Source organism: Rhododendron vialii, chromosome 11a (genome assembly GCF_030253575.1).
Source record: "Rhododendron vialii isolate Sample 1 chromosome 11a, ASM3025357v1".
NCBI classification, from domain to species: domain Eukaryota; kingdom Viridiplantae; phylum Streptophyta; class Magnoliopsida; order Ericales; family Ericaceae; genus Rhododendron; species Rhododendron vialii.
Window position 1 is genome coordinate 28,791,565 of NC_080567.1, and position 140,089 is coordinate 28,931,653.

Sequence of the window (140,089 nt, forward strand, 5' to 3'; positions counted from 1 at the left end):
CCGAGCAGTTTTTTTGAACCGTTCAATGAAAACTGCTCGGATGAAGCCCTTTCCGGTCATTTTTTTTGCTGATTTCTTGCGGGGACCCTTAAAATCACGTTCTGATCACTTTGAGCGGCTCGGATCATCGAAATTCAATCGGAAAGGGGAGTCCCGCATTTTAAAAAAATGCGGGATCCCTCACCGGAACCCGACTGATATATATATATATATATTGGACTTGGTACAAATAGCAAATTTGTTAAAGTCTGACTTTGGAGTGTAGTTTAGCAAAATTGTGAACTTGAGTTTTTATGGTTCGTTTAAGATGTTACCCTCTTGGCTTAGGATGAAATGTAATGAACTGATAACATTCTGATCCAGGGGTACGTGGATCCAAAATATTATATGACCCAACAACTAACCTAGAAGAGCGATGGTCATAGCTTTGGCATTTTACTTTTGGAGCTGATAGCCGGAAGAAAGCCAATGGAGCGCGGAAAGAACATTGTGTGGGATAATCCAAGGGACCCATCTGAGCTTCTGTTTGCTTTCGAAAAGTAACAATTGGCTTGGGAACAGCGAGTAGTGCAGTTCTAGGCCTGATGCAGGCGTGCCAGGGCAGGATTGCTGCCCAAATTCGTATCAAGGCCTGGAAGCCTTAATCTGACTTCTAACTGGACGAAAGTGCACGGCCTAAGGGTGGAGACCGTGAGGAGGTTCGTGGTTTGCCTTTGCGGGCTAAGGACTTAAAATTTCCTAATCGTGTGAAAAATGGAAAGAAAGGTAGACCAAGGCCTAAAACAGAAATAAAAGGACTTCATTAACGATTTAATAAAGTCTGATTACAAGGAAATGAAATAAAATCTAGGCTTGGCTAGATTGAACGGGAAACTAAAGATAATTGAAAGATAAATATGCATAAGCCGTGAGCTTGATGGTCGGGGACCGAAAGATAGAAGATAATTAAAACATAAATTTGCATAAGCCGGGGGCTTGATGGTCGGGGACCGAAAGATAAAAATGGTTAAAAGATAATTGAAATGTAATTTGGATAAGCCATGGGCTTTGATGGTCGTGGACCATGGCCAAGGCCTTCAGAACTGTGATTTATAGGAGCTACAGGCCTTGAGCTACTTCAAAATGCTCCAATGCATGGCTGCCACATGGCCTTCTATCAAAGGCTTGAGCTTGAGCAGTTTCGAAATGCTCCAATGAGGGGCTACTCTCTGAACAAAACGTGCCTTTTACTCCAAGAAAAGGGCAAAGGCCTGAAAAATCCTTCTTTTCCGCATATAACTTTGAAAAAGGGCAAAGAAAATTTCAGTTTCTGCAGTATCCAGGCCATTCCGGGCCCACCACAGCTGCAGACCAATACTTCACCAGGCCTTTCTTATCATTTTATTGGACCTTGCATACTTGTGGGCCCTCTAAATCATCTGAGGTTCATCTTTCACGGAAGAAGGATCCAGAAACAAAGGATTAACCAGACCTGGATGAGTTGCTTGTGAGCAGCTTGCTTAGGTCTGCATGAATCATTCACCAATAGCTCCAAGGGCTGCATGTGCGCCACCTTTCTCTAGCCTTGCTTCATGCTGAAGAATGGGGTCCCACCAGTTCAGACCTTGAGCTGCTTGTGAGCAGCTTACCCAGACCTGCCTATCAGGAATATTCTAGGCCTTTGAGCTGCTTGTGAGCAGCTTAAGGCTTGTGAGCTGCTTGTGAGCAGCTTAAGGCCTTTGAGCTGCTTGTGAGCAGCTTAAGGCCTTTGAGCTACTTGTGAGCTGCTTGTGAGCAGCTTAAGGCCCCCTAATTGCTCCTTAAAGGCTTTAACGATGCTCTTAAAGCAGTGGGCCTTTCATCAATTAGGCCTAAACTTGTTGGTAAATCATGGGCCTTTGCCCAATGTAAGCCTTCTGAGCCCAAGCCTGGTGAGAAAACCAAGGCTTCTACCATTTTGGGCCCATTTCTTAGGCCTTTGTTACTTCTAGGAATTTGGGTTAGGCCTGGACGAAATACTAAGGCCTGGTGGACTGATTCAAGCCTTAGGCCTTTGACTGATTTAGGCCTATATGGAAGGCCCATCATTTCTTAAGAACCGGCCCTAATTCGTGGGCAACTGGTCGTAAGGTCTTTCAAGGCTAGGGCCTCGACCCTCGAGGCTACCTTTTAACCCGTAAATCCATTTCCTGATTTTTGGCCAAAAATGGGTGTAAACAGCTTCTTAAGATTCTCGACCACGCAACGGGTTGTGGCACATCATTGGTATGTTTAAAGAAGTTTCTGGACCTGGCAATGAGTTGTGTTGGTGAGATAAGTTGCAACAGGCCTAAAATGGGTGAAGTGGTGAGAGAGATTGAGAACATCATTCAAGAGGCTGGTTCAAACCTCAACTCTCAATTTGTGGTATTCAATCTATCAAGTTTTTAGGAGAAAACAGATGGCTTTGATTCTAGTGTCAGGTTTGTTCCTTTTCGTGTGGAGGGTCATTGTCACGCCCTCGATTTTAAACATAATAATAATAGAATTTCCATAATAAAAATCTCACAAATATCCATACTATAACCCCAAAAGGATTTAACATCCCCATTTTCATAAATTATACTTCAATGTCCAAATGTTTACCAAAGGTACATCATCGGCTCAATGACCCCAAATTCAATAAAAGTATCAAATGGAGTTACAGATACATCTTCCAAAAAGTGATTTACAAAGATGGCTAAGTAACTTCTTCAATGTTAGCTTTCAAAAGAGTGTCCACGCCCAAACACTCCAAGCATGCAACTACTGCCCAAGGTTAGTACCTGAAATATAATGTAAGGTCTGAGCTACACTAGCTCAGTAGAAAGCTCTAATCTAACAATGTATGCATATGAAATGTACGGAAGATCACAAGATGAACAATGACAGCAAAATCTGATGAATGGACAATAATAGCAATCCAATTCCAACCTTTCATTTTTAGAACCAATCGAGAATCCCAACGAATAATCTTTGAAAAACACCTTGTCTCCAAATGTGTCTCGTACATGTGTCATGAGCCGAAGCTCTTACCGGGCCAATTAAAGGACCCCAATGTCCTCTACCAGGCTCGTTACCCATTCGGAATGTCCTGAAGTATTAGATACGAGCATATAGCTCAAACCGGGCCAATTAAAGGACCCCGATGTCCTCTGCCAGGCTCTTTACCCTTTCGGGATGTCCTGAAAAGTTCTCGTCGTGTCCGTAAGTTTCAAAATCCTTTTGTCAACACATGCATGCCTTTTCAATCCAACAACGATTTATAAAATGATTTTCGTGAAATCAAGTTCAAATAAGCATTAAGGTCATGGGAATGGTCAACAAGGTCTTTGATTACAAGTAATCAAGTTAGGGATCATTCGGAAAGTGTTTGAATGGGTTGGAAGTGATTGGAAACCAAAACAGTGAAGTACGAAGCAAAACAGCAAAAGCTGGAGATAAGCAACAGATATCGATACCAAGGGAAATAGTATCGATACCATCTGGTCCAGAATCATTCCAGACGCAAGGGTATCGATTACAAGGGCCAAAAGTATCGATAACAATAGATTTTCTGGATTTTGAAGTTCAAAGGTATCGATACCTATGAAAATGGTATCGATAACAACAGATTTTCTGGGCTTGGTAACTTAAAGGTATCGATAACGATTACAAAAGGTAAAGGTATCGATAACGATTACAAAAGGTATCGATAACATAGCTGTTCGAGCAGATTTTCTGCAGATTTCAATGGGTTTCTCAACAACAACAACCACAACAATATCAACAACGATCAATGGCAAGAATCAAACTACAAGAAATAAGTCATAAACATATATTGAAAGTTAGAACTCCCAACCTCAAGATTGAAGAACGAATTTGAATGGTTTTCCAAGCCCTAACTCCAAACTTTGAAAATGGAAGGATTATGCCTCCACCGAGCTCAATCCGACAAGAAACGAGCTCCAATACGCGTAGGAATGAAAAATTTGAGGTAGTTTTGTATAGCTTCTGGGTGATTTGGTGGAAAAATAGATGAGAGTGAGAGGGAAGGATGGGAGCTGAGAGAGGAGAGGAGGACGGGAGAGTGAGAGAGAAAAGAGAATGGGGAATTTTATTCCCTATGCTTACACACACATATGTTATACACACACTTAGCACAAATCACACACTCACCCTTCAAATGCAACATTTTATCACATTAGCCCCAATTCTCAATAACTCAAATCAATTTCCTCATTTTATTATTCTTATAAAATATTTAAATAGATTTTATAAATTTACGGGTCTTTACAGTCATTGAGTTTCTTTTTGGTTTTATGCTGACTGCAAGTGCCCGATGTGATCAAGCCATGGGCAGAAGGGCTCTTCTTGATTAATAAGATATATTCCACTCATTTTATCCCTTTGCTATGTTTTTATTTGGCTTTAAGAAGTTTTACTCACAAGTTGTACCATGGGAATCTAGATGCAAATGTATCCAGAGCGATCCATTACATGTGAGGTATACGACATGTATCTGAGACCCACAAGCGTCGGGTGGCTCTGATTACATCTGTGCCTAGATCTGTTTTTGAACATGTGTCTCAAGCATTTTCCTTTTCTAACCATAGAGGCTTAATATATGTACCGTTCAATTTATTGAATCCGTTAATGTTGAATCAAGAAAATGTGAATTGTGTTTATATTGTGGCACTTCTTGCGCAAAATTTCATCAATAGTCCAAAAGTTTCGAAGAATGCAATAAGAATCTCATTAGCAGTATACCAAACCGAGCCTTATGTCCCAATTACTTGAGATCGGCTAATCTCATTAGCAGTATACTAATATTTAAATAAACTCGAAGTGCACATCGAAAACATCTCGAACTACTAGAACTTGTGGGAGCTACGATTGAGCGTGAGAATAGAGAGCGAGATGTTCGTACTTGGTCATAGTCAAGATTTTTGGTCCAAGAAAATGTGTCGCCCTGACTAGGTGTGGACACTGGTATTGTCGTGAAGGTGCCATGGCACCCCCAACTTGCTATGAAACACCCATAAATATACTCTACATATACATGGTCAAATAGTAAATATAAGTCAGAAATTTTTGTGATTTGTCCAACGAGGTCAATATTTTTTGGGCGCCGCTATTCGCAGCCCTTTATTTTCTCCCATAGCTCGTTAAAAATTTTCAATTATACTCGACAGTTAATTACCGAAATTGAAATATATTTTCAGCATTCAATTACCGAAATATAATATTTTTTTCAACAGCTATTTACCGAAAATGTATGTTTGGCAGTTGTTTACCAAAAGTTGAACATATTTTCGACATGTAGTTACCGAAATATAATCTTATTTTCAACAGCTATTTACCGAAATGTTATGTATGATTTTCAACAACTATTTACCGAAATATAATAGGCTATGGGAGAAAATAGAGGGCTGCGAATAGCAGCGCCCTATTTTTTGGTCTGGACCCAATTGTTGCAGCTATGTAATATATAAGTGTTGGTAATCCTTGCTTGCTTGCTTGCTTGCTGAAAGGAACGTTGCTCTTGTGTATCTATGCAAGTGACGAAGCCATTCTTGCTTTGAGGGGACCAAAATATCCTTGGCTTTTAACCACGAGGCTGCCTTTGATTATGTGCATTGGTGTAATTCCGTAGGTTCTGCCCCTACTTTCCTAGGTGCTGACCCTACTTGTGCAAGTTTTTTTCCCCAAATTACTTTTATGGGTTTTCCGATTTTCATAGTTTTCCCTTTGTGTCCTGTTTCGGCATTTCGTTCTTGGCTAGCCTGTCCCTTGCAAGGGGGGTCCTGTGGCAAATTCAGGCGGCCTTCTCTCTGTTCTTCTCCCAAACGAATTATCAGATTCAAATCTCTGTCATCTCTGTTTCCTCTCTTCAATACCATTTGACTCTTTCTACTACTGTGAACATCAAAACCATTAATACTCCACAAACGTCCACTTCTGTTCTGTGGCTAAATACCAACCGACTACGCCATATCACGGTAAATCGCGCACACCGCCAATACAAACCAATGAATCATCACCTTAAAATAATATCCAACCAAGAATTACGTCCTTTCTCTATAGATAGAGACCGAAAGAGAACGAAACGGAAGAACAAAATACCAAACTCACCTCAGAGGAAACCACCTTAGAATCCTTCAACTTAGACTTGGACTTGGACTTCTGCGGTTCTCTACTCTTAAAACTACCCACTACTCACGTTTAAGCGTAAATGATAGTAGATAACCACTTAATAAAAGTACTTACTATTATTTACGGTACACCACAAAATACTAAAACTAATTATGGTACACCACAAAATACTAAAACTAATTAGACTTATACTCCCCAAAACTATAATAGTGCCGGCAACAATAATACTGCGCCGAGATAGAAAATATCAATTAGGATCCAAACCAAAAAAATCCATTTTCTTTTACAGGAATATAATTATGAGGAATAAGAAAAGATGGTGTAACATTCCATGCATCCCTTTCATGTGCCCTAATCTTGACAAAGCCCTTCCTAAAATATGGGTTACATCATTTTAAATAACATGTTGAATTATCTACCCAAAACCCATCAGTTATGCGGATTTGACAATTCAAAAGGCTACATTAAGAAACTTATTGAGGAAATAGTAATAAGCACATGAAAATTGAAAATACAACTCTAGTAAGATTCTACTATTTTATTGTGGCCAAAAGTAAACTAGCCGGCCAAACTCTCTAAAATACGTGTCATCAGGAAGTCCCCAGAGAAAGTCCACTTGTTGGTGTCAAAATGGCATTGCCTAAGTCATTTTTTCTTTAGCTTAGTGCAGTACAGAATGCCAAAAAATAGCAATACTATTGCACAAATTTGCAGTCATTTTGGCACAATTTCAAATCTGGATCATGGAATTAAACTCATCTCTTCTTTAGATGATGTGACAAGTTTGGCAATTACCAAACTTGATGCCAAAATTTGACACTAAAACAGCATTTCAAAAATTTGGCATCACATTCGGCTCAAGGGTGGAGAGTGTTTTGCAATTAAATAATGCTAAATTTTGATTTAGCATGATTGGCACAAGGCTGAACTTGCTCTAAAGCATCAAGCGTTTGTAGTGTGAGTGGATGCGCGCGTGTGTGATTGAGAAATAGATGAGGAGAGAAAGAGCATTTCGTGTGTGAGTGCGTGTGGGTGTGTGAGAGATAGAGGGGGAGAAAAGAGCATATAGGATCACTCCAACGTCCCTCTTTCACATCTTTAAGTCAAAACGTTTTATGTGTCAACTTGTAGGCTGTAGCCAATGGATTACACCAAGAGTTGCAACCTAATATAACAGTACAGGCAACATGTGACAGAGGCACAAAAGAGGTTTAATGAAACACAACATTGCCATTAAGGAGGACATTAGAGGTGGGTCCCGTCTCTTTTTTTCTCTAATGCAAAAGGGTAGAGGAGGGGGCGACCAAGCGTAAAGTCCTTCCCTGGCATGACCATAGGGACTCTAGACCAACGGCGAGCCCCCATGAAAGAGAGTTGAAATCTATAGGTGCGTAACGCCCCATCAAAGGCCGAAGAAGGCAATAGGCAGATCATGGGATTCAAACGGAAGGCATTGGCACGCCTCGAACCCGTGAGCACGTGAGAGCCAAACCCAACGCGGGTAACCATTGCCATCTTTGCTACCACCCCGGGTGGTAGGTGGGTCCCTTCCAGAGCTTACTATTTGTTTTGTTTCTAGTTGGTATAATGGGAAGACTTTCTTCTGCTTAAGAGTTCTAATTAGGAACAAGAGGAAATGAATGAAACAATTTGCTGGTTTTGAAGTTATTTGTTTCTCTTGAGTAATGGGTTTACGAATTGAGATCTTTCTGTTGTTTATTTCCATCCAATTTCTCGTTGCAACAGCGCAGGCGAATGCTCTGGACCGTAAGTTCAAATCTTTTGTGTCATACTAGTTCATTGACACCCATAAGTTGTTTTCAAGTTTAATGATCACCAATAGATTACACTAGTGAAAAGAAAAGAAAAAGAAGCGGTTTAGTTTCCCACAAAATGCGTCCTTCGAAAACATCCAAAATTTTGTTCGTCGAGATTAAGACTAAGATAGAATACTCTAGAGCTCTTTGGGTTGCTTTCTCTTGCACTCTTTTGATGAGAAAATTGGTTAACGATGAACTTGTCGATATTAAGTTTAATTAGTAGATATCTTTAAATTTAAGCAATTAAATGGTTGGACTTTGTTAATTACTTAGTTTGGAGAAGTTAACTTCTGTCTGTTGTTATTTTATTTTCCCGGGAACATGTCTGTTGTTAAAATTAAGCCACTAGTTCACTAAAGCTAGAGGTCTTAGATTTGCTACCATTCAGGCATGTTCTTTCTTATTCACGAATGGCAGAATAATCAACAAAGCAGTACCTTGAACCAGAAACAAAGCTGTCTGCTAATAAAATGAAATCCGAGGAGAAGGCGACCTCGAAGAAGGATGTTACTTTTGTTCTTGTCTTCCTGGCCATCATTGGGTTCTCATGTGCGATGCATTTGTTTCGTAAATTCTGATAAGAAAGTAGGTTAGCAGTAATTCTAGTTCCGATCCCTAGCTATCACCTCTCCTGTGATGCCTTAACGCTTCCATCTACGTACAAGGAATGGCAACTGGCAAGGAAAGTTTAATTTTGAGAATTGAGTGTGGTATATGAATGCATAAAAACTTTTTTCTTAACGGGGACACTTATTGGACTAATGATCTTATGAACCAGTTGCCGCTCTGGAGAATCTCAAAGATGCCTGGACGAATATACCACCAAATTGGAATGGGCATGACCCATGCGGTAGCAGTTGGGATGGAATTCAGTGCAACAATTCACGCATCACATCCATGTAAGTCCCAATTGTATTTTCCCATCTACTTGTGGAAAGTTGGTTATTCATTTTTCAATAACTGAAGTTAACTGTCACTTCCATTTTTCAGAATATTACCGAGCATGGGTTTGATTGGTCAGCTGACCGGAGACATTGCACAGTTGTCGGAATTACAGATGCTGTATGTCTTCTTCAATTTTCATGTTCCTCTTCTCCCATAGTCAGATCCAGTTCCAACTGATTTTGTGAAGCGTTGTAAAGTCACACTGGACATATGTGCTTTCTTGGCTTTTGTTTTGTATTTCCTCATAAGAATTGTCCAAAGTAAGGTCTGACTGCCAGCTTCCGCATACAGGGATCTCTCACACAACACCGGATTGACAGGAACTCTTACTTCATCCATCGGAAGTTTGACGAAGTTAACAAGCCTGTGAGAAAGTTTCGATTGTTTATAAAGGGTATGGCTTATAAGTACTTGTAATAATCCTTCTAACCAATTGCTTCTACTTGGCGTTTCAGATTCCTGGTCGGTTGTGACTTCAGTGGTCCCATTCCAGACACAATAGGGTCCCTGCAGGAGCTGCGCGCTCTGTAAGGATTTGGACTTTGGTATTTTTGGTCTCACGCTCACGCATTTACAAACTGCTTCATCCCCTGAAGTAATTGACATTATAGAAGAATGGAAAGGGCATCAATTCCAACCTTCTACAAACTTTTGACATAATAAATGATTACTCTTTTGAAAGTTTAATCTTAAGTTCGTCGACGATATGAAAGTATAAAGTTTTAAAAATCAATAAGTTAGATCACATGATGTATGCCTGTGTATTATTTTGGCTCTCTATGCGCCGTAAACTTTCCGAGTTTTCCGAACAGTTGGTTGCCCACAGGCCCCACACCACATGGCCTCTTCAGGTGAAGTGGTGAACCTATTTCCAGAAACAAGTCTTCGATATGCTTCTATAAAAAGAAAGGAAACTTGAATGTGGATTCTAAATTTTGTCTTTGATTCTTGCACCAGATGCTCCTTTTCATAAATGCATGCCATCTAAACAACTGAATATCTGTATTCCAGAAATTTTCAGCTGAGTACTGCATGCACCATATGTTTGACGGACTATTTATTCCGTACTGGCCAGTTCCTTGTATTGCCGTCTCTCAATGCTTTTGATTTTCTTTACTCCCCTGCAGGGATCTTAATTCCAACAGCTTCAGTGGGAGTATACCTCCTTCAATTGGCAACCTATCAAATCTTTATGTGCTGGATCTGACGAATAATAGCCTTTCTGGGACTATTCCTGTCTCTAGTGGGACAACACCTGGTTTGGATATGCTGGTTAATACGAAGCACTTGTATGTCTAAACTCTTTGTGAGAGTGTTTATATCAAAACTTAAGCAGTCCCACATGTGGTCTTTACTTACATATTGCTATTTTTACAGTCATTTTGGAAACAATCAGCTCTCTGGTGCAATCCCATCTAGTCTTTTTAGTTCAAGCATGACGCTAATACATGTGTAAGTTCAATAGAATTCACTTTTAGTGTTCCACATTATGTACTTGACTGACAGGAAAAGATTAAATGTTATGACATGGTTATGCGTGCATGCAGTTTGCTTACTTGTATAGCAATATTAAGAAGCAAGCTTTCGTACAGGAAAGAGGTTTCATATAGATTAAAGCAGAGAAAATGTATAGTGAACGTGGTTGTGTGTATGTTTAACAATGAGTTTTCTTCGAGCTGTTGAGAGCTCATTTTGTGAGAGCACATCCCTTGACAGCTTCGCAAGCTTGATGTCTAACTCTGGTTTTTCTCTCCCTAATATGGCGTATCAAGAGTGCACACAAGGAAGACCCATTATATGCAGCCGCTATACTAGACTAGATGTTGATTCTAATGATAAATATTGGGCTTAGTTTCTATATCTGACAATTCTCAACCTGCATTATTCAATTTTGGCATCTTGATGTGATTTTGATTAAACAGGCTTTTTGAAAACAACCAGTTTAACGGCAACATCCCTTCAACGCTAGCACTAGTCCAGAAGCTTGAGGTGGTGTGAGTATCTGGATCACATGAATGCAATCATGATAAGTATCTCGTAGCTATGAATTTCAATTGGAGTTTGGATTGATATTTTGTGGTCGCAACAGGTGTCTCGATGGGAACTCGTTAACTGGATCTGTCCCATCACAGTTCAGCAATCTCACAAGCGTCAATGTGCTGTAAGCAACTAAAAGGTGTTTGCCAATTTAGGTTTGTTTCCAGGAAGTCAGCTTATTGTGCATTTGGTTTACTTTAGGTACTTGTCAAACAATCAACTGAGTGGCCCCATTCCCAATTTTTCAACAATGAAATATCTCAACTATGTGTAAGTAACAATCACCTTGCAAAATCAGGGACATGAATTGGTCTTGTTAATTACTTGCTTCCCCTATGAAGATGATTGCATTTTTCTTCATATGGTCTTTGATGGAAATGTTACTTGCAGAGATTTGAGCAATAATACATTCGACGCATCAGTTTTTCCTTCATGGTTGTCAAACTTACAGTCTTTGACAACAATGTAAGTTTCCCACTCGATCTGTCTGAATACACACACTTGCACTCCACGCAGACATACTAAATATTTCTACACAAGTTACATGAGTCATTTAAGGTATGCTACCAGGGTCCTTTTCCACCTTCAGGTTTTACTTAACCATAACATTATCTTGCTGGTCTTTCTTGTGTGTTTGTTGCAGATAATTGAGCCATCACTTGTATTGTCTGTTGGGTAAATGAATTGTCTCAATAGGGATCTCTTAAAATCTATCAATCATGAATCCTATTATATCCATCAAGTTCATCAAAGCACAGGAATCTACTGATAACTGGCCTACTCTGTGCATAATTCATCACAAGCCTTAGTATTGTGTATAGCTTATCTTTCACATGCGCTGAATAGAGACCCCAAAGAACCTTTCTGATTTCTGTCTTCTATAATGGGATGAATGAATTTTCTAGGTTATTCTGCGAGGAAATTGAGATAGGATCATGGGAAACAAACTTGTTTTCTTCGATCCTATCAGTAAACTGAGCACTTTTAGTCAAAATTGATGTTGGCATCACTTTCACGAGCTCTTAGTAAGATTTCTGATGATGCTGAGTTGCTAATTATCCTGTGAGGACCTAGTTCCCATCCAGAGGAGGGCTGATGTTACTTTATGTCTGCTAACCTTCCCCTAATCTTTGCCAACTTCACACCTAAAGCAAGCCATGTCAAGGGAAAAAAAACCCTAATAGGCACAGAGTTCAGTGTGGTGTGGGTGGAGGGTGAGGATCATATGTGTGCTCGTAACTAAAAGGAGAAAGTTCCCAAAACAAAAAAACTTTTTTGCTAAAAAATTTCAAATTATACGCTATACATGTTTTCCCCCTAATGCATGTCTTGGTGGCAGTGTTATGGAGAACACAAGACTTTATGGTCCACTTCCGGGCGCGCTCTTCAACCTTCCTCAGTTACAGACTGTGTGAGTATCAGTTTAATCTCATATCATCTTGCAATTCTTATGCTAGCCTGAAGTCCAAACTTATAAGTATCTGACATTTTTAGACTTTAACCCTATAGGGTTTAGTTCTATAATTTCTATCCTGAAATTTATAACCAACAACAATTTTCTTTGGCTTGTGTGACAGTTCATTGAGTAACAACCAGCTTAATGGCATTTTGGATGTTGGCTCCAGCTATGGCAACCAACTGAAACTTGTAGATCTGCAGAACAATTTGATATCTGATTTTAATTTTACAGAGAGAGTGGGTACCTCTGTCGAGTTCATGTAAGTGGGTGTCACTATCGAGTTCATGTAGCCAGAAAACTTATTTGTTTGATTTTTGGGCATTTTATCTGCTATATTTCGTTGAAGATTTGATATTTTCAGTCTTATACAAGTTATACTACCTGGAAATTTAGTATCTACTTTTCTTTCCTTCATCTGTTGCATTGTTGTTTCAAAATCAAATCTTCTTTACAGTGTGCAGAAAACTCACTTGGTTGACGGATTTGAGACCTTGTCGTTATGGAATATTTTTGAAAAATATAAATCATTTATATGAAAACACCAAATATATGTCTCTGATTTCTCAAAAACCCTTTTCGCTAATAATTATACAACTAAACACGAAGGGTATTTGTTATTCAAAAGCAGCTCTCTAGAAGGTGTGCTGAAAAGAGAGACTCTCTGAAAACCAAAACCGAATGAAGTTATACATTGCCCGTATAGAGTTCTACGAACTTTTCTTCGCTTTATCAAGTATCATTTTTCTACCTCATTGGTGTAACTCTATTTTTTCCTGCAGACTTGTAGGAAATCCAGCTTGCACGGGAACAGGAGGGACAAACAAATACTGTGCCATTCCACCGTCCAACCTATCCTCATATTCCACCCCACCTAACAACTGTATCCCTAATACGTGCAGTTCAAATCAAGTTTCTAGCCCCAACTGTAGATGTGCATATCCATACACAGGAACCCTAATCTTCAGAGCTCCTTCCTTCTCAAACCTCAGAAACTATTCTATCTATAAATCTCTTGAGGAGTCTCTGATGACGTGTTTTAATAAAAATGAGCTTCCTGTGGATTCAGTTTCTGTTAGTAATCCGTCCAAAAATACAGATAACTACCTTTTGATAAGCCTAGAAGTGTTTCCATATGGCCAAGATCATTTCCATCGAACAGGAATTTCTGGAATTGCATTTGTCATGAGCAGCAAAACTTTCGTGCCTCCAAACACTTATGGAACCTTTTCTTTCCGAGCCAATCCTTATAACTACTTTGCAGGTATTAAGTTTTTTTCCTTAGTGCAAAAGAAATGTGAGAACTATTTGGTCTCGTTCTAATATCTTTCTTATCCAGAAGGAAACAATTCGTCAAATCGAGGGGTGATTACTGGAGCGGCAGTTGGTGGTTCTGTTGTTCTGCTATTGGCTCTCCTTGCAGGATTTTATGCTTTCCGTCAAAAGAGAAGAGCTGAAAAGGCTGATAGAGTGAACAACCCTTTTGGTAAACTCAGGAGCTCTTCTCAACAATTTATTTGCGCAACAATGGTATTATGTTTTTCTCGTGCTTAATGCTTTATGTCGCACCATTGCAGCTTCTTGGGACCCGAATACAACCAGTGGTGGTGTTCCTCTGTTAAAAGAAGCAAGGTGTTTCTCATATGATGAGCTTAAGAAATACACAAACAATTTCGCAGAAGCCAACAGAATTGGGTCCGGTGGATACGGGAAGGTTAGCTTCTACATCTCATTCTGAATATGTGAAAACCATTTTTTTCTTGTTTCCCGTGTAGGATCCATTAGTTTTTCTTTCAATTCCTTATAAATCCTGAAGGTTTTTCCCTTTACAAATTTCTCCGCGTCTTAAATGGTTAAATTAGTATTTCTTCCGTGCTGCTTATCTTTCTATTTTCTCAACTTCTGATATTCTGTATATAGGTGTATAGAGGAACTCTTCCCAATGGGCAACTGGTTGCCATTAAAAGGGCTCAACGAGGATCTTTGCAGGGTGGTCTGGAATTCAAAACGGAGATTGAGCTTCTATCCAGGGTACATCATAAGAACGTTGTCGGCCTTATGGGTTTCTGTTTCGACGAAGCCGAACAAATGTTGGTGTACGAGTATATTGCAAATGGTACACTCAATGAGAGTCTTTCAGGTACTCAGCTCACTTTCCTAATCTTCTCCACCAACATGTACAGTAATAGACACAACGGTTGGCGGCCGGGGACCACAACTTCCCCAAGCTTCTACAATTTCTCAGTTGCCCACAGGGTTTTTGATATCTTCAAAGAAAGTTAGATATTTGACCCTCCAACTTCTTAATAATTTGAACTTAGCCCCTCTAAAGGAGTTGAGTTTTGTTCACCCTCCACTTAAGAGGGTGAACATTATCCTCATTCCTATTGGTTGAAATGGTGTTGATCCCACCACAAGATGATGTCATGCTTACCAAAAAGTATATTGCATGATAACTGATGCTTGGGGGACCTTTTTTGTTCTATGACTTGGTCTGCCACTCAGCACGGATACCGATGCTTGTCACATTTCAGTTGGTACTTCATAAGAGATGCTTGTTTTGGTGTTATTCATTGATCAAGTATCCATGTTCAGTACAAGTGAACACCTTGCTTAAGTTGATTGTATAGGAAATATGAAGAAGTAATCTATTAAATCAGAAGAGAGTAGAATATGTTATTCACATAAATTCAACAATGAAAAGCCAAAAAAATATTTTTCTGGAGGCTCATCTTTCTTAAACCTCCAAACTTGATTCACCTATATATCCTCACCAGACAGAGGGGAAAATATAATTGAAAAAGCTGATAGGTACCTTCTGGTGTCCATAAGCTGCACTATCAGACTATGTCCTTTGAGAACATGTGCATCCAATTAGCCAATAACAACTAAATACGTGTTAGTTTTGCAGGGAAGATAGGAATTAGGTTGGATTGGATGAGGCGGCTTCGAATAGCCCTTGGATCAGCAAAAGGCTTGCAATATCTCCATGAGCTTGCCAACCCTCCAATCATACATAGGGACATCAAATCAAGCAATATCTTATTGGATGAACACTTGAATGCAAAAGTCTCTGATTTTGGTCTCTCCAAGCTAATGGGTGATGCAGAAAAGAGCCATATTAGCACTCAAGTCAAGGGGACATTGGTCAGTAAATATCTTTTCCTTTCATTGTTGAAAAAGAAACACATTATTTATGTTTGCCAAATGCACGAATGTATGTAGTTATATGTTTATACTCCAACCAATTTATGGAGTCATGATGGCTAACAGCTTGAGATGATATTTTTGCTTAGGATTTCGAACTAAAACTGGTATTCCTTTATTCGTGGTAGGGCTACATGGATCCAGAGTATTACATGACCCAACAGTTGACTGAGAAGAGCGACGTATATAGCTTTGGAGTGGTACTGCTAGAGCTTGTAACCGCAAGACAGCCAATCAAGAAAGGCAAATACATCGTAAGAGAGGTGAGGCAAAGAATGAAAAGGGATAAAGTCCTATACAGTCTTGATGACATTCTTGACCCTGCCATTTTGGCCCCCATGCCGAAGGGTTTAGAGCAGTTTGTGGATCTTGCAATGAGGTGTGTCGAAGAAGAGGGAGCTCGGAGACCTGCAATGGGTGCTGTGGTCAAAGAGATTGAAAACGTTATGCAAATTGCTGGTCTGAACCCAAATGCTGATTCAACATCCATGTCTGCTACTCTTGAAGGGGATGGTAAGGGGAACCATCCGTACACTGATGACAGCCGTTTTGTCTCTTATAGTGGGACCTTTCCACTTGCATCAAATTAGAGCCCGTGAGGTTTTTTGTTTTCGCTTCAATATCTATGTATTTAGCATGTGACCTGGTTTCAACCTCGTGATGTTTCTAAGCGTATGGTGGAGTACCTAACCGTGAATTGGCAAGAATACTTGGCTCTTGTTCACGTTTATTGAGAGCTTGAACTTCTATAACTAAGACAAAATTAGAATACTCATGCAGAATATAAACTCTAGACTATTTGTGATTTTTGTGTAAATTAAGCTACTGCTACCTATTTTACTTAAATGTCCCCTTATATTCTGTAGTAAAATAGAATATTGTGCTTTATAGTTTTCTGATTATGACAAAAATGCATGCTATGCTACTGATTCAGTAGAGGCTCAGATTCGGCTTTTGTCGAAGGATGCTGGTTTCTTTGGTAAGACAAGTGATAGTGTCACGTCCCAACTCCAATACAGGTCACGTGACCGGCCGGTGACGGAATCACGAAGGCCTCTAACACTTTTACCATTCAGAGCACACTAAATAATATATAAAGAGAAACAACGGAAGCGTCTATTCATACAACTCAAGAGTGTCTATACAACATAGCTAAGCATAATTTACAATAACAACTACTCCTGTTCCTTTTTTACAGATGTACTATTTACAATGACTAACCAACAACGCATCTGGCCCCCCAAGTTGCTATCTACAATAACCTGGAAAATTAGAAAAGACTTCCATAAGCCGAAGCTCGGGTGAGAAACGTATACCAAAGTTACAAGTTTGACCATGGAAATACCGTACTTAATAAAACAGTTCAAGAACCAAGCAACATTTCAAGTATTCTCATCAAATTTTCCAGTAACATGCATTTTGATCCATAAATTCAATTCTTTGGTCCAAAGATGGACCATTTTCTTCTTCCCTTTCATTTTTGCACATTCGAGCGATAATAACATTTAACGATATTTTTGCCAGTTAGTTGGGGAGCGACCCCATTGAAGAGTGGTAAGATATCGTTACCCGGTGATGCCTGGCTGCATCTCTTACCTTATTACTTCACGCCGCTAGTTTCTTTACATGTCCCCTAGCGCTCGAGACACCGTTCAAATGATTCATATTATCACAAGCATGTACTAACAAGAAGTAAAATTCAAGTTTCCAAAACATATTGCCATGGTCTAGATTAACTGTAACGCAAAAGATTTGTAAACCAACCATTGCATGCATTAACATCAAATAAGGCAAGTAGGAAGCTCAATTCCCATATTTTCCAGCAAAACAAGCAATGGCATTTCTTTCCAACAATTCAAATAAATACATGTAGCTAAGGTATGCGTAACTCACTAAAAAAAGATGCGTCTAATTTTACGTGGCACCGAACTAGCCCAAGGCGCTGGTACCGATACAAAATTGACCACAAATTACTATTTGTTACAGTTGAACTTAATGGGTAAATTAATTTTTAAATCAGGCCATCGAAGTGGCATAAGGACTGTTTTTTTTTTTTTATAGCTCTAAAATGAAAGTAATGTATACTTTAACCTAATATTTCCTCTGAAGCTATGGGTACAAAAATGCACAAGTTTAAGTTAGAGTTCCTACAATCTGTTAGGAAAGACACTAAGGATTTTAGCTGGATTTTTAACAAGCTTAATCAAATTCCTATTTCAATCTCTTAAATCAATTTACGGCGGTGAGTTCCGAAGCCGAACTCTTTGCCGGAAAGGGTTTCACTGGTGAAGAAATTACAGAAAGGTTCAGGTATGGCAAGTGCGAGGAGAGAGAGTTGTACGGTGGAGATTGAGGTGAAAGGAAATGGCCAAAGTAGTGTCGAGATGGCCGGCAACCATGGCCGCTGTTTCCCAATACGTGCACATACGTGTGTGAGTTGTAAGAAGTTTTGTCCCAAATCTACTTCCCCTGTCATAAACAGATACATATTTCCTATTATTAACTATAAAATAGATTAATGGGTGAGAAGATTACCAAATGGAATTGTAGAAATCCTCTGGTGAAATAAACGGAAACGAAAGCAGTGGATCTCGGTAAAAAGGAATAAGCAGAAGTCTCTCTCTCCTTTACTAATCTCTTTTTATTTTGTTTTGTCTTCTAATTTAATAATTACCCATATATATATTTCGGTGGAAAGGCGGTGAAACAAGTAAGGAGGACACCTGTTAATCTCCTCCTCATGACTCAGCATATTTCGTGTTCCATTAACGTGAACTCTGACCAAACGCGTTTGGATTTCAGTCTCCGAAAAATTCCAAAAATTTAACACAGACTAATAATAATTTAAGGGTCATCGCGGCAGTGTCGGATTTTTAAGGTAAAATCCCAACGTTGCAAAACTCATATAGTGTGTCGGGTTCCTATTCGGACTACATGACTAAATTCCTTTTTATTTTTTTTAAAGAAAAGTGAGGATTTTACAGATAGAGAATGATTGTAGTTGTTAGAGTTCGTCATATTTGTCCCTCTAGGGCCTCTACTAATTTCTGTCTCTAAAAGACGGTAAAGGTGTATCCAATGCCCAATGCTCCCGCTTAAGGTCTAGGGGAGAGGGAAAATTTTCTTTTCTTGTAGGAAGGAAAAAACAAAATGAAGGACAAATTTTTTTTTTTTTAATTTGATCTAAAGTGATTACAGTTCATGTGATATTCTGGGAACTTTTACTTAACCATTTCCTGTATTTTTTTTTTGACTTGGTACAAATATCAAATCAAAGTCTGACTTTGGAGTGTAGTTCAGCAAAATTGTGAACCTGAATTTTTTTTGTTCGTTTAAGATGTTACCTTCTTGGCTTAGGATGAAATGTAATGAACAGATAACATTCTGATCCAGGGGTACATGGATCTAGGATATTACATGACCCAACAACTAACCCCGAAGAGCGATGTTTATAGCTTTGACATTGTACTTTTGGAGCTGATAACCAGAAGAAAGCCAATAGAGTGCAGAAAGAACATTGTGTGGGAGGTCAAGGAGGCGATGGACAATGCAAGTGACCCGTTGTTATCAAAATTCTCGTTTTCTTTCCAATCGACGGAGAATCGACGGAAAATCGTATCGTAAGCTTGCTGGAATGTGGGTGTGAAAAGTGGAGTTTGGTTCCTTGCCGTATTTCAGGACTTCTTTGGAAACAAACAATGAAGTGGGTGAAGTATGGAAGAAGATTAACAAAATGGACTTTATTAACCCTCAAAGTAGAAGAACAATCAATCGAGACGATTGAGTGAACAATTACAAGTTAATTCTACTCCTAGAAAAGAAAAGATAAAGGCCTGATTGGCGTTGTTTGTGTGTGTTTGAAACTGCTACTAACTTGTACTTAAATAGGCCTCCTTACATTACATTTGAATTCAAAACTTTCCCCCCAAAGTGGCAGTTGAAAACTTCTCGGATTCTGATTATGAACCTCCTTCAACTGCCGATCATGCCCACGTTGAGAAAATTGTCTCGTTGATTGCGGTTTCCATCCTCTTCAATCGTGGAAACATGGGATCCACGTCCATTTGACACCTGTCACCCGATCGACGGTCCAAAATGCCACAAGAATACGCCACGTGTAGGCCAATCGATGGACAAGACTTTTTATAGTTTCACCATCGATTCACCTCCACTCTGAATCACTAAGTTAAGTCCATCCTATCCTCACATTTGCTCATATTTACCCCTGCCACGTGTCACCTAATCGACGGGTAAAAATAGAAATCTTAATTGTGGTACAAACACCCGTCCGAGCTTCTTGAGATTCTCGACCCCGCAATGGGTTGGGGCACGTCATTAATGTTATGTTTAGAGAAGTTTCTGGACTTGGCAATGAGTTGTGTTTGTGAGATAAGTCGCAGCCGGCCTAAAAGGGGTGAAGTGGTGAAAGAGATTGAGAACATCATTCAGGAGGCTGGTTCGAACCTCAACTCTCAATTTGTGGTATTCAATCTCTCAAGTTTTGTGGAGAAAACAGATGGCTTTGATTTTAGTGGCAGCTTTGTTCCTTTTCATGTGGAGGGTCATTGAGTTTCTTTTTGGTTTTATGCTGATTGAAAGTGCTAGATGTAATCAAGTCATGGGCAGAAGGGGGGCAGAAGGGGCTCTTCTTGATTAATAAGATGTTTTTGACTCATTTTATCCCTTTGCTATGTTTTTATTTGGCTTTAAGAAGTATTTCTCACAAGTTGTACCATGGGAATCTAGATGCAAATATATTCAGAGCGGTCTAATGCATGAGGTCTACAATATGTACATGACACCCACAAGCGTCGGGCGGCTCCGATTACGTATGTGTCCAGATCTGTGTCTCAAGCATTTCCCTTTTCTTACCAAGTAGGCTTACGTGCTATTCAATTTATTGAATGTAGTAATGTTGAATCAAGAAAATGTGAATTGTGCTTATATTGTGGCACTTCCCACGCAAGATTTCATCAATAGTCCAAAAGTTTCAAAGAGTGTAATAAGAATCTCATTAGCAGTATATAGATATTTAAATAAACTCAAAGCGCACATCGAAAATATCAAATTACTAGAACTCGTTGGAAAACATATCAAATTACTAGAACTCATGGGAGGTACCATTGTCGATTGACTGTGAGAATAGAGAGTGAGTTGTGTTTATTTTTTGGTCTGGACCCAATTGACTCCTCAGGCTTTCTATATTGAAAATAAAATTTCCTTAAAAAAAAATCACCGAGTTTTGCTTTTATAAATTGTTGAGCTATGTATTAAACACAATTATTCCGTCGTTTACGTGTATTTGCCCGTGCCTACAGCACTACTCACCCTTTGATGACATTTTTGTAAGAATATGGGTGTTTTCTTAAAATAGTTGGAGAACACACATCAGCCTTTAGATCAAATGAATTTCAGCTCTTATTTCAATTTGTGTTTGTGTGGTCCCCACACCCTTGTGTTTTATTAGGTAGGTGAGTGTTTTCTTAAAAGAGTTGGAGAGCACACATCAGCCCTTAGATCAAATAAATCTCCGCCCTTCTTTCAACTTGTGTTTGTGTGATTCCCGCACTCTTGTATTTTATTAGGTAGAATGTACACACGACACATGGGCTGTTCAAATTGAGAAGCCCCTGAAATTTTCAATAGACAAACGGAGTTCAGGTGGGGAAATACACCCAAATACGGATCAAGCACACAGTGTGTGTGAGAAGATCTCTTAGAGCATCTCCAATCCAATACTCTATTTGAAAGTATCAAAATACTCTATTTTATTCATAAAGTGATTTTAGAGAAAATCACTATTTCTATTTACTCCAACCACAAATCCTCTATTTTTCCAATAACTTCTCCTCTCTTTGGTTTGCACCCTTCACCGGATCTTGAGAAACTTCAAGCCATGCACAACATAGAATTTTGTCCTCTTCCACTAGGAAAGCTCTGCCACGTTGGGAAGATTTCCCATCAAGTTCCATACTTGGAAGAAAACTTGATAGGATAATTTTTATTAGACTTCAGCTCTTGGAAAGGAAGAACTCGGATTGTTTGATGAGAAAAAATCTGTTTTATAGATGAAAGTGCGGTATTGAAATAAATTCACCCATCTACCAGAAGTTAATAAGGATACAAATGTCATTTTAAAAGGTGAATAGTATTATAGAGGGGATTCTTCATATTTTCTCCCATCCTTTAAATATGGATGATCAAAATTCCATCCTATCAAATAGAGGAGGCTTGAGAGGATGGATTGGAGAAGTTTCATACTATCAAATGAAGGAATAAATGAAGAAATAAAGCATGGGTTGGAGATGCTCTTAGGGTAAGTTTTTTTTCGCTTGCCACAGCAGTATTTCGTCAAAAACTAGCGAAGTTACTCTAAAAATGTCAGTCTTTTTTTTACCTTAATCCACGATGGTCGTCGGATCATTTGAATAATATCGTAGGATTTGAAACAAAACGATAGTGCAACACAAATGCTAATGTGGGAAAGTCATTATTTGGCTTTAGAACTGACCGATCAATGGAGCTTTATCTTATGAGCACCAATGGAGTTGCACTAAGCACAGGAGTCTGATTATTGGTATGTTGACATCGAGCCTCCACCTTCCTAGTACCTAGTACCTGCTCAAGTTACACTTTTTTTTTTTTAATAACCCGGGTGCACACTTCACTTATCTCTGGACCAATCTCATCGTACACTGACCTTACGTATAAAACCTCTGATCCAAAGGTCTTACTTGTTTTCATTTTTGTAATGCCCTACATACCTCAATGAACCCTCCCTTTGACTGTTCCATAGATCCAGGTGCTGACGAAAGGGTTTAATGACTTGTGAACCCTCCCTTTGACTAATTCCATAGATCCAGGTGCTGATGAAAGGGTCTAATGACTTGTCTAACGAGATGTCAACTGTCCTGAGGATCATCCCTTTGACTGTTTCTCCTTCTTCGTCTTCTTCTTCATGAAGCCTCAATAAAGAAATGTACCCAATTATCTAACAATCTCCATATTAATTGTGGCCTTGTGGGTTATTTTCACATTTTTGACTTTGGTGCCAGAAAATAACCGGTTAACCAATTTGGGTTTTGTTTTCGCGTGCTCTCCTTTGTTTTATGTTACAGAAATTTGGTGATGGTGTGTAGTTGAGATGTCATAATGATATTGGTACCGACGGGTCGGTACCGAAATCGTAGGGACGGCCGCGCCGGGCCGTCTCCGGCCACCGGACGGCCGATCCGAGCCATCCAAAAATTCTATAAAAAAAAAACGAGGGGGCATTCGCGGGAATCAACGGCATCCGAGGTGTGTAAGGTGCTTGATCCGAACACCCTTTTTTCGTGTATATAATTTTTGGATGGCTCGGATCCGGCCCGGCGTGGCCGTCCTTACGATTTCGGTACCGACCCCATCGGTACCTGTAGCATCACTCAAGATCCCAACGGAGGCTTGAATTTTCCATGCGTTGAATTTTCCAAATTGAGAGGTCTACAGAGGCTGCCAAAGCCAATTCAAGCCTTGACTTCTAGCATGCCTTTCCCTCTCACACATGGATCCTTTCAACACATTGGCTGATTTCCAACACGTATTGCGGCTATGTAATAAATGGAATACACTCAATTGAGAGTTCATGGTAATTGGTATAATGGGAAGACTTTCTTCTGCTCAAGAGTTCTATAATTAGGAACAAGAGGAAATGAATGAAACAATTTGCTGGTTTTGAAGTTATTTTGTTTCTCTTGAATAATGGGTTTACGAATTGAGATTTTTCTGCTGTTTATTTCCATCCAATTTCTCGTTGCAACAGCGGAGACGAATGCTCTGGACCGTAAGTTCAAATCTTTTGTTTCATACTAGTTCATTGACACCACTAAGTTATTTTAAAGTTTAATGATCACCAATAGCTCATAGATTACACTAGTGAAAAGAAAAGAAGAAGAAGCAGTTTAGTTTCCCACAAAATGCGTCCTTCGAAAACATGTTTGTCGAAATTAAGAATAAGAGAGAATACTCTAGAGCTCTTTTGGTTGCTTTCTCTTGCACTTTTTCGATGAGAACAAGGTTAACGATGAACATGTCGAGATTAAGTTTAATTAGTAGATATCTTTAAATTTAAGCAATTAAATGGTTGGACCTCGGTAAATTACTTAGTTTGGAGAAGTTAACCTCTGTCTGTTGTTATTTTATTTTCCCGGGAATAATTTCTCTAAGGCTGCGGATCGAACCTACGGAATGCATAATAGTTTTGCTCTCCTCCCTATTTTTAAATGCTCACTAAAGCTAGAAGTCTTAGATCTGCTACCATTCATGTATGTTCTTTCTTATTCACGAATGGAATAATAATCACCAAAGCAGTACCTTAAACTAGAAACAACGGTGTCTGCTAGTAAAATGAAATCCGAGGAGAGGGCGACTTCGAAGAAGGATGCTACTTTTATTCTTATCTTCTTGGCCATCATGGGGTTCTCATGTGCAACGCATTTGTTTCTTAAATTCTGATAAGAAAGTAGGTTAGCAGTAATTCTAGTTCCGATCCCTAGTTATCACCTCTCCCGTAATGCCTTCACACTTCCATCTACAAGGAATGGAAACTGGCAAGGAAAGTTTAATTTTGAGAATTGAGTGTGGTATATGAATGCATGAAAACTTCTTTCTTAACGGGGACACTTGTTCGACTAATGATCTTATGAACCAGTTGCTGCTCTGGAGGCTCTCAAAGATGCCTGGACGAACATACCACCGAATTGGGGTGGGCTTGACCCATGTGGCAGCAGTTGGGTCGGAATTCAGTGCAAAAATTCACGCATCACATCCATGTAAGTCCCAATTGTATTTTCCCATCTACTTGTGGAAAGTTGCTTATTCATTTTTCAAAAACTGAAGTTAACTGTCACTTCCATTTTTCAGAATATTACCGAGCATGGGTTTGAGTGGTCAGCTGACCGGGGACATTGCACAGTTGTCAGAATTACAGATGCTGTATGTCTTCTTCTTTTTTTCATGTTCCTCTTCTCCCATAGTCAGATCCAGTTCCAACTGATTTTGTGAAGCGTTGTTAAGTCACACTGGACATATGTGCTTTCTTGGCCTTTGTTTTGTACTTCCTCATAAGAATTGTCCAAAGTAAGGTCTGACTGCCAGCTTCCGCATACAGGGATCTCTCATACAACAACGGTTTGACAGGACCTCTTATTCCATCAATTGGAAGTTTGACGAAGTTAACATACCTGTGAGAAAGTTTTGATTGTTGTTAAAAGGGTATGGCTTACAAGTACTTGTAATAACCCTTTCTAACCAATTGCTTCGAACTTGGCGTTTCAGAGCCCTGGTCGGTTGCGGCTTCAGTGGTCCCATTCCAGACACGATAGGGTCCCTGCAGCAGCTGAGCTATCTGTAAGAATTTGGACTTTGGTACTTTTGGTCTCACGCATTTACAAACTGCTCCATCCCCTGAAGTAATTGACACGACAGAAGAATGGAAATGGCATCAACTCCAACCTTCTACAAACTTTTGACATAATAAATGACTACTCTTTTGAAAGTTTCATCTTAAGTTCGTCGACAATTTGAAAGTATGAAGTTTTTAAAATCAGTAAGTTAGATTTTGGCTTCAGTATGAAGTAATTGACATTACAGGCCCCACACCACGTGGCCTCTTCAGGTGACCTATTTCCAGAAACAAGTCTTCGATATGCTTCTATAAAAAGAAAGGAAACTTGAATGTGGGTTCTAGATTTTGTCTTTAATTCTTGCACCAGATGCTCCTTTTAATAAATCTATGCCATCTGAACAACTGAATGTCTGTATTCCAGAAATTTTCAGCTGAGTACCGCAAGCATCATATGTTTGACGGACTATTAATTCCGTAATGTCCAGTTCCTTTTATTGCCGTCTCTCAATGCTTTCGATTTTGTTTACTCCCCTGCAGGGATCTTAATTCCAACAGCTTCAGTGGGAGTATACCTCCTTCAATTGGCAACCTATCAAATGTCTATTGGCTGGATCTGTGGAATAATTCCCTTTCTGGGAATATTCCCGTCTCTAGTGGGACAACACCTGGTTTGGATATGCTGGTTAATGCGAAGCACTTGTAGGTCTAAACTCTTTGTGAGAGTGTGTTTATTTCAAAAGTCAAACGTTCCCATATTGCCGATCAAAAAAAAAAAAAAAACGTTCCCATATTTGATCTTTATTTACATATTGCTATTTTTACAGTCATTTTGGAAACAATCAGCTCTCTGGTGCAATCCCATCTAGTCTTTTTAGTTCAAGCATGACGCTAATACATGTGTAAGTTCCCAACACCCTATTCAATTTTAGTGTTCCACATAATGTACTCGAATGACAGGACTTATTTAAATGTTATGACCTGATTATGCACGTATGCAGTTGCTTACTTGTACAACAATATTAAGAAGGAAGCTTTTTATAGGGGAAAAGAGGTTTCATATAGGTTAAAGAAGAAAAAATGTATATGTATATGTGAACGTGGTTGTGTGTATATGGAAAAATGAGTTTTCTTCAAGCTGTTTAGAGCTCGTTTTGTGGGAGCACGTCCCTTGATAGCATCCCAGCTTGATGTCGTACTCTGGTTATTTCTCTTACTAATATAGCGTATCAAGAGAGCGCGCGAGGAAGAGAGATTATATGCGGCTGCTATACTGGACTAGATGTTGATTCTAATGAGAAATATTGGGCTTAGTTTCTAGATCTGACAATTCTCAACGTGCATTATTCAACTTTGGCAAGCAGAATTTTTGAAAACAACCAGCTTAATGGAAGCATCCCTTCGACGCTAGCACTGGTCCAAACGCTGGAGGTGGTGTGAGTATCTGGATCACATGAATGCAATCATGATAAGTACATCGTAGCTATGAATTTCGATTGGAGTTTGGATTGATATTTTGTGTTGGCAACAGGCGTCTCGATGGGAACTCGTTAACTGGATCTGTCCCGTCACAGTTCAGCAATCTCACAAATGTCAATGTGCTGTAAGCAACTAAAAAGTGTTTGCCAATTTAGGCTTGTTTCCTGGAAGTCAGCTTATGCTGCATTAGGTTTTCACTTTACTATGAGAAGCTTCTAATTTTGCACTTTTAGGTACTTGTCAAACAATCAACTGAGTGGTCCCTTTCCCAATCTTTCAACTATGAATTATCTCGACTACGTGTAAGTAACAATCACCTTGCAAAATCAGGGACATGAATCGGTCTTGTTAATTACTTGCTTCCCCTATGAAGGCAATTGCATTTATCTCCGTATGGTCTTTGATGGAAATGTTACTTGCAGAGATTTGAGCAATAATACATTTGACGCATCAATTTTTCCTTCATGGTTGTCAAACTTACCGTCTTTGACAACAATGTAAGTTTCTCTCTTGATCTGTCTCAATACACACACTTGCACTCCATGCAAACATACTAAATATTTCTACGCAAGTTGCATAGGTCATTTAAGGTATGCTACCGGGGTCCTTTTCCACCATCAGGTTTTATCATGGGCCTTGTGTAGATTGACTTTGTCTGTTAACCATAACATTATCTTGCTGATTTTTCTTGGGTGTTTTTGCGGATAACTGAGCCATCACTTGTATTGTCTGTTGGCTAAATGAGTTGTCTCAATAGGGATCTCTTAAAACCTATCAATCATGAATTAAATTATATCCATCAAGCTCATCAAAGCACAGGAATCTACTTATAACTGGCCTCCTCTGTGCATAATTCATCACTAGCCTTAGTATTGTGTATAGCTTATCTTTCACATGCGCTGAATAGAGACCCCAAAGAACCTTTCTGTTTCTGTCTTCTATAATGCGGATGAATGAATTTTCTAGGATATTCTGAAGAGGGGATTGAGATAGGATCATAGGAAACAAACTGTTTTTCTTCGATGCTATCAGTGAACTGAGCACTTTTAGGCAAAATTGATTATGGCGTCACTTTCATGAGCTCTTAGTAAGATTTCTGATGATACTGAGTTGCTAACTATCAGGAGGGATGGTGTTAATTTATGTCCGCTAACCTTCCCCTAATCTTTGCCAACTTCACACCTAGAGCAAGCCATGTCAAGGGAAAAACACAGAGTTCAGTGTGGTGTGGGTGGAGGGTGAGGATAATATGTGTGCTCGTAACTAAAAGGAGAAAGTTCCCAAAAAAAAAAAATTGATTTAAGTTTCAAATTTTACGCTATACATTTTTTTCTCCTAATGTCTTGGTGGCAGTGTGATGGAGAACACAAGACTTTATGGTTTACTTCCGAGCGCGCTCTTCAACCTTCCTCAGTTACAGACTGTGTGAGTATCAATTTAATCTCATATCATCTTTTAATTCTTTTTTTTGGTAAGCCCATCTAGCAATTCTTATGCTAGCCTGAAGTCCAAAGACTTTAACACAACACGGTCTAGTTCTATAACTTCTATCGTGAATTTTATAACCAACAACAATTTTCTTTGGCCTGTGTGACAGTTCATTGAGTAACAACCAGCTTAATGGCACTTTGGATGTTCGCTCCAGCTATGGCAACCAACTGGAACTTGTAGATCTTCAGAACAATTCAATATCTGATTTTATTTTTGCAGAGAGAGTGGGAACCACTGTCGAGTTCATGTAAGTGGGTATCACTTTCGAGTTCCTGTAGCCAGAAAACTTATTTATTTGATTTTTGGGCATTTTACTGCAATATTTCGTTGAAGATTTGATATTTTTAGTCTGATACAAGTTATACTACCTGGACATTTAGTATCTACTTTTCTTTCCTTCATCTGTTGCATTGTTGTTTCAAAATCAAATCTTCTTTACAGTGTGCAGAAAACTCACTTGGTTGATGGTTTTGAGACCTTGTTGGTATGTAATATTTTTAAAAAAAATAACTCATTCATATGAAAACACCAAATAGATGTCTCTGAATTCTCGAACACCCTTTTCGCTAAATTATTATACAACTAAACACGAAGGGCATTTGTTATTCAAAAGCTGCTTTCTAAAAGGTGTTCTGAAAAGAGACTCTCTGAAACCAAAACCGAACAGGGATGTGTTTAGGTTCCTTTTTGGACGTTATACGTTGCCTGTATAGAATTCTACGAACTTGTCTTTGCTTTATCAGTTATCATTTTACTACCTCATTGGTGTAACTCTATTTTTTCCTGCAGACTTGTAGGAAATCCAGCTTGCACGGGAACAGGAGGGACAAACACATACTGTGCCATTCCACCGTCCAACTCATCCTCATATTCCACCCCACCTAACAACTGTATCCGTCATATGTGCAGTTCAAATGAAGTTTCTAGCCCCAACTGTAGATGTGCATATCCATACACAGGAACCCTAATCTTCAGAGCTCCTTCCTTCTCGGACCTCGGAAACTCAACTATCTATACAACTCTTGAGAGTTCTCTGATGGATTGTTTCCAGTCCAATCAACTTCCTGTGGATTCAGTTTCTCTGAGTAGTCCGACCAAAAATACAGATAACAACCTTTTGATAAGCCTAGAAGTGTTTCCGTATGGCCAAGATCGTTTCAATCGAACAGGAATTTCTGGGATTGCATTTGTCTTCAGCAACCACACTTTTAAGTCTCCCGACACTTATGGACCCTATTCTTTCAGAGCCTATGACTACTTTGAAGGTATTAAGTTTTTTTTCTTAGTGCCAAAGAATTGGGAGAGAACTATTTGGTCTCGTTCTAATAACTTTCTTATCCAGAAGGAAACAAATCGTCAAATCGAGGGGTTATTACTGGAGCGGCAGTTGGCTGTTCTGTTGTTCTTCTATTGGCTCTCCTTGCAGGATTTTATGCTTTCCGTCAAAAGAGAAGAGCTGAAAAGGCTGCTAGAGTGAACAATCCTTTTGGTAAAATCAGGAGCTCGTCTCAATAATTTATTTGCACAACAATCGAATGATTTTCTTGGGCTTAATTTACTGCTTTATGTCACACCATTGCAGCTTCTTGGAACCCAAATACAACCAGCGGTGGTGTTCCTCTGTTACAAGGAACTAAGTGTTTCTCATATGATGAGCTTAAGAAATACACAAACAATTTTGCAGAAGCCAACAGAATTGGATCCGGTGGATATGGGAAGGTTAACTTCTTCATTTTCTATTTGCCGGAGTAAAGTATTCGTTAACCTTTTGTTGCCCTTGTCATGACATAGATACTTTCATAAACTGCAAGTCATTGTAGTTACAGACCAAGTTATTGACGATTAACCATATCCACCTCCATCCCCAATGGAAGTATGATTTCCCCCACTGTAAATTAAGCAGGGAAGACAATTTGTCGTAGATGCAATGGTGTTATATTTACTTTGTATCATATGGAACAGAGACGATTCTCTGAATTCTTGTAGGAGTATAGTCCCATGCACTTTCTTTTTAAACTTACCCAAAAAAAGTCTGCACCTTTTTCTCCCCTATTTATTGAAAAGTAGAGTTATGTAACACTGATAAATCATGTAAATACTCAACTGTACTTGTACTTGTGAGCTTATTCTGAAAATGTGAAAACCTTTTCTTTTCTTTTTTGGTTTCCAGCATGGGATCCATTTGTTTTTGTTTTTATTCCTTAATTCTGAAAGTTTTTCCCTTTACGAATTTCTCCACGTCTTAAGTACGCAAATAAGTATTTCTTCCGTGCTGCTTGTCTTTCACTTTTCTCAACTTCTAATATTCTGTATGTAGGTGTATAGAGGAACTCTTCCCAATGGGCAATTGGTTGCCATTAAAAGGGCTCAACGAGGATCTCTGCAGGGTGGTCTGGAATTCAAAACGGAGATTGAGCTCCTATCCAGGGTACACCATAAGAATGTTGTTGGCCTTACGGGTTTCTGTTTCGAACGAACCGAAGAGATGTTGGTGTACGAGTATATTGCAAATGGTACAGTCCATGAGAGTCTTTCAGGTACACGCCACACTTTCGTAATCTTCTCCACCAACATGGACAGAGGCACACACAACTGTTGGCAGCTGGGGGGCCACTGTTCCCCCAAGCTTCTACAATTTCTAAGTTGCCCACAAGGTTTTTGATACCTTCAAAGAAGATTAGATTTTTGGCCCCTTCAACTTCTTAATAGTTTGACCTTAGCCCCTCCAAAGTATGGATAGTTTGACCTTTCGGCCCTGCTAAATCTAAAGAATTTTGCCTCTGGGGGGACCTTTTTTGTTCAATGTCTTGGTCTGCTACTCAACATGGATACCGATGCTAGTCACATTTTAGTTGGTACTTCATAACTGAAGATTGTAATGCCGTTCTTCATTGATCAAGTATCCATGTTTTCCACCAGTATACTATTTGTACTTGTGAACACCTTGCTTGAGTTGATTGTATACGAAACATGAAGAAGTAATATTCTAAATCTGAAGAGAGTAGAATATGTTATTCACAAACATTTGAAAATGAAAGGCCAGAAAAAAAAATGTTTCTGGAGTCTCATCTATGTTAAACCTCCAAACTTGGATTCTTCATGTATGTATGTACGTATATCCTCACCAGACAGAAGGGAAAGTATTGTAAAAGCCGAAAGGGACCTCCTGATGTCCATAAGCTGCACTATCAGACTGTGTCCTTTGAGAACATGTGCATCCAATTAGCCAACAACAACTAAATACGTGTTAGTTTTGCAGGGAAGACAGGAATTAGGTTGGATTGGATGAGGCGGCTTCGAATAGCCCTTGGAGCAGCAAGAGGCTTGCAATATCTCCATGAGCTTGCCAACCCTCCAATCATACATAGGGACATCAAATCAAGCAATATCTTACTGGATGAAAGCTTGAATGCAAAAGTCTCTGATTTCGGTCTCTCCAAGCCAATGGGTGATGCAGAAAAGAGCCATATTAGCACTCAAGTCAAGGGGACAATGGTCAGTAAATTTTCCTTTCATTGTTGAAAAAGAAACACATTATTTATGTTCACCAAATGCATGCATGTATGTAGTTTTGTTATATGTTTATACTCCAACCAATTTATGGAGTCATGATGGCTAACAGTTTGAGATGATTTTTTGGCTTAGGATTTCGAACTAAACTGGCATTCCTTTATTCGTGGTAGGGCTACATGGATCCAGAGTATTACATGACCCAACAGTTGACTGAGAAGAGCGACGTATATAGCTTTGGAGTGGTACTGCTAGAGCTTGTAACCGCAAGACAGCCGATCGAGAAAGGCAAATATATTGTAAGAGAGGTGAGGCAGAGAATGAAAAGAGATCAAGTCCTATACAGTCTTGACGAGATTCTTGACCCTGTCATTTTGGCCCCCACACCGAAGGGTTTAGAGCAGTTTGTGGATCTTGCAATGAGGTGTGTTGAAGAAGAGGGAGCTCAGAGGCCTGCAATGGGTGCTGTGGTGAAAGAGATTGAAAACGTTATGCAAATTGCTGGTCTGAACCCAAATGCTGATTCGACATCCACATCTGCTACTCATGAAGGGGATGGTAAGGGGTATAACCATCCTTACACCGATGACAGCCTCTTTGTCTCTTATAGTGGGACCTTTCCACTTATATCAAATTAGGGCCCGTGAGGGTTTTTGTTTTTGTTTTCGCTTCGATATCTGTGTATATAGCATGTGACTTGGTTTCAACCTTGTGATGTTTCTAACCCTATGGGGGAGTACCTAACTACGAATTTGTAGGATACTTGGCTCTTTTTCACTTTTATTGAGAGTTTGAACTTCTGTAACAGAGACAAAATCAGAATACTCAGAATATAGACTACAAACTATTTGTGATTTTTGTGTAAATTAAGCTACTACTACCTGTTATACTTAAATTTCACCGTTTATTCCATAGTAAAATAGAATATTGTGCTTTATGGTTTTCTGATTACAACGAAAATGCATACCATGCCTACTGATTTAGTAGAGGCTCAGATTCTGCTTGTGTGGAATGATGTTGATTTCTTTGGTAAGACGAGTGAGAGAGAATGATTGTAGTTGTTAGAGTTCTACATACTTGTCCCTCTAGGGCCTCTACTAATTTCCGTCTCTACAAGAAGGTAAAGGCATATCCAATGCCCAATGCTACCGCTTATGTTAAGGTCTAGGGATTGGGAAAATTTTATTTTCCTATAGGAAGAAAAAAACAAAATGAAGAACAATTTTTTTTTTTTTTTTTAAATTTGATCTAAAGTGATTATGGTTCATGTGATATTCTGGGAACTTTTGCTGAACCATTTCCTGTATATATATATATATTTTGACTTGGTACAAATAGCAAATTTGTCAAAGTCTTGACTTTGGAGTGTAGTTCAGCAAAATTGTGAACTTGAGTTTTTTGGTTCGTTTAAGATGTTACCCTCTTGGCTTAGGATGAAATGTAAAGAACTACTAATAACATTCTGATCCAAGGTACGTGGATCCGGAATATTACATGATCCAACAACTAACCCAGAAGAGTGATGTTTATAGTTTTGGCATCGTACTTTTGGAGCTGATAACCGGAAGAAAGCCAATACAGCACGGGTAGAACACTGTGAGGTAGGTCAAGGTGGCAATGGACGAGGCAAAAGACCCATCCGAGCTTCTTGAGATTCTCGATCCCAAAATGGGTTGGGGCACGCCATTGGTATGATCCAAAATGCAGGGGAAAGAGGAAAAATGGCAGGGGAACCGAATAAATAAATTTAGCTTTACTTACCAAAAAATAAAAATAAATAAATTTAGCTTCTACAGTTCATTATCTAATAACCTTTGCATGATCCAAAACGCAGCCTTTAGAGTTTCCTTTTGGTTTTATTTATACTGATTGCAAGTGCTAGATGTAATTAAGCAATGGGTAGAAGGGGCTCTTCCTGATTAATAAGATATTTCGACTCATTTTATCCCTTTGCTATGTTTTTATTTGTCTTTTAGAGGTTTTTCTCTCAAGTTGTATCATATGAATCCAGATGCAAATGTATCCAGCGTTCCAATTAAGACATGTGAGGTCTACAATATGTACATGAGACGTACAAGCGTCTGGCAGCTCCAATTACATCTGTATCTAGATCTATTTCCAAACACGAGCATTTTCATTTACTTACCACACAGGCTTATGTACTGTTCAATTTATTGAATTCACTAATGTTGAATCAAGAAAATGTGTTTATATTGTGGCACTTCCCGGGCAAGATTTCATAAATAGTCCAAAGATTTCAAAGAATGTAATAAGAATCAAACATCTAAAACTACTAGCATTCGTGGGAGCTACGATTGATCGTGAGCTAGAGAGCGAGATGTTCCTACTTGGCCATACTCAGGATTTTTGGTCCAAAAAAATGTGTCGCCCTGACTAGGGGCGGGTACTAGTATAGTGGGTATTGAGGTGAAGGTACCATGACTGCAGCTACTTGCTATGAGACACCCATAAATATACTCTACATATACAAGGTCAAATAGTAAATATAAGTGAAAAAAAATTTGCAATTTGTGACCCCAGGTCAATATTTTTTGTTCTGGACCCAATTGACTCCTTAAATTTTCTATATCGAAAATAAAATTTCCTTGAAAATCAACGAGTTTTGCTTTTACAAATTGTTGAGCTATATATTTAAACACAATTTTTCCATCGTTTACGTATGTATACCCACATAAATCTACAATGCAAAAATTACGGATAAATTGATTATGCTTCCTGTGAAAATTTTGTCTTCTATTATTTCCATCATGCTTAAACTCCAAAAAATTATGACATAATCCTGGTTTTGTCACTATCACCCCTCTAGGCTCTAAGGCACATGACATGCAATTTTTTTCAGAGGTAAATATTACGCTCGGTTTGTTTGTTTCGATCTCATCGAGAATATTTTTATCTATGCTTCACAAACAACAAAGAGATTAAATTGTTAACCTCAAACTCATCTAGCAGTTAAAGTGTAACTTAGATATTTATAAATTATTTAGGTACTAAGAAGTAAGAAAAAGGGTCTAATGTCTTGACTGTAGAAAATAACTGTCCCAATTAGGAAATTTTTTTGGTGTACCAGAAGTGTCCTAATTAAGGATCATCCCTTCGGTGTTTCTTCTTCTTCTTCAGGAAGACTCAGTAAACCTAAAGCCTACCACGAGAACATAACCAGTTATTAACCAGCTTGGGTTTTGTTTTCTTGTGTTTTATAGTACAGAAATTAGGTGATATTGGTGTGTAGTCGTTGTACTTTAATCAAAATCTGGAAAGGTTTTGAGGATTGACAGTGGTTTTGGGAAGTCGATCCGTTTCAACGATGACTTTTCGGTAATCCAAGTCCCAAGCAAACCTGAGGCCTACAGAAAGAGCCCATTTACTCGGCGGTGATCGGGATGTAGTACGTGCATATAGCAAATTTTAGGACTAGTTGCATTAACTACGTACTCACTAAAGCTAGAACTAGCTAGTCTTAGTCCTGCAACCATTTTATATATGTGGTTTAGCAGCAAGTTCTCGGCCTTCGTACAAGTTTGTGTCACTCGGTAACGAGGCTTATTCATGTATATAGTCTCAATTATATGGTATTCAGAAATTGAAGGATATATAGTTACCAAAGAGCTAGTACCTTGATCGAATTAGAAAGAAAATACGGTGTTAATTTGTTAGTTAAATGAAATCTCTGATCAGGAGAGGGCGACGTCGAGGAAGGATGTGTTACGTTTATTCTTATCTTCTTAGCCGCCGTCATTGGGTTCTCATATGCAATTCATATTTATTTTAATTTTAAATGCTACTGTACGTAGTAAGAAAGTAGATTAGTGGTAATTGCTAAAATTCTGATCCCAAGCTAGTTACCACCCCACACGTAAGGCTGTGGCGCTTCCATATATCTACAAGGAATAGAATAGAAGTTGGTGCTGCACTTGCAAAACCAAAAGCAAGCCTAATTGGCCAATTACCAGCACCGGCCGGTCATCGTCCCTGCCCCTCTCTTCCGGCCCCTTTGTTTAATTTACTCGTTTTCACTTGCAAATCAAAATCTATGAAACAAGTTGGACATCGATTACATTGACGATTGAAACAAGTTGGAAATAGTTCACAACTTAATTCACTCCTTTCGTGATAAATAGTTTTGTCTTGACATAGATTAAGTGTAAATGGTAATTTATAGAAGTGAGGTAATCAAATTGGCGTAATTTCATTAAAGTTACGAAGCCAGTGGAGGTAGCAAATGGACAGGTTGAAGCGGGTCACAGGTCATATATGGATGGGTCAAATAGTAAACGGATTGAAATGGGTTGGGTCGAATATGAGTCAAGCTAAATCCAAACCCACCCGACCTGGCCCGTTTTCCCTCTTTTTTTTTCTTTTTTCAAATTTTCCCTTTTTTCTTCCCCCTCATTTTCCTTCTCTACTGTCCTCTCCCAGTAGGGTTGAAACACGTTCACAAATGGGCAAAACCCCATTAGGTCTTTCGGCTACAAGCCAATTTTTAATTTTTTTTGTATTTGTACGTTCCGTGTTAATTTTTTTTTGGATTATTAGTTCTATTCAAAGAGAGGAATCGAAAATTTTAAAAATTATGATCCAACCCATTTTACTTCCTTTTCTCTCATTTTCGGAAAATAGGGGAGATCTTTGTATATAAACATGTTGAAGGGAATCAAAATGTAGGTATATACCTAAGCTAAAATATCTGGTATACCAATGCCGGCTTCGGGTGCGTTTGGATTAAAAATTGAGTGACTTTTTTTTCTTTATTTAGATTTTTTTGTATTTGTTTATTTTGCATCAAACTTTTGTAGTTTATTGATCCGTCTTAATGAGAGAAATCGAAAAAATAAAAAATTATGATCAAAACTCATGATTTTTTTAATAAAGACAAATAAGTACCGAGTACAAAATAAAATTTTCTTAAATAAATTTTGAGTTTTGATCAAAAAATTTACTTTTCCAATTCTTCTTGATGAGAAGAATCAATAAGTTACAAAAACTTAAAGCAAAATTAACAAATACAGAAAAAATTTAAATAAAAACAAAAAAAGAAGTCATTTTGATCGTAATTTTTTGAATAAAAATGAAAAAATTGATCCACAAAAGAATTAACAAAATAAATAAATAAATACAAATTTTTTTTAAATAAAAACAAAAATTAAGACAATTAACTTATAGCTCTAGGGGTTGGTCAGTCTTGGTCCTTCGAGTTGGAGATAAGCATGTACATCAATAATAGGTAAACTACCCAGCACCTTTTTTACTTTACCTACTCAAATTTCCCTTCCACACTGCAGCAACCTCTCTTTCCTTTTATACATTCCCGTTAAACAAGATAAAATAATCAAAAATGATTCGTGCACAGCAAGCTGTGCACAACAGTCTTTTTCTTCCGCCTCGGGTCGCACAAAGATGATCGGAGCCGCTCATTTTGTTCAAAATATATCGTTTAAGGTCTCTATAAAAAATGAGCTTCGTTCGATATCGTTTGAAGCGTTAACAAAACACCCAAAATCACTTCAGAATTTGTCGAACGAAGCTCATTTTTTACAGAGACCTTAAACGATATATTTTGAACAAAATGAGCGGCTCCGATCATCTTTGTGCGATCCGAGGCAGAAGAAAAAGACTGTTGTGCACAGCAGTCTATGCACGTAGCACAGCTCTAAAATAATGCATATGGAGTATATCTATTTATTTGATATAATAATAAATGAACAGTTGACAGAAGAGGGGAAACTGGCCTTCCTAGTTCCAACGACTTTGGCTAGGGTTTGCAGATAAGTTTCGATCATTTCTTCACGAGTCGGCGTCGGATCCTTGGGGAAATCCATAGTAGCTGAACGTAAACTGAACTCCCAGATGAAGCTGCACACCCGCACCGAGATCTGCGCGTTTTGTAATGGTCTGGAGATTCTAGACGCCGCCGCTGGTGGTGGTTCATGGTGGTGAGCCAGAAAACGATGCCGGGGAACTCGGTGTTGATGGAAATGCTCGGGTGACGATTGATTAGATTCCGGATCAAGTCGTATGCAGAATCGATTACGTTGGTGGTGCTGGATTTTTGAGAGAGGGAGAGTGAAATAGCGAAGTGAAGAACGGGGAGAGAGAGAGAGAGAGAGAGAGAGAGAGAGAGGAGAGAGAAACAATTATATTTTAGTGAATGGCTATGAACAGTGGCTCGGGAAATATACCGATCCAAAAGTTCAAATGTATTTTACCTTGCACTTTTCCGATTCTGGTGTACCATGATTTTCTCATTTTGCATAGGTAAAGTAGCTAAATTTGAGTGTTTAGCTAGTCTTGTGTAGATGCTCTAAGAAGTCCTTGAAATGGAGAGGGAGAGAGGGAGAGAGAGAATGAATTTGTGAGGATGTAACTCACTGAACCCTTTTTTTTTTTTAGCAAAAAACCGAGCTTTCCTGTTTGCTTTTGTTTTGTCTAATACATGATGCGTACAGGAGGCGAGAGACTCTTGTGCAAGATGGATTTTTTAATTCTAATTCATATTGAACTTATTTTCAATCCATTTAAACCTATGTAAATATGGGTTGATATGGGTTCAACCCATTATATGAACGGGTTGGATTGAGTTAAAATTGGAAGGGTTAAAAAATATGAGTTAAAATTGTCGCCTCTAAAAGTCAGACACATTTTATTCGTCCATTCTAAAGTAGGTGGGTGGGGTGTCAAGTCTTTATTAATGAAGTTCTCCATTCCATACGTGGAATAGAGAGGATGTGGATCCCTACTTCTGTCTATTGAATTGTGATTTGCTTAAGCCTCCCTTTATTGGAGTTTGGAGGGCTTTGCTAGGGACAAAGAAAATTGATAAAGAAAAAACCTTTAGAGTGTGAACGAATGGTTCAGATCCACTGTACAGTGAATCTGAGCCATTTATGTAAACTTTAAAGGGTTTTTCTTTACTCATTTTCTTTGCACTTAGCATATCTCTTGGAGGTTTCTCCCCATGTGTGTTATTTTTTTGGGTCAAACGAAAATTCCTCCCTATGCCTGTTATTGACTTATTGTAACCTTGACTCTGCTCGGCTGCTCGCCTATCTCTCCCCCTTTTCCCTTCTCTAATTTGGCATTCAACTCCTTTTCTTTGGCTCTCCCGGTCTTCAACATGGCGTTCACAACAGCGAGCTTCCTCCTTCTCGCGCACCCGTTTCTCTTTGGCATGTCGTTGCCACCCGGGGCAGACGGAGGGGTGCAAGCAGGGGCCCAGGTCCCTGCACACCTCCCAATTCTTCCACTAATTATACTATATATTCAGGTTAATTTGGAAAAGTTCTACCGGATTGGCCTCTACAAGTCTCTTGAGTGAAAAAAAAAATTATAAAGTTTCTATATATGTTTGAAAAAAAAAACCACTAAAATTTCAAGTTATCGACAGTGTTTGGGTCGTTGTTATAAAATTAGATGCGATTATATATATGTATGCCATCTCGTCTTCTCTTGAGAATTAGTAAGTACCAACATTTATATTATAGACTATAGTTTTTGTTCTCAATGTAAAAAAATGTGATTCTGGCCCCCTTTTTGTCCAAATCCTGCGTTCACCACTGGTTGCCACGATCATCTTCATTTTCATGCCTTGGGGAGGTTTCCTTGGTTCGTCGTCTGCTTAAGTTTCCTAATGCTAGAGCTTTCTTTCCTGGGCTATTAGTGGTAGGCTCCGTTCCATTAAGGAAAATGAGTTTTTTGAATTTAATGTGATATATTTTAAAAGAATAATCTATCTCATAAAATAGAAAACAAGTACTTAAAACATAAAAATCTTAGTAAAACGAGGGCGTAATATGGTGACTGGCCAATAGGCCGTATATATCTTAGATTTGGTACTTCTCGGAAAGGAAATAATATGACCCATTCTTTCGTCAATTATTAGCTTAGAAAAAGAAAAAATAAAATAACATGGGCTAGTTGTACAGGTGGCCAAGATATATGAAACCAAGAAGAAAGAAATTTATTTACGGACGAGCCATCGCAATCTCGGCCGTTCGTTTCTGCAATTATCAGTTGAGATATGTTTTCAATTTTGATTGGAAATTTGATTTTTGATCCGGACCATCCAAAACTACTTTGGACACGCGCGATTGGATTTCATAACACTTAGTTCACGGAGCCCTCTGTAAAAAAGTTTTTGTTAATCAAGAAATGTTACGGTTACATCAAATCGGAGCGTGGGGGCTACTTTGAGGTTCTACGCAAACTATCCAAATCATTTGTTACTATTATATAATAATTTTTTCAAGTCACTCTGTAAAAAATTAGCTCAATCTTATAAATGTAAGTGCTTAATCCTTCGGTCTATATTTCCTTCAGGCCCGTTTGATAAACGGATTGGAGGTTGGGATTGGATTGCTAAGGTGATGATATTAGTAATTCTTTGTTTGGTTTCCAAAATTGGTCCGGATTGGTAGTCCCAGGGGATGAACAATCCGGCCCATAAGGGGTATTAGCAATACCCCATGGGACTTTTGGTAGTCGTAGTCCAATTCCAACCTCTTCTCATTATCAATTTCTTCTATCAATCCAATCACATCATCTAATCACATCTCAAACAAACATGATATTAATAATTCCATTATCTAATCACATCCCAAACAAACATACTCATTATCAATCCATTCTCATTACCAATCCATTCTCATTACCAATCCCAATCCTAATATCATCTCCTTATGAATCTCATTCATCTATCACTTTTATCAAACATGGCCTCAATATTTAGAATCCAAAATGAGAACGAACAGTTGAACGATCGAATCAAATATACATTTAGAATAATCCGATTGATTTGATTTTTTACAGAGTGATTTGAAAAATTATTTTGAAATTACTGAATGGCTTGGATCATTTAGAATAATGGAGGATGGCAAAATTTTACTTAGAGGTCTAAATACCATTTTAGTATCAAGGAAAATGGGATTATTTTCAAAAGAGTTTAATAAACTTAGGCATGCGGATTGCAATAAAGACCTCTTTATGGCTCTTTCCTTGATCAACTTGCATAATCGAAACCACTCAACGTCATAAACCTAGTCGAGATCATTAATTGTGCATGGAGGTATAGTGCATCTGAATCTCAATGTGAATATGAGTGAATTTGTGTAAGTGACTGTGATTGTAGAATGATTGTTCTTGTTTTTCATTAATTTGTTCAAATCATAAAGTATTACCAAGATAATCATGAATCACCGTACCAGCCGGTCCGTCCGGGCTTTAGTCCGACCCGAATTGTGTATGGGCTAGGCTTGAAACTTGGGATCATAGCCTGTCGATCAGTTCGTTAGTTCCTCAGGGGAGCCCCTGCCCGTGGCCTTGGGCCTCCAAATTGTTGGCCCAAACACGAAAAGCGGTTTTGCCCCACCGTTTTGCTTGCCAATGGTTTTGATAACAACAATCCAAACAGTAAAATGCTCTTTCATCATATCATATCATACCATCGTAAAAAAAGAAGAAGAGAAAATCCGGATGAAAACTAGTTACAACTTAACGTAACATCAGCACGAAACAGCAATATGATGGATTATGCATAAACATCTCATTGTCCAGGCTAATCAACAATATGATGGGTTATGCATAAACATCTCTTTGTCCAGACTAATCAACTAGTTGATTCAAGATACTGACCGAATTATATTTACTCGTGCAAATTACTGCATCTCATTCTAAAAGCCCAAAACTTTGAACAATTGGTTCAATTGCAGGTTGGTAAACGCAACATTGTAATAATAGGCATGATAAAATCCAACGCCTGATTGTGCAATTCTCAACTCAAAAAAGCAATACTCCCTGACCTAGACAAGCCAAGAAACTCTGTCACTACTCCCTGCTCTCAAGACCAACCAACAATTCACAACAATTTGATGTGAAACCAACAAATGTAAAAAATAAATAAATAAACCAAAAAAAATCCAAAACATTAGTCTTTGTTAAACCAAAACTATTGAATGAATTTTTTGAAGTTAATAATAATGGGGATTGGTGTTGGTTTGGTAGGACAGGGATAAGGTAGCGTAGAAACAAAGAATAAGGGCACTTCGACATTTAAGGCAAATTTTGAAACGGAAGGGTGTAACAACAATTTACGAGAAGTCTGGGGACTAAAACTGAAATTTTCCATCTCCCTCTTTTTTTCTATATAAGAAGGGAAGATCGTGCGTGTAAGTATTTTTACATTCCCTTCTCCAGAGAACTTTACTTATCCCCACACTAACTAAAACCACATAACCGCCTCCCCACTCCCCACAACCTCAAACCCCAGCACCGAACCCACTCCCCACAACCTCAAACCCCAGCACCGAAGCTACGTGACCCTCCTGAGCAGGGACGAACCTCAAACCCCCAGCCCCGTAGCTACGTGACCCACCCGAGCAGGGACAAAAATCGATGGCTTTGGTTATGACATAGATTTATATTTGTGGAAGTTTATGAGATGGCCAAAGTCAATTCGTGTTGTTTCTTCATTATCGTGTACTTGTATATGTATTTAGGTAAAATTAAGAGAGGGATTTCTGAAAATCCCTCCCCGATTCTCTTCTTTTTGGTCTTTCCAGATCTTCAGGTTGGGTTTTTGTTTGGCTTAGGGTTACCATACCCACGCACCAATACAAGTATTGGCCCGTTAGCCATCTAGGGTTTTCACTCCTACTCCTCTATATATATGTATTTATGAGCACCCAACTTTAGATCTGGTTTTTCAATCAAGTTGATAGATAGTAATAGAGAGAACCATGACGTTTCTGTTGAGAGGAATTAGTTTGCTGAAAAGATTCGTCAATCCCATCGTCGTCAATGGCCGAGTACGTCCAGCAATGGCTCCATCCGTGAAGCCGACTGCTCCGACCATCACTCCGACCATCAAACCGACGGCTCTATCCGTGAAACTGCTATCTTACCCTCCGACCTCCAGTATTGCCGGTACAGTTTGTCTCTCTAATCTTGAGTGTGCATTTTGGTTCACATTACTAATGGCCTTATTTAGTAAGTCATTTCAATACATAGTGCTGTTGATGTTGATTTGTCTACAGAATTATGAAAATTGATTTTACGTTGTGTGTGTTGATGAGATTGTAAGGAATATGGTGGTTTGGGTTAAACCCCATCAGTCTAGCTGGAGAAAAAATTACCCATACTGTATAGTGCTTTATTCTATAGCTAGAATATTTATGAAGCACCTGTAACCTGTCGAAGGATTCTGAGAACTTCTGTGAGTTTCTTTATTACAACCCGTTCAACATATCATCAAGGTTGTTTGTTTTTTACATTTTTCACTTAGTCTAGTTTTTGACTTGTTCACAGCTCTCTGCCCTTATTATGCTGAATGTCGTTTGTTTCGCTCATCCACTGTGTTGGATTCCATTGATACTAGTGAGATTGAAAATGAAAGGTCTACTGGTGATCTAATGTTCCCAGTGATCGAGTATAGTTCTCCTTTGTTCATTTTCCTGCATCCATTTTAGATAGTCATTTTACCAATTAGCTTTATTTAACTTTTTCTGAACATCTAGTTTTCTTTGTTTTCTGCTCTACAGAGTTGGTTGATCAGGTGTCGGATTCCATTGATTCTGATGAGATTGAAAATGATTCTGATGAGATTGAAAATGAAAGGTCTTCTGGTGATCTAAATATTCCTAGTGAGTATTGTTCACCTTTGTTCATTTTCCTGCATCCATTTTATAGAGTTATTTTACCAATTAGCTTATTCTAACTTTTTGGGAACATCTATTTTTCTTTGTTTTCTGCTCTACAGAGTTGGTTAATCAGGTCAAGTTCTGCGTTGTCCAGATCTTTACTTTCGCACGTGAGATTCTATTCCCTGTATTTTTATGAGTTATGTGTTTTTTTTCTTTGTGCTCTGTTTGTTACAAAAAACACCGCAGAACACATACGCTCAAACAAAGCACAAAGAAAAAAAAAACACATAACTCATAAAAATACAGGGAATAGAATCTCACGTGGGAAAGTAAAGATCTGGGCAACGCAAGACTTGACCTGATTAACCAACTCTATAGAGCAGAAAACAAAGAAAAATAGATGTTCCAAAAAAGTTAGAATAAGCTAATTGGTAAAATAACTCTATAAAATGGATGCAGGAAAATGAACAAAGGTGAACAATACTCACTGGGAATATTTAGATCACCAGAAGATCTTTCATTTTCAATCTCATCAGAATCATTTTCAATCTCATCAGAATCAATAGAATTCGACACCTGATCAACCAACTCTGTAGAGCAGAAAACAAAGAAAACAAAGAAAACTAGATGTTCAGAAAAAGTTAAATAAAGCTAATTGGTCAAATGACTCTCTAAAATGGATGGAGGAAAATGAACAAAGGAGAACAATACTCACTGGGAACATTTAGATCACCAGTAGACCTTTCATTTTCAATCTCACCAGTATCAATGGAATCCGACACAGTGGATGAGCGAAACAAACGACATTCAGCATAATAAGGGTAGAGAGCTGTGAACAAGTCAAAAACTAGACTAAGTGAAAAATGCAAAAAACAAACAGCCTTGATGATATGTTGAACGAGGTTGTAATAAAGAAACTCACAGAAGTTCTCAGAATTCTTCCACAGGTTATAGGTGCTTCGTAAATATTCTAGCTATAGAATAAAGCACTATACAGTATGGGTAATTTTTTCTCCAGCTAGACTGATGGGGGTTTAACCCAAACCACCATATTCCTTACAATCTCATCAACACACACAACGTAAAATCAATTTTCATAATTCTGTAGACAAATCAACATCAACAGCACTATGTATTGAAATGACTTACTAAATAAGGCCATTAGTAATGTGAACCAAAATGCACACTCAAGATTAGGGAGACAAACTGTACCGGCAATACTGGAGGTCGGAGAGTAAGATAGCAGTTTCATGGATAGAGCTGTCGGTTTGATGGTCGGAGTGATGGTCCGAGCAGTCGGCTTCACGGATGGAGCCGTTGCTGGACGTATACTCGGCCATTGACGACGATGGGATTGACGGATCTTTTCAGCAAACTAATTCCTCTCAACAGAAACGACATGGTTCTCTCTATTACTATCTATCAACTTGATTGAAAAACCAGATCTAAAGTTGGGTGCTCATAAATACATATATATAGGAGTAGGAGTGAAAACCCTAGATGGCTAATGGGCCAATACTTGTATTGGTGCGTGCAAAAATGTGGTTCACATTCTATTGTTGGCCTCCCCCTGAAACTCGTTTATATTGGCTCGTTTATATTGGGCATAGGGTATGGTAACCCTAAGCCAAACAAAAACCCAACCTGAAGATCTGGAAAGACCAAAAAGAAGAGAATCGGGGAGGGATTTTCAGAAATCCCTCTCTTAATTTTACCTGAATACATATACAAGTACACGATGATGAAGAAACAACACGAATTGACTTTGGCCATCTCATAAACTTCCACAAATATAAATCTATGTCATAACCAAAGCCATCGATTTTTGTCCCTACTCGGGTGGGTCATGTAGCTACGGGTCTGGGGGTTTGAGGTTCGTCCCTGCTCGGATGGGTCACGTAGCTTCAGTGCTGGGTCACGTAGCTACGGGGCTGGGGGTTTGAGGTTCATCCCTGCTCGGGTGGGTTACGTAGCTTCGGTGCTGGGGGTCTAAGGCTGTGAGGAGTGGGGAGGCGGTTATGTGGTTTTAGTTAGTGTGGGGATAAGTAAAGTTCTCTGGAGAAGGGAATGTAAAAATACTTGCACGCACGATCTTCCCTTCTTATATAGAAAAAAAGAGGGAGATGGTAAATTTCAGTTTTAGTCCCCAGACTTCTCGTAAATTGCTGTTACTCCCTTCCGTTACAAAAATTGCCTTAAATGTCGAAGTGCCCTTATTCTTTGTTTCTACGCTACCTTATCCCTGTCCTACCAAACCAACACCAATCCCCATTATTATTAACTTCAAAAAATTCATTCAATAGTTTTGGTTTAACAAAGACTAATGTTTTGGATTTTTTTTGGTTTCTTTATTTATTTTTTACATTTGTTGGTTTCACATCAAATTGTTGTGAATTGTTGGTTGGTCTTGAGAGTAGGGAGTAGTGAAAGAGTTTCTTGGCTTGTCTACGTCAGGGAGTATTGCGTTTTTGAGTTGAGAATTGCACAATCAGGCGTTGGATTTTATCATGGCTATTATTACAATGTTGCGTTTACCAACCTGCAATTGAACCAATTGTTCAAAGTTTTGGGCTTTTAGAATGAGATGCATAGTTAGTTGCAGTAATTTGCACGAGTAAATATAATTCGGTCAGTATCTTGAATCAACTAGTTGATTTGTCTGGACAATGAGATGTTTATGCATAACCCATCATATTGTTGATTAGCCTGGACAATGAGATGTTTATGCATAACCCATCATATTGCTGTTTCGTGCTGATGTTACGTTAAGTTGTAACTAGTTTGCATGCATATTCTTTATACAATATGCTGTGGGTATAATACAATACATCATACGATGCAGTTGCTGCTCAGAAATGGGTATTAAGTCCAATGGTGGAGGCATGATTTTAGTCTGGGAGGCCGGCTTAATGAACACATTTTTTTTTTATTGAAACGTATCCTTATTATATCATAACGTTTTGCTTTCCAATACATTACATTTGTATATTGAAATGATTCTAGTCTAATGCAATTAAAGTATATCAATTTTTTTTTTTTAGGCTACTTCAACTGTCACGTCCTTACTTTTTTTCTTTGGCTTTAGTAATGCTTTTCCACACAAAGGATCCAGTTTTTTTACAGGGCCAAGGCAAAAGGGTCTCTAAGAGTAGAGACCCACAGATTTTCTTCATTAGTAATGATTTTCTAGCCCAGTTTAGCTAAGAGAGCCATATTTTGATGTCTAGCCTTTCTGATCCCAAGACCCCCAATATCCTTACCTTTACAAACCTGATTCCAGTTAATAAGATGGATTTTTTCCTTATTTTCAGTGGCGCCCCAAAGGAAATTCCTATTAATCTTTTCTAGCTTATCACAAACACTGACAGGGAACTCCATAGTTTGCATGGTGTAGCTAGGGATAGTGGAAGAAACTGATTGAATCATGGAGGCACGACCAGCAAGATTAAGAGTGAGTCTACGATGCAATAGATTTTGATACCGGATGGAATCGGGACAAAGAAAGTTACAAAAGGTTCTTCCAGGGAAAGCCTTGTTCAATTGAAGTCTTGTTTCCCACTTTTCCGCCGGGTAGGCGTGAGCGGAAAATCCAATGGCGTATGCGGTGTGAGTGTGGGCGTGTCAGGACTTGTCGTCGTCCAACGTATGGAAGGCGTGAGTGCACCTCGATCTGACTTCGTATGTAATGCGACTGCGTGTGACCCAAAGGGTGAGGCCACAAAGAGGTTCGTAATTTTGCCACAACGATAGTGGACTTATAATTTTCCAACCGTGTGAGAAAAAGTAGAGAACATCGTAGAATAACTTTATTATATCGTAATAATAAAGTTGGGGTACAAGAGAGATGGAAATGGGAGAGAAATGAGATAATTGCTTCGTTGGGAAGACTTTGGTTTAAGCATTGAGCTTGATTGGTGTGTGGACCCGGATTAAGCCTTCGAAACTTGTATTTATAGGCCGAAATGTTCTTCACGGTTTTGGAGCAATTTTCCAACCTTGCTTCTTGTCGCGCCAAGTGTCCCATGTTGCTTTTTCATGTGTGAATGGATGGTTATTGGAAGTTATAAAAGATCATGAGCAAATACTCCCACTGCCCACTTTCTTTTTACTGTGTAACCTTGTGTAACCTTGAGATCGTGGGCCACTTTGGCTAAAAAACCAACAACTCATCTCCTCCTCTCTTGGGCACGCACAAAATATGGGAAACATGGCTACTTAATTAAATTAAATAGCCTTTCATCATTATTTAGGGGCTTAACTTCTTTCTTTCTAGAATACTCTTATTCTCCATGGGTCACGGGCCTTATCAAATTAAGGCTTAAATAATAAGGCCCAATTAGACTTTAGGCTCTTGGTCATTAAAAATTAACCGGGCCCACTCTACATTCTCATGGCCCATTAATTTTAAACCCAAACATCTTTATCCATGGCCCAATTCAATTAAAAGGTAATCAAATGGCCCTCCAACGCTTGCCCAGGATTGGGTGTCAAAAACGGGTGTAAACAATGCCCCCCCATGCCTTGATTCTTTACTTTTAGGATTAAGGCGTGTATAAAAAAATGAAATTGTTTTTGGCATCCAAACAGTCCTCTGTTGTAGCATATCTTCTTTTGTTTGCCTTGCCTATGGACTTAATAGGCATTAGGCATTTTTCATGTTCTCTTCAGACCTTTGACATAATTCTCTGAATTCACACCTTCGAAGGAGTCTACCAGCAATTTTTGGACAGGCCTTTCAAAGGCCTCTCCTAAAGATAAATGCCTCATTCGGGCTTCCTTTAGGGCTTCTTAGAGTGATTTGATGATGCTCGTGCCTATCTCAGAGGTGAATCTCAATGCCCCCACCTTTTATCAGGCCTATTTCCACCAATAAAGGCTTGTGTTCAGGTCTAATCGTAAAAGACACGATTGAACCATGAAAAGGCCTAGCAAGGACTGAATCTCATATTGGAAGGACTGAACCTCCACTTTGAGTGCTCATAATAGTGATTCAGTCCTACGGGAAAGGTCTGAACTTCTGCTTGAATTGCTTATAATATTGGCTCGAGCCTAGACAAATAGCTTAAAGGGCCTTCGCACCTGTAGCAAAAGCCTGTTTACACCAATAGAGTCCTGCGTCCAGGCCTGGCTGTATAGAAACCATAGAACTTTGAAAAGGCCTGGAAAGGATTGAAAATATATTTGAAGGTCTGAACCTCTGCTTTGAACTTTCAGGCGTGCTTAATGAAACAAAAGGCCTCCACCTCTGCAGAAAAGGCCAAGTAAAACTCTGATAAGGCCTACTCAAGGACTGATAGGCCATGGCCGAACATTTTAGAGGTGCTTGTTCGGCCCATGAAGGACTTTTCTTTATTCTCAGCCCTTCTTGACACCACTTTGGCGTTTTTGTGTAAGCCAAGTGAACAACACTCGCTTTTGATGTGCCCCACAAATCCAACGTGAGCGCAATTCTGCACATTTAAGGCTTAAAATTGGCCTATGCTTATAATACCTTTTGGCAGTTTGGACAATGCCAAAAAGGCCTTCATGAACCGGGGGAGGAGGGGGATCTCCGATTACAAATGAATCATGATCAAGCCCTAAAATGTTACCACTTTCCTCCTCTTCATTCAATTCCTGCTGTTCTGGAATGGGTGCAACTTGTAATTCAGTCCTGCCCATAGGGCTGATGGCAGGTCTGGATCGTTCATGATTTGTATCTGTTATCTGCTCACTGCTCAGGACTGAATCTGTACGTGGTAACTCTTCAGACATTTGAGAAAGTTCTTGAGAGAAGAGAATGGGTTGATCTTGCCTCATAATAGGACTTTGCATGTGCTCGCTCCTCCCAGGTCTGAGATCATGTTCCCCTTGCGTTGAAGCAGACCTATCTCTTTGCTCCTTTAGGCATGGAAAGAGCTTACCATCCAAAAGTTTTTGGAAAACTCCTGAATGTTGTCTGTTGCGCTCAGATCTGAGACTGTTGCCTTGATCATTTTGATGTTTATCATCCAGACCTTGTCGCTGTTCGGGAATCTTCAAAGGACTGAGCTGAGAACTTTGCCCCCCGAGTTCAAGTCCTTGGCTTTCTTGCCCCCCGAGTGTAGGATTTTTGGAAGCTAAGGGCCAAGAGAAACCTGGAGGTCTAATGTGCTTGTTGGGAGCTTGTTGAGACTCTTGCCCCCTCGAGTTCAAGACCTTGGCCTCCTTGCCCCTCAAGTGTAGGGCTTTCAATAGTTAAGGACTGAGAGAAACCTAGAGGCCTGAAGTGCTTGCTAGAAATTTGTTTAGACACATTTAGGCCTGAAGTTGAAACTAAATTGCCAAATTGTGACAACATTGGTGGAGTAGGAGTTGACTTCATGTATTCGATGGTGTTTTTGGAGTTGATTACCCATTCTTCAATCTCACGCAAAGATGCATGCAAGGGATCTATGAACTCCTGTGACAGTTCTTCGTTGGATGCAACGGTACAGGACTGAGTGCCAACTTGACCCCCAAAGGTCTGAGCAGAAGGATCATTAAGCCCACCATTTTGAAATTCATGCTGTTCGGGCAGGTCTGAAGACATGATATGTGAATAGCCTTGTAACTTGGCATTAACAAAACAGTTTACCTCATGACGTAATTGGCGATCCTCATCTTCAACCCTATCAACTTTATCTTCAAGCCCTTGAATTGCAATGTATCCGGTCAGCTGACCAATCAAACACATGCTCGGTAATATTCTGAAAAACGAATGAGCAACTTTCCACAAGTAGATGGGAAAATATACTGCTTTGGTCATTATTCTTCCATTCGTGAATAAGCAAGAACATACATGAGCTTTAGTGAGCAGTTAAAAATAGGTAGGAGTGCAAAATTATAATGTATTCAGTAGGTTTGATCCCCAGCCTTAGAGAAATTATTCCCGCGAAAAAAAAAATAACAACAGACAGAAGTTACTTCTCCTAACTAAGTAATTTACAAATGTCCAACCATTTAATTGCCTAAATTAAAAGATACCTACTAACATGTTCATCGTTAACCTTGTTCTCATCGAAAAAGTGCAAGAGAAAGCAACCAAAAGAGCTCTACAGTATTCTATCTTAATCTTAACAAGAGGTCAGGGGACACACAATTAAAGTCGGATTTTCACAACATTTTTGTAAAAATGCTTCCCATTTATTGTCTGAACAAATTTTCAGAAATGTTGTGAAAATCAGACTTGCACATTCATTGCGTGTGCCCCGGCCTCTAGTTAGTCCAAAAGGAGGGAGACTGAAAAAATAAAAACTCTCTTGCAGTTGTGCGGGCATTTTTTGGGTACGTGCATGGACTCTGAATTGAAGATTTTATCAAAAGTAGAGTTTTACACCATAGAGAGAGGGAGACGGAGAGAGATTTTTCCCATTAATCAAATAGCATTTGAGGAGGAAATGAAAGAATAATTTCAACTTAATTACTTTCGAATAAATTAAGTAACACTTCAGATTTGGTTTCTGGAAAATGCAATTGTTTTGTGATCAGATTGAAACGTAAAATGGGTAGGAGTATAACAAAGAGTTTACATTCTCGAGAGGGGGGACGAGAGAAAGTGGGAACGAGGAGAGAGAAGCGTGGGTGGAAGTTACTAAGAGTTCATGAATTTTAGAATTCAATTTGTCCAATTTGGGAATTTGAAAATGTGAGCCAGCTTTGACAGCTTGTGTCAAAAATATATTTATAAAATTTAATTTGTCGAATTTGGGAATGTGACAATGCGAGTCAACTTTGATAGCGTTGTTCCGTGTCAAAAATATATTTATTTATTTGAATCAAGCCTTTTTAAACTATCAGTAAGTTAAGAGAGGCTCGACTCGATTAAAGAGGTTTGTTTAGTAAATAACTTAGCTCGGCTCGTTAAGGGCTCGGCTCGTTAAGGCTCGAGCCGAGTTTAAACTCAAAATTTTGACCATGCACTTTAGCAGAACCACAAACTACAAAACTTGAGAAAATAATTTCGTAGAACTTACCAAGAGTGGAGTCGCTGGAGGTGGCGAACGGGATGAGCTTGGAGTCGAGCAACTCGCAGGTCGAGGAGAGTTGGAGGTGGCAACACAAACGGCTTTGCCGCAGGACTCCTCCTTTTGGTCGATGGAGGAAATGATGCGCCAGGAGGCGCGGCGGGCGCAGATGACGTTCTTGTAGGCGATGGAGAGGAGGTTGCGCTCCACCACGGTGAGCTCCTCGGATTCGTTCAGACTGGAGACCTTCTCCATGAACTCAACAGATCCTTGGCGAGAGAGAGAGAGGGGGAGGGGAAAGTAAAACAAGAGAAAGAGTGAAGAAAACAAAGATTTTAAATTTAGTGAATAGTAAATTTTACCTCATATTTTTCTCTCATTTTTCTTCTTTTTTATTTTATTTTTATTTCTTTTCCTTTCTATAAGTTTCAAACAGAATTAGGGATATTTACGTGGGTTTCAAATTTTGAAAACAAAATCATAGTTTTACCAAAATGCCATTTGTCACTTTTACAGAATTGCCCTAAATCAGATTTGATATTTACTGAAATGCCATCTTTGTTCTCAGCCCCAATATGACACTATTTACGAAAATGCCATCCAAAAGTTAATTTGTGAAAGGGTTAGAATTAGACCGTTGGATTTGTAGAAATGGATGGTTGAGATTTATTTACTGAAATGCCACCTTTGTCAGCCCTAATATGACACTATTTACGAAAATGCCATCAAAAAGTTAGTTTGTGAAAGGGATAGAATTAGACCGTTGGATTTGTAGAAATGGATGTTGATATGGTCTTGTGTTTTATTTGCTGCCCTAGACGTTGATATTAGATATAGATATTGAAAACCAGGAGGTCGTTTTCCGCGATGGTTTTCCAGGCAAGTAGTCTCCACATGAGTTTCATATACTCCAGTATTCTTTATCTCAAGTTAGGAGCGAGCAGGAGTAATTAACGGATAACATGCATCCTCTCGTTTGAGCATCTCAATCGCTTGATACTGTTTAAATTGTTTTTTTTTCCATGAATAAGGGCAGTTTTTCTACCCAGATCCAGTTTTTTGGACCAAGCTAGCATAGGTTTTTATTTATTTATTATTATCTTGTTTCATAGGAGTATTTGTTTTGGTTGTTGCTAATCAAGTGGAACCTTCCGGCCATCTATCTTGTGTGAGTTTCATAAATTCCTGATTTTAAGCAATGTATGTTTTCTCGTTCAGGCCTCCTTTTTAGTTATTATTCTCTTGTTGCGAGGGGAAAAAACAATCCCAAAACGATTCGGATCACTTTTGAGACCTGCTTTCCCCCCTGACAGCAGCCCACCCCTCCCCCTTCTGCTCCTCCCACGGCCCATTTAGATTTTTTTTTTCCTTTTTCCTCTTTATTTCCTTTTCGGTTAGAATTTTTTTTTTCGTTTTTTTCATTTTATTTCCTTTTCTTTCCTTCCACTTTAAATCTTTTTTTTATTTTTTTATTTTTCAATTATTTTCTTTATTTGTTTCTTTTCCATTTACCACCCTTTTTTTTTTTTTTTGGTTAACTCAAATTCTATTTTCAATTAAAATTGACTTTATACTTAATAAATTTATATTATTTTAATTAGTTAATTAATTAGTCTTAACAATGAATAATAAAAATAACTTGTGACGAACAATAATAAATTGAAATAAAATTTTATTTTATTATAATTGAGTACATATTGTCAAAACATGAAAATACATAAAAACACAAATTCTAATCAATATCTCCTCCAAATGCTGCTCCCGCGTGTTTATACCCATTACTTCGTACCACAATTGCAAACGTGTTCCATAACTGGCAGCCCATCCTTTAGCTTCGTCTGATGCATGCTCCTCCCACCATGTTGGGATGAGTGGTGCAGGGTAATGAGATTCTAAGAAAACTTGCACGAAGTAATTGTTGTTAACACGGGCAATAGCAATTTCCCGGCGGTATTCGACTGGAACTGGAGGGGGCCTCAATGACAAATGAGTAAAACAACCGTAAACATCATCATCAAATGTATGCAGTACAAGGTTGTACCTTGTTGCGATAACAACTCCCAAAGTCATAGCCTCCATCCAATGGTCCTTTGGTGTCGTAGGCTCGAACCAAGTCAGTAAAATTAGTAGATGATTTGCCCAATCATTTACTGGATAAATCACACTGTATAGATCATAATTTTGTCGAATCTCTTCAATAAGCTCCTCTCGAACTCGACTCCAATCATTTTCAATATACCCGATTAGTGCAGCTATCGCCCTGAATCCACAATGATCATCACCAAGCACGTCAACAGTTTCGTTTTTTACAAAATATGAGTTTCCAAAATTCAGAGGAATTGAAGAGAAAAAGATGCAACATTGTCCCAACTAATGTTACATTTTGCATGCTATTCATCATAAACTAAAAGATCCTCCTTTCATACACCAATGGCTAATAAACAACTAGCATGATACTAGTGATTTTGTAACTACACATATACGTTATTAATGTAACAAACATAGTAATATTTCTTTGAGAGTGGGTAAATCCAATGGAATTGGAGGCAAACCATATATCTACCATACAAATTAACTTATAATTAAACCATATCGATTGTACGTACCATGTTAATTTCTTGAAGTGCTAGCTCCATATATTCCGAGACGAGATCAACCGGTGTGGCCTTAATTCGATCCGGAGCCGAGGTCACGACACCAACAACTCCTCCTTCCAGATTGACGACAGGTCCCCCATTGCAACTCTACATTATGGTGAGTAGAATAAGATTTAAAGCCTTCATTGTCGACGTCACTCGTCACTACCTCATCACTTCAGAAACAACTACGTCCTAAAGAAAACATTCATCGACTTGGAGTGTGGAATTAATTTCCACTTTAATTACAGAGAAGAAGAGAGTGTGTGATGTGGTGAGAGAGAGAGAGAGAGAGAGAGAGAGAGAGAGAGAGAGAGAGAGAGAGAAACGTGGGTGTGAGACCGTGATCGGTTTGAGTGAAAGACAAAGTGTTTGAGAGCACTGTGAGTGATTTTGTAATCTGTAATTTTGTTTGAATTCGTGATTCAACAAACTGTGAGTGTGTTGTGTGTGTATTCCTCTCAGTGCAATTCCCTTGTTCAAGAACTCCCACTATCATGGATTCATTGTGGAGTACCTAACTGTGAAAATGCATGCTATGGTACTGATTCAGCAGAGGCTCAGATTCTCCCTGTGTCAAAGGATGCTGGTTTCTTTGGTATTTATGTTAGCAACAAAGATGATTCGGCTTTGTTCAGTTCACCGTTTTGTTTTAGTTTTGTTTTTAATCATTACTTTATTTCTTTATCCAATCATTACTCTATTTTTTCAATTTTTATTTTCTCATCTCTCTCCTATCATTATCCCTATCTTCAATAATTACTCTATTTCTTTCTCCACCCACTACCAAAACTAAACTAAATTAAACTCTCAACCAAATACAACCGAAGAAATTTTCTTTTCAGTACGGTGGCCCATGCATGGATTTCGATTCCAACATGGCTCGTGGTGAAATTTTCTTTGGATGCTGGTTTTTGGTGTTCTATTTTGTTACTTTCATTTGCATCGAAGGAAGCCAAAAAGAAAAAGGAAAGAATAGCAAAAACAAGCAAGGTAAATGGTCTGAGTGTCCTCCGTTTATACGCCAGAACTCCGAACTATTGGCGCCATATATTTGTCTTCAGATTAATACCAAAATACCACTTGTTAATTTCTACTAAAAATACCAAACAAATACTACAATTTATTTAGAGGAAATGAGTTGTTTAGAATAGTGAAAACTTTTGAACTAAATACCAAAAATACCGTTTAGTCAATAGAGTGAACTCACTTAGTGACATAGTAATACATGCATGCTTGCTAGTTGTCTATTCATCATCCGCGCAAAAACTAATTATTATTTCTCTATGAGAGATTTAAACAAACACACATCATTAATGGACCTAATTAAAGATAATACGTGGCACCAAGGATGGTAGTCGAGTTCATGATGGCAACAGTGCAGGGTGAAATTAACTCGCTCCCTCTCATCGACATGATCGCAAGTTCAAACCTAAGTCATCTCATGCCCGTTCATGAGTGGGAAAAGCATTTTACAAAAACATTCTGAACTACGAAAATTCGTATGAGTGAAGATCAAGAGCGCCAACGGAGGGATTGAGAGTGGCACCAGAGGGTCTCATTGAAGGATTATTATGTGACTAAGCTTCGAACTCGATTGCTGTAGTAGTTCTCGTGAACTAGGTGCCGTGTGAGAGGGCACTCTCGTGCAACTAGCTCGCGTCCTGATGGGACTATATATGATGATGAACTATTCTTTCCGATTCAATGGCTACTTTGCAAGAGCACCTTTCTACTAATTAAACATTCCATTTCCTACCACGCCCAAAGGGGTCACTACTCTGATTATCACTGGATGATATGTACTCTTACATAATTAGGGCCTTCTCTACATTTATAAACTTCCAACACGTCCCAAGGAAACTCTAAACTTTAACGGAAATTCGGATGGAATTATGCTCACCATATATAAATCTGCTTGTGGGTCCGTTTTGACCTTGAAACTATCAAAATTAAACCCAGGCTTTGGGAGTACTCCTCAAGGTCTGTGGTTCGATTTTTCACATGGTGAGTACTGTGAAGTAAGTAGGGGGTCATGATTGGTGTGGCCGTGCTAGCTCCTTATAGGTTTGGGTTGTGCAGTCGGGTCCATTTAGTGGCCTGACTGTAGGGTTGTTCATCTGTTAGCAAAAAAAACACACATTTTGACCGTGTAACTATTAAAATTAAAAACATTTCTATTTCGCACAATTTGCGTAACCCTTTAAAATAGTTTTTCCCACCAATTTTGAACTGCCTCAATTGGATAACAGAACAAAAAGCTATGGTCAAAGTACCAAAACTATACAACTTGAGTCTGAATTCAAGATGGAATCAAAGTCAAACTCTTGATTATTCCTTTCAAATTGAATTCATCTAGATTTCATTGCATCCGGTGGCATATAATCACAAAATAGCCCAAAGTAGGTCAAAGTAATTAACTTGTATTAAGGACTTAACAAACATAAATTGAATGGCCTCATGCCCAAAGTAGGTCAATTCTATATATATACTACTAGAATTGCTAAGAACAAACATTGAGAGCGGGAACATAGAACAAAAGTCGACAGCAGAATTGGATGTTCCTCCTTGGTCCTACTCAAACATAATTATGCCACCCTCTAAGGCACGGACATACTACTCTTCCTTCCCTATTTTTTTATCTCTCGTTCTATTCTAATCGGATTGGAAAATAATTATATTCTTCAATTGTTAATACTTTTTAGATGCAATATGGGTCTTATTTGATAGATCTCAATTAATTTTATTAAAAATTTCAAAACCGGGACGGAAGGAGTATTTTTGTAGCTATTCGTCATCATGAGTATTGGGTACTTTGAGAACATTTTAATACTAGGAAAATAACTTCTTTTTTTATCACCTAGAAAAACTAAATTGTGTTGAGATTAAATTATTTATACCACCGGGTGTAAATATTTGTTTCTTCCAAATCAATTGCATTGCGACGTGACGTGGAACTGCTGTTTTAACGGCATGGCATAATGTAATTGACTTGGGAAAAAAAATGTTTACCTCGGCAGCCGTGTGAATAATTTAAATTTCAATTGTGTTTTGGTCATACATTTATCAGTCAATGTGACGTCATCGTTATTTTTGACCAAATTGAGGTTATCTAAAACGAAAAAGGAAGAGTTGACTTAAAAAAAGGTCTACGAAATTTGCCGATCGACTACGCAACCGTCACTCCAACCGTCTGTCCAGTCCCGGAGAGGAGAAGATCTTGACTCAGTCAGACAAGTGTGTACATATGGAGATCGTACATATGCATGCATGCGTCTGTAGGGAGAGAGAGAGAGAGAGAGAGAGAGAGAGAGAGAGAGACGAATGGTAGTTTATGTTGACATAGACCCTCCAACCAAGATGTTTTCATTATTGTAATGTACGATTCGGCTACTTGAATAGATACCGGATAATTTCTGGGTATCTATTTTCACCGTCCACTAGTGAGGGAGTTTATTTAAAGTTGGGTAAAGCCTTGTATAGACCGGCTCCATTGTATTGAAGTGTTAATCACCAAATATAATTGTTAATCACCCACTCATGACGGGTGATTTTTGTTATTTATGTCTTCAACACCCTCCCTCACTTGTAGTCGTATAGGGAGCCGAATAGGGAGAACGGAATAAACACGTGTAAATAATTTATAGTTAGGGAGATGGTGATGTTTGAACAAAGTATTTAAGGTGTAACTTTACCATTTGTATCCTATAAAACTGAGACAATTTTCTGAATTCTTGTAAGAGTATAGTTACATGCACATTTTTTTAACTTACCCCCAACAAAATGTGCAACTTTAATTTTCTCTATTTATTGAAAAGTATAGTTATTTATTAACTATCCAGATGGATCACGGATAAATCATGTAAATGCCCAGCTGTGCCACTTGCAAGCTCATTCTGAATAGGTGAAAACCGTTTTATCCCTTTGCTTTGTTTTTATTTAGCTTTAAGAATTCTTTCTCACAAGTTGTGCCATGGACATCAAGATACAGACGTGTCCAAAACAGTCCAATACTCTTGAGCTCTCCGAGACATACATGAGACCAACATATATCAAGCAACTACGGTTGCATCTACGCCCGGATTTGTTTCCAGACATATGTATCCCAAGCATTTTCCTTTTCTTACTGCAGAAGCTTTCATGCTATTCAATTTTTTTGAATCTACTAATGTTGACCCTGGAAAAATGTGAATTGTGAATTGAGTGTTTATATTGTGGCATTTCGCCCACAAGATTTCATAAATAGTCCAAAAGCTTCCAAGATTTTTCTTATAAGAGTCTCTCATTAGTGGTAAAATTTAAAAAAAAAAAAAATTTAGATATTGCCTAGTACTGTACGTCCTAAGTGACGTAATGTCCGTGCGGAAGCTCATGTCGAAAGCATCTCAAACTAAGAGAATTACTGAGAGCGAAGATTGAGAGCAGGAACGCAGAGCAAAAAGCCACAGCGGGATTGAAGGTTCCTACTCGAGAATTATGTTCCAACAAAATATGCCGCCCTCTACGGCACTGGGCATACAATTCTGTTGAGGTAAATGAGACCCCTTTGAATCACTTATTTTTAGCTCTTCGTCATGAGTATTACGTACTTTGACAACATTTGTATCTTAAAAAAATAAGTTGGATACACTAAATCAAATCTATATTATGGTTAAGTTAAATAAAAGTGATACGTGGCTAGCTTTACGATGGTGATTTAATTAAGTCTATAGTATTATTGAATGGCTGTTTTGGCCAATTGGTTTTTTCTTTATTCAATTTTTTTCTTTGCATTTGTTAGTTTCTTTTCAATTTTTTGTGAATTATTGGTTCGTCTTGACGGGAGAATTCAGAAAAGTAAAAAATTTGATCAAAAATAATTTTTTTTGAATAAGGACAAAAATAAGATAAAAGACGGTCTTTTGACTTATTTTCATCTTTATTCAAAAAATTTGCATTTCATCATAATTTTTTTACTTCTTTGATATCTTTCTTCGAGACAAATCAATAATCTCCAACAATTTGATGCAAAACCAACAAATTAAAAAAAGAAAAAGAAAAAGGAAGAAGAATAAAGACAACAAATAATCCAAAAAAATTAGTCTTTGCTAAGCCAAAACTATCGAATGATTTTTTTTTTGAAGTTAATAATGGGGATTGGTGTTGGTTTAGGTACGAAAGGGTTAAGATAGTAGGAACAAAGAATAAGATCAGTTTTGACATTTAAGGGCAATTTTTTTGCCGACGTATACAATTTTTGTTTGGTTTAGTGACAATTGACTAACAGAATGGGTGAAGCGTTTACCATCTGATGAAGCGGAACCCCAAAAGCATTTATTGAAGCCATTTGATTTAATTATGACATCTTTCAAACCATTTGATAGAAATTTAATCTCAATATAGGTTTTGTATAGAAGAAAGAATCATATTTCGATTGTGTTTTACCTAACTTTAATGTAATAGACCCCAGTCAAGAGACTTGAAATTTTGCCTGTTAAATTTTTTTTTTTTAAAGTAAGCATAGTTGGTTTGCGTTATTAGGTGTATCTACTTTTTAATTGTATATTAATTATAATTAACATTGTGGAAGTATAAATTAAATTTACTATTTTTACACAAGAAAGCTAAGTCCAAACAAATGCAATTGACAAAACTCCAATTGTCAAAACCCAAAATAGAAGATATTATTGAAGAAAACATAAGTATCTAGTTTTTACAAACTCGAAATATGTTGCTCTAGAAGCTCTAGAATATTCTTGTGAAATATCTAGATTTTTTTGTGAGAATTTATCACATGTGTGATTCTAGAATTACCTCAATGTTTATCTTATATGAAAATATCTTTGTACTAGAGCCTTCCATGGAGTAATATATAATATAGGAATATGTTCTAGCCATTTTATACCCAGCCAAAAAAATATTTAAGTTCAAGTGTAATACAAATACTCTCGCTCAGCACAGCAGATTCGTAAAGCGTAAAGCGTAATATGGTTGGGGTGGTTGCAACTTAATTGCTAAATTCTCCTCACAAGATTTATCCATGGGGTGTTCGAGGTTGCAATACGTCATTCACTGGTGAGAGTTCATATTTGTTGATCTGTATTTCTATATTTGGTTTTATCTGTTTTCATAATTTTCTTTTGATTATTTTCAGTTTTTGTTAATTTTCTTAATTTGATAAATCAATGGACTCGTTTTCAGAGTGCTTGAGGTCTTGCGTTGTAGTACAAATACAAATACAAATCTCAAGTTCCCAAAGGATATGAGAAGAATGCATCTTCCATAAAGGGAAATATGAGTTCGCCTAGTTAGTTTCTTGTAAACCCTTGTTCATTGTCGTATGACATTTTTTTCTTTTTTCTTTTTTTCTTTTTGCAATTTTTTTTCCTGATTCATTTTTTTTTGTTTCTTCACTTGTGTTGTCCAAATCGCAATTTCCAAAGGTGGGATCCAATTTTCCTTTCTTTTTTTCCTTTCTATATTTTTTGGATTTTTTTTGTTGATCAATGTTAGGATTTGGAGGACTTTTTGTTAATGGTCGTGAGCAATGAAGGGCATGTGTTGACAGCCGCTCACAACGTAGCTATAGCCGCGAACATTAAAGTTGGTGGCACTCTTCAAAAGAGGTGGGTTCTGAATGCGATAAGGGTGATTCTCTACGTATAATGATCTTAAAAAGATTGGTTGTATCCCTTTAAGACATTCCTGATAACTTTAAGATGGTGGAAGTAGATATGGCTGCGAGACCAAGGGCAGTCTGGTGGAGCGCTCTTTTCCAACAATGGATTTGTTGTTGGAGTTATGTTTATTATAGTTGCTTGCACAACATGCGTACAACTAAAACGTTTGCTGTGCACCTTGATTTTGTCCGGGCTTTCATGCAATCAGCTTTGGAAAGGAAGGTTTATGACCCGATTGTGTTTGAGGGGCTCCATGGATCCTCTTGAAGTTCTGTTTGAAGTGCTTGCAGAAAGGGAGGAGGGGAAAGCCAAGGATGAGGAAGAGGAAGAATCCGAGGAAGAAATTTGATTCCGTTATCTATCTTTGTTGGTTGATGGAGTTTTAGTTAATTCTGAAAGACTTTAGTAGTACTTGTGTAATTGCTGAGACTTTGATTCTGTTAGAAATATTTTGTTAATGCTGGGACTTTAGTTGTTCTTGGTGTGAAGCAGGGGACGAGGTTGAATTTTTGTTAATGCAAGAAATTTGATTCTGTTAGAAATGTTTTCAGAAATTTGATTCTGTTAGAATGTTTTGTTGTCTGTTAAATTTTTTCTTTTCTTTTCTTTTCAATATTTTACTGTGTCTATATCTTTGTTATGATAATGGTAGTAGCCCCTTGTAAAGCATATCGTACCATGTTTCGTGAAGTGCTCCATATATTCAGAGAGAAACAAGATCAACCAGCGTGGCCTTAATTCCGGAGCCAAAATTACTGGTCATGACACCAACAACTCCTTCCAGATTGACAACAGGTCCCCAGTACCACTCTACTTCATGGTGAGTAGAAGAATAAAATATTTTCAGGACCATAAGAAAGTTCAACTCATTCAATCGTCATGCATGCATGCTAGTTAGTTGTCTATTCATCATCCGCAAAAACTGATTAATATTTCTCTATGAGATTTTATGAAACACACATCGTTTATCGACCTAATTAAATACTAGAATAGTAAAAATACAAGCAAATTGTGACAGACACATTAAGATAATACGTGACACCAAGGTTGGCAGTCGAGTTGATGGCAATGGTGCAGGGTGAAATTAACTCACTCCCTCTCCTCGACATGATCGCGAGTTCAAACCTAAGTCATGTAATGCCCGTTCATGAGTACGTGGGAAAAGCATTTTACGAAAACATCCTGAACTACTAAAATTCGTATGAGTGAGGATTAAGAGCGCCAACGGAGGGATTGAGGGTGACACTAGAGGGTCTTATTGAGGAATTATTATGTGACTAAGCTTCGAACTCGTTTGCCGTAGTTGTTCTCATGAACGAGGTGCCATGTGAGAGGACACTCTCGTGCAGCTCGCGTCCTAGTGAGACTATGATCGATGATGAACTATTCTCTCCGATTCAGTGGCTACTTTGCAAGAGCACCTTTCTACCAAACATTCCATTTCCTATCACGCCCAAAAGGGTCATTACTCATCACTAGATGATATGTACATAACTAGGAAACTCTAAACTTTATACACTTTCTAAACCAAAAGAAAAATTCGGATGGAATTATACATCTGCTTGTGGGTCTCTTTTTTGACCTTGTAACTATCAAAATTAAAAAATTTCAAATTTACACAAAGTCTTAACCCTTTAAATTAGTTTTCCAACCAATTTTGAACTGCCTCAATTGGATAACCGAACAAAAAGCTAAGGTCAAAGTACCAAAACTATATATCATATATGCAACTTGAATTTCCGTTTGACCCGGAAAAAAAAAAAAATATGCAACTTGAGTCTGAATTCGAGATGGAATCAAACTCATTTTTCCTTTCAAATTGAATTCATCTAGATTTCATTGCATCCAAGTATCTAAGACTTCTAAATCTTCCCTAAATTGCACCCTGATCCATCTTTGCGTCCTTAAACTTTCAATTCAGGCAAACGACTCCGGTGACATATAATCACAAAATAGTCCAAAATAAGTAAAGTAGCCCCAAACAAACATAAATTAAAGGGCCTCCAAGTAGCCACAAACATAAATTAAGGGGCCACCATGTATAAATTTCAACACTTATTACATATTAACTTAATAAGCGTGCGGAAGGGCATATCAAAAGCCTCTCAAACTACTAGAATTGCTAAAAACAAACATTGAGAGCGGGAACTAGAACAAAAATTGAACGCGGAATTGAATGTTCCTCCTTGGTCCTACTCAAACATAAGTATGCCACCCGCTAAGGCACAGACATACTAGTATATTGAGGTAAATGTGGCCCCTCTGAATCACTTGCTCTCCCGTCTCTATTTTTTTTTGTCCATCGTTCGATTTTAACCGAATAGAGAATTAATTGATAACACTTTTTATATACAATATAAATCTTATTTGATAGATTTCAATTCATTTTATTAAAAAAAATTAAAATCACCTAAAACATTATACATTACGATATACTATTACCAATTGAAAAGGTTACACGAACTCCAAAAAAAGGCTAAAAAATTGGGTTGGAAGGAGTATTTCTAAGCTGTTCGTCATCGTGAGTATTAGGTACCTTGAGAACATTTTAATAGTAAAAGAAGTTTTTTTTTCATTTTTATCTCACCTTGAAAAACTAAGTTGGACACATAAGTCTAATTTATATTGTAATCCAATATAATTTTGTGTTTTGGTCATACATTTATCAATCAATGTGACATCATTGTTATATTTTTTACCAAATTGAGGTTATCTATGAAACGAAAAAAGTACAGTCGAGGTTAAAAACGGTCTACGAAATTTGCCGATCGACAACATAACCGTCACTCCAACCGTCTATCCGGTCCCGGAGAGGAGAAGATCTTGACTCAGTCAGATGTGTGTACATATGCATGCAATATTCTTGTGTAGGGTAGAGAGAGAGAGAGAGAGAGAGAGAGAGAGAGAGAGAGAGAGAGAGAGAGAGAGAGAGAGAGAGAGAGAACTAAATGGTAGTTCAAACGTCTGTACAGGTACGGAATTACATACATGTACGCATATAGAATCATAGATACACAAATTGTTTATTGGAAAATGTCATGTTGACATAAACCCTCCACCCAAGTGCTCATGTTACATATAAAACCCTCTAATCCATAAAGTCTTTAAGCTTGTTTTCATTATTGTAATCTACCATTTGGCAACTTGAATAGAGAGGATACTAATCCCGTTATGTAAAATTATTTGTTTATAACTTGAGCTATCCGGGCCAGATTATGTGCACGCCCGATAATTTCTGGGTATCAATTTTCACCGTCCACTAGCGGGGGAGTTCAATTAAAGCGGGGTAAAGCATTGTATGGACCGGCTCCATTGTATTGAAGTGTTAATAACCAAATACAATTGTTAATCACCCGACTCATGATGGGGTGATTTTTGTTATTTATGTCTTCAACACCCTCCCTCACATCTAGCCATGCAGGAAGCCAAAAAGGGAGAGCGGAATAAACACATGTAAATAATTTATAATTAGGGAGACGGGGATGTTTGAACAGAGTGTTTCTTGCATGTTTGTTTACTGTTTTTTTTATGTTTTTTTTTGTAAGGCTGGGTAGTAGAACTAAAATGTGATAACTGATGGTGAATCACTTTGATGCATGCTCTAGATTGGACATTCAGTTTTTAATGTTGTTTTGATTTAGTAGGGAACTAGAATGCTGTTTTAAACCATCTCGGGATGGTCTTCCTTGAACTGCTACTGTTTTGCTATTGTTTTGAACTATCTGGGAACTAGAACTGTTGTTTTGATTCAGTTTGTTAAGTTAATTTAGGGAACTAGAATGCTCTTTGTACATGTTAGAAAAATAGTTCTCTATATAGGTAGTGGAAAACTACAAGTTTTCAAATCCTTAGTGTGGTTCTCTGTATATGTTTTTTTTTTAATTGATCTATGTTATTTGTGTTCCTCAAAAGGTGTTTGATAAAAAATTAAAAAAAAAAGGTGGCCCATTATCAAGTTTTTGAATTGGTGTTTGATAATAAATAAATAAATAAATAACCCAGTTGTACATATGTATTATCCTCCTGTTTTAATTGGCCCACTTTAAAAAAAGAACAGGTGTATCAAGTTTTTTAATTGACCCACTTTCAAAATTTTAATTGGCCCAATTTAAAAAAATTACAGGTGTTTCACGTTTTTCAATTTGCCTACTTTCAAAAAAGAACAGGTGTATCAAGTTTCTTTTAATTGGCCCACTTTCAATTTTTATGTTTGACCCAATTAGGTCCAATTCAGTTAGACCAAATTCCTTGACCGGATCAAATTCACCCCGAACCGAATTGGATCAAATTTAATTACGGTCGGGATCAGTGCTGCCATTTTAATCCCCAAACCGAGTCGGTCTCCAACATTTTTGGACCGAACCGACCGACACCGAACCGATAACACCCTTACATATAATCACAAAATAGCCCAAAGTAAAGTAGCCTGTATTAAGAACTTAACAAACATAAATTAAGGGGACTCCATGTATAAATTTCGACACTAGCTTATTACATAATAGGCGTGCGGAAGGGCATAACAAAAGCATCTCAAACTACTAGAATTGCTAAGAACAAACATTGAGAGTGGAAACGTAGAACAAAAATCGACAGCGTAATTGGATGTTCCTCCTTGGTCCTACTCGAACATAATTATGCCACCCTCTAAGGCACGAACATACTATTCTGTTGAGGTAAATGTGGTCCCTTCGAATCACTTATTCTTCCATCCCTATTCTTTTTGTCTCTTGTTATATTTTAATCGGATGAACAATTATTTAATTATATTCTTCAATTGGTAATACTTTTTATATGTAATATAGATCTTATTTGATAGATTTCAATTAGTTCTATTAAAAAAAATTCAAAATCACCAATTAAAAATGTGACACGAACTCTCAAAAAGAACTAAAAAGATGGGACTGAATATAGTATTTTTTAGCTATTATATTCGTCATCATAAGTATTAGGTACCTTGAGAACATTTTAATACTCCATCCGTCTCATTTTCATTGTACTTTTTTGATATTCATGTCCAGTTTTCAATTGCTTATATCTTTCAATATGAATCTCCAAAAATATGTAATATGGATCTTATTTCATATATTTCTATTTTCTCTATAATACTCTCTCTATCCCAAATTCTTTGTCCGGTCCGCAAAACGAAGTGTTAAAAATAATGCTATTTTTTCAAGAAAAAATTCAAACTTTTTTCACAAATTAAAAACACTCATTGATATCTAGTAAGTTGTTGAAATTTTTTTGATTTTTTCTTGTAAAAATTGTATTATTTTTAACACTCTGTTTTACTGATCGGACAAAAAATTTGGAATAGAGGGAGTACAAAGTTGTCAAAATCATGAAAAATATTATAAATTAAAAAATATACTTAATAAACACAAAAGTGACAAAATGAATAATGGACAAAGAAAATAGGAAGGAGAGAGTACTAGAAAAAGAAGGTTTTTTTTTTTTTAATCACCTAGAAAAACCGAACACATAAATCTAATCTATATTGTAATTCAATATGGAAACTGATTTTCACGTTCTACTTTTTACTGATAACACTTCCATCAATAAAAAATAGTGCGCGAATATCAAAATTCAATAATATTTGTGTGCCAGAGAAAAATTTCTTTACAGTTGTTATCATAAGTGGTATTTAAGGCGCTCAATCGTGCCCGTTCAAAAATTGATTGAAAATCAATTTTGACTGGTAACAATTAATTTTTACCTGTCAAAATTGAAAACACATCTCAAGCCTCATTTCAGAACACCTTCTTAAAAAATAAGTACTTATTTCACATTTTCAAACTCAAAAATAATGTAAATGAAAATTGATTTTTTTTCAATGTTCAAAAGATCTCAATGAGATCTATCAAACCAGATCCATATTGCTAGAAAATTATTTGCGTAAACATATAATTTTTTTAGTTTGAAATTGTCTTCTTACAAAATAAGTATTTATAATGGGTTCTGAAACGGGAGCCTTATTTATTGCGCGAATGAATGTATGAGATTGCGCGAAATCATGAATAATTTATGTTTGGATCTTTTTTGAATATAAAATTCTATTCAAAAAATACTCATTATCCAAGCTTTCAATTATTACTCTTCACTCATTACTCCTATCTCCAATCATTATTATCATTTCTCTCTCAATCTCTTTCCATTTATTACTGCTACTTTTAATTATCATTTTCATAAAAAATTTCTCAAAAATTCATCCAAATCCGCCATAAGTTTCTCTCGTTTGACCAAATTGAGGTTATCTACGAAATTGCCGATCGACTACACAACCGTCACTCCAACCGTCTGTCCAGTCCAGGGGAGGAGAAGACATAGACTCAGTCAGATAAGTGTGTACATATTCATGCATGCGTGTGTAGGGTAGAGAGAGAGAGAGAGAGAGAGAACTAAATGGTAGTTCAAACGTCTGTACAGGTACGGAATTACATCCATGTATGCATACATACACAAATTTTTTATTGAAAAATGATATGTTGACATAGACCCTCCATCCAAGTGCTCATGTTAGATAGTATAAAACCCTCTAATCCACAAGGTCTTTAAGCTTGTTTTCATTATTGTAATGTACGATTTGGCAACTTGGATAGAGAGGAAACTAATCCCGTCGTATAAAATTGTTTGTTTATAACTCGAGCTGTCCGGACAAGATTATGCGCACAGCCGGGTAATTTCTGGATATCCATTATCACCGTCCACTAGTGGGGTAGTTCGATTATGAAGTTGGGTAAAGCCTTGTATGGACTAGTAGGACTGTAAATGAACTGAGCCATTCGCGAACTATTCGAGGCTCGGTTCGGCAAGAGCTCGTTCGAGTTCGATTCGTCTGCTAAACAAACTAAACCTGAATCTCAATTCTAGACTCGTTCCGTAAATGAGCCAAACCTGTCAGCATGGTTAGGCTCGCGAACGTATACTTGAATTTAATTAATAATTCAATAGGGGTCTATTGTAAATAAAAAAAATATTAAGGTTGTATATATAATTCAATACTTATTTTTCTCCCAAATTCTATACGAATCAATGAGAGAGTTTGGGTTCGCTTGAGTTTAATGAGCCGAGCTGAACCAAATCCGAGTCTTGACTAGCTCAATTCGAGCTTAGATTCCTTTCGGCTCAATTCATTTGAGTTTAACGAACTAAACTCCAGCCAAGATGTTCAGATTCGAATAAAACCCAAGCCGAACTCAAGCCAGACAAGTACCTTCACAAACCCAACCGAGCCGAATCCGAGCCTTGAAAAAATTTAACGAACCGAACTCGAGCCAAGTTGTTCAAGCTCGAATCGAACTCAAGCCGAACTCGAGCCAGAATAGTACCTTAATGAACCCGAGCCGAACTTAATAGGGTTTGGCTCGATTCGGTTCATTTATAGCCCTATGGACCAGCTCCATTGTATTGAAAGCGTTAATCACCAAATACAATTGTTAATCACTGACTCGTGATGGGTGATTTTGTTATTTATGTCTTCAACACCCTCCCTTACATGTAGCCGTGTAGGGAGCGGAATAGGAAGAGCGGGATAAACACGTGTAAATAATTTATAACTAGGGGATGGTGATGTTTGAACGGAGTATTTAAGGTGTAACTTTACCATTTATAAATGGTTTAGGTACTGAGAAAGGGTCTAATGAATTACCTAATAGAAAATTAACTGTCCCAAAGAAATTTACTTCTTGTATCAAAAGTGTCCAAAGGATCATCCCTTGAATGATTCTTCTTCTTCTTTAGGAAGACTCAGTAAACCAAAAGCCTAGCCCGAGGTCCAAAAACCATGGGTTATTTACACATTGTTGACTTTCGTGCCACCAAATAACCAGCTAACCAATTTGGTTTTTGTTTTTGCCCGTTTTCTTTTGTTTTGTTTATTACAGGAATTAGGTGATAGTGTGTACTCATTGTACTTTAATCAAAATCTGAAGTAAACAAGCATATACCAATAGGTTTTGAGAATTGGTAGTGGTTTTGGGGGGTATTAGATATATTTGGTTGGAAAATTGTAGGACTAGTGGGCTTATTGTATTGCAAGTATCTAACTACATATAATATATGGTCAATGAGAGAACATGGTATCATTTCTATTTTGAACAAGAGGAAATGAATGAAACAATTGGCTGTTTTTGAAGTGATTTTTGTTTCTCTCTTGAACAATGGGTTTGAGCATTGAGATTTGTCTGCTGGTTGTTTCCATCCAATTTCTCGTTGCAACAGCGTTGACGAATTCCCAGGACCGTAAGTTGAATTCTTTCGTTTTGTCCCAGTTCGTTGGCATCACTAAGTTATTTTAGAGTTTAATAATTTCTGCAAATGAGAGCACCAATAGATTATGCTAGTGAAAAAAGAAGAAGAAGGTGTTCTTGGTTTCCCAAAAAAATGCATCACACGAAAACAGCCAGAATTTCGTTCGTTGAAATTGAGAATTAGATAGCATATACTAGAGCTCTTCTGGTTGCTTCTCTTGCTTTTTATCAATGAGAACAAGGTTAATGATGAACATGTCGGGATTAAGTTTAATTAGTAGACATCCTTAAACTTTACCAATTAAATGGTTGGATATTTGTGAATTACTTAGTTAGGAGAAGTTAACTTCTGTCTGCCGTTATCTTATTTTCTCTGGAAATAATTTCTCTAAGGCTGCGGATCAAACCTATGTAATACATAATAGTTTTGCATTCCTACCTATCTTTAACTGCTCACTAAAGCCAGAAGTCTTAGATTTGCCACCATTTTATGTGGTTTAGCAGCAAGTTCTTGGCCTTCAGACAGGTTTGTGTCACTTGGTAGCGAGGGTAATTCACGTATGTTCTCGACTATTCAGAAATGAAAGGACAATTCCCAAAGCAGTACCTACTAGAAAATACGGTGCCTGTTAGTAAAATGAAGTCCGAGGAGAGGGCGACCTCCAGGAAGGATGTTACTTTTCTTCTTATCTTCCTGGCCATCATTGGGTTCTCATATGTAATGCTATTTCTGATCCCTAGTTACCACGCCACCCTTAAGGCTGTAATGCTTCCATCTACAAGGAAATGGAAAGGAGAGATTTGAGATTTGAGTGTGGTATATGAACACATGGAAACCTTTTTCGTAGCGGGGAAACTTATCAGACTATTGAACTTATGAACCAGTTGATGCTCTGGAGGCTCTCAACTGGACAAACACACCACCGAATTGGGTTGGGTCTGACCCGTGTGGCAGCAGTTGGGAAGGAATTCAGTGCACCAATTCACGCATCACATCTATGTAAGTCCCAGTATTATTTTCCCATCTACTAGTGGCAAGTTGCTCATTTGTTTTTCAATAAGTTGCTCATTCCTTTTCCAATAAATGTTTAAAAGTTAACTGCCACTTCCAATTTCCAGAACATTAGGGAACATCGGTTTGACTGGTCAGTTGTCCGGAGATATTGCACAGCTGTCGGAATTGCAGATGTTGTATGTCTTCTTCTATTTTCATGTTCTCTTCTCCCATAGTTAGAATCATTTCCAACTGATTTGTGAAGCATTGCTAAGTCACACTGGGCACATGTGCTTTCTTGGCTTTTGGTTTGTACTTCCTCATAAGAATTGTCCAAAGTAAGGTCTGACTGTCAGCTTCTGCACATAGGGATCTCTCATACAACAACGGATTGACAGGAACTCTTACTCCATCAATTGGAAGTTTGACGAAGTTAACAAACCTGTGAGAAAGTTTTGATTGTTGTTAAAGGGTATGGCTTATAAGTACTTGTAATAACCCTTTCTAACCAATTGCTTCTACTTGGCGTTTCAGAATCCTGGAAGGTTGCGGCTTCTTTGGTCCTATTCCTGGCACACTAGGATCCCTGCAGCAGCTGCGCTTCTTGTAAGGATTTGGACTTTGGTATTTTTGGTGACATGACAGAAGAATGGAAAGGGCATTGACTCCAACCTTCTACAAACTTTTGACATAATAAATGATTACTCCTTTGAAAGTTTCATCTTAAGTTCATCGACAATATCAAAGTATGAAGTTTTTAAAATCAATAAGTTAGATCATATGATGTATGCCTGTGCATTATTTTGGCTCTCTACGCATCCTAAACTTTCCAAGTTTTCCGTACAGTTGGTTGCCCACAGGCCCCACCACGTGGCCTCTTCAGGTGAACCTATTTCCAAAAACAAGTTTAATATGCTTCTATAAAAAGATAGGAGACTTGAATGTGGGTTCTAGATTTTGTCTTTAATTCATGCACCAGATGCTCCTTTTCATAAATCTATGGCATCTAAACAACTGAATGTCTGTATTCCAGAAATTTTCAGCTGAGTACCGCATGCACCATATGTTTGACAGACTATTAATTCCGTAATGGCCAGTTCCTTGTATTGCTGTCTCTCAATGCTTTTGATTTTCTTTACTCCCCTGCAGGGTTCTTAATTCCAACAGCTTCAGCGGGAGTATACCTCCTTCAATTGGCAACCTATCAAAGCTTTATTGGCTGGATCTGGCAAATAATGGCCTTTCTGGGACTATTCCCGTCTCTAGTGGGGCAACACCTGGTTTGGATATGCTGGTTAATACGAAGCATTTGTAGGTCTAAACTCTATGTGAGAGTGTGTTTATATCAGAAGTTAAGTAGTCCCATATTTGATATTTGTTTACATGTTACTGTTTTTACAGTCATTTTGGAAACAATCGGCTCTCTGGTGCAATCCCATCTGCTCTTTTTAGTTCAAACATGACGCTAATACACGTGTAAGTTCCATCGAACACCCTATTCACTTTTAGTGTTCCACATTATATACTCGACTGACAGGACTAGATTAAATGTTATGACATGGTTATGCGTGTATGCAGTTTGCTTATTTGCATAGCAATATTAAGAAGCAAGCTTTCGCAGGGGAAAAGAGGTTTAATATAGGTTAAAGCGGAGAAAATGTATTGTGAACGTGGTTGTGTGTATATTTAAAATTGAGTTTTCTTCGAGCTGTTGAGAGCTCGTTTTGTGGGAGCACATCCCTTGATAGCATCCCAAGCTTGATGTCTAACTCTGGTTTTTTCTCTCCCTAGTATGGCATATAAAGAGTGCGCTCGAGGAAGACACATTATATGCAGCCGCTATACTAGACTAGATGTTGATTCTAATGAGAAATATTGGGCTTAGTTTTTAGATCTTACAATTCTCAACCTGCATTATTCAATTTTGGCATCTTGATATGATTTTGATTAAACAGGCTTTTTGAAAACAACCAGCTTAATGGCAGCATCCCATCACAGCTAGCACTAGTCCAGACGCTTGAGGTGGTGTGAGTATCTGGATCACATGAATGTAATCACAATAAGTACATTGTAGCAATGAATTTCGATTGGTGTTTGGATTGATATTTTGTGTTGGCAACAGGCGTCTCGATGGGAACTTGTTAACTGGATTTGTCCCATCACAGTTCAGCAATCTCATAAATGTCAATGTGCTGTAAGCAACTAAAAAGTGTTTGCCAATTTAGGCTTGTTTCCAGGAAGTCAGCTTCTGCTGCATTAGGTTTTCACTTTACTATGAGAGGCTTCTAATTTTACCCTTTTAGGTACTTGTCAAACAATCAACTGAGTGGCCCCTTTCCCAATCTTTCAACTATGAATTATCTCGACTACGTGTAAGTAACTATCACCTTGCAAAATCAGGGACATGAATCGGTCTTGTTAATTATTTGCTTCTCCTATGAAGACAATTGCATTTTTTTCCTTATGGTCTTTGATGGAAATGTTACTTGCAGAGATTTGAGCAATAATACATTTGACGCATCAGTTATTCCTTCATGGTTGTCAAACTTACAGTCTTTGACAACAATGTAAGTTTCTCTCTCGATCTGTCTCCATACACACACCTGCACTCCACGCAAACATACTAAATATTTCTACGCAAGTTACATGAGTCATTTAAGGTATGGTACCAGGGTCCTTTTTCCCCATCAGGTTTTATCATGGGCCTTGTGTAGATTGACTTTGCCTATTAACCATAACATTATCTTGCTGGTTTTTCTTGGGTGTTTGTTGCGGATAACTGAGCCATCACTGTATTGTCTGTGGGTAAATGAATTGTCTCAATAGGGATCTCTTAAAATCTATCATTCATTAATCGAATTATATCATCGAGCTCATCAAAGCACAGGAATCTACTTATAACTGGCCTACTCTGTGCAGCATAATTCATCACAAGCCTTAGTATTGTGTATAGCTTATCTTTCACATGCGCTGACTAGAGACCCCAAAGAACCTTTCCGTTTCTGTCTTACTAAGTTACTATAATGCGGATGAATGAATTTTCTAGGATATTGTGAGAGGAGATTGAGATAGGAAACAAACTTGTTTTCTTCGATGCTATCAGTTAACTGAGCACTTTAAAGCAAAATTGATGTTTGCATCATCACTTTCATGAGCTCTTAGTAAGATTTCTGATGATGCTAAGTTGCTAACTATCCTGTGAGGACCTAGTTCCCATCCAGAAGAGGGATGATGTTAATTTATGTCTACTAACCTTCCCCTAATCTTTGCCAACTTCACGCATAGAGCAAGCCATGTCAAGGGAAAAAAAAAAACCTATCTGGCACAGATTTCTGTGTCTATGTGTGGTGGGGGTGGAGGGTGAGGATCATCTGTGTGCTCGTAACTAATAGGAGAAAGTTCCCAAAACAAAAAACTTTTTGGATCAAAAAGTTCCAAATTATACGCTAAACATGTTTTTCCCCTTATGTCTTGCTGGCAGTGTGATGGAGAACACTACACTTTATGGTTCAGTTCCGGGTGCACTCTTCAGCCTTCCTCAGTTACAGACTGTGTGAGTACCAGTTTAATGTCATATCATATTGCAATTATTATGCTAGCCTGAAGTCCAAACTTATAAGAATCTGACATCCTTAGACTTTAACCCAACATGGTCTGGTTACATAACTTTTCTATTGTGAATTTTATAACGAACAACAATTTTCTTTGGCATGTGTGACAGTACAATGAGTAACAACAAGCTTAATGGCACTTTGGATGTTGGCTCCAGCTATAGTAACCAACTGAAACTTGTAGATCTTCAGAACAATTTGATATCTGGTTTTACACAGAGAGCCGGTTCTACTATCGAGTTCATGTAAGCAGTAAACTTACTTGATTTTTTGGGCATTTTATCTGTTATATTTTTTTGAAGATCTGATATATCTATTGATATGGAATAATGGAAATAATAGTGGCTGGACATTTAGTATCTGCTTTTCTTTGCTTCAGCTGTTTGATTGTTGTTTCAAAATCAAATCACTTGGTTGACGGATATGAGACCTTCTTGTTGAGGAATATTTTTGAAAGAAATAACTCCTTTACATGGAAACACCGAATAGATGCCTCTGAATTCTCGAAAACCATTTTCGCTAAATAACTATACAACGTAAAAACAATGAGCATTTGTTGTTCAAAAGCAGCTTTCTAGAAAGTTTTCTGAAAAACTGCGTTTGAAACAAAAACCACCAAACAGGGACATGTTTAGATTCGTGGAAGTTATACATCACCTGGATGGAAATCTATGAACTTTTCTTTGCTTTATCAATTATCATTTTACAACCTCATCAGTGTACCTCGATTTTTTCCCGCAGACTTGTAGGCAATCCAGTTTGCACGGGAACAGGAGGGTCAAACACATACTGTGTCATTCTACAGCCCAGCTCCTCATATTCCACCCCACCTAACAACTGTATCCCTTCTACATGCAATTCATCTCAAGTTTCTAGCCCCAACTGTAGATGTGAATATCCATACACAGGCACCCTATACTTCAGGGCTCCTTCCTTCTCAGACCTCGGAAACTCAACTATCTATACAACTCTTCAAAGTTCTCTGATGAGTTATTTCCAGTCCAATCAACTTCCTGTGGATTCAGTTTCTCTGAGTAATCCAACCACAAATACAGACAAGTACTTGGTGATAAGCCTAGAAGTTTTTCCATCTGGCCAAGATAGTTTCAATCGAACAGGAATTTCTGGAATTGCATCTGTCTTCAGTAACCAAACTTTCGATCCTCCCAGCGGCTATGGTTATGGACCCTTTTATTTCATCGGCAACCCTTATAGCAATTTTGCAGGTATGATGTAGTTAGTTTCCTAAGTGCAAAATAAATGTATGCGAACTATTTTTTCTCATTTAATCTCTCTCTTATCCAGAAGGATCTGCTGGAACTAAAAAGTCATTAAATATTGGGATCATTATTGGAGCGGCAGTTGGTGGTTCTGTCCTTCTGCTATTGGCTCTACTTGCAGGATTTTATGCTTTCCATCAAAAGAGAAGAGCTGAAAAGGCTGATAAAGTGAACAATCCTTTTGGTAAAATCATGAGTTCATCTCAACCATGTATTTACGCAACAATCGTATGGTATTCTTGGGTTTAATTTACTGCTTTAATGTCACCCCATTGCAGCTTCTTGGGACCCGAATACAACCAGTGGTGGTGTTCCCATGTTAAAAGGAGCACGGTGTTTCTCATATGATGAGCTTAAGAGATACACAAACAATTTTGCCGAAGCCAACTGTATTGGAGCCGGCGGATACGGGAAGGTTAACTTCTACATTTTTTTTACTGGAGCAAATTTTATTCACTAAGCTCTTGTTGTCTTTGTAAGGACGTAGATACTTTTGCAAGTTATCATTATTACAGACCAAGCTATTGACTATTCACGATACGTCGATACCCCCCCTCCATTCACATTGGAAGTTTGCCTTCACCCCTATAAATTAAGCAGGGAAGATAAATTTTCATGAGTGCAATGGTGTCATATCTACTTTGTATCCCATAGGACTGAGACAATTCTCTGGCTTCTTGTAAGAGTATCATCACATGCACTTTCTTTTAGAAATTACAAAAAAAAAAAAATCTGCACCTTTTTTCTTTATGTAATGAAGAGGAGAGTTATTTATGAACTATCCAGGTGTATCACTGATAAATCTTACAAATGCTTAACGTTACGTCTACTTGCGAATTCGTTCTGATTCTTCTGAATATGTGAAAAACTTTTTTTTTTTTTCCTGCATAAGTTCCATTATTTTTTGTCTAAATTCCTTATTCCATGAGTTTTTCCCTTTACACATTTCTCCACGTGTTAAATACTTGAATAAGTATTTCTTCGGTGCTGCATATTTTTCTCTTTCTCAATGTTTCATTTTATGTATAGGTGTATAGAGGAACTCTCCCTGATGGCCAGCATGTTGCCATTAAAAGGGCTCAACAAGGATCTATGCAGGGTGGTCTGGAATTCAAAACAGAGATTGAGCTTCTATCCAGGGTACATCATAAGAACGTTGTTGGCCTTATGGGTTTCTGTTTCGACGAAGCCGAACAAATGTTGGTGTACGAGTATATTGCAAATGGTACACTCAATGAGAGTCTTTCAGGTACTCATCACACTTTCTTAAGCTTCTTCACCAACATGGACAGTGACAGACACAAGGGTTGGTGGCCTGGGGCCACGGCTCCTCCAGGCTTCTACAATTTTGTCATTTGCCCCTAGACTTTTTGATATCTACAAAGAAACAGAGATTTCTGGCCCCTCCTACTTGATTATTTCACTTTAGCCCCTCCAAAATATGAATACTTTTTAACTTCGCCCCTGCCAAATCTAATAATTTTACCTTAGGGGACCTTTTTTTGTTTACTTCCTGGTCTGCCACTTTGCATGGATACTGATGCTAGTCACATTTCAGTTGGCACTTTGTAAGCGATGCTTATAATTCCATTCTTCATTAATCAATCATCAAGTATCCATGTTTTCCATCACTATTTACAAGAGTGAACACCTTGCTTGAGTTGATTGTAAATATGAAGAAGTAATATACTAAATAAGAAAAAGAGAGTAGAATGTGTTGTTCACAAATATTTGAAATGAAAGACCGGAAAAAATATGTTTCTGTAGGCTCATCTTTTCTTAAGCCTCCAAACTTGTGTTTCTCAAAAAACAGAAGGGAAAGTATAATGGAAAAGGGGACCTCCTAAAGTTCAGAAGCTGCACTATCAGACTGTCCTTTGAGAACATGTGCATCCAATCAAACAACAACTAAATACATGTTAATTGTGCAGGGAAGACAGGAATTCGGTTGGATTGGATGAGGCGGCTTCGAATAGCCCTTGGAGCAGCAAGAGGCTTGCAATATCTCCATGAGCTTGCCAACCCTCCAATCATACATAGGGACATCAAATCAAACAATATCTTACTGGATGAAAGCTTGAATGCAAAAGTCTCTGATTTTGGTCTCTCCAAATCAGTACCCATATCAGAAAAGACCCATATCAGTACTCAAGTCAAGGGGACAATGGTCAGTAAATTTTCCCTTCATTGTTGAAAAAGAAACACATTATTTATGTTTGCAAAAAGCGTGCACCAGCCAGTTTATAGAGCCATGAAGGCTAACAGTGTGAGATGATATTTGGCTTAGGTTTTGCAAACTAAAACTGGTATTCCTTTATCCATGGTAGGGCTACATGGATCCAGAGTATTACATGACCCAGCAGTTGACTGAGAAGAGCGACGTATATAGCTTTGGAGTGGTACTGCTAGAGATTGTAACCGCTAGACAGCCAATCGAGAAAGGCAAACATATTGTAAGAGAGGTGAGGCAGAGAATGGAAAGGGATAAAGTCCTATACAGTCTTGACGAGATTCTTGATCCTGTCATTTTGGCCCCCACGCCAAAGGGCTTAGAGAAGTTTGTTGATCTTGCAATGAGTTGTGTTGAAGAAGAGGGAGCTCGGAGGCCTGCAATGGGTGCGGTGGTGAAAGAGATTGAAAACGTTATGCAAATTGTTGGTCTGAACCCTAATGCTGATTCGGCATCGTCTTCTGCAACTTATGAAGGGGATAGTAAGGGTTACAACCATCCTTACACCGATGATAGCCTCTTTGTCTATAGTGGGGCCTTTCCACTTGCATCAAATTAGAACCTGTGAGGTTTTGGTTTCTGATTCAATATTAAGTGTATAGCATTTGACCTGCTTTCAACCTTGTGATGTTTCTAACGCTATGGTGGAGTACATAACCGTGAACTGGCGAGAATACTTGGCTCTTTTTCACTTTTATTGAGAGTTTGAACTTCTGTAACGGAGACACAGATTATAGATTGTAGACTATTTGTGATTTTGTGTAAAATAAGCAACTGCTATCTGCTATATTGAAATTTTCCTGGTGACTAAGCAGTAAATAACAGTATTATGGTTTTCTGATTTCGATGGAAATGCATGCTATGCTACTAGACTCAACAGATGCTCAGAGTCTTCCCGTCTCGAAGGTTGCCGGTTTCTTTAGTATGTTTGTTAGTTACCACGATGAAATTTGATTTTCGGTCGCTCATGGATTTTGTTTCTGACATCGCTGAATACCGTTGTGTTCGGTTTTGGTTTTGTTTTTCAGTACTTTTATTTGGCATTTAAGTACGACAAAGGAAAAGGATAGCAAAAACAAGCAAGGTAAAGCAGCTCAGTTTGCTCTATTCATATTTCCTATCTATTCAATCATCATCACAATGCCTGCATGTGTGCATTCTTGTTGTCAAGGAAAAGTATAGTAAAAAAACAAGCAAGGTAAATAATCTGAGTGTCCATTCATAGTTATGACCTATTCAATCATCATTATGCATGCTAGTTGTCCATTGCATCAAGAACCGTAACGCGAATTTCGTTATCATTTTCAGTTACTAACTCATTGGTTTCTCTAACAGGGCCGAGAAGTACCACTCGTTCTTATCCGCCCCTCGGTCAAGCTTCAAACCAGCATTCCACCTGAGTCTCTTGAACCCGGCTCTATTCAGCATCGGGACGTATGTCGTATTCAGCTGGTGACCCAAGCAGAAGAAATGGTCGAGCCATAGCAGCCCTCCAGGTCTCAGAACCCTGTATATATCGTACAGGGTGAACTCAAGCACCATGTCCGGGATCCAGTTACTCAGCACATGCATCGAGTGCACTATATCCAGGGTGTTCTCAAAAAACGGAAGCCGCTGAGATATGCTCAGGTGCATGGACAGCAGCCCTCGCGAGGAGATGAAGCTGTTGAACGGCCCGTCCAGATTCATGGAAGTGGTTATGATGGTCACATTTCTTTCCTTCATCCTCGCCGCGAACGTGCCGGTCCCGCCGCCTATGTCAAGCCCGATGCGGATCGTGCCACGGGGTTTCGTGCTCAGAACTTGGTCGACCCCATAGTCGAGGCCTTTGTCAAAGAGCCACCGGGCCTTCTCCCTCCCCTGTAAGTCGAAACAGTCCTTGCAATCATAGTACCCTGGTTTGTTTTTCCTGTCAACGAGGCACTTGTAATTTTTGCAAGTGTAGGGGTCCCACACGATGCTCGTGTCGGGCGGGGTCGCCCAGAGGCTGCCAGGCAATGGCTTCGGATTGACGAATTTGGCTGGCGCCTTCGGGTGGCACCGCCGCCTGGGGAGCGGCTCGCACCCCTTGAGCATGAGCTGTTGTGCAAACACGTCGTCCACCGGGCACTCTGCCCCGATCGTATACGCCATGTACTGAGCTAACTCGTCTTTGTACTTCAAACAAGCTCCTCCGACGGGAGGGAAGAGCTCGTCGGACCCCATCCGGGGCGAGTACCCGAGCGGGAGCTTGTGGGGGCCAATGGCGAGCTTTATCTCGCGAGAAAGACCATTAATGTGGTCAAGAATGGAGGAGTTACTGGTGATCTGGTTGGCGGAAACAGAATTCTGGAGGCGGGGGAGATCCGTCGCAAGCGCTTTTACTATTAGATTGGTGAACTTGAGCTGTTGGGTCAGCTCTTCGATCTCGGAGCGACTGCGGGTGAGTTCGCGCTGGGTGGCATTGAGCTCGTGGAGGAGCGCGGTGGGGGGCTCCCAGAGAGGGAGAGAGAGGTGCTGAGTGTATTTGGAGATAGGGTGGAGGTTGAAGGAGGAAGGGCCGGCGAAGATGTACATGGTGAGGAGGTTGGTTAGTATCACTAGGACTAGCATTTTGAACTTGTACCTGGTATTTGGATTGTAATGTGGCTGCTTTTTTGGTAAGTAGTCTTCAGCCCCCATCTCTCACCCTCTCTCTCTCTCTAGAAAACTCTGATGGGGAGATGAGATTTAGGGAGAAAGAGAGAGATGGGGAGTGGTGTTTGAGACCAGAGAAAAGCCTTCTGGGAGTGTGTGTGTGTGTGTGTGTGGAGGACTAGAATAGAAGAAGTTAAGATGGGTTGAGACTTTTAAGGAGCTTGATAGCGCAAAAGAAGGCATGCTTTGCGATCTATAAGCAATGCATGTGTATCTAATAGGATGTACGGCCTGGCATAGTGCTGTAAGAATCTTTTTAACCTTTCTTTTTTCTCCCTACGTGAGATGGAGTGGTTAGTTGTTGGTCTTTGAACCCAGACCACTGAAATGTTTGGAGAGTTTTGTATGCTTGCATGACAATGCTCGTACGGGGAAGGTTCGCGAACGTGGTAGTTCACCACGGATCCGTTTGTTTGACGGAACTATTAATTAAGGGAATCGGGTATATATGGTTTCTGTAAGCTACGTAATTTCATTGAACTAATAGTAAGGTGATTGGTATTCTGTGTTCAAATTATTCAGCCAAACGAACATGCCGCGTAAATGTAGAAGACCGCTTTCACTTGCGAGTTGCGACCGAGTCATTGTTCCTTCCCTTGAGATCTGCCGCACTGGATGCTTTAGACGGGGCCTTCCCTAGTGAACAACTCCAGATGCAACTTTGGACCGTATAATTATAATAGTACTTATGTTTTTCAAACCCCAGTTAACCCCTTGGATTTCGAAATTTCTGGGAACCCATCCTTTGTAATATATATACTTTTGTATGACTTTTTGCACCTTTTCTTTCAACCTCTTTCTGGAAAACAAAGTTTCCGTGTGATGAAAGCATAAATTAATGCATTGCAGCTGAAACTTATCGAGCGTGGAGCTCTATGAGGTTTTCAAGAGAAACTCGTCAACTTTCCAGAAGTTTGAGGGGTTGTAATCTAGTGCTCGTTTTGACAGGACAAAATCTTCGGGGTGCCGCCGCGGTTTCGAACAAAATGAAAACGCAAAGAGATGCAACTTTTTATGTTTGCTGCAAGTAACTTGGGCTACAGGTTGTCGATGTGAATCGTAAAGATTTGCACTTCTGTAGAACAAAACGGCCGGAGAAGAAAGAACGCCGGAACGCAGGCTCCCAGGACGGAAGCCCAACAAATGTTGGATGCAAAACCCCGCACCTCAGATTCCTCTGAAAAATTTGGTCCAGGAGCAAATTATTTTGGTTTACCAAGTGGACGCTTGGATGAGTGATTACTTAGTGGAATCTTGAGACATCTCTACCCCCTTAAGTTTTGGGGTTAGATCTAAAGTTTTCACACCATTATGCGCTACAGGATGATTGAATTCGCCAACGAAAAGAAAAATCGCAAGCTCATCATATTGTAGTAGCCTATTACCTAAAAGTGTTACATGACAGTGCAGCCCTTATTTAAAATCATTCCTCTCACACGAAAGTACTTCAACTGGGTGTCGTCGAAGAGGGGTTGTTTTATTTTGTTACCGGTCGATTGGAGGTGTTTTGAGGCAAATGGTACGCTACAGTTTATAGCGGTAAGACTTGAATCTTGACATTACTCTTTTGTAGGTAATAAATAGCCTTATCACCCGGTCAACTCTTAAGTGGAAAGGTGGTTTTTAAAGATGGCCCAAACTCCTTCTGTAAGCCATGGTAAGAGCCCAAGTAGTATCAAAGCCCATAGAGCTGGCAGAGAAGGGGGCAGGAAAGAGACAATATGGAAATGGGACAGGGAGCCCATGTGGTTCAAAGAAAGGACTACGTCAAATTTCAAAATCCAACTGGAGCATCTACATTTATGGATGTCATTTTTCTATTTCCGTTGCTATTTGTTTGATAATAAAATAACGTCATTTTGCCAAAAAAAAAAAAATGACAAGAGTCTTAGCACCCATATTTTTCCATTTTTTTGGGGAAAATTTGATTTTGCCTATATTTTCAACAAACTTTCATTTTTTTTTTTTTTTGCAATGATCTAACATAAATGATCCGAGCTGTTGATTTTTTCGAAATATATTTTTAAAGATTCCCATAAGAAATCAGCTCGATTGGATATTGGGGGTGAGGGAGTTCAAGTACTATTATGGTTTTTGTGTCCAACGACTCCCACTTCTCCTCCTCTCAAATGGCATTTTGTCAAAAAAATTGCTATATATAGCATTTTTGCCAATATTGAGAGGAAGTTGAGTTTGTGGGTGTGACACCCATTTTGCTATCACAATTCTAGTGCCATTTTTTGGGTAATGGCAAGAGATCTTGCCACCATACCCAAGCGGTGTGGATGCTCTTATCAGTGAGTTCATGTGTTTATTATGAATGGACTCTCCAACTGTCATAAAATAATGCAAGTCAGGTGGGAGTATTAATGCAAAGAGGACTTGAGAATTGTTTCAAGAAACCAAGTGTTAAAAGTCATTGTCCTGGTAGTTATGGATCTCTTTTCCTCTCACATGGGTTGTTCCTGTAAAGCACCCTTTAATAGACAACATTTAATGGTGCATAAAGTCCATCCAATATTGATCTTTTTGGTTGAATCTTAGGAGTATTTCATAGAATGAATTCCATTAATGGATTGCAAATGCAAGTACAACCCTTGTGATTAGAGCATTGCATTCATCAGTTAACAAACACATATTCCATATTTATTAGCTACATTTTATTTTATTTTTGCCAAAACCGATAACAAATGTAATTCATTAACCACAAAACAAAGGAGAAACTCCATCCCTCAACAAGGGAGCAAGAGACCTAACAGGAGGGGATTCAGTCCAATGACTATACCCAACTCCCACACACACCACCGCTCCAAACAAACAGAGCAAAGCCGAGAACATCCAGGCAACACCCACACAAGGGTGAGAAAAGCCCCACAGATGGGAAGATATTCCACAGAAGGGATTAACAGAGAAAACCTCTCATACGCAAAAGCTTCGCGCCCACAGCCGCAAATCTGAACCGTACCATCAGAGAGACGAGTTACCGACGAACGGCAAATAAGAGGGAGGAGGTCCGGCAATAGAGGAACCAGGGATGCTTGATAAGTGCGTAAATGTGCCTATTTACACCCCTTAATTTACCCTTGTTATGTCCATTTATTATTTTATTTAGAGTTTGAAATTCGTTTTCCTTGTTTCAGTTTCCACGCACTACAACAAAAATGGTCTATCGCGACGAAAACTGGCGACGAAATCCAAAATTCGTCGCCAAATGGTACTTTTTGGCGAGGAAATCAGATTTCGTCATTAAATGGGACTTTTTTCGCCAGAAAATTGAATTTCGTCGCCAAACGATACCTATTGGCAACGAAAAAAAAAATTTCCTCGTCAAATGGGGCATTTTTGCGAGGAAATTAATTTTTCGTCGGCAATTAGTACAATTTGACAAGGAAATTAATTTTTCGTCGCTGATTGGTACAATTTGACGACGAAATTAATTTTTCATCGCCAATTCTTAAAAAAATTTAAAAAATTTAGAAAAAAAATAAATTTATTTAAAAGAATAATTCTATTTTCTGTGTATATTACATATATTTCACACATTGGTTAATTTGAAAATTCTCAAAAAATGTCTATATATATTTGATTTTGCATAACTATCAACAATGTGTTGGTTGGCCGAGTGGTTGGAATCATTGTTCAAGGACCCGTGGGTCTCGAGTACGAGTCCGTGCAACAGCAAAGTGGAAATTTTTTTTGAGTTTGGGTGTTTTTGGCTTTCGTCAGCGAAATGTACATTTGACGACGAAAAAATTCGTCGTCGAAGGGGTTTGCGTGAAACAAAAGACGATGAAATGGGGTGACGAAATTTTTCGTCGCCCAAAGCTTTAGCGATGAATTTGGCTTCTTTGGCGACGAATTTTTTTCGTCGTCATAGTCCTTTGTTGTTGTAGTGACGGAACCATTGGATAACAATTAGAGCTAAATTGAGAATTTTAACGGCACCAATCGAATTAATTAAAAAAAGAGACCAAGTTTACATTAAATAATTGAAGAAGAGAAGCACTGTATAAAATTCCTAAGCTACTGGAATTGGACCCACTTAATTACCTACGGTGGAGGACTCTCGGCTGGTATAAATAAAAAGAGCAGCAAGGTTTTAGTTAAAAAGTATCTTTTACTTTTTGACATAAGAGAAAAACGGAAGGGGGGCTGCCATTGGATTATCGAATTCTCCCACGCAGAAACAGAAGAACGGGGGTTGCCGTCAAGCTTTTTCTTTTCCACGCGGACCACGCACGAATAGAGAGCACGACAGTTCAACGACGCCACGGTGCTCACGGCTGAAACAGTGAAGGATTCAAGCTTTGCGGTTTAATCTTTTACTGTTATTTCAATAGAGTTTATTTGTTTCACGATTATTTATTCTAACTCTATGCGTGGCTAAATCCCTTGATTAGGGTACTGAGGAGCTCTCTCCAAGTAGCGTAGTTGTTAGATTTCTAGGATTTTATATTCAACTTGATTGTATGACTTGATCTATTCATAACTTTTTATGAAGTTTAATATTTTTCTGATATTCGAATGTGTTTGTATCCATGGTTTCAAGCACAGTCATGTAATGATTTTGAATGTGTCGAGATAGGTTTTGAGATAGATTATACGACGTGAGACGGATCGTGCCGTGGTTAAATCCAATGAGACGATCCGTGCTGTGTTGAGATAACCTATACAGAGTGCGAATCTTGATTATCTTTTTGGGAATTATCGATAGGAGTTGCTACCCTACGGTGATCTGGTTGAATGTTGAATGTGAACCCTAGGTTTCGAAACAATTGCGTTACAAGAGGACACTGAATCGGAAACCCTAGTCCATTCTCTAATCAGTTTACAACTCCTTTAATCTGCTTTCTAATTTAGTTTTAGTTTAATCAAATAAACTCAAATCCAAACATTTTCCTTTGCAGAATTAAATTAGAAATCAATTGAACGTATTGCAACTTAGCTTTTTACTCTCCGTGGACGATCTCGGACTTAACTGCTATTTTTCGGAATAATTGTTAATTTCCTGTTTTATAAATTATATTTTTGGTGCGAAAACGACAGACCAATGCTTCTGATCGGTGGTCAACGGACAGAAGCCGGACAAATCCGAACAAAACACAAACAAAATGGAAAAAGAACAACCCTCACACACCCATCAAATCTCCCACTTCGGTAGCTCAAACCTGACCAAGGTGCACCAACGCGGTCTGAAGGAAGAGGTCCGGCGGCATAGGGGGAACCGAGCAGCAAGAGTGTGAGATGAAGGAGAGGGCGGAGAGAGATGACGGAAGGTGGAGCACAACCGTTCAGAGAGAGAAGACCCCAAAAGGGGAAAGGGGGAACCGAGCAGCAAGAGTGTGAGATGAAGGAGAGGGCGGAGAGAGATGACAGAAGGTGGAGCACAACCGTTCAGAAAGAGAAGACCCCAAAAGGGGAAAGGCCCCCCCCCATTTTTGGGTGTAAGCCCGGGGGGAGGGGAAGGAGGGAGCAAAGATTGGGGAGGCTAGGGTCGGGAAGTTTCTAGAGAGAGAAACTCTTATATTTATTAGCTACATTTAACAGCCACGTTTTTTTTGGGACTAAGGAAGGGGAATGGGTGCTTATGGAAATCGAATCCTACCCATGTACATGGAAGTATAAGAGAGGTATCAACTACACTGCACTCCACTTGCCATTTAACAGCCACTTTGAATGGTGAGAAGTTGTGAGATAAAAAAAAGGGGGACTTTTTCTCACTCAATTTCACTATAAGGTGAGAATGATAAGAGCCATTTTTTTTTTTTTTGTGTGTTTTTCTCAATTTCTCGCTAATATACTGAATCTAAATGAGTGATTTGACTAGAAATCATTACCCTTTCTTTTCTTTTCTTATAAAATCCCTCCGTCCAATAGCTCTGTTAGAGAAAAACTTACTCCAACTGGTAGAGTCTAAGCCATTGCTTATAAAACGGATATTAATAACTTTTGACATGTAAGTCAAACTTTTGAATTGTGGGATATCCTTGTACAATTTTTTAAATTAGTTATAAGAAGTTTCAAGGTGATAATCTTAATTTTGGTTGAAATTTTGTTAAATATGGGGATTGTGAAAAAGGTGGATAAATTTTAGATGGAAAGTGGCCAATGATTGAGCTTTGGAGGAAAATTGAGTTATTCGAAAATACAACCCACTTGAAGATAAATAATGTAATTTCACATCTTTAATGCATTGCTTAGTGCAACTCTCTCTCTCTCTCTCTCTCTCTCTCTCTCTCTCTCTCTCTCTCTCCATCCATATGGGTACAACTTCAAGCAACTGATCTAATATAAAAGTCTGATAAGTGGGCCGGGATATAACTGGGAGAAATAATCCACTTTGGATCAGCTTTTTCCAAGTTTTGATGAGAGCTAGTGGGCCTTGCAATTGCTTTTGGGAATAGGAATCCCCTTTCACTAAAAGTTTGTATTGAGTTAATAAAACAAAACCCAGTTCTAAAAGCTCTGTTATTAGTTGCTCACTTAAGGTTCAATTGACATTCATAAGATCTGGAATAAGCTAATTCAATGCACCCTAAATATTTTACTAACTGACTAGCCCCACGAGCTTACAAGTACCTCAATTTGGACCATCCCCTTTGGATAGAGAACACTAACTAACCACCATGTGCAATTGATTGTCTCTACTTTAGAATTTTGGAACCTCAAAACGATAAAAATATATGTACAAAGCGAAAAAGTTTAAGAGAGAGAGAGAGAGAGAGAGTGCCATTATCACGATGATGGATAACTTACCCATTGGATGATTTTCTTTACTTACAGGAAGCGGATCCTTTTCCGTAATTGTCCCGTCAGTTACTGAAACTATCTCACAAGCGTGGTTACCATAGGAACATTGTGAGAAAATTGTCGGACCGTTCGAGACAGGGCCTTACTTTTTCATACCTCACCATTACTAGGGCGCTTGCACTAATTTCCTAAGGTTTTCAATGATCATAACTAGTTTTGTGTTGAGACGATTCACAAAGAACTTTGGCAGCCACCCTGCAGGATCCAACTGAAATGTAATGGAAAATGGAAAAAAAATCAGCTTCTCCATCGGGGAGAGAGAGAGAGAGAGAGAGAGAGAGAGAGAGAGAGAGAGAGAGAGAGAGAGAGAGAGAGAGACTGAATTTGGTTCCACTAATTGGTCAGCATCAATATAATTTACCTGAACAACATAGGTCACCATGCAGGAGTCATCTTCAAGCTTTTCAACAACCCATCCTGACTGAAGCAACAGTCCTCTTATTGCATTATTTTGCTTTGGGTGTAATCCAGCTGCTATTTCTTTAGGCAGTGAAGCAACTGCTACCACCTGAATACATTTTTTTTTTTAAATCTAATTAAAATCAAGAAAAAAACAATATATTTTACATGACTATTATTCTGGTACGTGTAATCCCTCGACTAATGCAGATACCGGACCTAGGTCATAGGAAAATTTCATGGCGGGAACAGAATTTAAGAAAACGGAATTTTAACCATGTAATGCTGTGAAGGTGAGGAATGGAACATTTAACTTTCCGGAAAACTAAGAAAATAAAAATACCAAGTCTACGTAAACAGAATTAAACACATGAATGATGTACCAAGTGAGCAGTGGAATATGCAACTTTTCATAAAACTAAGAAAATATCAGGTCTCTGCAAATAGAATTAGGTGCCGTTCTGCTTTCTTTTTAAACCTTCTTTTTCAAAAAGAATGTAATTTTAAGCTCAAATATAATAAAAATGAAAAATAATTTTTAAATTTTTTTTGCACCGTTTAAAAGATCACAATGAAATCTATCAAACAAGATCCATATTAGTAGGAAAATTATTTGCGTAAACACATGATTTTTAAGCTTCAAATTACCTTCATTTTCTACAAGTTCATTTTTTTAGAAATCGGAACGGGCAACCATGGAGTGCTGCGAAAAGTATGATAGTGGGGTTCTATTGCGTTCATGGACTCGTGTTAGAAAAAAGTGGTTCTATCTGTTCTTGTTAGCCTTTTCTTCAAGTTTAAACTACTTACCAAAGTTCCATCGTCCATGGTTTCACGTCGCTCGTAGACAATGAATTCTCTGTTATGAAAGAGAGGCTTGGAATTCTCCCCGAACCTTAGCCGGATGATGCTAAGGTTGTCTTGCAGATCTTTTATGTACGTAGCTTCCACCAAATCTGGGTCCCATTGCTGTTCCCAGAATACCAGACCACAAAAAAGCTAATCATAACATGTCTATAGATGCAGATGAAGACAAGCAATTAGCTGTCCTTTTAGTAGATTATTGTTGTTAACTTCCATCCCAGATGAATATTTGCCTTGATTTTCCCAGTTGCAGGTAAAAAAAAGAAATGAAAATTTGTGACGGGCAATGCCAGAACCTTTTCTCCGTGTTGGTAGTGCTTTTGTTTTCTCCATTTCCAGTTTTTTTTTCTGTTGTTTTTCGTGTTTTCGGAAGCAGAAAGAAGTAAAAAGTTAAAAAGAAAAACCATCGCTCACATCCTTCTTAATTTTGTTTAAAATGGTTTCCGAAGCTCTGAAAACATCTTTCTGGTAGTCATTAACGAGTGAGTTGGTTTTAGAAAAATTTCTTGATAACGGTAATCCGAAAAAGTTCTCCAAACAAGTATTCTTTGTTCCCAACAATAACAAACAAATAAATAAACAAAACAGGCACATGTTTGCATTCACTTTTTAGCTCACCATATAATGATGCCTAATATAAATAACAGTAAAAACTCGAAGCGCTCACCTTTGCAGCATCAATAGCGTTGGCGACAGTAATAAATTGTTCAGGAGACACTGATCTTAAAACCCATCGGCTACGGAAGGTGTGAAGTGATCTAGACCGGCGCTTCGATATCTCCACTCCATTTTCAAGAGTGAGAACCTTCCACCCATCGCTGCAATTCCCGACCCTATTCGAGTCCGAAGCAGACAATAGCTCCTGAATGCAGCTCTCACTTGCAAAGAACACGTACCTCCTCAGCGAGTCCTCACTAATAGACCTTCAAAACAGCAGAGAACATAGAGAAGTACAGAGCAAACAGTATAAGTTTAGACCTTAAAAAAATGAAAACCTAATATTATGAACAGGTTAGACCTTCAAAATAGAAAGGAGAGGTAACAACTAAAAACCCAATTCACAAAATATTTCAGACCACAAATGAAAACTAGAAGAAAAAAAGAAGTTGCAAGAGTAGAATACCAATGGAAGGAACAGTGTACTAATTGGAAAGAGAGGTACTAATATCATACCAGGATCTAGTGCAAGGTGCTGGACTACTGCTCATCTCAGCTTTTCCAACTGCTTCCAAGACTCAAGTCCTCTTTTAATGTAGAAAAAAGGAATCTACAATAGATACATATAAGCAAGAGAGAGAGAGAGAGAGAGAGAGAGAGAGAGAGAGAGTTTTGGAGGGAAGATGGGTGAGTGTGGAATAATATGAAGTGGGCCGAGGCGATTGATGCACATGGAATGCCAGAACCTCCTCCATGATTAAAACTGCACGTCCATATCTCCCCATCTCTCTCTCTCATAAAAAAGCCAGCAACACACCATGTGCATCATCTTCCCCACCCTTATGGCTTGGAGCTCTTTTACAAGGAAAGAATCTATCTTTTTCATCTAAAAAAAGGCGGGGAAATCACGAGAGAAAAAAAGACACAGAACCAAAAGCCAGACTAATTGGGTTCGAAACTCACTCATGCTTCAACTAAACAGCACTTAAACCCCAAAAATGGTCCCCTCTCACGTGCCAATCAGAAGCTAAACGAATCTACCAAACAACAAGATGGACACACCTTGTCCCCCAATCTATCGGTTTGGCTGGTCATTGGGAAGTATAACTAGTTGTACTTTGCTCGCCATTCATCCATATTCTCTGTTCTTGATATTGAAAAACACAAGTATATTGCTTTAAGGGTAATAGTTTAATGCATGTTTTGGACTATTCTATTGATTCTTGTCCAAATGCAGGGCATGGAGGGGTAAAGGACACAAGGCAACATCAAATTTCTCAAAACCAAGCAGTAAGAAAACAAAAACAAGAAGGGCACCGTAATGGAAGGATAAGATCTTAAAGTTATTCGTCCGACGGTAAAGGTGGACAGTAAAAAAAACTGAGAAATAGTCTATTTACTGCCTTATTTTTTTTATCGTCTATTTACTGCCTTATTACAAGATGAGATGAAAATAGGGGAAGGTTCAAAAGGACTTAAGATTGTGATTGTTCCTGATTCAAGAAGCCTTTTGCTCTGAGGCTTTCTACTGTGTCCCGGACAGCATCTTCAAGTGGTGTAAACACTAGTCCCAAATCAATCAATTTCTTTGCAGCATCTTTGCATGCAATCAAACCTGGTTGTGTTTCCCCTGTAAACCTGTAATCGGTTGAATTTTAGGGTCTGTAAACTATGAAACAGTGAAACATCAATTAAACAAAGAGGAAACATACTTATTTAGCTCAAATTAGATTACAAAGAAATGAGAACATGAATCAAGAAAATTTGAAAACGATGAGCAACAGTGATGACTGTTACACCATTTATTTTGGGTTCTTATCTTCGCCTTTTCTTTTTGTCCATTTACCTCTCTCCCCAGGTTCTAGTACACAAAGCAAGACATTGTCCACTTCTCTCGAAACATGAGCTACCAAACGTCACGTTTTGTCAAAGTATAATTAGCAATCTGATTATAGACAATTAGAATCATTAGTACAAAAGCTACCATTTGGTATAAGGACTGGATTAGAGGGTCATTGTATGTCCAAAAAGGAAAGTAATCGTCTAGAGTTCCAACCTCAGTACAATTTGCAACTTCTATCCAACCCACTCCCATCTCTAATTGGGGCTTGGATAGAGTGTGACAGAAGGTTCAGCCCACAATGTTTCAGTCACTGGATGTTGTGCCAAAAAATATTCCAACATTGCTTAATCCCTTGATTAGAAAGGAAATTGGACACCGGATAAGTGAGCCCCCAAGGTAAGTTCCCAACCCAGTCCAAACTTAGCCAAGAGAAATTCATTTACTGATTACCTGTTTATGCTAAGGTTCATCAGCAAATTCCAAGTCCCTATTAAAGCATTCAGTTTTGAGTGACAGTAAGAACACTTGATCAAGGGACATCATTCTTTTTCCAAATGAGAAGCAACATATATGAGAAGTTCCATCATTCCAAATAAAGAAAACTGATACTGCTTTACGCTTAATTGACCGAACCTGATATCACTAAGTCAATATACCGTATACAAAGGAAACTAAGCAGCAAATGTTCAACACATATAAGATGCTCATGAAACACATAAATGCTTCTCAACAAACTTTGTATTAGCATTTTCCATACATATAAGATGCTTCAAGTCACATGAGAGCATGTGAAACGTGAACCTCCATAAAAGCCAAAATGGGAGCAGATTCGAAAAGAAATGGAGAGGAATGCCACAAACAATTAAAGAAGATGACCAAATGCACTGAGAAGGAATCTCCTTTCTCCTGTTATTGCATGGCACACAATGGGTTCCTGGGCCCTAGATTAAGACAAGAAGGTGGTTGACAAGAATGGACGTGTACCAGTACTAACAGGAGTTCCTTAGAAGCTAAAATCAAAATGGGCCAGGTGCCAACAGAAGTTGGAAAATTGCACCTCAGGCAACCCTTTTGTGGTGCAGAACCAAACTTAGTAACCATTATGAAGGGGATGAAGAGGTAACAAGATAGCATGATCACTACCACACTAAGTGGGGTCATCTAATATCTATTCATGGTTTGGGTCAGACCCAAACCATCATCTCTAAGGATAACAAGCATCTGTTACTTATTCCATATCTTTCCAACTTCCACTCTATTGTGATCACTATCCACTTTCAGTTTCAAAAGGTTGAATTCCCTGGTAGAAGAACCATTAAGGCTTGTCTTGCAAATCTGCTTTCTGTGGTTAGCGTGCCTTCCAATAACTACAACGAAACTTACATGTTTGATGTGTCATTTTCATTTATAGGAAACGCAACATCTATTGCGTACTTGTCAATGGTTAAGATACATGAATTAAGACTTGGTTTCCTAGCACGTTTTCCTTCGAGATGTTAAAGAGAACTTGAGACAGTGTCTTTCTGCAACAAAAATACGAGAGAGGTGCACATGAAACGGAAATGCGATATCAATGTTTAGGCAATAAATGTGCTCCAAACGACTATATATTTAAAGTTAACTGAAAGAGAACCTGTGAACAGGAAATGCAGGAAAGAGTTTGGAGACGCATTCAGCGAAATCACCAAACTGATATATGCCATTGGTGCAAAGGTATCTACCAGAAGCACTAGGGCTCTCAAAAAGCAATACTTGTGCCTTTGCCACATCTTTCACATGCACAGCACCCAACCAATGATATTCCTGTGTATCAGTTGATCCCTGGAGCAGCTGTTGCAGGACAGCACAACTTGCATTCAAACCAGGTTGCAAGAGAGGGCCAAGACACGTGGCCGGATTGATTGCCACCACGTCCAATGAGTGCTTCTCTGCAAATTCCCAGGCGGCTTTCTCCGCCAGTGTCTTTGACACAGGGTACCATTTCTGTCAGGTCCAAAAAAAAACTCATTGAGCAAATAATGCCTCAGTCAAGTAGGACTGTTGAATAACAATCTTATTGTCAAAAGTCGTATATGTAGATCATTCGGGAAGTCCAAAGTAATGACAAATTTATGTGTCCGGTGATAGTCCCTCAAGTTAATGGAGCAGTAAGTTAGAAATGTGCAGGAGTTGGATCTGATGGGAAGAGAGAATAACTAGGTGGTGACTAAAAACGAAGCTCGGTATTTTTTAACACAACCAAAATTGAAAAATACCGTTCCCAACATAGTTATTACATGGTAATATTACACGAGAAATCTACAGTATATAAATGCATATTTCCGCACATCGCCAAATTTTAGCCACCCTACAGACTCTGTCAACTTGCGTAGAGCACCAACTTATGGATGTAGGTAAAACCGAAAGTCATAACAAAGCACTAAAGAATTAGAGAACTATACCCTACTACTATCATAAAGACATTTTGGTCACATCATTCATTGTCCATTCTAAAAAACATATCTCAACAAGAACATATTTACAACAGCAAGCAAACAGATCCCTGGTTCTTCAATTTGAGCTTGACAACCTATTTATAGTATAAAGTCGGTTACAGATACTTGAGAAAGATCTTAAAATTAAGTTGTGGGGAAACACATAAATTACATCTCTAATATTTCGCAGCTCCACATACCCAAATGCTACATATACTAGTCCTAACTGCTTTAGGGGACCCTGCCGAGCGGATGCCGAGCAGCCAATTCGGCCGTTCATCTCGGAATCAACGGCCTGGATCGAAATATCTTTTTCCTTTTCCTCTTCTTTTTTTTTAAATCCGTCCGGTACCTTTGCATCTGGACCGTTCAAAACACTTTTGGACAGCCGAGATGCGCTCGGCACCCCTGCCAAGCACCCCTACTTGGCAGGGTCTCCTGGTCCTGCTTTAGGGCTTTCAGAATTGGGTTCTCTTTAGAACTGCTTGATATCTAAAAGCAACTCAAAAATACTTTTAAAAATGTAATCCATAGCTATCCAATCCACACACTACAAATCGCGTAGTACTACTGATAGGTGTTTGGACAGAAATCCGAACACAGATGTGCCCGAACCTTCCGACGTAGGAGTGAGAAATGAGCAGAGCAGATGGTTGATCAAGCTATGCCTGAGCTTAGCTTGATTAGGAGACAAGCTGATTTCAAACGACCTTTAATCAAGCTGAACACGAAATAATCTCGAATAGCTTGAAATTTTTATACATCTCAAGCCGAACGAGCTGAGTAGCAGCTTGTTTCGAGCTTAGTTTGAAACCTTAATGACCTTCAAAAAAATGTCTGAAACTTGGTTTGTTCATGTAACAAATCGTTCTTGAACAAGTTTTTAATGAGTGAACACGGGCTCGAACTCGAGTAGCTTGGTTAGTTTAAGAGCCCCAGTCCAATGTACGTGAATCCCTACGATACAAGTGGAATTAACGTACATGGTTCTCAAATCTCAACTGCTTCCTCTGCCCTTGCTTAACGTGTTTAACTTTTTCTCCCTTCCACAGCTCCAAATCACTTTTCTTAATTAATTATCATGGGATCAGTACAGGTCTCATTTTCAGCGATTTTTTACAGCACACGCGAGTGCACAATGCACATAATACAGAGAGGTGCTATTCACACAGACAAAGGGGGCATAGATCGTGCACAGATCTTGATGTGGGGCCTACTATGGGTCCCACACAAATAATCGTTCATTAAATTTGAAACATTTTTTCAAGGGTCCCTACAAAAAATCAGATCAATCCGATACCTATAAATACTTGATCTAATCATCTAATTCTTCATTCAACTTTGAACTGAATGAAAACTTATATGATTAGATCGAGTACTTATAGATATCGAATCAAAATGATTTTTCACGGAAGCCTTTGAAAAAATGTTTTAAATCTAATGAACGGCTAATCCGATACCCACATTGGGATCTGTGCACAATCTGTGCACGTTTTGTCTGTGTCAACAGACTTACGCCATAATACATGCATCCATACCTACTTTATGTATAATATATGTGCAATGAATGAACATATATACATTTTGATAACTCAGATATCTAGGTCAGCTTAAACGCATCTTGCCTAATCCTGTGACCAATTCCACCGGCCATATAGTCAATACATGATGAGTTGGGATTATAGTCACACCCGCGCTCTCAATTTCTGCTCCGCTCCTGGTCTCATTCTTCGCCCGGCACTCACACTCTCAATTTTCTTTCACGTAAATTAAAGTAGTTTTGGGTTTTTTTCGAGGACTTTTCATGCTTGTGCTCGTGCATTACGTGAATTATGTGAGGTGACATAATAAGTCAAAATGACTTATTTTTTGTCCTTATTCAAATTTTTTCCGTATCACTTGGCTTATTCTTATTTTTTTAGGATTATTGCATCTTCATGACGAGAGGAATCTAAAAAGTATAAAATTTTAATCGAAATCTAATATTTTTTGAATAAAGACGAAAAAAATAGCTTATTGGCTTATTTTTGTTTTTATGTGAGTTTGTTTGGCTTATTTTTAGCGAGAAAGCCAATGCCTTTTTTGTCCGAACAAGCCCTTAGGTTGGGAAAGCAAGTGAAGAGTAAGACCTGGCGAGATTCGCAGTAATCGAGGTCGGTCCACGACGACTCGTCGAACACTTTCCCCACCGGCCACTTAGGGTTCGGCACCATAGCGGAGATCGACGACGTGATCACAACGCGCCTGACGCCGGCCGCCTCAGCCGCTGCGAGGACGTTGAGCGTGCCCTGCACGGCGGGGAGCAGCAGCTCCGCCTGAGGATCCTTCGGGTCCTCGAGCGTGCAGGGAGACGCCACGTGGAAGACGCCGCCGCCGGCGCATCCCTTCACCGCCCTCGCCACCGCGGCGGCGTCGAGGACGTCGGCCTCGTGCACAGCCAGGCTGGCGGCGGCGGCGGCGGCGCCGGGGAGACGGCGGAGGTGCGACGCGTCGGAGCCGGGGTAGACGCAGGCGTGGACGGTAGTGTAACCGTGGTCGAGGAGGGTTCGGACCAGCCACGTGCCGATGAAGCCGTTGGCGCCGGTCACGCACACCGGTGGCTTACTGTCGGATGTCTTTTCCGCCATCTTTTTTTATCGCCGTCTATTACTGGTTAGTAGTAGTTAACTGAGCTTGAACCCAAAACCTCGGTTATAAGCTTCGACCCCGATCACGTGCCGCTGTCGTTCTAGTTGTTTCAGCTTTTATCTATTCGTAGCAATTGGTGTCAACTGTCTAGGAAAGCAGTAGCGTTCTCATCAAAGAATTGAGCATTTTTCGGACGGATAATATTTTGAGATAAGAAAGAAAGGAAATTAAGGAGTTGATAGGATAAAGTAAGAGAAAAGGGGATAAAACTTGATTTGTTTGATAATTGATATGACCGGATAAGACGGATAAGGTTTTCAGATAACGAAGAAATGAAGTCCTTTTTGTTATTCGTTAAACTTAATTTACTCTAACGAAGAAGGAAAGTTAAAGATGTTGATATGATAAAAAGAGAGAGTTATTATGTGAAAAGGGATAAGACTTGGTTTGTTTGGTAGTTGATACGAAAGGATAAGATAGATGGATAATGAAGTAATGTATCAAACTACTTGGATGTTCTTGTTCGATATAATTCTGGTAGTGTTCATTTTTGCTTTATTGTCTATTTAAATTTAACAATCACATATATATCTTCAAAATTGTAAATTATTAATAAATATTTTTCCTTTGTAGTTTCTATATTGACACTATAATATAATAAATCATTGACGTATTATCAACATTAAGGTTCTTTATGTAATTTTTTTTGATAGGCAAGTTTATTTATGTATTAATAATTATTCTTTATTTCAAATAATCTGTTTTTATTAGTTTGAAAATTATTTTAAAAAAATTGTTTTATATGGTGACAATTTTTAGATTTTTACAAATTGAAAATGTGATGTAGCAAGTTTTAATTATTCAATATTGATAATGCCACAGTGGACATCTATATTGCTAACATTAGCAACCCTTTAAATGAATAATCAAAAGGTGATATGGCAACTTTTGATTATCCAATTTTGATTAGTCCACTGTGGATGCTCTAAGTCCATTAACACTTCAGATTAATAGTAGTGAATATTGATTAAATTACAAAATTAGTACATCAGCCAGCCCATAACACATTTGGGCTAGTGTGAGGCCTTGATGAAATAATCAGTCCCCAGGCCCCTCTCTCTCTCTCTGCAGTTTTACTACAACTTTACAAATGAAGCTAATTTTTGTAACAAGGCTGACAATTGGGGTGGTGAGTATGGTGATCACTGGCGTACAGAGTTGGCAATGGGGTGTGCTGTGAATTATTTTATACACACACATATATATTACCTACACATTGAGTAATATTTGATAGGTAGAAACTAACCAAGAATCTTATCCAGTTCGGACTACACGTGACCGAACACAGAAAATCACTATGGTAATCGGAGCGACCATCCCCAAAGGGATAGTAAATGCGTAGGGACTCTCTTACACCACCCATATCCCTACAGGGGATAACTACAAAGAGTCTAAAGTCCTAGTTGATTTCTCATCCTCCTCCTTCATCTTCAAAGTCGATTCCTTCTCCTTCGAAGTCTTCTTAAGGGGATTAGGAATGCTAATGCAATTGGACCCAACACTTGCCATTCCCGTCAACATCCCTAGGTCCAAGGACTCTTAATGGGATTTCTACCTCTAATGCATCTATATAATCACCTCGGGACGAAGGGGACAGGTTGACGACTCTTGCACCCTAATTGATTGAGTTTTACTTCATATTTCTGTACAAATTGGATAACTTGGACATCGGAAGAGTGTTGGGCCTATTGGTTGACAGCACACCGGTGTTTGTTTTCTCTTGCAAATCGTTGACCGTGTATGTTGAAAACTAGTTTATCAGTATTTAATTATATGACTTATTGAAAGCCCATACGGTAATTGTAATCAAAAGAACACCCATGCAGATGCAACCTTCACTTGGTATATACTAAGGTCTCGTTTGATAACGGTGACAGATGATTGAGATTCGTAAGGAGATGAGATTATAATTAGGATTGGTAATGAGAAGGGATTGGTAAGGAGATGGGATTGGTGATGAGTTATATGTTTGTTTGAGATGAGATTAAATGATGGAATTATTAATATCATGTTTGTTTCACATGGGATATGATTGGATTGATAATATACATTTTCGTTTTTTGCTCTTTTGCAAAACTAATTTAATTTCCGGATGGATATTTTTTGGATCAAACCAATTTTCCAGAAAATAATCAGAACATCAAAAAAATACTTTTGAAAAAATTTATTATCCAGATGAAAATTTTGATTACTTTAATTTGAAAGTGGTTGATTTGATTATTCATGTGTACAAAATATTAAAATATAGCGAACATAAGCTTTTTATTCATGTCCCGTAAAAACCATGACAGAGAAAATTAAGTACACTCTCAAATAATGGGGGCTAGGGTTTGTACGTGCTTATAAATTGCAGGTATTTTGGGTCATTACATGATTTAAGCAAGGCTATTTTCGTATTTCTGCGTTGGAAATGAGTGCCTGGATTACCAATACTAAGTGGGATAAGCCATTCTCAATATCCCCTAAGGGCTGGCTCCCAAATCTATTGGACTGATCAATTCACACCTCTTTTTGGTTACCAAACAAGTTATTGTGAAATGGTGAAACCCATGGGATTGATAGTCCAATCCCAAAGCCTAATATGGTTAACAAACGGGGCCTAATTTTATAACTTGCAATAACCCGTGTTAGAGTGGTATAGTGGTTATTAAATGTCGAAAAGCATATATTATTCACAGCACCAATCAATTTGATAGGGAATTAAACTTAATGAAATAGATCACAAAGTTAATACAACACGTATATATATACACGAATGTCACCATTTTATCTATAAGACCTCAATCTTCACCCTACATTTCTCCTAACTCCTACATCCACATTTTGACAAATTGTTAAGCCCCGTGTGAAAAGTTGTGAAATTTGTGGGAAAAAAAAAAAAAAAACCTCATGCATGACTTCTTCTTTTCTTTTTTTTCTTTGCACCAAAGTAAAGTTTGATTTTTGGGTACACATAAAGAAATTTTAAAAGCTATTTGCTTCACTTATATCTCCTTTGAAATCTACTTTTGCCTCCATCAAACATATCTTATGCTCTATGTAATGATTTTACTCCCTCCGTCCCCAAATAAGTGTCCGGCACGCAAAACTAGGCCTTCAAAAAAATGCATTTGTTTCGTTAAAAAAATTATTTTTTTTAACAAATCAATAGATAGCAATGAGTTCTATTAGATTGTGAAAAAAAATTAAATTTTTTAATAAAAAATATGCAAGTTCTGTAAAGCCAAGTTTTGCGCGCCGAACGCTTAATTAGGGACGGAGGGAGTATATTTTTATGATTCTATACTTGCCACTTTTGTCCTCTCTCGCCTCCTCTTCAGCCGCGTGCCCAGTGCCGGCCCCGACGTTTGGGTTGTCCAAGCCCGACTTCAAGCTTGGTTGCCCGCTTATTATTAAGTCATAAAAAATTTAAAAAAATACAAGGCAAAAAAATCAAGGTCTCAATGTGCTTTTAGTTTGAATTCTATCAAAAAATTAAAATTAGAATGGAATTCGGGTTATGGTGCTTTATGATTTAGCATGATTCGATTCAAAGAAAAAAAAATGGTTTTCAATTTATTTTAACTTTCATTTTTTTATTTTCATATTTTGATCATTGTTCTATATTTAATGATAAATTAAAAAAGAAATATTATGAACCAACTTGAAAAAATACAAACCCCAACTTTAAAAATGGTTAAGTTTTTCATTGAAGTTTTTTAAATTGGTGAGTTCTGTGTATATTGTATATACATATACATGTATATTTTTCATATTTGCATACATCACTATGTGAGTATGCGAATGCAAGTAGTTGTTTTTGCTTTTCTTTTTGGAGGAGTTTGCCACGTTCAGTTAAGGTTCTTATTTTTTAAGTACTTATTTTCTGTTTTATGGGACAAATCATTCTTTCACAATATATCACCTTTAATTTAAAAATAAATACTTAATTTAGTAAGTGAAACACACCTTAATTGTTGATGTAGAAAAATTATCTCCTAAAATAAAAAATGTACACCAACAACAAATGGCCTTTCTCTTTTGAACAAATCATAAATATTAAAAAAAAAAACTGAGAGAAGAGTGGGTGCAGTGAACGGAAAGAGGAGGGGAGAGAGAGAGAGAAATTTAAAAGGAGGAAAAATGAAACCTCATTGCTGGACGGGACTTGAACCTGGGCGCAGGTACCCAGGAAACTTTAAGTATTCCGTACTAGTCAACAAACCAGCACAATCCCCTATGTTATATTTGGGTCAAAAATATATATATACGTATTTATATTTACATGGAAATTTTTCTTTTTGGATTGTCCTAGTCCGGGGGATTGCCCAAGCCGACGCGCTTGCTGGGCTTACCCCAGGGCCGGCCCTGCGCGCATCCATTTTGGGATTCAAATGCGACCCAGAAGATTGTGCATATTCTATGAATCCATTCCTGTGATTGATATCTTGCTGTGGGTGTTGTATACATTACTAGGTCACATAATGCATGTGCGCGTGCGTGAGCAGAAATGCGAAAGCGTTTTTGAAACGAATTTCAATTTACTAAAATTCGTAAGAGCGGGAATCGAAAACACGAGTGCTGATCAACACTTCGAAGAATTATATACTGTATGTGACTAATTAAGATTGTATATATTCTACTAATTTGAGAGGAAGCTAGTTATGAGAGATGGCGAGAAAATTTCGCATGGGGCTTTAATCTAAATACAGTATTCGCGAGGAATTAATTTCCTCTGATTATGTTTAATTACCGATGGAGGTTATTCTTTATGTTTAATTACAGTTTCTTTTCTGAAAAAACCATGAATCATGTATAACGTACGCCAAATTAATGTTTTGAATTTTAATTGCTAATCTTTGAATATTTAGTGACGATAGCTAGATTCAAAATGTTCAAAATATATAGCATATGCACACCTCTACTAATTTTTTTCAGAGACTATATATTTCTCAATTGCTAGTTGGAGCCTTGTACCAAGAAGGAGTAAACTCTTAAATGTCACGACTTGCCCTACTATGGCCACTGGCATAACCATATATGAATGCGTATTAGTTGGGGGCACTACGAAACAAGAACTTCGAAGACAGCCATGCTCCTACAACAACCCACACCCCTTTGAGTTAATGGGTATTGGTACGGCGGGGGAAACAAAGGGAGGTTTTAGGTTCGTGTACGTAGATCAAGTGGTATTTTGTTCAGTACGTACGTACTCTCCTAAAATATAGTAATTAAAAATTACTCAAATTTACTTGGCCCATTGCGGGTTTTTACTTGACCAATAAACAACCGTTGTGTTGATTGTGTGCGCAATTCTGACCGTCCAGATATATTTGGATGGTCTAGATTTTAAACAAACTCTTCCAAGAAAAAGTCTAACTTTTATGGGAAAGAGTTTGAGTGAATCGTGACCATTTATTACAGCAATGGACGGCTAGAGATTGGTTGTGTGTTGTGTTTTTTTACACAACCGTTGTGTTTGTATCACTTTTGAAACAAAATTTATCGATACTGTTTATAATCACACGTATGTTGTTTCAGAATTTTGGTCTTCTATTACCGCGGTTGAGATCGAGTACTTAGAGATAATTTAGCTGATCACAACGACAATTGTAGTAATGCGTAATAATGACTAATTAACGCAGATAATTAAGTTGCGCTAATCAACCAGTTAATTGTGCAAGGAATATCAAAAATTAACTTGTCGATGGTAATTAATTAACGCAATTCCAGTTGACTGAATTCCCCGGATGTTAAAAAGAATTCCATTTTGACCACTTCATGGCTCTCTTGCAAGTTACAAAATGTGCATTAAGATCACCACAAATGTGCATATTGACCCCAGCACCTCTACATATATGTGTGTGTGCAACAAACACTTCAAAAACACAACAACAAAGCACATAATAACAAGAACAAAAAAAAACAGAATTACCTAATGGCTTCTTCACTCTTCTACCTCCTCCTCCTAGTGCAAGTCTGCTGCTCCATCACTGCAGCCAAGAGATTTGATGCGACCCGATCGCCGAGATTTACCGCCATTCTTATTTTCGGTGATTCGTTACTGGACACCGGGAATAACAACTTCATACCCACTGCCCTAAAAGCCAACCACAAGCCATACGGCCAAGATTTTCCCGGGAAGATCCCTACGGGGAGGTTTTCAAACGGGAAGCTCGTGTCGGATCTTTTAGCCTCGGCGCTAGGGATCAAGGACACTGTCCCGCCTTTTCTCGATCCGAATCCCACAAGAAGAACTCCGAACGGGCGTTTGCTTCGCATCGGCAGGGTCAGGGTACGACGACATGACTACAGTCATGAGTGGAGTGATTCCGGTATCCAAACAACCGGCGTATTTGAAGCAGTATATAGAGAAGCTTAAGGGGGTTACAGGGGAAGCAGAAGCTAGGGGTATAATCAACGGTTCCTTGGTGGTTGTTACTTCAGGAAGCAACGATGTCACCATCAACTACTTCAGTGGGGGTACTAGGACGCTTCAGTTCCCCCTCATTGGTGGCTATCATGATTTCCTTCTACAAAGGGTCCAAGCATTTGTTAAGGTTAAACCATCTCTCTCTCTCTCTCTCTCTCTCTCTCTCTCTCTCTCTCTCTCTCTCTCGTACTGGAATCTTCTTACTAATATTGTGAACGTGCAGGAATTGTACAATCAAGGGTGTCGAAACATGCTTATTGCAGGGCTTCCTCCACTTGGGTGTTGGGCTGCAGGTTTCAATATGGGAGGGAGATGTGTGGACTACTCACAGTCTCAATCCTACAATCAGAAGCTCGTTGCAATGTTGTCTCAGTTACAGGAATCCCTTCCTGGTAGCAAACTTGTGTATGCAGATTTTTACACCCCACTTTACGACATGATGAACAATCCTCAAAAATATGGTGAGACATTAGTTTTCGGCCGTACTTTTGATATTGCAATATATCTACGCGCGCACTCTTTATTTCAACGGAGAAATTCATAGAAGAGTATAAAGAACAAAGTTCGACGGATCCCAAGGGATGGAAGGAGTGTCTGCAAGTTTAACATATGACAATGTTTGCATGATTCTTCCATATCGGATCGATAATTTTGAACTTTTTCCTGGTGAAAGTTCTTGGATTATATGGTGCAAAGGATTTTTACGTAAATGAAACCATAAAGGATTAGGGCAATATTAATCCCCTGCCAACGTAAGTGCCTTATCAAGAACTAAGTTATTTTTGTGGAACAGGTTTTACGGTGACTAATAGAGGATGTTGCGGATTATGCACTCAGTTCACTCCCGTTTGTTCAAACCCTTCTCAATATTTGCTTTGGGATTCAGTACATCCAGGAGAAGCAGCCTACCGAATTATCTCAAAGTATTTACAGGATCATGCTCTTCCCAAGTTCTCACAAAGTTGAGAAATCACCCGATTTATTTTAATTACACAAGTAGTAGCTAGCTAGAAGTGCTAACAACCACCTAGGTATGAGGGATAAATTGTGAAGGGAGCTTCTTCAAATTTTTCGATCCCTCATCAAATGATGCCCTAATTGTTTTTTCTCTACTTTTCGTTTTCTTTGAGAACAGTTGATTGTGTTTCGAATTTGGGTCACTAAGTTAATAAAATTGTCCTTTTTAATACATTTTGTTGCTTGCATTTTTGCAATTTGCTTTTGATCTTTTTTTTTTTTATCGACTGCAATTTACTTTGCATATTTGAATTCGAATAAATGGGATTTTCTTTTTGAGATAAAGATAAATATAAGTCCAATCAATAGGGTTGAAATCCAAAGAAAATGCCCCTTAATCATCTCCCTTTTTCTGATTATCACTTTCTCTTTGAAATTATTGTCAGAGTACTTTGTGTGTTTGCGTATGCAATACTTTAGCCGATAAATAATCGCAAAACAAAACTATGTGTGTCATCCTTAATCTACCAACAACCCAACAAAAGTGATTGTTGTTTGTCGCACTCAGAAAAATTTATCTACAAAGTTAGATTAAATATCATGTAAAACTGTCATATATATGGTAGTGGTACCCCTAGCATCCCCAAATATCCTCTATTAATTTGTACTACAATTTTCCAAGTAATATTCGAAGGGTATAAACTATAAATTAGCCACAAGGATTTAGCACCATTTTTTTTTTAACTTCATCAGCCTTTAGCAATTGCTCATGCCCTAGTAGTTATCTCACAATCTTGCTGGATGAAACCGGTCTTGCATCCCAATTAAAGCACGCGTTTACTTTGTCCAAATGATCATTCACATAATCATGGACAACTATATATAACTCTTTTACAGCACAAATCATCTTTAATCAAAGGGGCTCCTTGAGCAACGCTGTATATTCACTACTCCATTTTCCGCTTCGGAATATATGAAACAAGTTGTCTCTGAAGACGAACCAAACCGTTAGGTTCTTTTGCAGTTTCTCGAATATTGGCAAGAAAGCTGCTACCTTCAAATCTGTCGAAGTTTTTGGTTTTGAACAGTTTTTGCTATGGTTGTCATCCCTATATTCCACCCATCCCAGATTCATCTCCATTACGCCAACATTGTTTGACCCATCTCGTAACCGCGAATTGATATCTTTTACACGCGATTCTAGCACCGTGAAATCCAATTTTCTCACAACCTCCCGAACAATTATTTGGATGAACTTTGACTCATGCCTGCACAATGCGATCAAAATGGAAACTAACAAAATTAAGCGTGTCAAGAAATGAGATGGGATGAACATCTCAATGAAAACTGCAAACAAACCGAAATGAGATGAGATGAGATGAACATCTCAATTAGGTATCGTTCCGGTAAAGTTCTTTTTTAGGTATTTATTTTTTGCTTAACGAGATAATGTCATTCTCTTACAGTACATCACTTTTAATTTAAAATTAAGTAAATTATTTCACTTAGCAAAACGGGAATAAGGGGGCAGGCTCGAAGGGGAGGGTGGGTGGTAAAAAGAGAAGAAGAAGTAGGGTTAAACTTGTCATATTTTCTCTCCCAAAATTTGTCCCGTGTGCATGAAATTAAGGTTTCTTCTAGTTCTTGTCATAAGAGCAGATATTTCAAAATTTCAAGGGAATTGATTTTGTCATTCATATTTTTGTTAATGTCACTCATCTTCTTTTATAAAATAAATCATCTAATCAAGACACAAAGGAGAGTGACATTAACAAAAAATAGAGTAGCAAAATCACTCCTCAGTTTGAAACCATATTTTTGATAATCTACTAGTACTAAATATAAATAATTACTATATTCAAAAAAAATATAAATAATTACTATTAAAAAAAGATATTTGATTTACGAAAATTTACCAGCACTAAATATTATTAAAAAAAAAAGAAAAATGATTTTGGCACTCCAATTTTTTATGATGGCACTTCAAAATTTGTTTTCTAATGTACCTTGCTATGTATAATTTTCATACTAAAAGATAAATTTTAAAGTGCCATCATAAAAAATTAAAGTACCAAAATTATCTGCCTTGAAAAAAATACCATCGTAACCCAGAGAAATGAACGAACAGGTGAATTTACTACCCTACCCCATGCCAGCAGTATGCCGCTATGAATTTGGGGCGTGGTGTAGAACAGATAAACGATAGCTACACAATCTATACTATCCTTTTGCAGAGAGAGAAAGAGAGGTATGGCCGTATTGGAGCTCAAACCCAAGTAAGATTACAGACCCAAAAGTGAAATTTGTGTTCTTTTTGACTTGTCAGATGATGGTAAGGAATACTGCAGCGAGAAGAAGAAGTTGACAATAGACGTATTCACATGAAAACCATATCGTCATTTTCACCGGTCTTGAAATTTGTTTGTGGTAGCAGCAGCGGTTTTGGTTCTGGCCGCGGTTATGGTAATTGCAGTGGCTCTTGTTCCAAGATTGTTGCCAAGAGGAGCAAGAATACCAACCGACCTTCCCAGAAGGTTCTCTCTCTCTCTCTCTCTCTCTCTCTCTCTCTCTCTACTATGTCAATTTGTTGAATACCTCTAATTTGCAATTGACAGTAACTTATATCCCATAATTGGGCCATGTCAAGGAAAAACTTAACTCTCTTTTTACTTGCAAACTGTTCTTTTTACAACTCAGTGTGCAGACCAGTTTATGCGTTCCCAAACTAGTCATTGAGACTAATCCCACTGTCCAGTAGCGGGGCCAATTACAGCCGGGACAAAAGTCCCGTATGGACTGCCTCCTAAGAGTTGATAGGTTTCGAACCTAAGATGTTCCAATAGCGGGTGCAATTAGAGCCCGGACAAAAGCCCTGTATGGACTACCTCCTAAGAGTTGATAGGTTTCGAACCTCAGATGTTCCAATAGTGGATGCAATTAGAACCCGGGGCTTTTGTCCGTATGGACTGCCTCCTAAGAGTTGATAGGTTTCGAACACGAGATGTTCCAATAGCGGGCGCAATTAGAGCCCGGACAAAAGCCCCGTATGGACTGCCTCATAAGCGTTGATAGTTTTTGAACCTGAGACGTTAGAGGGAGCAAACACTAATTCCCAGTCCTTGAACGCGGCCAACCCCATGGGGTTTTTACTGGCAAACTGTTGTGGAAAACCGATTCTGGCTTTCTGTGCAGTGTGCACTTTCCCTACACTTCCAAACAATTGTTGTGACAGAATATTTGTTTCCCTCACCTAGTTTTCCAATGCTGATATTCCTAAATGAGAATAGCTTCCTCATTTGTTGACTGAGAATTGTGACATTGTCTGGCCTTTGAAATGATTATAGTTCTATCCTCTCTAATTTGTTTAGTCTTTAATATGTTTTTTATCGACAGGGTTCTGAACCAGCTCCACCTAGGATTACAACAAATGTCAAGCATAGTTTGCAGGTTTTAAAGCACTGGAATGTAAGTTCTCAAGTCTCAATTGAGATATGTAAAGATCGTACTTAAATATTGTCTTATCATAGAAGAAGGCTTTGTAGGACTATCAGAAGAGAAAGGCTGGCACACCTAAACCTGCTACTAGTTACCGCCGAAAGAAGGCGGAGAAGGAAGACCTTCCGGAAGATGATTCAGAGCTCTATCTTGACCCTTCTCTGCCACTTGACGAGTAATACACTTTGCAGGTGTTGTTATGTTTCAAACAATAGGAATTTGTGCTATTCAGAATCACTTATATCATTTGTTGAATTGGTACAGCACAGACCAAGGCATAGAGATTGGTGTTCCTGTCTTGCTCGTTGATGGTTACAACGTATGCGGCTATTGGGCGAAACTGAAGAAACATTTTATGAAAGGAAGACTTGAAATTGCTCGCGATAAGCTTATTGCTGACCTAGTGACATTCAGTACAGTTAGAGGTCTGTGCTTTGCTTCTTTACACACTTACATGATGAACGTCTATTAAGGGATGTTATAGACTCATTTGAAGGACAATCTTACAAACAATAAACCAGTTGCCCTCGTGCTTGTGATGTGGGAAACACTCGGCAAGCTCGGAGTTAAACAGGCCATTTTGAAGTTGAAAGCAACTGCACTTTTAAAGTCTGGCGCTATATCTGCTTTGTTGACTTTATGTTTCTGCAATGGTTTTGTTATGTTCCTCATAGTTCCAGTAATTACGTTTTCACTGAATTTACTTCCATATATTATCAACTTCGGCTGTGTCGATGTTTCTATCAACAGAGTTGATGCAAGTTGTTAGTATGTTGAGTGGATGTGATTCATACCAAGAAGTGAACAAACATGAGCATCTCTAAGAGAGCGTATTAGTAGTAGCCACACCAAGTCGCTCTGGTCATTTTGAAGAAAGATCTGTTAGGGGACTGGGGTGGAAAAATATGTTGCTTAGATATCAATAATGCTTTTAGGCTGTTTATGTATCAAGGCTTTGGGTGAAGAAAAAGGAAAATTATACGGAAAAGTTGGCAGTTCACAAATACGGCCTTAGGGAAGGTCCAGAGTGTTAGAGAAGGAATGTTATTTGCGGCTAATGAAAGAAGAATTTTAACATGTGGCTTTCGTCTTTTTGTAATCTAAGCTGCCAAGTAGAATGATGGTTCACAATATTCAGACCACAACATTAGAAGAAATGTTTATTAAATTAGAAGCATTTTTCCGACGGTATGCTGTAGGATTGCCTATGTCACCTATTGATGTCACTATCTCATCTAAAGGTGCTGTGCTTATTTGGGCTTTCAGGCTTTAGAGGCTTAGAGACCCATACTTCTTTTCTTTCGTGTTTCTGTGTGCAGAAAATAACTTTCAATTAATTGGGCTTATCTCTCTTGTAACTTCCTTACCCGAGATTCAGAGATGCTGAAAGCTGCAATTTTGTTGGGCATTCACTTGCACCGCTTGTCATTTTGTTGGTCAGTTGGCCGTTTATACCCAAAGACGCTTTAGTTGGAGGTATCGAAAGGGTCCTTCTATAAGCTGTACCATCACTTTCACATGCTGATTTATCATGAATGTACTGCCTCATAAGTGATAACATATTAATGCCTTCGTGAGATCTTCATTCACTAGTTTTGGGACATGTTAAAACTTAATTGGCCTCAGAGGGCTTGTTTTCTGTTTTTGCACTTTCAAGTTCCACCGCATGGGCATTGTACCTTGTTGAGATTTATGATCAAGGTTTTAAAATGATTTCCTCTATAAAGTTGTGTAGCTTGCTCCAAACTTTTCTGGTATTGGGTTAGCTAAATCGAGAAGCCATACTTCTTGCTCTGTTATTTGGGCCACAGTGTACATTGACACAAATACCTCACACCATGATTGTTGGAATATTTACAGAAATGAAAGTGGTAGTTGTATTTGATGCTATGATGTCTGGACACTCTACACACAAGGAAACTTTCCATGGGTATTTTTCTAAACCTTTTCCCCATTAAATCTTTTATGTCAATCTGCGGTTGCTTAAAATCTGCTAGATCGATATCTGGTGGTTGTTTCTAATTGAGTCATGGGAAGATTTTCATTGTGTTCAATCAGCAGATTGTGATCACTAACTTAGAAGACATGGGACACCCTTATCTTCTTTCTTTTTACATTAGATTTCATGTTCGTTTTTAACTTATGTTACGTGGATCCCTGATTTGGGGGAAGTTCCTGTGTCGACATGGCAGACACTGGTATAGCTGTGAGATACAGAATGGATTCTCTCAAAAATCCGGAAGAGAGAGAGAGAGAGTCATCATCTTCTTCGACAAAGCAGCCAATGCTTCTGCTGCTTATTTGTGTCAATATATGCTCAGACTAGGTTTAGGATTTTGTACTTTATTTATTTTAGGGCTTGAGCCCTTATTGATCCTCCCACTTTTTAAGGCTTGATTCTCTATGTCAATGGCCTGGGCCATTAAATGGAAGGTTGTGTTTCTTGTACATAGATAAATACATTCAAATATCTTATATCAGGTGGCATACCCCTGCATTGGTATCCAAAGTTGTATACATATCCAGTAATCTTCTATTTACAGGCTTGAGGTGTTGGCCCTTAGATATACACCCGTATCCGATTCACGTACCCTCGTCCGTGTAACATAGTTGTCAACGTATCCCACTCAAAAGCAAGTGGCAATGAGTGGAGGGGTCATCCATACTCTTGTGCTGGTTTTGGATCAATCAATGTGAGATAAACCCTAAAATTTCCCTCGACGTGTGACCCTTGACTCGCACGTGAAGAGGTAAACAAATGATCCATAACATAGATCACAAAGAAGCAAGATGCACTTAAGGCACGAACAACAGCACAATCAATCAAGAGAGTCATCGAGAAGCTTCCGAAAGTTTGGCTCTAATAGCATGTTAAAGCATCCAACTAAAAATCAAATGGCAAATAGTGGAGAGGCGATCAAGGGTCATGTACTAGTTTTGGAGGTAATGTACTAGTTTTGGAGGTAATAATTGATCAAAGTGGGAAAAGCTCTAACACACTTGTGCACCCGAACCCTTGCGATTGAATGCCCAATCTCCCTTTGCTAATCTTACCTCAGTTGCAAGTCTTGCAACTTATATTGGAAAATTTGCTGCACAACTGAGGACAAAGTGATGCATTTGCTCTTTATTATGATTAGATTAAGAGAATAAATGGTATTTTTGCTATTTTGGCCCAAAAATACCAACTATTCAAGACAACTCATTTCCCTTTAACTTTGTTGTCTAAATAGTATTTTTTGTATTTTTAGCGGATACAATTGGTATTTTGGCATCTATCCGAAGACCAAAAAGATAGCATGAACTCACCCTAATAATATGTTCTGAATTTGAAGCCAATTATCAATATCGACATGTTTGTCCTTTAAATTACGTGGTGTGGTTAATCACTTGACCTTAATGGCAAGGTTATGAATCCCATACCGTACCGGCTGGTACGGACTGGTACGTACCGATATTGTCCATATCTGGTACCCTACACCTCTAATTCCGTTCTGGCTCAAATACCGGTCGGTACCGGCCAGTACCGAACGGTACCGGAGATATCGGTCAGTACCCGCCAATACCGGATAGTACCGGACTACTTTTAAATTTATTTTTTTCTTCAAGTACCGGACAATACCTGATGGTACCAGGCAAATACCGGACGGTACTGGACAAATACTGGAATTTTTTTTTTTTTGTTTTAAAAAGTGTATATTATACTATAAATTCTTTTAGGTAGGAATATAACACTAATAGCGATCAATCCGAAAAGGTACCCGGTATCTCACCGGTACCGGTACGTCACCGGTACCGGTACGTACCGTACTAGTAAGAAAACCAATACTCTAGCCGGTACGGTATTCAGAACCTTGGTTAATGATGCTAAACTTTGGGTGTACAGAGTTGCGACTAGTTCCATGCACTTGATATGATGCGGTATATGTTACATCATATTTCCAAAGATGGATTCCCTTTGATTCTTGCAGCGGATATAATTGACTACTGCCCTAAGAAAGAGCATCTCCATTCTTTAACATTATTTTAACTCTACGTACCTTTTATGTTCGGATTTCACACATTTGGTCATTCTAAACACCAGCTTTTTTATATCTAAAAAATGTCGCACTTAAAGCTAACTGAGGATGATAGTACTGGTCCTTTGTAGTCTCTTGATAGACATGGTTGTGGATACACTGCCATACCACAGTGATTACTATACCCTTGATTTCTTTACACCAGTTTTACTTGAATGGTTATAATTTCTTAGAAGCATATCAGAAGATGAAAGGATATATAATGTTACACTTGACAGAAATAAATGTGTCAATGTTTCTGAAACAGACATCTGAATTTCCTTTGGACCTTAGCTTTATTGTTGGAGTTGCTTTTACCGCAATTTTTTGAAGTTTCCTTGTTTTGACTAGTTCAGTGTTCTGATGTCTTGATTTCTCATTGTTACAGTGTTGATATCGTATTTACAGGCGATATGTGTGCTGATACATGGATTGAAAGAGAGGTGATAACAAGTGTATGCTGACATATGATATCTAATTTGTTACAGGGGCATATGTACGGCATCTCAATTATTAAACATTAAGCATTTCTAATTGGTGGCCTGACATGCTCGCGTGATTCATTTTTGTTTAATCAACTAATCACTGAGATCCGCCTTCAGTAGAATCAGTATGCAGCACTTACCCGTTTCTTGACTAATAATTGTGGTGTTATGTTGTACAGTAGTGATTATACTCCAATGTGTCTATTTATTGTGTTAAGATTGGCTACCCACTCCTTTATTGCCCTGCTGCAATTGTTGAAAGCATATCTTAATCTGTAGGATAGCTGAATTTCAAAAAAATAAAATAAAATGGTCTGTAGGATAGCCTGTGAAAATTGCACCAGACTGTAACACTAACTGATGTTAAGTTTGTGACGGGATTCAGACATGATAAACCAACCTAGACTAGGAAAAACTGATGGTTAAAAAATTTCGATACTCGATCTAGATGGGAGTCAAGTACCATAGTGTTTTGAAATTGGATTGATGAACCAATAGCCGTCAGGGATTTTAAGGCTATTCAATTCTCGCCTGATATAGATGTTTTGGAAGAACTTCTCATTGTGATTCATTCTCTCTTAGAGCTTCTCATTAGTCATTCCCCTTCCTGAAGGCTTATAGGTTTTGAGTTCTGATTGCCAACCTTCAAGGGCAATGTTTTACATCATACAAAGTGGAACTGCAGGAAGAAATCCATACATACTAAAACTGATTTCTTAAAAAACTTTGGGTTGCTATATTTAAGCTTCAGTGAATATAGGCTGCATTATAGTGAGATTTCAATCGAACTTATTCAAGGCTTTTAACAGCCATATTTTATGTCTGATAAAGTCGTCGTTTTAATCTTATCGTTTTCGGCCTTGATTTTTGGGGAGTGATAATTACAAATTTACAATCCAGTTTAAGACTCTTAGAATTCCTTTTTTTTTTTTTAAACACTCAAAAGGGGTAGTGTGAGGCTAAAAGTAGAGTCCGGATGTCTTTCCCTTAACTCCATTACCCTTGTTTTATCAGTAAACATGTAGCAGTTGTATCCTATCAGCACCCTGAAACTTCTGTGCCTCTGGTCTTAAGAACAGCAGTCGAAATCCTTGAGCGAGAGCACATTTTTGACTGACTTCTATAACATTCTCAGTTCTCCTATTGTTGAGGGAACAAAAGGGAGGGCTGTTCCAAACATAAGAAGGTGGATTTCTCGTGGCCCATGTGATATTTGGTTATAGGCTGGCCTAGGCTCATAACTTGACAGTTTTCTAAATGCCCAATGGGGCTCAAAGGGAGTTTCCCACCCATAAACTTCTGTGGTTAATGACACGTGTACTTATCTACTTCACCCAAACGAGTATGCTTGATTACAAACTGCTCATAGGTTTCTTAATAGTGTAGCTCTATACCTAAGCCTCTCTAATCCTTAGGAAAACCAATGGAAATGCAGTTGACCTTAGCACCTATTTGGTTGTTGTTCATCTTACAATTAGTTCACAAGAAGGCTTTGAGTGTCTTTTGAGAAGAATGAAACAAGAGCTTCAATATTCTTGGATGCTATATTGACTAGCTGCTAGCACTGATTTAATCAGTTCAAGCCTCCTCCAAAAGTAATATGTGTGTCCAGCTTGCAATTATTCGTGTTTATAATCCTCAACCTTAGGCCTCTGAGAAAAGTATGAATGGTTACCCTTTATAGTTAACTGGTATATGCCCTTGTGGAGTTTGTAAATGTGGTACAAAACACTCCCGTGGTTTCATCTTTATTTTAGCTTATTTTGTTTAGTTGGTTTTTCAAAGTAGCTATGAATTATTCATTCCAAAAATTTGTGAAGTAACTAGTTTTCTTGCTGCCATCAATTGTGCTTATGCATTTTAAAGTGGTAACATGGTTACTTGTCTACCGAACAGGTTACCGCATTGAAGGAGGATGGATGCCCAGATGTTTGGGTTGTGACATCTGATCATGTTCATCAGCAAGTTGCACATGGAGCAGTATGTATTTCTCTTGATAGATTACCCCCTTGAGGAGTAATGATATTTCTGTGGTCGGGTTGATTTTGTTATGCCAATAGTTAATTCTATCGGTATTTGTAGATAATTATCTCATGAAGGCTTAAGCTAATTCAGTCCATGGATTTAAGTTGCATTAGGAGCTATATTAATTTCTTCAAATCCTCGTCAAGCATGTCTTCATAAATATAGGCAGTACAGGTTATGCGTGTGAAGTTTATCTCTGTTTTATCTGAGTTTCATGTTTACTATCGTTTATTTTGCCATATTCAACAGAGTACCATGTTTTTCTTCACACTGAATCTCATAGCACATCCATTTCTTTCCTTAGTTTAGTCTGTTAACCTTGTAATTGTATCTTTTATACCAAACCAAGAGACCTGTTTTAGTCTATGCTGTGTTTTAACATGTATGTCTTTGAATTTAAACTAATGTCCCCTTTTGTTGGTTGCCCATAGACTTTACATTTGGCTGTTAGCTAGTGGTAATTGTATTTATGTCTCCCCCGGCTGAAAATTACTCGTAGATATTTCTGTGTGAAACATTTGCACTAGTAGCCTGCATCTTTTTGTTATATCATTCCATTAAGGGCCTGATGAGTCTGTTTTACCTTTTATGATGTATTTCCAGGGAGCATTTATTTGGAGTTGTAAGACCTTGGTTTCTGAGGTATGGCACTTAATCTCAGCAGTTTCATATGCTCCTCGTGTGGTTTGGGTTTTTGTAAAAAAAAACCTTGTTTCAACTCTATGTTCAGCACGTCAGCTGAACAAATCTTGTTTTGTCATTTTCGCTTTTATGGCATATTTCCAGCAAAACATGAGCCATAGTATCTTTCCTTTCAATCCTAACTCGCACCGGGTTTGGTCTTGTTTCCATACCAACACCCTGAATACAGACAACCTAACATTTCGCCATGATGAACTTGGAGTTTGCTTCATTATATCATGAAGTACTGTAATGACTGCTGTCAGCTACAAAAACTACTCTTCAGTTAATGATAATATGAAGGTTTTTGCTCCAAGTTATATCTTCGATTGGAATATTTAATTTCATCTACTATTATCTATTTTTTTGTTTCCCCAAGTACTCCTTTACAATGTCTTGTCGACAATGTAGATTAATGATACGGATGAGGAGGTTGAGACGAGGCTTAAACAACAAAGGTGCGTTCTGCTATACAATTTGTGCATTTCCATTTTTTTTCCCTTTCTGAGAAACTATAGGAAATTTTCAAGAATGAAGGTGTGTTCTACACAATGGCTGCTTCTCCATTTTTTTCCTTTCTGAGAAAGGGATATATCACGTGCTTTGTATCGTACATAGCTTTTTAAACTGCAAAATATTTTGTTTTGATCTAAATATGCTCAAGTATAACCAAGCAAACTTTATTCTCATTGGCCAATATTTGCGACTGTTAACGTGCGTTTTATGTTGCATATCAATGAAAATCTCAGGTCTTTATCCTTACACTAGATTCCACTGTTGAGGACCTTTTTGCTTCGTTCTGTTCATTGTCTACAATTTACCGGCATAGATTTGTTTCCAAGTTTCGAATTCGTAGCTTTTGTTGCTTCAGTACGTGTTGATCAGTTTTGCGTGCCTTCCAGTACTACAAATTCTATGCGAGGCAAGTTATTAAGGCATAATCTGGATCCGAAAGCCGTAGCTGCTCTCAACGATCTGAAGAAGCAGCTTTTAAAAAACGAGTCGAAGTAGCTGATCAGCTCGTTCTTTGGCTTATCGAGTGCTTTCAAAAATGCATAAGAGAATTTCCGGCATCGGTTTTTCCCCCCCTACACTAGCTCTTTGATTTTGATTTTATTTAACTGAGGTGTGTTCAGCTTTGTGTTTGTAAATGTATGCTAGGATGCTGCAATAGAGGCCATTTAGCTGCAAGTAGGGGATTATCTCGATAGACACATATTTTACGTTTCCGGTTGTGTACTCTTTCAGCGTACCCTTTTCGGTAGCGAAATAAGCTACTTGAGCTCGAGCTTATAGAAAAGCTGTTTGTACGTTGAATAAACCCTTGATATACTTTTCTGTTTGACCCCAAAAAAAAAAAAAAAAACCCTTGATACGAAGATGATCGAATTCATTCATGCCATGGTGGCTGAACTTAGCAACTTAACTAGCTATAAACTGGGTTCAAGTTCGAGCTATTTGTTTTACGAGGTGAACTCGAAAGAGTGTCGAGCCAATCAAAGAGCTAAGCTCAAATAGTAACTTGTTGAAAAAGCTTTTTCTTTTCTTTTCTTTTTTTGACAAAAGGGAGAAGATTTTATTAATTTGAGAGGTGGAAAAATGCCTAAACATTAGAAAGAGAGAGAGGAATCTCATGGGGGCAAGATAGTAGTCCACAGACCAGACAAACTACAAGAAAAGGCTTTCTTTGCACAAGCAATGTACAGTCTTATTACAATCACGTTTGACAAAACTAAATTCACACAAAATTGCGATATCAGATGGTGGATCTTTTGACATGGAACAGCTCTGGACAATCGACTCCGCATCCGATTCAATGAGCACGTCCTACATTTAGAGCAACACCCAAATTCATACCATTTCTAATTGTCATTGCCTCCGCAAGCCGTGGAGAGTTGAGGCCTTCATATAGGGATGGCAATGGGGATGGGTCGGGGACGGGGGTACTACCTCCACCCCCTACCCATTATCCCCTACCCCATCCCCGTCCTCGACCGGATCCCCAATGGGGATTTGTTTTTTTCCTCCATCCCCGACCCAAACGGGAATCCAAAACTGGAATTCGGAATTCGGGCACCTGTATTTCACAATTTTAACACCTAACAGGATATACTAGCATGTGAAAGCCGAAAGGACTTGGATTGTTTTGTATTTTTTTCCAGGGAAAAGGGCTAAGGAAACAGTACTAGTAACGGTTGTCGGTTGGCCAGGAAGTTAGGAGCCAACAAAGCTCCACAAACAGAATTAGAAAAGCCAACAAAATAAAATAAAGTAAAGTATCAAGAACGGTCATATTTATCACTTTTTATATATAAATATATATATTTCGAGGATTCGGAGATTCGGGGCGGGGCGGGTAACGAACGGGGACGGGTAGGGTTCGGGGCGGGGATAGACCTATCCCCGTCTCCTACCCGATCCCCGAATTATTTTTCAAAATTCCCCATACCCTACCCAATCCCCAAACGAATCCCCGAAGTTCAGGGATTTTTGGGGCTGGGAACAGGACGGGTTCGAATGGGTCAACCAAGATTGTCATCCCTACCTTCATATGACTTAATAAAGATTCCCAAAATGAAACAGTTCAGCAATTGGTAGCTGATTTTTGTTTCGACCAAGCTAGTCTGATAGTACTTCTCTAATATGGTTTTAGTTGAATGTTGTAATGTAAAATCACAACTAGAAAGACTATTGATTAAATGCCCAGTTGTTTGTACCTTAGGTACACCGTCGACTTCTATATCTCATAGATACGGGACTAGCCGTCCCTTACCAAGTGGACTAGCCCTTCTTTTACAAACCCACGTTCAAGCGCATTCAATCATGAAATCCGACTAACCGCCCTCTTTTACACACCCACACGTGGACTTCTATCTTTCATAGATACGGGACTAGCTGTCCCTTACCAAGTGGACTAGCCCCTCTTTTACACACCCACGTTCAAACGCATTCAATCATGAAATCCGACTAACCGCCCCTTACCAAGTGGACTAACCCCTCTTTTACACACCCACTTTCAAACGCACGCAATTATGAAATCTCCATATTTGTTGAATCTCAATTCTAGGTCACTTCTTTAAAAAAAAAAGGGCGCTGCTATTCGCAGCCATCTATTTTCTCCCATAGCCCGTTAAAAATTTCTAATTATACTCGACAGTTAGTTATCGAAATTGAGATATATTTTCAGCATCCAATTATCGAAATATAATATTTTTTTCAACAGTTATTTACCGAAAATGTATATTCGGCAGTTGTTTACCGAAAGTGGAACATATTTTCGATATGTAGTTACCGAAATATAATCTTGTTTTCAACAGCAATTTACCGAAATGTTATTTATGATTTTCAACAACCATTTACCGAAATGTAATGGGCTATGGGAGAAAATAGAGGGTTGCGAATAGCGGCGCCCAAAAAAAAAAACCTTTTTTTTTAACAACTCCCCTCCAAAAAGGTAGTGAACAATAATTATCGATATGGTACGTACATTAGCGGTGTGCATTCAAGACTTTTTAGAGAGTGTCGTCTTCAAATCAAGAAGGGATCACGGGATACCTGCCTCTGCCCATTAAGTGCATGTGTGAGTGTGACCCAAACCATAACATATACTGTACTATTTACATATCTGCACAAAAACACACACTTATACACAGTCCGGTTCAAGTCAAGACGTCCGGATTTTGTTTAGATTTGCTCTCAGTCGTTGGATGGTATTTTCAATGGTCCGAATCTGCGAAGGTTTTCTTAATATATTCTTGAACAGTCATGCACTTATACATATGCATATATCTCTGTCTGTGTTTGCATTGTATATTCATATGTGGAATTTAGTTCTCTATAGTTCAATTTCAGGAGTGCAACATGCGATTCGTACTCGAGCTTGATCATTTGAGTTATTCACTTTATACAGGGTGTGGTGGGCAGATCACTTGTGTAACAAATAAATTGATTAAGGGGTAGTTTGTTTTATATTTTGGTGCTTCAGGTTAATGGCAATAATCTGCTAAATGATATTTTTGTTGGTGCTATGTGAGGGAAATGACCAGCCTAAAAATTTGTGAGAAGTTGGATTTTAGTAAATTTCACTTAGTGGAAGCCACCCCTAAATTAAGGGGTAGTTTGTTTTATATTTTGGCGTTACAGGTTAATGGCAATAATCCGCTAAATAATATTTTTGTTGATGTATAAGAGAAAAATGACCAACCTAAAAATTTGTAAGAAGCTGAAATTTAGTAAATTTCACTTGGTGGAAACCACCCCTAAATACAAATGTACATATTGGCTATCACTCCCGTGGTATGACGCTCACCGTATGGTTTCATAGCTCTCTCAATTTTACCATCCGTCTTGGCAATCAATGGTTCGAATTTTTTTTTTAAATCCAGACCCTTCGAAACACTTTTGAAGGATGAAATTGAGTGCGGTGGGGTGAGGGGGTGGATGTAGACTTTTTGTTAGATGCAGTGAATCCAACTTGTCAGTGTGTGTGTGTGTGTGTGAGAGAGAGAGAGAGAGAGAGAGAGAGAGAGGTGGCCATGCCATAACAGCAACTTCTCCATGCAATAAGACGAGTCAGTCAGACAGTTGATCAAGTGGGGCTTTCGTTGTTGTACAAAGTCTGACCTAGTCAAGGAATGGTCATGGGGTCAGAGCGTCAACATGTTTGACCGCTCCTTCAATGAAGATGGCCAAATAAATGGTTCAAATCGAGCGGTGGTAGTGGGCCTTCCGTTTGTCCTGCTCCTCCTATCATTGATGATGAACGGCTGGTTAGGTCACTTCGGGTTGGTGCTGTGCAATAAGGTGCACAACATCATCATATTGCGCTCTTTCGAGCCGTCAGATCGTATATCCGAGCCGTCAGATCGTACATCCGACGGTTTGGATATCATCTCAACAACCAACGATCGAGAGTCGTTCATTGTCGAAATAAGATCCGAGCCGTCGGATGCACGATCCGACGACTCGGAGGCACACAATACGGTACTGCACACACCACTGCACAGTATCATATCCATCTCCATCTTGTACAGTATATAGGGTTTTGGTCTTTTGGTCTTCGTTTGGGGGAATAAACTTCCAACTGATTATCCAACTTGCATTTTGCAATTAAGAGTCGGCAGATACTTACGAGGTGGGTCTCGATCCTTAACATGTACCAGTAAAACATAAATATAGGGGTTTTTTTTCGTCATAACTTAAGTGTTCGGACCAATTTATTCATACATTTACTATTTTGAGGTCCAATCTTATCACTCCATGAAATTAGTAGTAGAATTTTTACATTTTGGCGACCGCCAAATTGGTCCAGACCACGAGATTAATGTGGGGGGAATAACATCTCAACCAACTAATGGGCCCTCTTTCTAGGGTGGCCCATCTTGGGCAGGCCTAGCCAGAAGAAGCATCCAGCCGCCCATTCTTTCTAAGCATTCTAAATTTTTGTAGTACAAGAAGTCTACGCAGACAACTTTAAAACACAACTCGAGACACAATTGTCTCAAAATTGTTCCTCGTGTCCGGATCCATACGCATTGACGGTCGCATACCTGCAGTAGTGTCCGAAATTTACGTTTTAAAATTTTGTGGATAGTATTACTTAAATTAGTATAATGTTGTAGTAGTATATATGATGATCACATATATCCTTTAATTCCTCATGGATATTTTTAGCAGATGACGAGGTGTGAGTCGTCACTTTTTTTCATTAAAGCTAAAAGTCGTCTCACTATTTTAACCGGTAGGACTTGTGCGAGTAAGTCATGGTACATAACGAAATATCAAGTGAATACTATTTAAAATTAGTCGAGGTGCGCATAAGCTAGTCCGAATACCTAAATTATTAAAAACCAAAATACCAAGGAAATATTGGCTCACTTTTTTGATGTACAAAGGAGGACATTCTAGGTTTGAAATAAATCTAACACATGCATGTGGAAAGAAGAGTCTACTTTACTTTCATTCCTGTTAGATCAACCAAAATCATTCAATTTTCTATTACACATGACACTTCTAATATTCTCTAACATTTCCTCTCAAGCCCAACGGCTTTTTTAGGTCTGTCACGTGGTACCGTTTTTGAACTTGTTGAATTTGTAATCTCAGGTTGTAGATTTTTCTTTAGTATTTTTAAATGTGCACGGAAGGGAATAGACCCCTGAAACCATATACGTAGAAAATTCACAGATTTGCTCTCATCTTAAGTCTCATGTTTGAAATCTCTCATGTGCTAACAACTCCTTTGGCGTCAATATCCATACAAATCTTTGCCCTGCCTTTAAATGGGGCTCCCTCTAGTAGACGGTGAGATTGTTCCCTCAAGACTAGTCGAGGCGCACAAAAGCTAACTCAGACACCTGATTATAGAGAAAAATATATCATACATATAGAAACTTTGAGTGCCACCCCAAAACTTCAACTATTACTAAAAGAAGTTTTCAATAGTGTATATATATATACACAGTCAGCTTTAGGTAATGACGCCCTTATTTTAGTTATTTGTGAACGTCGTTCTCAGCCATTGGATTGTGCTTTGAATGGTTCAAATTCGCAAACAATCTACTCACGACGCGAATCCGGATTATTCAAAACACAATCCAACTGTTGAGATCAAAAGTTTGCATTTTCCCACTGTAAGGGCGTCATTAGGAGAAGGGCGGTGTGTGTGTGTGTCTCTTTAAAATTACGTTCTGAATATATTGAGCGGCTCGGATCATCGAAATTCGAACGGAAAATGAGAGAAATTGAGAGGTCCTCCTCATTTGAAATTGACTGTATTTAGTATTAGGTATATACAGTATACATTAGGTACCCATTTTGTACCACCCAATTGACGTGGGGATTACATTCTCCAACAATATTCCAACGTTGTCTCTGTCTCGGCACAGTAAATCTGCTTTAGGATGTGTTTGGGGAGGGGTCTACAAGTTTCCAGTGGATCACAAATTGCATGTTGTGGCAGGTCGTAAGAAATGATTCCCAACATCTAAGTTGGAGGCCAACATGGGCGGTCCGTGACGTAGGCCCCATTGAAAATGATTGGCATATGTAACTACAACTACATATATACATATCAATAAAGATTGTATGAATAAAAGTTGGATGATTCGTAAACGCTTTTATCGATATCGAATTAAGATGATTTTTTACAGAAACCGTAAACAATATGTTTTGAACAAAATGAGCTGCTCCGATCATCTTTGCAGGACCCGAGACTGGTGCAAAATCCATCTGTACATGCTGCTGTACAGCTTTTTGCTGTACCATTAGCAGCCCTCTATACATATATGTGTGTATATGTATATGTATATGTACTATGCAATTGTGTGTTTTTTTAATTAATAACTTAATGTGTTTGGATCAGTTTACGCACATCTCAACTAGTTAGATTTTGATAGGCCAGCACTTTCATCGTCGTCCAGTAGTGGGGATCCGATTAAAGTTAGGGTATAATAAAACTCCATATAGATTGCCTCCATATATAAAAATTACTCCATTCATTCCATAATTTTAGTTAACCTTTTTATTTTTAGATTTCCTAATAGATGTCCATTTTGACATATTAAAGAAAAAAAGATGATAAAATTTTCTTAGTTGTCCTCTCTTTTAGAGCATCTCTAGCAACCTCGGCCTAGCTCAGATCTGGTTAAAATGGCGAGTTGGAAAGCACTTTCGCGATTTCTAGTAGCCTTGTTGGAACGTCACCATTTCACCCTCAACTATAGTGACTCGGCACACCCAGAGAGTCGCTGTAGTGCTCTGCAGCCCCCCTCTCTCTCTCTCTCTCTCTCTCTCTCTCTCTCTCTCTCTCTCTCGGATCCAGCATCAAAAAAATGAAATAGATTTGTAGCGTTGTACCACACGAAATAGATCTAGTGTCGGAAAAAAGAGTTGGAAAAAGGCATCAGAAACGAGTCGAGAAAAAAGCCTCGTGAAAACAAGTTGGAAAACACGCCAAAAAATGCACTCATGAAAAAACAAATTGGAAAACGAACCAGAAAACTAAACCAAAAGAACAATAGAAAAAGCGCATCGAAAAAACGAATCAAGGAGCTTTGTAAATTGGATAACCATTTTGGTTCAAAAATGCTAAGGACACATGCATTTGTACACATATCTTGCACATACACTTTTATGGGGCCCACCTCGGGTCCCACCAATATGATCCGAACCGCTCATTATTTTAAAAATAATGTTTTAAGAGTTTCTGTAAAAAATCAAGTTGATATGATATCAGTAAGGGCTTTTTCAAAAATCACAGTGCGAATGAGACTGTTTCACTCTATGATTTTTGAAAAAGCTCTTACCGATATTCTATTGAGTTGATTTTTTACAAAAATTCTTAAAACATTATTTTAAAAGTAATGAGCGGTTTGGATTATATTGGTGGGACCCGAGATGGGCTCCATAAAAGTATGTGTGCAAGATATGTGTAAAAGTGTATGTGCAAGTAGCATGACTGATTTTGGTTAGGCTGTTGGGGTGGTGACCTGTGAATATTCATTGTTTGGCAAGCTAAAATAAAATTTGGTGTTTAGGGTAGGCATTTTTTCTGGCCAGTTCTGCTGGAGATACTCTTAAAAAGTAGAGTAATATTAGCTCCTATTTTTAAAATAAATTTGGGCAATTTTACAAACATGTAAAGATGTAATGATTATATGGTCCTTAAACAATTAAGTTTGGGCTTCAAAAACTAACTAAGTATTATGGATTGAAGGGAGTAATAATATGGAAACTGATTTTTGTGCTCCACTTTTTATTGATGGTATTTCATTTTGAACGTGAAGTTACTAATAAGTTCATAAATAAAATGAAGCGTCATCAATAAAAAGTGAATCGCGAAAAACATAACCCTAATAATATATACTAGCAGCTAATCCTAAGTTGTGTTTACCACCACGGCACCACCAACCCCCTTGGTTTTACAAGTAATTAGAAAGTTGGTGGAATCGTAAGCCTAATTATTACTATCATCATCATGCCTGCTAGAGCTAGCTATAGTTACCTTATAATTGCTTGTTGGTAATTGAACCAAACCAAATTACTCTAATTAAGTAGCGTTTTAGTTTGTTTTCTAGTTAGGAGTACTGACAAGATTGACAGACTCTCTCTCTCTCTCTCTGACTTTAGGGTTTCAGCTTCCAGTAATATCTTCTCCTCTACTACCAGACGAAGTACTTTACTACATTTCACTATAGAACCACCATTGAAAACTAGTATCATATTTAGTCCTTTTCATTCACAACTCTCTCTCTCTCTCTCTCTCTCTCTCGTCTTATGCGGACGCTGTAGGTCGTACTCTGAAGAGTCAATTGTGATAGTTCTGGGAACTTCTCTTCTTTCGCCGCCCATTTGAATAGACTACGTACTACTAATAAAAAAGTCACAAATAATGTAGACTTCAGTTTGTACGGGATGGAAGAAGAGTATATTTTATTTTATAGCCCTTCTTTGCTTCTTTTCTCTTCTCATCGATTGGTATATATATATATATATATATATATATATATACAGTCCGGATCAAGTTCGCATCCGTCCGCACCTTCTCTTTTTTGATTGAATTTTGATGATCCGAGCCGCTCAATGTGTTCAGAACGTGATTTTAAAAGTACCCGCGAGAAATCTGCAAAAAAAATGACATGGAATGGCATGATTTGAGCAGTTTTTTTTTGAACCGTCCAGAAAAAACAGCTCAGATCAAGCCCTTCCTGGTCATTTTTTTTTGCTGATTTCACGTAGGTATTCTTAGAATCACGTTCTGATCATATTGAGCAGCTCGGATCATCAAAATTCAATCCAAAAATATGAGAAACGAGGAGGTGCGGACCGGAGCTCCGGTCCACACCTCTTGACCTGATCCTGACTCTGTGTGTGTGTATATATACACACACAATGAGAGATGCATGCACGAGACAATTAAACAAAAATTAACACAAAAAAAATCCTTTTTTTATCGGCATGAAAAGTCAATATTGTTGAATTATGTTTTCTTTTTTTTTTTCTACTAAAAGATTCCAAACTTCTCCAAGTCCATATCTTGGTTTGGCAATAAGACGAAGTTGGGCTTTTTCCATTTCACGCGAAGAACGTTACATAGGACGAAAATGGACGGCTAAAAACAGTGATTGAATGGTGCATTAGGGGAGGGGGAGGGGGAGAGAGAGAGAGAGGGAGGAATTTCATTGGATGGATTTGGGAGAGGCGTGCATGTGAGTCGTGAGAGATGATGAATTTGATTGGAAAATGAAATGAGACTGAACAAGTGGTGAGAGTCAATTAATCTAATAAATGCAAAAAGTTCTCTCCAGAAGATTGTGCGGTGCTTAATTAATTGGTGGAAAAAGTTATGAAAAATTCTAACTCCACACCTATCTACACACCCACTTACACACTCATACTCACAATAGGAATGGGTCCCACACACACTGAGTGTGTAGTGTGTGCGGACTCCACCCCTATTATGAATGTGGATGTGTAATTGGGTGTGTAAGTAGGTGTGGAGGTAGAATGATTGAAACGTCATTACTCCTCCTCCTGCAAGACTCCAAGGAATTACTATTACTGGAAAGATACACTACTACTTTTTAAAAAAAGGAAATTAATTATATAAATATAATATGAGAGAGATGGGTATTGGTAGATGCCATGGAAAGATGTCATATGGATAGAGATCTGAGAGTGGTCACGAACTTCTCTCGACTATTCTCACACTCATATTTTGACGTAGAGACAATACATATGTAGATATTTTTATTTACGATTAGGGTGTTTAGACCAGTTTACGTTCATATTTTTTCAAAAACAGACTATGCCATCCAATTTACTTTTTTTGGCCCTTTCCTAAACCCACTTCGATGACCATAACCGCTCCCGTGATAGGCCTCATCAAGACCATCAATTGTGCGTAAATTCATATTGTTCCAAATACTAACTAATACTATGATCATTAGGATGGATTTTTAATTTATCTTGAAAAAAATTACTATTGTCTCACTGGAGCAAATCTAATATGGTTATTAACATAAATTTGTACTTTACGCCGATCAACTTGTACTTTGACATGGTTTATTATATTGACGAACTCTAAACAATGAACGGCCCTGTCAGTAACCATTCCGAGAAAAACTAGACAATAATAATAAACGCAGTTCTATATGCGCACAAAAATAGAAAAACTGCCACACAGTTGACTAAAAAAGGCGTCCCCACCCTATCTACATATGCCAAGAAATTATTTCCCTTAAGCCCCACACCCTCTCCCTACCAATCTACCGTTTCACACCACAAATTAACTAGCTGCCAGGACGTCCATAGGTACGCAGAATGCAAAATTTCTCTTCTATATTCTTCAACACATTGCTATATAGTATATATATACTAGGACCAAGAAAACGAAATTTATGAAACAGGACAATCACAGGAACACAAAAAAGTATTTAGTTCGTTTATAAAGTCAACCCCGTCTGTGGACGAGTATCGATCGACAGAAAGTCTACACACACATACAATTTGTGCATAGATTGTGCACAGATTTCATTATGGGGCCCACCGCGGATCCCACACAAATCATCCAAACCGTTCATTAAATATAAAACATTTTTTCAAGAGTCCCCGTAAAAAATAATCTCAATCTGATACCTATAGGTGCTCGATCCAATCATATAACTTTTCATTATTTGGAAATCTAAAAGAAAAGTTAGATGGTTGGATGAAGCACCTATAGGTATTGGATTGAGCTTATTTTTTACGGGAACCCTCGAAAAAATGTTTTACATTTAATGAACGGCTCGGATGATTTGTGTGGGACCCGTGGTGGATCCCACAACGAAATCTATGCACAATCTGTGCATAGATTGCTGTGTGTAGCATCTCTCATCGATAGAGGAATTCCATTACGATAAGCCGGTCTTCCCCCGTTCCTCTCACTCAAAGACTCTTCCGAATTTAAAAATGTAGTTTCTTCTTCTTATTTTTTGACTGGCAAATTTTTTTATTAAAACTCGACAATTGGGACTGATGCAGAATGGAAACAGCTTATTATTTAAGAATAGATATCTAGTTTAATTATTTTGGTAATAAATTTTTTTTGAATATTCCGTTTTAAGTGCCATTTATTTTGGCAAGTTTTCTTTTATTCTTTAGTATTTAGATTTGAGAATATCTCAAATCTTTTGATTTTGGTAATTATTGAGTCAATTAGCGATTTACCAGGATTCCGCTTCATATTTTGCTGATTCATTTTCGGTCTTAGTTTTCTAGTATAAAATAAGTTGTAGGGTGACATTAAAAGTTAGTTGTTATTGAATTAAAGACAAATTGAGAGTTTTCTCATTATCGTGTGTTCAAAGAGGGAGTATCTCTAGTTCATACCCATTTGTGTTTATGTTTCAAAGAGAGAATCTTTAACATAAGCAAGTTCATAATCTCTTCTTGCAAATAGTTTCGTAAAAGGAGGCTGCGCTGCATCAGGGACCATTGATTACTGAGATGAACAATTGAGATGGGACTGCAGAGAAGTTAGATCTTAACTATAAAGGCCCCCAAGTATCCTGTAATGAAATTCCACTTGGACCTCACAACTAGAATCTGTTCGTGCGAGTAAAATTGGGTTATAATCTTTTACGGAATTCGGAGAAACTCAACATATTTATGCATAGGCATGTAAGCCTTCAAACAAACCAAATGAACCAGGTTCAGCTCGTTTGCATCTCGAAAACTGCGTTTGCATCTCAAAAACTGCAATACTTGGCTCGACTCAAATGATTTGATCCTATTAATTCACATATGTTTAAGTGTATATAACCATGGATGTATAGGTATAAATACTTCCAAAGTACGCACCTATGTTAATTATTAGCATGCAAACCTAATTAGGAGTACTAGTGCAATACTACTTGATTGTGAAATGCCAATTTTGTACTACATGCACGAGTGCACCTAATACCTATGGAGCATAAGCATGCACGTGAAGGGCTCCTTTTATAATTAAAAATAATAAAAGTTACTAGTATGTGATAATACATGAGTACTAATTCTAGTGCTGAGCAAATTACAAATTAAAAATCAATCAATTCTTGAACCAACCACCAAGTTCCATTACCAAGTCATTTCAGAGATGAAATGGGACAAAGGCATGACCGGCATCACAACGGGACGTCATGCGCATTCCAATGAGATTGGCACCCACGTATGCACCCGACAATCAGTTGCCACCAAAGCTCTCACGGTATAAACGCTAAGTTGACAAGACGCCAACCAAAGTCTAGATCAAGACAGAATATACAAAACTGAACGAAGGCGCCATGGACATATGCAATGGCTAGCCTCAACCTCAAAGTGTCACAAAAACCAGCAGAACAAGCCTAAAACAAAACAAAACCAAAAAAACCAAGGAAAAGCTAGCTCCAGGTGCAGCAATCGACCTTATGATGCTTTTTTTGAAAACTAATAAATTCTGGTTTTTGATTATTCTAGACCGACTTACAATTTTGCCAACTGGAATTAGTTTAGCTTGTCACTCTTGTACACGTTCATAAGAGATACTCCGTATCAGATAATTAATCCTTGTCAAAAGCAGATTTTTTTTTTCTTTCCCTGAATGTAGGAGGGTTATGTATTTGTCCTCTTAATGAATTATCGTTTGAGCTTTAGTGTGGTTGTGAACTTAGATATCTTGGTTGATGTACTTGAGATACTTATGCATTTTTCAATTACTTGTTTTGGGAAAAAAATACGATGTAATTGACAAATTTTAGAGAACAATTCCATTGTATACAAACTGAAAATTACATATTTACGTGAACGATATGTTGATAAACTTTAAACGAAATAATGATACAAAACTGAACGAAATTTCACCGAAGGTTATTGAGGTTGAATTAACGTCTGTCTCCCAGGATAATTCAGCTAAAACCATAGCTTGCGAAACACCACCGTAGACAGCCTTGGCGAACTGAATCGTACATCTATCTCTCTCACACAGGAACAATATCTGACTCAAGACAAGAAACCCTCGAAATGAATTCAAGGAATTGATTTTTGCCATAATCGTCAAACTGGGGGGTCTTCAATAGATGCACGGTTAAAAGTATAGTTCATATTTATTGAACTAAACGAGATCTTTCGGTTACCTCGGGGGATCCCGTATACCCCGATTTCATCCACTCGAAATTTGGAAATTTACCAACACTTCTCACAAAAGAACAAATGATTAAAAAAACACAAAGTGACATAAAATTAATAAAGCACCAAATCCACCGCTAAGGGGTTGTGGCCACCCTGTCCTCTTTTTGGAGATGTCCCTTTCTCATCTTAAAACTCCTTAACGAATACCTCAGCTTCCATTGTAGGGCCTGAAAACTATGTAGATCTTTCCATTTGCTCTCTCTCTCTCTCTCTCTCTAGACTGAGAGAAAGACTAATCTATCTCTTGATTGTACCCATTTCTTATCTTCACAGTATCCTAAAAAAGTAGGGTTACTTGCTCCTCATGTATAAAGAGGAAAGGAGAGCTGATGCCCTTGATCACAAGTCACTGGAACCAGTAGTCTTATAAATTTTATGGCAATTGCTGCAACAAACATGAGTAGCCAAGATGATCGCGAAAACAGCAACAACTACAACAACAACAAAGACGATGATCATGAACATGACCTGGTCATGCCAGGGTTTCGGTTCCACCCGACCGAGGAAGAACTCATAGAATTCTACCTTCGTCGTAAGGTCGAGGGAAAGAGATTCAGCGTTGAACTCATCACTTTTCTTGACCTCTATCGCTATGACCCTTGGGAACTCCCTGGTATGACTCCATCAATCCTGCTTATCTCTCTAGCCCTAATTCTCCTTCTCTCTTTTGTTTTGAGCTTATTTACGTACACTTTTTTGCTTTCATTTTCTTATTCCTTCCATCCTCTTCTTCGAATCCTACTCTTCAAACTTAACTCACCTAAAAGTTTACAACAACATGTTTCTTCCCAAATCCTTATATATTTTGTTGGAGATTATTATTATTTTTTTTTTTGGCGTGCGATAAAGTTGGAGAATCGGTTTTTTGTGTTAATTTTGTGTTACGATTGGTAGAGTGTTGTCATTGATGTATCTCTTTCTAGACTTTACAAGAATTTTCTTTTTCGATTTACGAATTTCTTAAACAAGATTCAGTTTGAGACAACAAAAAAAAATCATCAAGCATACTGCGGTGATTTTTCTTCAATTTTTGTTTGTTTGTTTGCTCCTACTCATGGCAAATTCTCACCCAAACTATACGTTTCCTTCTTCTTTTTTTGAACAGCGAAGAAGATTTTCATTAGTGTATACAAAGTCGATGTTTCTTGCTTCCCCACTTATTACATTTTCTGTTGAAAGATATGGCTTTATTTTGGGTTTATTTTGTGCCACTGGTGGGAGGGTGTTGATATAATATCTCTAGATGTCACGAGAGTTTATTTCCTGTGTACATAATCTGCCCTAATTTCTTTGTAAATTGTCCTTTGTTTTGGCCCAATATGATCATCATACCAACTGTCTGATGGTCCTGATTTTTTTTTTCCCTTTATTTGTAGCTGATCTCAATTATTAGTTCAAGCCATGACATCTAGCTCTACCCTATCTCTCTTTTGAGCACCCATTTTCCCATTCATTATCTTCTTGTAATTCTCTTTAATAATATATGTATCAATACATTACAATGGACCTAAATCATATAAATCTCTATAGCATCACATGCACCATATTCAACTATGTCACAAGGTAATCAATTTATATATATATATATATATATATATCCGAATTACGGTCGCATCTGCTTTTGTTCATGTTGATTTGTGACTTGTTTCCTTTTGTTTTCAGCCATGGCATCAATTGGAGAAAAGGAATGGTTCTTCTATGTGCCTAGAGATAGGAAGTATCGAAATGGGGATCGACCAAACCGCGTGACAACTTCTGGATACTGGAAGGCTACTGGAGCGGATAGAATGATCCGTAGTGAAAATTTCAGGTCGATTGGCCTGAAAAAGACTCTTGTTTTCTACTCCGGGAAGGCTCCAAAAGGCATCCGAAGTAGTTGGATCATGAACGAGTACCGTTTGCCTCATCAGGAAACCGAAAGATTACAGAAGGTAGCTACTAGATATCTTAATTCATTGAGCTTTAAACCTATTCAAAAACAATCACAAAATTAAGTAAACATATAAGGGTCCTTTTATTAACAGCCCAAGCAAAGAAAAAGACAATAAAACACATACTTCAATGCATCTTTTAAACTTTTATTTATTTATTTATTTTCACGTCTTTTATACACTTTTCATACATTTTTTAAACTTTCATAACAACCCACTAATTAGCTGTTTTTAGCAGTTGCCAACACTATAATACCAATAAAGTTCTTAAACTCATCACTAAGGCTTCATTAAGCTGACTAGCTAGCTCTATATATGCATAACAGAATAGCTTGATCTTTGGTTGCCTACGAAGGAATAAAGTTTTAAAGGGTTGATTAGTTCAATAGCTATGGCAACTGGTTTATTAATGTAGAGCTAGTTAATTTATAAGAAGTAGAAGAGGGTTTGCATAATTAAGTTAATTCCTTCTCCTTATTCGTTTTTTTTGTTTTGTTTTTTTTCGTGATCAGACCTCTCCTAATTATTCTTTACTTTCATAATTTTCGAGTTGGGGTTTTGAGTCTTACTCCCGGGATATACACCTTTATATAGCCAAGTAAGTATTATTAGAGTGGATATATAGACAATGAACATATGAAATGAAAAATCCAAGAACACGACCTAATTAGGAGTACTTTTTTTTTGAAAGGGGAAAAATTTATTAATCTTTGAAAATAAATTACAAAGATTAAAAGAATCCAAGACAGCTTCAAGCTAAAGAAGAAAAAACCCACAATAGGAAACAACAGCTCCAGCAATCATAAACCAACACGGACTCAAGAGGAGAAAATTACAACCCAAGGTTGGCAAGAAACCAACAAAGATACCACTCTCAAAAAGACACCAAACACCTAAGACCCAAAGCAAAACCCAACTAGAAAACACTAAACCTGACAAACCACAACCAAAACAAAACAGCAAAAACAAGAAACACCCAAAGAAAACACCTAAGAAATAATCATCCTGCAGTAGCAAGAACCTTGGCCCTCTCCACATCTTCAACTTCCATAGCCATGAATCCATGAACAATTTCCTCCTCATTACCCTCGTAATCAATGCCGATGATTTTTTCTAAAGACAATAGCATCTGAGTCTCGTTGAGATAAATCCGGTTAATTCCTTCACGAGAAGAATTTGTACTAACAATTTTTCTCCATCCAAACATTGGTTGGATTCCCCTCCTACTAATTGTTATAAAATTTACCCTCAAATTGAGACCAACGAACGACTTAGAAAGTGCTATAATGCACATCCAAATAAGGGTGTGTGCGGTATGCCAATACTTTTTTTGAGTCCCTCATTCTCGTTATTAAAAATGCTTCATCAATGATCAAACACGTTGGCAAATCTCTCTATTTGTTTCCATTTCGTAATTTGCAGGCAGAAATCTCACTTTGTCGCGTCTACAAGAGACCCGGCGTGGAAGACCATCCATCACTCCCTCGCTCGCTCCCCACCACGAGGGCATCCTCGTCAAGAAAGCAACACGCGGCCGAGACCAGTACTCACGCTGCCGCCGAGAAACCATTCCAAGCCTTTGGAGGATCAAATCCTCAAGCACTGGAAGAGGGAGGAGAAAAAATGAGCGAAACCAGCGCGAGCAGCAGCACGGAGATCGGCATGAGCAGCCTAGGGTTCCCAAAGCACATGAACCCTTACATGAATGCATTGCCCTCAATTCCCTCCCCAATTGCACCACCACCATTGACTCCAATGGAAGGTTGCTCCAATATTTTGGTGCCACAGAATAGTATCAGTCAAGTTGATGATCTCCAAAGGCTAATAAGCTTCCACCAACAAGCTTCAGTGAGTGCTCAGCAGCAGCAAGAGTTCTATCATCTCTACCATCATCCTTCAAATTTCCCCCCAGTGTTTCAGCCACAAGTACCACTCAACAACTCTGATAGGCTCTGGGAGTGGAACCCATTAGCAGAGGGGAACAAAGACTACTTCTCTACCCCTTTCAAGTAATCTAGATATAGGATCACTGGACATATATTAATTAAATTAGGTTTAAAATATAATATTGTATTCTGTAGTTAGATATATAAATCTTGATGCTTTATTTGATAGTACTGATTTGACTAAGTTTTAATTTGTATGATCCTAGCCTATGCACTTATTAATTAGTGAATGATGGTGTTACCTAGGGTTAGTTTAAATATTCCTTGTAGCTAGTACTTTTGTTTTGCAAATCAAATTAGTTTTGTGTTAGTTATATTCTTCAGTTTAATCTCAACTTCTAAGGATTTGAAGAGTTCAAGGATACGGGAAGATGAGGGGCAACCCCAAGATTTGAGTTTAGCAGTTACAAGAGCGTATAGAAAAATATTTTTGATACAAAATTGTATGTAAAATAAAGTTTGAGTTGGGAAGAAGATGAGGGGCAACTCTAGAATTTGAGTGGGCGGCAATGGGACTCAAATCCAAGCACGAGACTAAGTAGTAGACTGCATCTATTCGTTTCTCAACATGGATACGTGTTGGGTTTTGGAAGAAAGATTAGTATTAGGGTTCACGACTTTGAAGATCTAATTTTGAGTAACTAGCTAGGGCATTGTGGTAGTCAGTATTATATACTCCATCCGTCCCCATTTTGTTTGTCTATTTTTTGGAATTTAATTTTTCAGTGAACGTAATCATAATTTCATTTATAAATCTCCAACCTTCCAAAACATACCTTCAACTTTTAAGAATGGTTAATTACTTGATTTCAAAAGATAAGGGGCAAGAATGATAGTTCATATCTTTTAGTTTATGAGCTCTTAAAACTAGTCAAATTTTTGGAACAAGACAAAGTAAAAAAGTGAACAAATAAATTCGGCCAAATGGAGCATTAAAGTTTAGCAATATATATTGTGGCTAACCAACTAATGAGAGTTTGGAGATGGGCGGAGAGAGTTATGGAGGGAGGAGTGACACATGCCATCCCGGTGTCAAAAAATATTTATATTACACTAATGGATTGGCCATTTATCAGTATGAAAATATAACAATTTAAAAGATGAATAGATCGAATTACTAAATAAATATTGTAATGGCAGTAATCACATGAGACTTGAATTAAGCATCAGAATATGTGCCTTTGGGTATTATGAATAGTTAGCATTAGTGCACGTTTTTTTGGATAGTAAGTAGTTTGATGATGATTAACCTATATAAAGATGTTGCCTATCAAAAAAAAAACCTATAAAGATGTTCATTTTTTTTTTTTTTGGCATTACGAATAATTAATCTAGACCACGTGTATGTATTTTATATCAATTATATGACCATTTAGGGATTCACTTCGGACTTAAAAACCTGGTTCCGCCACTGTGGACTCATATTAAACAGCATTGTTCCCAATCTAAATTCTGACTCTACCATTGTTCAGAGACAGTGATATTTTTGTCTTTTTTTGGTGCTTATAGACATTCTTGTCAATTCACCGAATAACGTGATATTTGTTTCATTCTTTTCTGGTTACATTTGGTATTTAATTTTCGTGCTGTTATGTGTGTACATTGGTTATAACTTAACCCTAGGAAAAAGAAGGTTGTCTCAGTCTGTTATATATAAAACTCAAATATTGAGGCTCTCACATAATATATCACCTCATTTATCATACGATTATGATATTGACAATTCAATGAGTTGTCAATAAGGCAAAAAGAATATAAAAAATTTCCAATATACTTTTAACACTTTTTAAGGTACTTTAACACATAGAAAACTGTTGTATTTTTATTTTATTTTTTTTGGTCTTTTCCTGCCTTATAGAATTGGGATGTTAATAGCATTTTTCTTTACCTAATTAGCTTGTTGCATCTGTATGGAGGCCCTGTTTGGCCGACAGCTTTTTACGCTTTGCATGCATGTGTGCATCTTGTTTCCCATTTGGAGTGTCTGACAGCAAACTCTACATGCAATTTTGTCAAATATACTTAAACAATGAACCGAAGAATAATATTGTAGCATGCATCAAAATCATTTGTAGATGAGTTTTTTGAATGGCTCTGCTGCATCTAAGGGATAGCAGGGTGGGCGGTGCTCTGATGCGTTGCCGTTTTATGTGTAGCTCGACACACAGCCCCACGAGTCATTGTTTGGCTGGAAAAATGGGAAAAAAAACAAGAAGGAAACCCCAAACAGCAGCCTTGTATATAGTACAGTAGATGGCAACGTTTTGTTGTATTCTTTACGTTGAAGTCTTGGCATATATAACCCCTCAGGCCCTCAGTACTGCACCACAATTTTTTCATTTTTATTTTGTGAAAAGCAGTTTTTTCAATTTACAGTTTGGTATTGATCAACTGCAAATTTATGTAAGCTACTGCTCTCTCTCCGTCCCTGAATGTTTTTCTGGTTAATTTGCAAAACGAGAACCTTAAAATAATACAATTTTTTCAAGAGAAATTCAAATTTTTTTCAACAATGTACTAGAAAGATGGCCTAAGCATTTAACAATGTTACATTTTCTTGTTGTACTTGAAATCAATATTTTTCTAATAAGTAATTGAAATTAATCTTGATAAAGGGTATAAAACTTCTGTGTTTCGGAAAATTATAAGCTCATATTAAGTGTAATTGGAACGAATATGGAAACTGCGGTGCTTGATATATATTGGCTTGAAGAAATGTTTCCCATGATGCGTTTTCCAACCAAACAAGGACTCGAGGAGCTGGGCTGGCCAACACAATTGATACCCACAACGGAAGCACATCAGAGCACCGCCCATCCTGTTGTCCCTTTGGGGCAGTGGGCCCCCCTATCCCTCCAAAATCTATTTTACACAGCATCATTCAAATACTTTTAGAGATTCTAATTATAACTAATCCAAAATATTAAAATTTAAAATTTTTAAAAATATAACCGGCTCCCGAACCCCTTGAATTTGCTTTAGTTGATTTATGAAGTAACATCTCTGTTGAGGAACCAATAAGCATCTCTCTCTCTCTCTCTCTCTCTCTCTCTCTCTCTCTCTCTCTCTCTCTCTCTCTCCTTGTGGGCTTACTGTTAGCCATGAGAATGATAGCACCATGATTGATCCCACGGACTGCGCCAAGACAAAAGTTTGCCTTAGTGAAATGTGGGAGATGGTTTATTCCATTCAATTGAACTTGAGCCCAAAAAATGACAGACCCAATTCGCTTGTGTTTTTTTTACCGGAAATTATTTGGGACGCAGATGTCCGAATATACCGGAACATTGTAATTTGGAAGAATTTTACGACTCAAAGTATATTTATATCTGAATCTGCGTCCGTTAATTTTTGCCCGTAGTACTAGCGAACCAGCCAGTCACGGATCAGGTACAAGTTTGGATCAGTCTTTGTTGGCCTAGCTAGGGATAACCCAACCAAAAAACAATAGTAATGGCTTTAATTAGTATTCTCCTTGGGATCCAGCCTATACGTGGTAGCTGAAGTCTAGGAGACATAAAGGGAATAATTGTTGTACTGGCAGAGTGAGACATAATGGAGAAAGCAGGGCATTTTGAGCCATAAATGTCCACCGCGTCCTATGGATCCATTTTAGGACACCCCACAAATAATCATAGTCGCTCAATTTATTTGTATAAGTTATTTATAAATAATCGTTTATAAGTAATTTATGCAAACAAACGATCAAATTGCGCACCAAATTTTTTTAATTAAACCTTTTTCAATCCATTTCAGGACACCCCACAAATGATCATATACACTAAGGGCAATGTTATAATTGCATAATAAATTACAACATTGAATTGAATTATAAATTAATTTAAAGAGATCACAAATATTAATTTATAAGTAAAAATTTAAAGGTTTGAATTTAATATCCCTCCGAGATTTAAAATCTATGGTATAATGAGTCAATTAATCTAATGTGAATAGACCTTACAAGATTTTACATTTCATCATCGTTAATCTATCTAGTCAAATAAAGAGACCCTATCAGTTTATTTGTTAGCTGCATAGATTTAAGTCAATCAACAGACTGGTTATCCGAGGATGAGCAATCCTAACTTTTATATTCGTTGCGAACCGGATAGTAAGGGGATAACAAATTCAGGAAATATTTACATCTAAGCATGCCATGGTTAAATTATTTTCAGCACTCCTTCCCCTATCCATTACATATCTGGCTCTATATCTGGTTTCTATTTACAAAATTGCCATTATTATTTTGCGGAAATGTCGTTATTCATCATTCTCCTATTCATAACAAGCAATGTACGATTAATCGTCTCCTACATAGTAATCCCTCGTTCTATCATAACCTCCTCTTAAAATTAATCGCCTTCTACATAGTAATTCCTCGTTCTATCGTAAAACATGGAAGCGGCTATAAATTCTTGAGGACCAAAGTCAGACAAATTATTTTTTTGCCGTAAAGACTCACGCATTCAGAATTGTGGGCGCGCGTCACTGACTGCTTTTCTCATGATAGAGAGGTCCAGGGAATGCTACTGTGTGTACCCTCACTATACTGACTCTTTTTTCTCATCAGCCTAGCTCCCACTTTGTTCTTTTTTCTCACACTTTAATCCATGTGTTGTCTTACTCTTGCAATCCCATTCCAAGAAAACCTAACTAGGAAACTATACACACTTTGTAAATAGTACTATCATGTTTTTAAGACTTATTACGAGTGTGTTCCACCAACAAGAATAAGTAGTTATTTTATTGTATTAAATGTAATGTACTGTGAGAGAATCACCTGCCTCGTAAAGTGAAAAATAAATACTTTAGCAGAACGGGGCCATTAATGAGTCGTAATAAAAGTCTGTGCAACCACTCAAATAGTCTGCTTGGCTCAAGCTCTACAATTCGGTCAGTATTTCGAGAGTAATGCTCCTATTACAAAGAATGAAATGTAACCTATGCACTCTACGGTGGAGCCCACCAATTCATGTGAGAAGGGAGGGCATTACTCTCGGATGATAGTGTTTTCCTTTTCCGATTCTCATCTACTGTGTTCCAAGTTTAAGCATATGTTTGGAACATGTGGAGGAGGAAAAGGAAAAAATAGAAAAAGATGGAAAAAGACGTGAATACATTTTACGATAAGAAAAGAAATTCTCAAGATTTTCCTATAGGGGAAAAGTTAAGGTTACAACCTAATAAGCATTTCCAACCCATGGCTTCAAAAAAATCTTATGTGGCATAAAAACGGTAACTTTTTGCATTCTCGTTTGATCAAATCCTAATGTCGAATAGAGTGCCAAATCCAACGTAGATTTGACTGGACGACATTTGCTTCAAATTTGACTCATCCTACCAAATTTATCGAAAAGTAAGTGCTTTATACTTGAATACTTTGAATTTGTTATCTCTAATTTGAAGCCATGGGCAGGAGGAGATGCTCAACCACCGCACTTAAATTGTACCAAGTTTGTCCCGTGCAACAATTAATTTCTCGTGACTTCTCAAGAAGCAGCATTTTAGGCTTTTAGCCCAACAAGCTGCTAGCTAGGAACCTGAAAAAACAAGCACTCAAGAAAAAAGAATCCAAACAGTCCCCATGCAAATTCAAATAGATTGCTTTCATATTTCTAATCATGTATTCTTCTTGTGTAAAAAATCTTATACAATAGCAAGACCATATGCTCAGCTCGATCTCGGTAGATCAGGCTCGGCTATACCTAACAATCTAATAATTGTACAATAACTTTTTTTTTTTAAAAAGACAGAAAAAAAACAGCATTGTTTTGAGTTGGTGATGTTTTTGTTCCTTATCTTAACTGAGGATCTCTCTCTTGTCAGAAGCCATTCTTTCATTCACTCTTCCAGCAGATTGGAAGCTCTTGCCTTTACTGCTGCTGCTACTACCTTTGGAATTTTTCACAACAGCACGCTGCATGATCCGCACCGGAATCCCACCCAAATCAAAATCTTCCTTCAAAGAGTTGGTTAAGAACCTAAGGTCCGTATCTGAGAGCTGTGCTTTTCCACTAACAAAGGCCACGAAAGTAGGTGGCCGGGCTTTCACCTGAGTGAAATATTTGATTTTCAGTTGACCAGCGTTGTCTTTCCAAGAATGTCTGCTCATTACCTGATCAAAACAACCCAGAAATCATCTTATGTAAGTCCCCGTTATTTTTTTTGATAGGCAAAGAGAAGAACTATCTTAAAACGAAAAGGAGATACAAGTAAGGGTTGATAAGGAATCAACCCAAAGGAACCAAAACAAAACCAAGGACCAAAGTTTACAAGACTAAAAAACTGGCTTAAGAAGCCCCAAAACAAGTCTAAAGACCAGTACCCATCTTAAGCCAAACCAAGAACCAAATAATCCAATCCGAATCATCAACAGTAGATGCAGAAAACCAATCCAGCAGCATCAACAGATACAAAACATAGCAAAATAAAGCAGATGCAGTAACGGCAGATGTAAGCACAAACAGCAGGTGCAATCACAGCAGATGCAACATATGCAACAAAAGACACTGCAACAGCAAAAGCAAACATGATCCAATCCAGCCCATCAGTAGTTTGTGCAACTGTTTATGCTCTGAATTCTGTTTTGGATTTGTTCTGCACTTGTTTTTGGGGCTGTATTTGGATCATGCTTAAGTCTGCATATTTTTGGTGCTATATTTGGATCATGCATAGACATCCCTACATAAATCCAAGATCCAAACACAGCCCTAAAGGCCTATTTGATCAGAGAGAAAGAACATGGAGAGAGTGAAAATAATAAGAGGGTAGTGGAAGAAAGCAAAGGAATTTTTTTTCTTTCTTGCGTGCATTTGATTAGGATGAAAGTTTTGCAAAATGTTCTTCAAAAATTTCACTCCGTAGCTTTGGGGCCCGTTTGCTAGCACTTGTAAGTTAGCTTTTTTAGAATATTTGCTTAAACAAATTAAATTAAGTCATAAAAGTGTTTGTTATAACTTTTCATAAGTTGGAAAAAAAATTTAACATGTTAATTTGCTTGAATAAGCTGTCAAATAGCTTTTTATAAACGAAATGTCTAGATTGTCCTTCAAACATGAGTAAGAAAAACTTATTCACTCTAGAATTCTTTTGTCCATTCATGTTCTAACAACTTAAAATAAAATAAAAAAACCTTCAAATTGGAGCTTAAAATAATCTTAGCTTTTTTGGGCCAAATAAGTGATTATCTTTTTTGGGCCAAATAAGTGATTATTCATAATTTGTAACAAACACCCTTCATTGGCTTTTTTTTAAGCAAATAAGCTAAATCAGTTAGATTATAAGTGCTAACAAACGGGGCCTTGATAACGTAAAAATCAATAAAATAAGTTGGTTGAGAATGGTTCCTGGAAAAAGAAGGGTAAATTAGAATTCAAATTGAGCACATCCTTTCAAGGGAAAAAGAGGGATAACTTCTTGTTTTTTTTTTTTTTAGGCAAGAAACATAATGAGCACTTCATAGTTGAGAATTTGAGATACATAAGTGACTTTTTAAAAAATTCTTCTTTCTTGCACTTTCCATAGTTCTCTTCCTAATCAAACACATAAGAAGCTAAATTTTCCTCTCTTTACATCACTATCTACCATTTAGTAATCAAACAGACCCTAAGGTTCAGGCAAAAGATCAAAGTGATGGGAGCATTCGTACTGACCTTGCACAACCAACGGTTAAGGCGAGCGGTTGGCAACCTTGAACACCATTTCTCATAGGTGCTGATTACCTGGCGCATCAAAGGTGTCCGACCCCTTCCCTCCAATGCTGAAACGAAAACAACTGGTATTCCTGTCACCTAATAACAAAGTCGTGTCAGTGCTAGATTGGCTACTTTACTATCATTAATGATGTCGATATACAAAAATCACTGGGAGGAGCAAAATGGCTTCTCTTTCCTTCGAGCTAATAATCAGAAATATGTTCCATTCATCCATACTCTAACTATTACTGAAAAAAATGCATTTAATTTTTATTTTTACAGTTTTTATCAGTTCAAATGCATTTGAATAGCTACTCGGATACCTTTTCTCTTCAGAGGATGCTCTTTCGAAAGAGCAAGTTATTTCTAACAACCTCACTTGTTCCACAAAGAACTTCCCATATATGCCAGATAACAGCAAGTAAATGTGTGTCAGCAACCTTTCCCAACTAAGGACACAGCAATTAGGGTGTCAAGATGCGAACGAAATTGTTAATACCCAGATTCATACGTGGGCAGACTGAAAAAGAGAAATCCAAAATATTAAGATCACATGATCCCACGTGGGGAATCCTTTCTATGAGGAATTCAATTATCACAGTGCTTTACTCAAACGATATATTCTTATACGACTGCCCAAATACGTTACATATACTCCCACAGGTTGGGAAGCTTTTGCTAACACCACATTCTCAACTTGCTGGTATATTACAGTGACCAGAACTGAAGTCCCTCCGCCACCTGCTAGATGGTCCTAATTCTCACAGAAGGGCACAAATATAGCCAATAACTGAGCTCATCAGAGCACAATTTCATGGAAAATGGCACATTTATTCCTTCCTCCTTTTTTTTTTTTGATGAAGGTCAAGAGGGTAATTTCACTTACCAACTCACCTAGGCAATATCTTAAAAAACACAATTTTGAACCCCCTACGCACACACTGCTAAATATTACTTGCACTAGAAAACATATAGAGGGCACTAGATACAACCAAAAACTGTAGTTAAAAAAGAGTGAAAAGAGTACTGTTGTAGTACAGCCCATCTTTTCAACCTTGACAGGGCAACTCAATGACCCAA

At 38.1% G+C, this 140,089-nt stretch overlaps 10 protein-coding genes and 1 pseudogene across 16 annotated transcripts in view; 7 read left to right on the top strand and 4 right to left on the bottom strand.

Moving 5' to 3' along the window:
• The first annotated feature begins 7,704 nt into the window (after positions 1 to 7,704).
• Positions 7,705 to 16,402, top strand: LOC131306327 (leucine-rich repeat receptor protein kinase HPCA1-like). Of its 2 annotated transcripts, none has more exons than XM_058332497.1 (19): positions 7,705 to 7,899; positions 8,731 to 8,851; positions 8,943 to 9,014; positions 9,189 to 9,263; positions 9,353 to 9,424; positions 10,025 to 10,186; positions 10,275 to 10,349; positions 10,820 to 10,891; positions 10,987 to 11,058; positions 11,136 to 11,204; positions 11,325 to 11,399; positions 12,274 to 12,345; positions 12,512 to 12,652; positions 13,173 to 13,654; positions 13,733 to 13,876; positions 13,968 to 14,104; positions 14,311 to 14,530; positions 15,302 to 15,537; positions 15,726 to 16,402. In XM_058332497.1, exons 1-19 carry the CDS (start codon positions 7,818 to 7,820, stop codon positions 16,185 to 16,187), a joined length of 2,841 nt encoding a protein of 946 aa, XP_058188480.1. In that variant the 5' UTR covers positions 7,705 to 7,817; the 3' UTR covers positions 16,188 to 16,402. The 2 variants fall into 2 exon arrangements, with proteins under 2 accessions (XP_058188480.1, XP_058188478.1); XM_058332495.1 differs by having other exon boundaries at positions 7,706 to 7,899; positions 13,730 to 13,876.
• Positions 16,403 to 17,909: 1,507 nt separating this feature from the next.
• Positions 17,910 to 19,665, top strand: LOC131307075 (PTI1-like tyrosine-protein kinase 1). The gene is made up of 3 exons (XM_058333492.1): positions 17,910 to 18,036; positions 18,974 to 19,150; positions 19,529 to 19,665. Exons 1-3 carry the CDS (start codon positions 17,910 to 17,912, stop codon positions 19,663 to 19,665), a joined length of 441 nt encoding a protein of 146 aa, XP_058189475.1.
• Positions 19,666 to 23,146: 3,481 nt separating this feature from the next.
• Positions 23,147 to 32,363, top strand: LOC131306328 (leucine-rich repeat receptor protein kinase HPCA1-like). The gene is made up of 19 exons (XM_058332498.1): positions 23,147 to 23,419; positions 24,287 to 24,407; positions 24,499 to 24,570; positions 24,746 to 24,820; positions 24,913 to 24,984; positions 25,520 to 25,681; positions 25,807 to 25,881; positions 26,344 to 26,415; positions 26,511 to 26,582; positions 26,692 to 26,760; positions 26,881 to 26,955; positions 27,812 to 27,883; positions 28,056 to 28,196; positions 28,739 to 29,214; positions 29,292 to 29,438; positions 29,532 to 29,668; positions 30,267 to 30,486; positions 31,209 to 31,444; positions 31,633 to 32,363. Exons 1-19 carry the CDS (start codon positions 23,338 to 23,340, stop codon positions 32,095 to 32,097), a joined length of 2,841 nt encoding a protein of 946 aa, XP_058188481.1. The 5' UTR covers positions 23,147 to 23,337; the 3' UTR covers positions 32,098 to 32,363.
• A 34,328-nt stretch (positions 32,364 to 66,691) lies between these two features.
• On the top strand, positions 66,692 to 77,550 carry LOC131306326 (leucine-rich repeat receptor protein kinase HPCA1-like). 3 transcript variants are annotated; one of them, XM_058332493.1, is made up of 19 exons: positions 66,692 to 66,792; positions 69,357 to 69,615; positions 69,735 to 69,806; positions 69,979 to 70,053; positions 70,144 to 70,215; positions 70,759 to 70,920; positions 71,011 to 71,085; positions 71,565 to 71,636; positions 71,732 to 71,803; positions 71,913 to 71,981; positions 72,102 to 72,176; positions 73,091 to 73,162; positions 73,331 to 73,465; positions 73,962 to 74,446; positions 74,526 to 74,684; positions 74,779 to 74,915; positions 75,530 to 75,749; positions 76,432 to 76,667; positions 76,828 to 77,550. In XM_058332493.1, exons 3-19 carry the CDS (start codon positions 69,802 to 69,804, stop codon positions 77,287 to 77,289), a joined length of 2,583 nt encoding a protein of 860 aa, XP_058188476.1. In that variant the 5' UTR covers positions 66,692 to 66,792; positions 69,357 to 69,615; positions 69,735 to 69,801; the 3' UTR covers positions 77,290 to 77,550. The 3 variants fall into 3 exon arrangements, with proteins under 3 accessions (XP_058188476.1, XP_058188475.1, XP_058188477.1); XM_058332492.1 differs by lacking the exon at positions 66,692 to 66,792 and adding an exon at positions 68,211 to 68,607 and having other exon boundaries at positions 69,501 to 69,615; XM_058332494.1 differs by lacking the exon at positions 66,692 to 66,792 and adding an exon at positions 68,211 to 68,607 and having other exon boundaries at positions 69,501 to 69,615; positions 74,529 to 74,684.
• A 379-nt stretch (positions 77,551 to 77,929) lies between these two features.
• LOC131306329 (probable methyltransferase At1g29790) lies at positions 77,930 to 80,371 on the bottom strand. Its single transcript, XM_058332499.1, has one exon. The coding sequence runs from the start codon at positions 79,389 to 79,391 to the stop codon at positions 78,042 to 78,044; it is 1,350 nt and encodes a 449-aa protein (XP_058188482.1). The 5' UTR covers positions 79,392 to 80,371; the 3' UTR covers positions 77,930 to 78,041.
• Positions 80,372 to 86,138: 5,767 nt separating this feature from the next.
• LOC131306331 (uncharacterized) lies at positions 86,139 to 89,306 on the bottom strand. The gene is given in 6 exon segments (XM_058332501.1): positions 86,139 to 86,328; positions 86,330 to 86,424; positions 86,578 to 86,724; positions 87,426 to 87,584; positions 88,147 to 88,402; positions 88,653 to 89,306. Coding segments are annotated over 6 exon segments (714 nt in total). The 5' UTR covers positions 88,688 to 89,306; the 3' UTR covers positions 86,139 to 86,306.
• A 149-nt stretch (positions 89,307 to 89,455) lies between these two features.
• Positions 89,456 to 95,214, bottom strand: LOC131306330 (cinnamoyl-CoA reductase 1). Its single transcript, XM_058332500.1, has 3 exons — positions 94,583 to 95,214; positions 91,613 to 91,962; positions 89,456 to 89,774 (listed from the first exon to the last, which is right to left on the bottom strand). The coding sequence occupies exons 1-3, from the start codon at positions 95,078 to 95,080 to the stop codon at positions 89,612 to 89,614; spliced, it is 1,011 nt and encodes a 336-aa protein (XP_058188483.1). The 5' UTR covers positions 95,081 to 95,214; the 3' UTR covers positions 89,456 to 89,611.
• A 5,844-nt stretch (positions 95,215 to 101,058) lies between these two features.
• LOC131306332 (GDSL esterase/lipase At2g30220-like) lies at positions 101,059 to 102,521 on the top strand (annotated as a pseudogene).
• Positions 102,522 to 104,707: 2,186 nt separating this feature from the next.
• On the top strand, positions 104,708 to 114,575 carry LOC131306333 (uncharacterized). 3 transcript variants are annotated; one of them, XM_058332505.1, is made up of 10 exons: positions 104,708 to 105,044; positions 105,904 to 105,975; positions 106,053 to 106,180; positions 106,270 to 106,430; positions 107,866 to 107,935; positions 110,452 to 110,506; positions 112,445 to 112,528; positions 113,177 to 113,215; positions 113,666 to 113,712; positions 114,157 to 114,575. In XM_058332505.1, exons 1-10 carry the CDS (start codon positions 104,892 to 104,894, stop codon positions 114,263 to 114,265), a joined length of 918 nt encoding a protein of 305 aa, XP_058188488.1. In that variant the 5' UTR covers positions 104,708 to 104,891; the 3' UTR covers positions 114,266 to 114,575. The 3 variants fall into 3 exon arrangements, with proteins under 3 accessions (XP_058188488.1, XP_058188487.1, XP_058188485.1); XM_058332504.1 differs by having other exon boundaries at positions 104,724 to 105,044; positions 106,062 to 106,180; positions 110,452 to 110,518; XM_058332502.1 differs by having other exon boundaries at positions 104,730 to 105,044; positions 110,452 to 110,518.
• A 13,038-nt stretch (positions 114,576 to 127,613) lies between these two features.
• Positions 127,614 to 131,573, top strand: LOC131306334 (NAC domain-containing protein 35). The gene is made up of 3 exons (XM_058332506.1): positions 127,614 to 128,051; positions 129,101 to 129,369; positions 130,792 to 131,573. Exons 1-3 carry the CDS (start codon positions 127,814 to 127,816, stop codon positions 131,380 to 131,382), a joined length of 1,098 nt encoding a protein of 365 aa, XP_058188489.1. The 5' UTR covers positions 127,614 to 127,813; the 3' UTR covers positions 131,383 to 131,573.
• A 5,327-nt stretch (positions 131,574 to 136,900) lies between these two features.
• LOC131306335 (uncharacterized) overlaps positions 136,901 to 140,089 on the bottom strand; it is an 8,984-nt gene continuing 5,795 nt past the window's right edge. For both annotated transcript variants that reach the window (XM_058332507.1, XM_058332508.1), the window contains exons 9-10: positions 138,968 to 139,105; positions 136,901 to 137,430 (exon numbers count right to left, since the gene is read on the bottom strand). In XM_058332507.1, coding sequence (XP_058188490.1) covers positions 137,116 to 137,430; positions 138,968 to 139,105 — 453 coding nt within the window. In that variant the 3' untranslated portion in view covers positions 136,901 to 137,115. The remainder of the gene's footprint in view (positions 137,431 to 138,967; positions 139,106 to 140,089) is intronic.

Coding starts and splice junctions, on each gene's coding strand:
- LOC131306327 (XM_058332495.1), top strand. CDS start 7,818: ATGGGTTTACGAATTGAGATCTTTCTGTTGTTTATTTCCATCCAATTT. Junction 12,653..13,172: donor GGTACCTCTGTCGAGTTCAT/GTAAGTGGGTGT, acceptor TTTTTCCTGCAG/ACTTGTAGGAAATCCAGCTT. Junction 14,105..14,310: donor GGTCCGGTGGATACGGGAAG/GTTAGCTTCTAC, acceptor TTCTGTATATAG/GTGTATAGAGGAACTCTTCC.
- LOC131306333 (XM_058332502.1), top strand. CDS start 104,892: ATGAAAACCATATCGTCATTTTCACCGGTCTTGAAATTTGTTTGTGGT. Junction 105,976..106,052: donor AGGTTTTAAAGCACTGGAAT/GTAAGTTCTCAA, acceptor AAGGCTTTGTAG/GACTATCAGAAGAGAAAGGC. Junction 106,431..107,865: donor GACATTCAGTACAGTTAGAG/GTCTGTGCTTTG, acceptor GAATATTTACAG/AAATGAAAGTGGTAGTTGTA.
- LOC131306334 (XM_058332506.1), top strand. CDS start 127,814: ATGGCAATTGCTGCAACAAACATGAGTAGCCAAGATGATCGCGAAAAC. Junction 128,052..129,100: donor TGACCCTTGGGAACTCCCTG/GTATGACTCCAT, acceptor TTTTGTTTTCAG/CCATGGCATCAATTGGAGAA. Junction 129,370..130,791: donor AAACCGAAAGATTACAGAAG/GTAGCTACTAGA, acceptor CGTAATTTGCAG/GCAGAAATCTCACTTTGTCG.
- LOC131306330 (XM_058332500.1), bottom strand. CDS start 95,080: ATGGCGGAAAAGACATCCGACAGTAAGCCACCGGTGTGCGTGACCGGC. Junction 91,963..94,582: donor ATTACTGCGAATCTCGCCAG/GTCTTACTCTTC, acceptor TGGACCTGACAG/AAATGGTACCCTGTGTCAAA. Junction 89,775..91,612: donor CCTGCATTTCCTGTTCACAG/GTTCTCTTTCAG, acceptor AACCGATTACAG/GTTTACAGGGGAAACACAAC.
- LOC131307075 (XM_058333492.1), top strand. CDS start 17,910: ATGGCAAGTGCGAGGAGAGAGAGTTGTACGGTGGAGATTGAGGTGAAA. Junction 18,037..18,973: donor TGCACATACGTGTGTGAGTT/GTAAGAAGTTTT, acceptor TGTAATGAACAG/ATAACATTCTGATCCAGGGG. Junction 19,151..19,528: donor GGAGGCGATGGACAATGCAA/GTGACCCGTTGT, acceptor TTCCCCCCAAAG/TGGCAGTTGAAAACTTCTCG.
- LOC131306326 (XM_058332492.1), top strand. CDS start 68,526: ATGGGTTTGAGCATTGAGATTTGTCTGCTGGTTGTTTCCATCCAATTT. Junction 69,616..69,734: donor AATTCACGCATCACATCTAT/GTAAGTCCCAGT, acceptor TCCAATTTCCAG/AACATTAGGGAACATCGGTT. Junction 71,982..72,101: donor ATGAATTATCTCGACTACGT/GTAAGTAACTAT, acceptor TGTTACTTGCAG/AGATTTGAGCAATAATACAT.
- LOC131306328 (XM_058332498.1), top strand. CDS start 23,338: ATGGGTTTACGAATTGAGATTTTTCTGCTGTTTATTTCCATCCAATTT. Junction 25,682..25,806: donor CTGGTTAATGCGAAGCACTT/GTAGGTCTAAAC, acceptor CTATTTTTACAG/TCATTTTGGAAACAATCAGC. Junction 29,215..29,291: donor AGCCTATGACTACTTTGAAG/GTATTAAGTTTT, acceptor TTTCTTATCCAG/AAGGAAACAAATCGTCAAAT.
- LOC131306329 (XM_058332499.1), bottom strand. CDS start 79,391: ATGGGGGCTGAAGACTACTTACCAAAAAAGCAGCCACATTACAATCCA.